Source organism: Hoplias malabaricus, chromosome 15 (assembly GCF_029633855.1).
Source record: "Hoplias malabaricus isolate fHopMal1 chromosome 15, fHopMal1.hap1, whole genome shotgun sequence".
NCBI classification, from domain to species: Eukaryota; Metazoa; Chordata; class Actinopteri; order Characiformes; family Erythrinidae; genus Hoplias; species Hoplias malabaricus.
The window spans coordinates 16,285,670-16,429,397 of record NC_089814.1 but is presented as its reverse complement, the minus strand read 5'-3'; the positions used below and the strand labels follow the sequence as shown (position 1 = coordinate 16,429,397).

Below are 143,728 nucleotides of genomic sequence, written 5' to 3'. Positions count from 1 at the left end.
TAGTCTTCGATGAGAATCAGTTGAGGTCCTGTCTAAGCTCAACTTGAGATACACAGGAGGGATATTATCTCAGCAAATCTGAGCTCAGAAATGAGCCTTCACTGAGATCTCCACTAAAACTCAAGACTGAGCTCTTTTTCTCAGGAGACTTCAGCAAAAACCTCCACCAAATTTCCATCTGGTTGTTGTCTAGGAAAGACAACAGAATTCATTTAATGTTAATAGATTTGTCTTTCCTGTGTGAGTAGAGTCATCAGATTAGATTCATTTCCACATGGGAATGAATGACTTTGAAACCATTATATTTTCAGTGTAAAATGTAAAGCATGATACAGGCAACTCACTTGTCGTTATGACTGGAGATCCAGGATATTTGGTCTTGGTCCTTCAGTTTGTCTCTGAATTGTCTTTGGCATCCACTGAAAGCTGCAAGAGAAATAAACACTGAAAGACACTTGGTGAAAACAAAAATGTGATAATAGGGACGCTGTTATGATGACTCCATCAGGACGGTCTAGAGACAGAATGGCAGAAGCACCATTGGGTTAAACCTCCAGACTGATTAAACACTAATGGCTGTGTTTACCCTGAGAACAGAAATAAAGAGATGTGGAGGAAGGAGGGAGAGAGGGAGGGAGCATATAAGAGGAATAGGAAGAAGAGAGGGATGAACACTTATATGCCATCCACAAAGCTTTTACAATTAAGCCTCCTTTCTGCTATTCTTTTGATGTCTTCTTGGTCAGCATATTGATGATTAGCTTGCAAACGTCTGCAATTTTAGCCCATTTAGCTCAAGGCAAAGCAGACCACCGGAAGACCACTCTGAAACCGAATTCTGTAAAGTTGATCCATGAGAAAGCTCATCTGTTTTTCTTCTGGACTCTTTTATAAACAAGGATGACAAACACACTCTTTGAAGCAGTGACATAATTCTGTAAAAATGGCATAATAATAATATTCAGGGGTTGGACAATGAAACTGAATCACCATAAACAACATAATTTATTAGTATGGTGTAGGGCCTCCTTTTGCGGCCAATACAGCGTCAATTCATCTTTGGAATGACATATACAAGTCCTGCACAGTGGTCAGAGGGATTTTAAGCCATTCTTGCAGGATAGTGGCCAGGTCACTACGTGATGCTGGTGGAGGAAAATGTTTCCTGACTCGCTCCTCCAAAACACCCCAAAGTGGCTCAATAATATTTAGATCTGGTGACTGTGCAGGCCATGGGAGGTGTTCAACTTCACTTTCATGTTCATCAAACCAATCTTTCACCAGTCTTGCTGTGCGTATTGGTGCATTGTCATCCTGATATATGGCACCGCCTTCAGGATACAATGTTTGAACCAGTGGATGCATCAATTAATGAAGATTGGCCACCAGACTGGTCCAATTTAGCCATGAACCTCCCACACTAAAATGCCAGGTGTTTCAGTTTCATTGTCCAACCCCTGTTTATTCTTAAGAGCATGCATAGACAAAGAGCATATTGCATACAGATGATACAATGAGTTTTAAATATTGTATACATGTCCTCGTACCACTGCACATGAGTTGAGTTCACCAAGCTCAATGTGAAATGCTTGGAAAAAGGGTTCAAACTGCCCCCAGCAGACAGTTAAAGGCTATTACTGCAGGAAAGCTGCAGTAAAAGACTTACAGGCTGTAATACAAATAGTGTGAAATACCCCTGAACACTCTTGGAAGCTATACAGCATTACTGTAATGAGAATTTCCCCCGTTATGATCAACTATATGGCTGCTGGAAGTCTCGGGACACCCCTAATTTCTGTATGTCTTCAGAGATCAAAAGCTGTAATAAGTAGTTGTAGTAACAACCTTTGCTCATCTATAGAGCCTTTAAACTATATGTTGGAATATAGCTGTAAGTATCTGATGGCATTCTGCCAGCATTATTGAAGTCTTGTACTGATGTTTAATTTTTTTCTAAACTTATGCTATTCAGTGTAGGGTTCTTCTTTACAGAGAACTCAGTTCCACTGCTCCATAATCCAGTGCTGGGGTGCATGGTGAATTTAAGCTCAAGTGTAACTGCTCTAGAGCCTTTCATTTCTATTCATTGTCTTTGGAGAGTATAAAAGCTGTGTGTGTGTGCACAACTGGACAATTGTGTCTGTAATTCGCTGATGTATATACAGTGTATTTAACAGTGACAGACTTTTTTAAAATCTTCCAAACACTCTCTATTCCAGGTGAAATATGTGATGGCTGAAGGTTTTACTTCTTCAAGTCTGAATAAGTAGGGATAGAGACACCTGCAGAGCACCAGCACTCTCCTGCACTTGATCAATACGCAAAGAAACTCTTACATTACACATTAATCTAATCGCGCCGACTCCAACAGGCTTTTAAGGGAGGACGGTGATGAGGAAGGAAGAGTAGAAGTCAGGAGTTCGAAAAACTGAAGACAATGCACTGAAATTCATTCTAACATTTAGCTCAAATTTCCTCCACGTGGCAGAAGTGCTGATGGGATTGGTTTGCTTTAAATCCACCCCACAGACTTCTGTCTTTTCTGAAAGGGTCCAAAAGGGTTGAAACTTTAGGAGATACATTTCTGGATCCCAAAATTAACTTTCAGTGGAAAACAATTCAAAAGATTACATTTGTAAATGAGAAAAGTGAACAAAATTAAGACTTCACATTTAACTGATCCATGGCAGTGAACTGACACACACACACACACACACACATAGTGATTATTATTAGTGAGTACAGACACACTCTTCAGCCATGGACGTTGATGGAGTATAAAGCACTGACCCTTCCTTCACATTCAGCCTACAGCTTCCCCAGCTTTAAATGCAATGGCTTTATATAAACATCCCCCCTAGGAACTATACACTGTCAGAAAAACTCTATCACTGTGATGGTAAGCTCAAGGGTACATATTCAGTACCTTTAATTAAAGAACATCATTGTACCTTATTCTGTTATAACTGTAGATTTTAAAATTTGGTTGATTTCATTTACCCAATTTCTTCTACAGAAGGTAATGTAATGTACCTTTAGGAAACACTATAGAACTTTAAAACCTGGTACCGTTAATTTAGCCTGTTTATAATTTTAGTGACCAGTATGTAACTCTACTAAACTTTTTTTTCTGAGACTTTTTTCAACAACCATTTAAGAACTTTTGTAAAGCCAAATGTTTTAAAAATATGATACATGATTTTTTAGAAGTGTCTCTTTCATCATATAATGAAAAGAATACTGAAGCTAACTTTTATCCTTTCGGGGCAAGTGTTCTGAGTTCTCTACTGAACTGTGAATGAAGTGGAAGCATTTCCATGCCTTTACCAAACCATTACAAAATTGTTGCTATCATCATGAAATCACAGGAGAAAATCTCAAGGCTACTTTCTGCTAAAACTGAAGCAATTCCAGGTATGATTTGTATGTTACTTATATAAAACTAAGCATTTTTGTTCACAGATGTAGTGTATTCTACCTGTCAAATGCAAATTCATTATAATAAATGTTCAGAAAACTCAATCTGTTCTTTACGCAGCAAAACACATTTAGACAATTTTCGTATTTTTATGAAAGAAAATGACAGATTCAGAGGAAGAAGATGATGATGATACATGTGAGTGTGGGAGGTCTGCTGAATGAACTCATACCTCAAGCCAAGGTTCAGACAGTAACAGAAACAACTGCAGTTTCTCTAAATATGGAAACACAGTTGTGCAGATCAACAAAAAGCAGACAGTCATTTGCTATTCATTGTTTAATTGAAATCAATCAAAATTAAGAGAAAATTATAAAGAAGTCTAAAGAACAGTTTTAACTGATGCAGTGAACTAAATGAAAGAAAATATTGGTAAATGCCTAAATATGATGTATTCACAAATGATGTGGTATCATTAACAACATATAAATTAACAACATTTAGATTTTTAGTTAAAGGGCCACAATGTGTTTTATTGTATTATTATGTCATGTGTCACGCTTTAAAGGGTTAAGGGTGTAAGAATAGACTAAGGGATTTGCCCCATATTGTGAAAGACTTGCTTTCATGGAGGCTTTTCTCTTTCTGCTCTTACATATTATAGAGGAAAGACTGTAATAAAATTCTTTATGTAATCGACAGTAGAAATATGTTGAGTCAAGGAATGAATGTGAAATCAGTTGATGTGATTATTGAAAAAGTTGCAGAATGGACCTAGTTGTTTCTGACCAAAGTGCTGAAGCACGGTACAGTAATAACAGGGGATTAACTTTTATCCTCAGTACATTAGTTTCTGTTGAGAGGTTGATGTAAGCCTTTAGCCAGCTGCAAAGTATAGAGAGTGTACACCAGCAGTAATCATGCATCCTTCCACATATTCCACAACAGATAGATAGATAGATAGATAGATTCTTTATCGATCTGGAAGGAAATTTAGCAATTATGGTAAGGTCTGACCACATGTGCTTACTGTTTAAAGCTCTAAAGACTTTTGACTGTGACATTTTTACCTCTCAAGTTATTTTAACTGTCTGTACACTATGGTCTACAAACTGCACTTTCTAGACATAAAACCGGTGACATATCTATGTTGTAGTTTGCTAACAATTTTCAACAACGGGCCATCAGAATAAAGCCTATCCAGATATTCCCTTGGTGCCCCATGTTCACTTTCCTTTTGATTGTTTTTGACTTTTAGGTTTTGTCCAGTAGGGTTTTAAAAATGTGTCATTCCTTTGTCTCTTGAGTGCACAGCTGTGGCCTAACACTTAGAGAAGTGGGCTTGGGGCTAACAGGTCAGTAGTTCAATCCCCACAGCCACACATCTACATAGCTGAAGTGCACTTGAACAAGACACCTAACCCACAAAATGCTCCCTGGGCACCAATGGAGGCTGCCCTTTCAGAAAAAAACTGTCACTGGTGGTACCCTAAGTGTGCCTTATTAATTGATTTTTTATTGATTTCATACACCCAATTTTAACTCAATGACTTATATTATGTTCTTCCATTTTACACAATTGTATAATGAAATCATACAAATATTCACCTCTTTCCCTGGGGAAGAGAATTGAATGTACTTTTGGAACAAACTTGGGCTTTAAAAAATCAATGATGTACCTTCAAATGCACATTTACACTGTTCGCACATTTAGTGACCTTTACTCTACCTTTTTTCTGTTTCTGAGTGCTTCAATAGTGTGACTGAATGGGTGGGGGGGGTGTTTAAATGCAGAGGTTGAATTTCATTGTAGTGTTGTACAATATCAATAATTATTTCACACAGTTCACTTTAGAGCTCTAGCCTTCTAGACAGTGTTCAGCTCTAAATACTGTAATAGACAATCATTACAGCAGGAGCCCTGTCTGGAGAGGGCAGTGGAAAGCCACAGCAGAGGCTCCTATGGAGACTACAGCTTGGTGCAGCATCCCATTTGAAAGCCTTTTCCAAGCTCAAGCCTGGAAAACAACAGGAGCTCAAGTACTTTTGTTCAAGAATCCCTTCATCTTAGAATGGCCTGATTATTCTGAAGTGGGTCACATGTTAACTGGAGTGCACTAAAGGTCCAGGATGGTCCAACCATTAGGCCAATGGTCTAATGGTTAGAGGACCAGGCTTGGTACCGGTTCGATCTCCAGGTCCGGTAGGAACATCCATGGCTGAAATGCCCTTGAACAAGGTACTGAAGCCCCAAATGCTCTGCGGGCGCCAGGGACAGCCTTCAAGTCACGATGAACAGAAAACTAACAAAAACACATGCACAGACACCATGTCAAGAGTAGAGCTGCAAACTGCATTAGAATGAAGAGGCATTTCATATTTCATGTTGATATATTGATACATACTATATCAGATCGTCTTGTTCTTCTATTACTGGAATCCATACAGGAGCACTTAGTAACTCTACAAGTACAGAGTGTACTCCACCTGTTACTTTGCATACTTTGCTTGCCCCCATTCAGTCATTGAATGGTCAAAAACAACACAGAACCATCATAGAGCAGGAATGATTTGGCTGGTTTATCATTCTCAGTTTGTGACCTTGATGTGGTGGAGGTAGTGGTGCATTAGAAAATGTTGTGCAGGTATGAGTTGATCAGACACAGCAGCGTTTTTAGGGCAACTGTGAATTTAGTTACAAAAGCTAACTTGAGATCAAAAGAATCCCTGAGATTCCAAGAGTGGCAGGAAAAATGAATGCATGGCTGAGGTGCCCTTGAGCAGAGCCTGAACTGTAACAAGTCTGAGGCCACACTAATTGACTCTGTGGCTCCAATTAAGAAGATAAGTAACATTACTGTTTCCATCAAATGCTTGGTATTGTATATTATACTGATGAAGCAACTGGACCCAATTAATGATTTTCTGTTACACATCAAGCTCTACTTCTCATCTGGGTTTTCAGCCAATCTTGCATTCAGCAGATAATACTAATGGCCAATTAGCTGGCAAATTTGTGTATGAGACACCATACCAAACTAAATAAATAAAGGAACTGAAAGTTTTAGAAATAGAATGTTTTACAATGTAGACTCTGATAGCTTGAGGAGTATTATTAAAATGACAGTGTTTTACAGATCATATGTAATTACAGTCACATATCACACAGTGGCCAAGGGAAAGATTCAGTTCCCCCACAAATAATTTAAGATACTGGTCAGTGTTGTGCTTTAAAAAAACAAACAAACAAAAAAAAAAACAAACACTGATCAATTATAAACTGCAAAAGAAACAAAAAGGCATATAAATGACAGACGTAATTCTCTGTCAAAGCACAAGAACCAAAGACCACCAGAGATGGTTAGAGGAATCAGAAATAAAACATAAATTCAGTTCCATTAACTGTCCATTGTGAACACAGGGCTATAAGTCCTCTTGGTTCAGATTCTGTTACGTTATGGATTGGAATGTCAGAGTAAACAGTGATTAAGTTCCCACTGTACACCTTCACTGTTTTAATGTAGCATGGGCAATGCATTATTTTTATTTCAATTTCTTCTTGTGCAGTTACTACCTTTACTGCTTGTTTAAATTATCTTTATTGCCATTTATGTGATTTGTGAAGACCAGCAGCATTTATATTGTACTGAAAAAGCCCAATGGTCATCACTTTTATCTCATAAGGGCTGGTGTATTGGCAAATTGTTAATTCCAGCTAAGCAGAAGCACACCTAAATCTACTTATTTAATTGGTTTCATCCTCCAGCATTGGATCCTGTGTGGGGTTTTTTTTTTTTGGAATGAAAACCTGCAGCCACAGTGGCCCTTTACAGATAAGATTGCACATCTCTGATATGTAATACGATGTTTTCTTCTGACAACATGTGCAGCAGTGTTACAAAGACATAAGTAACATTTACCAGTTCTATAGAGCAGTGGTTTCTACTCTCCCCTTGATTTTACTTGGGCATTGTACAACTATATGACTGCCTTTTCCAAATTATTCCTGGGCACACTGTTATGGCCAGTTGTGGTCCTTCCTGAATAAGGTTGAAGATGTTAGTAAGTTCTCTTACCACTGATCAGCTAACTAAATTTAAGATCTGCCACTAGTTTTGCATGAGGCAATTATTGCCCTCAACTCTTTAGACTCTCAACTCTCAGATAACTGGTTTACTGCCATATTATGTAAATATTAAAGCAGAAATATTCTATTCAAATGTTACACACAGCAACCAAACTTGAGATTTACAGTTATGGGAGTTTACATTCAATGTTTTTCAACAGCCTAGTGCCAGCTGATCATTAAGATGAACAACACCAGCTTGCTGTACTTTTGTAAGGGTCACTTTTGCATTTACGGAAGATACCAACAACGTTGTATAAAACTACTGCCCCTTTAAACATAACCCTTTTGGCCATGAAAACAAAATCTAGTCAGAATTACCAGGATACTTTAGTAGTATGAAATAATACTGCCCATGTTCCAATTATTTAAAAGAAACAATGTAATTTAAGCAATTTAAGGTCCAAGCTTGCTTGTAAGTGTAAGCACTCTGCAGTACAACCTCTAACCCATACAGACAGTAAGTATCCAAGCAAAGCAATGTAGACAGTACAGTCTCTATTTCCTTTATAAAAATACACTTCTGCTTCACTCCTATCCGAAATGGCTTCTTCTTAACAGCTTCCAAGTACTGAATCCAATGAAGTGCCCATAGATTTCAGGCTAAGAAGACCACAAAAATGAAGAAGAAAACAATGAGGATGAGAAAAATTTTGATGAGCAACCAGCGGTTGTTGGTGACAGACTGAAAATATTTGACGATCTCACTATGAGCCAGTTCAACATTGAGCTCAGTGTCCTGGACATTAGCATCAATCCTGTGACACAAAAACATCTATAAGTAAAACAAGCCAAGGTGTTCACATAGTTAATTAGATCTCTCTTGCCTTGATCTCACCTGTGAACTGTCTCTTCTTGCTCTTTTACCATGTGGGCAAGCTGCTGGAATATAGATCCCAGTTCCACAATAGTAGACTCAATGTTCTGCATAGTGTTCGCTCTGTCTTGTATAAAGGACTCCTGAAGATAGATACATGAACGCATCAGTGATAGAATTTTAAAAGCCAAATATGTGAAGTGATCATATACATCATTGATATCATAACGAAGAAGTTTCTACCAGCACAAATTACCGTCTCATTTAGGACTTGCATTTGCTGGCTGGAACGTAGATCCATGTCTATAGAGATATCGGATTTGTTTGAATTATCTTGCAGCAACACTGAATTGCCTGTTTGTGAAAAAAAACAATAAATTTGACACCAACCACATTAGAACATAAGATTTATATTTGGGCAGAAAAGTTATCTTACTGAAGCTTCTGTCCTGGAATGAAGATGCGGAAGCTGGAGACTGAGAAAAATGTTCTTGTCTGGTTCTCTGCAGTCTCAGATTCTACCAACAGAGAGTAAAATAAAGTCACTTCCAACATAAACGTAATATCTGTTAAAAATATCCGTCCACATTAAATTGGATCAATCATTTTTACCTCTGTTCTGACCTCCAGGACTGACTTAAAATCACTTGAAATTGATGCCAATTTTGACTGAAAGAGATAAGATATGAAGAAAGCATTAACCATCAATCCAGCCCATAAATATTACTTGCTGCTTTTGCTGGTTTAGCGCTGAACATATTTGCATGATGCCCATACCTGCAATGAAACTACAACAGTATTGGAATGTGTTTGGAGATGTCTACTGTTTTGACCATTCCTGGAGCGAACCAGTTCCTGCAGCTGGGCTATCTGTTTATTCAAGCTGTTTATATCCTAAGCAAAAGGAAAAGAGGATTAAGAAACCTCCATGTCAAAGACAATGACATATATATATATATATATATGTGCGTGTGTGTGTGTGTGTGTCTGTCTGTTTACCTGTTTTACGATATATGTCAATTCATCTATTTCTACTGCTTTGTCATCAAATAGAGATTTCCTTTTGGCAACTGTGTTATAAATGGGAAAACAACAATGTTACAAACAACAAGACAATACAAGTGATGGGCATAGGTGCACGGCATAAAATGAGAAGATACTTGCGTATCGTAAGCTTTTCTAACTTGGCAAAGGTGTTGGCAAGGTCCCTGCCAATTCGTCTACAAAAAAGAAAAGAAAATTAAAAACCATAATTAACAAACACAAAGATCCGTTATATATTACTGAGAGATACGTTTTAGGAACAACTGCAAGAATTAATGCAAAAAGATATTTACTTTGCTGCAAGGGTAAAGTCACTCCGCTGTCTGACTGCACTGTTAACTGGTTTAGTGGTCTGTGCTCCATTCTGGAAAAAAGCAGTTAAGAGGTCAGAGACAAAAAGGTTAATTTTAAATTTTAAAATTACACACAGTGATGCACATGCGACAAAAATGTTCAAAATTGTGAATCCCTTACTGGACCATTTCTCTGTAACAAAAACTGTCAATGAATACCAGAGCTAAATCAGGTGTGTTTGAGAAAAGAATATCACCATGTGCAGAAATATAGCCATCCAGACACAGAGTTCCCCACCCTTTGAACAGAAAGACAACCTGGAAATGTCAGAGCATATTTTAGGGGATAACACCAAGACCCATAAATATAGGAGTATACCACTTATTCACTGTCACTGGAAAAAAGGATAGGGTTCAGAGAAGTGTTTTTCCACCAAATGAACTCCGGTTCTTGAACTGGTTCTGTTCCTGATTCTTGGAACCTTGTTTTTTTCCCAGTGAACTGCCGTGTTTCTACACGTTTAGAGGAAAACCAGGAAAACTGCGATGCCATGGGCATTGGTCAGAGCTGCAGCTCCTGGTTACGTTTCTCCACTGTTCTCAAGCTCAGCATGACGGCTCTGAACTCGGCAACATGTACACAGTAGTATATCTCACTCTAGTCTGACTCCATGGTAAACAAAGAATAAATGACCCTATCATGACTCTAACACTTTATCTTTGGCTCTGACGCTGTGAAGCGCGGCGGTTCACTGGAAAGAACCAAGTTTTCAAAAATCAGGAACGGAACCGGTTCAAGAACCAGAGATCTTTTGGTGGAAATGCACTGTGGGTGATAGCAACAAATCTGTGTTCTGATTGTTTAAACAAACCTCGCGATTTGATTGGTCCAGCTAAAGCTTTCCTATTGGTCCATCAATTGGCCATCAAAACAGTGCCTTAAATCCACAACTGCAAAAAGAGATTCGCACACGCAGCAGAGAAGGTGAATGAATGGATGTTTTCCACCACATTCAAAAACTCCCACTGTCACATTTGGAACCTCAGAAATGTTTGCTCTGGCACATTTTAAGCGATTTGAGAAGGCACTGATTCACACATTAACAACATTTGATTTAAAAATGCAAATCTTTTTAAGATTTACACATTTAAAAATTATTTCTATATATTACAAATATCTTTTCAAATTTGTGAATTTAAATTATTATTATTGTTGTTGTTGTTTTAAATGTGTGTATTAAAATACATTTCTGGATTTTAATTTTATGTGTATGTAGTTGCTCAAACGCAGTTACAAATTCTGTTACATTTGTGAGTATTGTTTAACAAACTCAAAATATTTTTGACCCTTTTTTGACTCCATACCTTTAGGTTTAGTAGATAATTTGAAGCGGAGTCAGCTGTTTTCAATCAATGAGATGAGAATGTGAGTGTGTCTTGTTTTATTTAAAGCAGCAATCTGTAATACTGATGCCAAGCATTTAAAATCTGAACTATAATACAGTTTCAAATCAGTGAAGAGAGCTGTCTGCAGGTTTTATAAACAAATCTTGTTTTGAAACACTACTTATTTCGCATTTTATCCATTTAAATACATGACCAAGTGTACATAATGTCACTGAAACATCTACCTACTAGTGAAATGCTTATATTTGCTGTGTACTACCAAGCTTGATTTCTCCATTCCACCATAAATATTTGAATATGTGAGGCTTCTCAAACACACTTCTTACTCCTTAATTTGTTTAAAACACACCACAGGGAAACACACATTAATCTGCCTCAATTTCTTTAAAACAAACAATTGTATTTACACATTTCAATCATGTTGTTATTTACCTTCTTCATATAAAACACACAAAACACAGTCCTAACACCGTTCAAATTTCGCTATGCCTTACTTCCTTTATATAAAACACACAACCTATGGCATTTACTCTTTTTAATCTATCCATAGCCTGTTCAGGAGAAACATTGCCAGCTCTGGCTTTGTTCTGTAGTGTTGCTGCTTGTAAACTGCTTCAACTTTTCAAAAATAAGACCAATATTTCCTCTCATTTTACTCTGTTTCTGAAGATTGGGCAGTGGGGCTTTTTGGGTCGGGTAAATTATAAGATTAACTCTGTTCACTTGGTCATTTCCTGGCTGCAGGACACTGTTTTTGGACAAGGCCACACGATGGACAGTAAAATGATTTGACAGAGGGCACTTCTCAAAGAGAATATACTGCATTTGCAATGCTGTGAGAGGCAGCGATGTTTTAGCTTTGACTGTTTCCACACCCTGATCAAACACCCTGTACATTTTATGACTAATTATAGAAAAAAATCCTACAGATTGCTCCTTTAAAGATCAGGGATCTTTCAAAGTTATGCAACAAAAGATTATTAAATGACAACAAACTAACCCACAAACTTTATCCTTATCCTGAGAAAGACTATATTCGTCAAATGACTAGAAATGTTAGATGACCTTGTTGTGTAACTTTACTAAGGTAAGTCTTAAATAAGGGCTCGACCTTGTGTTCTCTGAAAATGTGAAAATGAAAAATGTGAAAAAGAAAACATGGTAAATGTATAAATATATTTTTAAGAGGATGTTAAATGGGAAATGCTTGCACTACTGTAACATTTTCTGTAAAGCAAAAAATTTAATTCATACATTCATTCATTCATTATCTGTAACCGCTTATCCAGTTCAGGGTCGCGGTGGGTCCAGAGCCTACCAGGAATCATTGGGCGCAAGGCGGGAATACACCCTGGAGGAGGCGCCAGTCCTTCACAGTGCAACACACTCACACCTATGGACACTTTTGAGTCACCAATCCACCTACCAACGTGTGTTTTTGGACTGTTTTGTTTTAAATAGCCATTGAAAACCATATGAGACTGTTTTATAACATATTTTTGCCGGAGTTATCTTTGAAAGCAAGACTGTCCGATGGCACCTGATTATTAAAACAACACAATAACAAAACTTCCAAAAAAGAAAACCATATGAGAAACCAAAGAGAACTGTATGTGTATATTTCAGCTTGTGCTCACCTGTCTGCTTAGTAAGGATTTGCAAACAGACTGAAATTCGCTGGTGCGATCTCGGCAGGACATGCTGCTGCTGCTGTCTACTGGAGCAGCGAAGGGAGCTGGTATGGCCAGAGGGGCATCCAGAGGCTGGAGCACTTGGGACTGGGTCTGTGAAGGCCCAGTGTATACCCCTTCCTCGTTGTTTTTAGTTCCATGGCGACGACGGGCATTCATGGGTGCTCTGACACATTACCTGCAAATAGAAAAGTAGCAGTTTCTGGTATGGTCCATTTATATGCGTACTGATACTGTTCTTAAGAGTAAAAGCAGTTATTTAAGAACCTACACCTTTCAATACACAGGGCTTAGGAACCCGTCCAACATGGAGCCACATATCAATGTAAATGTCATTTCAGGGACAGAGTCGGTCACATTACAGACTGATTTACGTTTATGAATATGAACACTCAAGCTCTGTACCACTGGTGGACTGAAACCAGCAACAAAGAGAACAAAAATAAATCACTTACTGTCTCTGCTGTTACATTTACAAGGCTGACCAACAAGATAGGTGTGTCAATCAAAGTGGTCAGTTAGTGGACAATGTTTAAAACCTCCAGCAGATTTGCTGAGTCTGATCCATTTGTACCAGCACAACACACACTATCATAACACCACCACGTCAGTGTTACTGCAGCGATGATGATACACCATCCAAATATTACCTGTTTTGTAGTGGTCCTGACCATTGGAAACATTTAAGTCATGTTAACGCTTTGGGTGATCTACATATGTAAAAACAGTGCTTTGTTTTTATAACTTATTTTAATTGCAAGAAAATAAAATTTTGATCATATGATGTTGTGAAGGACATCTTACCTAGGTTTAGAGGTATTAAACCATAATTATAAACAGCCTAACATTACAAATATATAATGACAACTCGTTGGAATCACTGGTGTGTTTTCGTGTTTATCGCGTGCTGACAAAGTCCAGTAAATCCTTTATACTGACACACAGCAAACTATAAAACAGGACTTTTTAAAAGACAGAAAACAGACCTAGAGACAGTCACGCTGCCAGTGTCTCACCAACTATAAACACACAGAAGTGGATTGTAACTGTCCACTTCTAACTAAAACACATATCCTAGCTGTGCTAGCTAACGTTAGCCGGGGGACTGCTTTCGAAAGATTTTTTTCCCCGAGCTTTAATGACAGGCAGTAGTCTGAGGAGCAGCATTGGGTGTGACAGTATCTTTAACACTCTTATTAAAGAGAATATAATCTTCTTACCAAGTAAAACAGACGGTTTATAGTAGTTTTCCTTAAGGTTTCTTTTTTGTGTGTGATTAACAGCTCTTAGCCTTCGTCATCCGGGTCCTGCGAAAACACACTGACGTCACCGTCGCCACGTCTCCTTATACATTTTTGTTTTGGTTGGTTAAAATTGTCAGAGGCCTCCACAATATTTAATACATCTTTTAAGTCAGGGTTTACACACGTACGGTTTTTGTATGTGTTCTGAAAAATTGAAAGTGAATAATAAAATGAATCAATGTTCCAAATTTAGTCACATGTTCCAGCAACATTCTTCCTCAAAACAGTGCTGTGCAACATTTCCTGACCATATCCCTGTATGATGTTAATATGCTTAGACTGACTGGGTTCAGGTTAAATATTGAATAATAATATTAATATATAATAATAATATATTAATAATTTTTTAAATTAATTAATTAATTCATTCATTCATTCATTGATTGTGTTGCTTCAGTCCTGCAGTCATACAGCTCCAGGGTCCTGGAGGTTTTGGGTTGAAGGCTCTGGGTGACAGTCTGTGAGGAGTGTGGTGTGTTCTCCCTGTGTCTGCATGGGTTTCCTCCGGGTGCTCCAGTTTTCTCCCACAGTTCAAAAACTGGAAGGTGGATTGAATTACAGTTAGAATTAGAATCACTTTATTGAACACTGTACTTGCACACAGAGGAATTGGCTCTCCACATTTAACCCAATCCGTACAATGAAACACAGACTTACATGCACACTATTGAACACTAGTGGGCAATGAGCAGACATGCCTGGAATGGTGGGCAGCCCTAGCAACGGCGCCCAGGGAGCAGTTGGAGGTTACGTGCCTTGTTCAAGGGCACTTCAGTAATGACCTGCCGGCTCTGGAGATCGAACCAGCAACTTTCCAGTTACAAGCCCAGTTGTCCATAGGTTTGAGTAAATGTGAGAGCATGTGTGTTGCCCTGTAAAGGACTGGCACCATCTCCAGCATGTATTCTTGCCTTGTGCCTAATGACTACGGGTCGGCTCCAGACCCACATTGACCCAAAATATGAGAAGCCGGTACAGACAGTGAATGAATGAATGATTGTCTGTAACCTCTTATCCTGTTCATGGTTGCTGTGGGTCTGGAGCCTACCCGGAATGGTGCAAGGTGTAAACATTCCCTGCAGGTGACACCAGTACTTCACAGGGTGACACATTCACTGTCACATTCACACCTAGAAACACTTTTGAGTCAGCAATCCTACCAATGTGTGTTTTTGGATAGTGGGTAGAAAGTGGAGCACATAAAGTAAACGCATGCGGAACACATCAAATTCCTTACAGACACCCAAGCGGGGTTCAAATTCACAACTGCAGGACCCTGGAGATGTGTGACAACAATCCTACTCATTGCACCACTGTGCCACACCTGATTATTTACAGAGTCAATTAGATATACCTATAATTTGCCATTGTACAATGTACAACAAAATGTGTTTTCTGCATTTAACCCATCTGTGGCAGTGAACAGAAACACATAGACACATACACACACACACACTAGTGCACTAGGGGCAGTGAACACACACCCAGGGTGGCGGGCAGCCATCCCTGGTGCACAGGGAGCAATTGTGGCCACCAATTTCCCTGCCAGCTGCTCAGTCAAACACATACAAATACATTTCCATACATTTAGGATATTTAGTCAAATGCAATAAAAACCTGAATCTTTGTTTTTTTCTGTTGAACCTTAATGTAATACAAAGAAAATATTTTGTTTTCACTGACCAACTGGTTCATTGTTTGTAAATACAAAAGTACACTCTCAGAAAAAGTACAGGCATTGTTCACTAAATTACATAGTGTAAATGTACCTTTAAAATAACAGCAATTGTATTCCCTGAAATACATTACGCTCTCTTCTCCTGAAGGAAGTGTACTGACAAGGAGCAGAAGATCATTCATACAGTCATTTATTGTCTGTAACAGCTCATCTACACCATGGACAAGGTACCCGTTTTATTCACATTTTTTCACATTAATTAATAATATATTTTTTCACATGTTTAATTACCCCAAATATATAAGTTAATATTAGAGTAAATATATGTGTCTGCGTGTTCGACACGTGCTTTAAACACAGACGGATTTAAGAGGAGAAATACAACGCAGCGTGCTTGTGTGCACAATCTAAGCTACTGCACGGGTACACGCTCCAGTCGTTAACTGACCGCTTCACGGGCGCCATCTGCAGGTTAATGCTGGAGCAGTGGCGGGCGCTGTGGCGGCGTGTTATTATGGGGCGGGAGGGAGGTACAGCATTGTTTCAACTATGATTACAGGCCTGGACGTTTACTCAGAATCTGGTGTTTTTAATCAGTAAAATTTGCAGTTCAGACGATTCAGGCTCAGTAGGAACAACATATCTCTCTGTTACTCTAGATTCAAACCAGGAAAGACTATACTGACTGAATGTGCTGAAATATCAGTAGAGAAACGTGTTTAATGTAAACTAAAGTTTTTATATTCAACTCTCTGTGATTTCAGTGCCTTTCCAGTGTGATTGGACAGTGCTTTCAAGCTTCTTGGAAGTGTAGTGTATGCTACATTTTCTAGGCATGTTTATTGGTCTGTGAAGGACTGGCGCCGGCTCCATTGTCTGTTCCCACCTTGCACCCAGTGATTCTGGGTAGGCTCCGGACCCACCGCGACGAATGTTTAATGGTTAATGGCTTTGTATTGTTGGATTAGAACGCTTTCATTGTGTTCTGTTGTCTGTGCTTTGAGATGAGGCAAGGGATTTTTTCCAGTTTATGTTCTATGCACAGGAATGAATAATTCTAATATTACCGATATATACACCGTGTATATAACTGCTCCAAAAGTGGGTGCTCTTCAGTTTCAGTCATTATGCACAACTTCTACCCACCTCAGACTTCTGGCTCATGACATTTAAATGTTACATTAATCTACATGTCAACATGCAGAATAGTGTTCAGTGGAGTTTATGTCTATAGGTCACAGTCACATTCTGTTAAAACAATGTTACGTTTTTAGATAAACTGAACAGGTACAGCACTGATCTTCAGTTTGAAAAGGTCACTAATGTTCAGAATGAGGAAATGTATTTCCAAACAATACAAGTTCATTACATTTTCTTCAGAAATCACATAACCACAGAACTATGACAAAAGCTAATTCACCGTTGCTCATGCAGCTGATCACATTTGCTTTACTTGACTCCAGATTGAGATTTGACCTAGTCCAGCCCACAGTGTAGAACATGACACATGGGAGCATGCTGTTCAAACAGTCAATTCGGAGTAAAAATTAAAAGGACAAAAATTTGAAACACTAAAAATGTGGCTTGTTCTGTAAGAGTCACAACAGCATTATAATATTTGAAGGAGTTTCATAAAACCTGACAAAGTATGAATCACAATCCCTTTGCTGTGTTATTTTATGGATGCAGAAAGCTGAAAACGCAACTATGAACAACAAATCCATTGAAAATTTGGAAAAAGTACATTTTTATTCAGTGTTTGCAAAAATTTGTCGAAATTAAATCAATTGCTAATTAAGTCAAAAAATTATAACATGACATATGATAATGTAATGAAAAAATACTAACAACTTATGAACTACTTGTTATACCTCAGTATCTGTTCTATATGTTACACATTGCCATACATCAGGGACACACAATGCAAGTAGTTAATTTAATGCAATCTCTTTTCAGCACTGACACATTACTGTATTCAAGTACTACATTGTATAAGAACATAACCTAAAAATGCTACTTTTAGTATGTGTACGTAAATGCTGAAAAGGAAAACCTGGAGTGCTAGATACTGGTGACACAACTGCCTATGCAGCAGAGAACTGAGATGTTCAACTTTTCTCATTTTAAAGCATTTCAAAGTACACACTGGAATAAATCCTCAGTGTAATATAAAATTCTCATGCGTTTTAGGGATCAAGGAAAACACTATTTGTTGTGCCCTGTAAATGTTTATATAAACCTTAAAACTGGGCATCTGATAAACAAATTAAAAACATAAATAATTTGAAAAGCAAAGACCTTACTATTTTATATTACTGATATTACTGAGATAGAGAACCAACACGTGCTCTGAATCACCAGTTGGTGTTCTCTCTCCTTTAAAAAAAGTGCTTAACACAGGGACTGCTTTCATCTTTTACACTGGTAAATTACTATTTGAACATTAATAAAATGATTAAAACACATGTTCAGTTATGATCAGTGGTACATAGGGGCTGGTGCATTGCAAAAGAAGTATCAGCTATCATTAGAAAAACAATAGTTCATTCAAGGTTTAACTCCTGTTTTGATTTCAGTCAACTTTGTGAATCTTTTTGTACACAGACTAATGGCGACACTGCTGATATTAGAATTCCCCAGTGCCTATACGTGTTTTAAAATTGTGCAAGAGAATTTTCTTACTGTAAAGGGAAAATTTCACAACACACTATGCCCTATTGTAAACCTTCCATTGTTTCCAGTTTCCAGAAACGTAAGTGTGTTTTTAGTTCTCTAAAACGGTGTTTCTAAACTGTAAATAAGAGTTTGGTAACCATACAATAGAAACACCACTGCATGATTTTTTCCAAGTCACTTTTTGAGGTTTTAAAAATTAAAAAAAAAAGGTTTTCAAGCAGATTCTTTAACAGTGTACAAATGAGCCATTCACACACTCCCTGGGGCTGAAAGACAGAAGAAATATATATTCACAAACAATTACAAATACAATCACAATGATGATGATATTTTGTCAGACTTGGGCCAGTTTTACAGACAGATTAAACCCTGCTTTGGGTATAATTGTAGCTGTAACTGTTCAATCATTATAGGAAATTTGGTTTAACCTAGATTCAGTTTTAATCTGGTTCGAATTAACTACATATACATGTTAATCCAGATATTACATTTCACTAGCAAAGCATCGCAATGTTAAACATTCAGTTCTTCTATTATTCAAGTAATGGCCCTGCCTTCAGCCTGTGGGCCTTACCTGCACTTGCAGGCACTGTGCTGAACAAATGGTAACTCAATACGGGTTCTGTTTTCATCAATTCGCAACACCTATTGAGAAGTGAGACAAAGTTTTATATTCAGAGATCCAAACTCATGCAAATAATAATGAAAGTTATTCCTTCACCATGTTTAGCTCTATATAAGTCATACCTGCATGAGGACTGTGTAGTTTTCTTCTGGTGCGCACACTGTAGCCTCATTATTGCAGAAGCCAGCACAGCGCTGCACAGGTACAGTACATGGAAAAATGGTATGATGAATTTCTTCAGGGAACTCATGCCAAACTTTGACTAAGGTTTCTCTTGGTTGGCACTTGGTTTGACACAACAGAGGATGAAGATAACTCAGTTCTAGTGAAAATGCAGAGCACAAATGTAGTTTACATTTTTAAAAGTAGGCCCCGTTTATGAGTCACAATAGTGTAGTAGTATTTACATAAATCTCAAAAGAGTCAATTGATATTTTTTCTCCATTAATCAAACACTATATTTGTTTGATTAAAATAGTGTTTGATTTGATCACTGTTGAAAGAGAAACAGGTATCACATCATTACAGTACAGCAACGACTGTCTTTTTACATTGATCTACAATGTAAGATTTTTTTCTTTCCTGTAAAGTTAGTATTGTGGAAATAAACATTTTACTTTGGAAAATGACATTGTGTATTTTGCACTGTTTCATTATAAGTTAAGAAAAGTTTGCCACCTTCTGTATAATTGCCATGTAGGAAATACTCATTTGATGGGATGTTTTTGAACAGCGTTACTATCACTGGTGTCACACACTTTAAATAACTGGAAACACCACAGCTACGTTTTAGATTATAGAACCATTTCATGATGAAATTATTTAAGGGGTTAAGAATTATTTGGAAAAGAAAGTTAAAATAAACATGCATTAAATAAAAAAATGTTTTTACTTTGTCATTATTTTAGTCACTATTGGTTACGAAACTAAAAGTATATTATATATTTTTGCTGGTAATAGATTTATTTTACATATAAATTGTGTAAGAGTACCTGGTGTGGTAGTCACATTGTTATCACAGTTATGAAGACGCTAAAGGATAAAAAAAAAAAACACATGAATTTAGGGGCAACTGAGAAAAAAAAGAATTGAATGTGCATTTCTAGTCAGTGCCATACAACTGAAATCATTACTCAGCTCAGATAAGTATTCTGGGAACTCGTAATGATAGTGTCAGTGCTTTTTCATTTTTTCCAGGCAGCTATGCCTCCAGATGAGACGTGATTAAACACACACACCACCATTATTTTATTTACAATGTATTGCCGTTGGCAAAAAGAAAACATTACGACAAAAACCCAACTGACTCAGAGTGCACATTGCTCTAGGAACTGATGCAATCCCGATCTACAGTTTACATGTGCACAGGCTGACAGACACCCAGGGTTCAGATACCGTTACAGACTAATTCTAGGTTTAAAAAGCATTAAGTCAGATAAAAGTGTAGCATTTCTCAACCGAAACCGACTGACTCAAGCATCTTGCAAATTCTTAAGTGAATGCCAGTGGTCTGTATCGTTGCCAGAATAAACTGTTTCTATTAAAAGTCTGGCAGAGCAGTGTTACTTTTACACAAAGTAGTAATTAAGTAAATGTTTTCAGGAACACAAAAAGTAACCATCAAAATAAAGAAACTAACTGTGTGAACTCTCCCTTACAGGAGATTAACTTTAAATACTCATAAGGTACATGATAAATCAAATGCTACAGACGCAACAAAATGCGACATTAAACGTTTTCGTTCGTACCTGAGGGGCGACTCCAGGTGTTTCCTGAGGAGACGAGGAGACGATAAACACCCAAAAAAACGCAACACACACTACCAACATCTCACCTTGAGAGAAACGATACAGTAACCAACACTTACTTGCCGCAATACTGAGATGCTCATTACACGTCGGGTTTTCTTCAGAAATGTCCATGCCTTGCCCTCCCCAACTAAAGGGGGCGGTGTCTGTCTACATTCAGAGACCCACCCCGTTTACCTCAGACGCTCACCCCAACAGAGAAATCAAGTTACACACTTTACTACGCTAAAGTAGGCTTTACCGTGCAACCCCAAGAGGAAACATTTTCAGGAATTCTTTTACTATTTATATCAAATGGAAAAAGACATGACTTGTTTACGGTCAAATTCTGCATCCCTAACATAGTCAGATAGATAAGTGTAGATGAATGTACTTCACATTATTACGGAGCCCCTAAAGGGACTGGGGGGAAAAAGACTTTTACGTTCCCTCGCAAATACTTTGTGGGCTCCGTAGTACTGTTCTTGCTGTTGATTATGTGCTTGCTGCGCGTGTCAGGTGAACTATGGAGCAGCTCGTTGAATTTTACTTTGATCTTGGGCTGAAATATAAAGACATAACATCTCTTCTCAGCAGAAAACACGGAGATATCATTGGGGAGCGCCAACTGAAACGTTTATTGCTGTGCTGTTAATTGCTATGAAACGAGGATGAGAGAATTTAAAATGCAAAGGTTATGTGAACAGTACAGAGATACAGAGAATGGAGAGTGAACACCTGAATAAATGTGTAGCTATTGGTAGTGTATTGGAGTAATGTGTGTGTGTGTGTACAAGTCAGTTCTGGCAGAAAATGATATCCTGTATTTACTGCAGCTTTAAAAAAACTGAATTCCCAGATAAAACGAAATGCATGGTGTAGCGACCGGCTCGCGAGCTCCACGGCCGTGTCTGGAGTCAGCGCGCTGAGCCACTTCTCTGTAAAAATCAGTCCGCAACGTGCCCTGAGGTCTCCGTGTGTTTCCCCACTGCCTTACACCCTCCATCTTGTTATTGAATGACCGGATTTTTGCCGTCCACACTTTTACTTTCTTTCACGAAGCCGCCTACGTCTCATACACCTGTTACTATGGAGATACGTGGAGCTACGGCGTTCTGACTTGCACTTTCAGGATGCTACCGAACGTATATAAACCTGTTGTTCACAACTTCCTCTGATGTTAGGCAGTTCCTTACAGATGTATGAACGATTCGCATTGGCAATGAAACTGTGTGTTAGTAGAGATAAATACATGTATAATATCTGTTTCAAACTGCGGTGTCCTGAAGTGTTGACTGAGCCACAAAGACAATTGTGTATCATAAAACATTTGCAAAGGAGTGCAATGTATTTGCAAGGGAACGCAATTGTGTTTGCGAGGGAACGCAAAACTATTTGCGAGGAAACGCAAAATCAATCTTTTTTTAATTTTCCCCCAGTCCTTTTAGGGGCTCCGTAATTTTTCAGTCCAAGATCAAAGTAAAATTCAATGAGCTGCTCCATAGTTCACCTGACACGCGCAGCAAGCACATAATCAACAGCAAGAACAGTACTACGGAGCCCACAACGTATTTGCGAGGGAACACAAAACTATTTGCGAGGGAACGCAGTATCTTTGCGAAGGAACTCAAAAGTCTTTTTTTCCCCCAGTCCCTTTAGGGGCTCCGTACATATCCCACTAATAAAATGGGCGGAGAAAAAAAACACCCTGAACTATACAGGCGCTGGTCATAAAATTAGAATATCATGAATAAGCTGATTTATTTCAGTAATTCCATTCAAAATGTGAAACTTGTATATTATACTCATTCATTACACACAGACTGATATATTTCAAGTGTTTATTTCTTTTAATTTGATGATTATAACTGACAACTAATGAAAACTCCAAATTCAGTATCTCAGAAAATTAGAATATTACTTAAGACCAATAAAAAAAAAAGGATTTTTAGAAATGCTGGCCAAATGAAAAGTATGAACATGAAAAGTATGAGCATGTACAGCACTCAATGCTTAGTTGGGGCTCCTTTTGCCTGAAATACTGCAGCAATGAGGCGTGGCATGGAGTCGATCGGTCTGTGGCACTGCTCAGGTGTTATGAGAACACAGGTTGCTCTGATAGTGGCCTTCAGCTCTTTGTTGGGTCTGGTGTATTGCATCTTCCTCTTCACAATAAGTTAACAATAATAGTTACGGTCAGGCAAGTTTGCTGGCCAATTAAAACAGGGATTTCATGGTCCTTAAACGAGGTATGATTGCTTTAGCACTGTGTGCAGGTGTATGGAGCTATATTAGGGTAAAAAAATCTGAAAATGAAAGTTCCAATTTTGAGATTTAAATTTGAAAAATACGTTTTCAAAATTAAAATAAATGTAGGATTTTTTTTTTTCAGTTTAAATAGAATTTTGATTCAATTATTATATATATTTTAAATACATTTTCAATTTTCACTTTCCTATATATTTTGATATTTGAAGTTATTTTTCAATTGCAGATTTTGTTTTCAGATTCAAATCTTAATTTTTTTTAGTTACATATCTTTTTTTTTGGTCAGAGATCTTATTTACACTTTCAGATTCTTTTTTCAGTTTCAAATCCCTTTTTTTAATTATTTTAAATGTTTTTTTTTTCCAGTTTCAGATTCTGACCCTTTTCTCGCATGGAAGGTGGGACATCAGCGGAAAGGGGCGTGGTATAACGACTGACGACATAGCAATGAAGGCGGAGGAGCTTCCTCAGTTTTGACAATGAGAACTATCGCTGAACACTCACGTTATATGCAATATTCAGTGTAAAACATTGACTTTAGTGACAGATTTTTTTTTCAAATGAACAAAACTTTTGACACTAATATAGATCCATACAGGTGCCAAGTCCTGTTGGAAAATAAAATCGGAATCTCCATAAAGCTGGTCAGCAGCAGGAAGCATGAAGTGCTCTAAAACTTCCTGGTAGACGGCTGCATTGACCTTGGACCTCAGAAAACACAGTGGACCAACACCAGCAGATGACATAGCACCCCAAACCATCATTGAGTGTTGAAACTTTACACTGGATCTCAAGCAACATGGATTCTGATGAAGTCTCTTATTCAAGAGTGGCTTGACACAAGGAATGCGACAGCTGAAACCCATGTCTTGTATACGTCTGTGCGTGGTGGTTCTTGAAGCATTAAATCCAGCTGCAGTCCAGTCTTTGAGAATCTCCCCCACATTTTTGAGTGGGTTTTGTTTCACAGTCCTCTCCAGGGTGCAGTTATCCCTATTGCTTATACAATTTTCTACCACATCTTTTCCTTCCCTTCGCCTCTCTATTAATGTGTTTGGACACAGAGCTCTGTGAACAGCCAGCTTCTTTAGCAATGACCTTCTGTGTCTTGTCCTGCTTGTGTAAGGTGTCAATGGTCGTCTTTTGGAAAAGTGTCAAGTCAGCAGTGTTCCCCATTAGTCATTGTCAGTTATAATCATCAAATTAAAAGAAGTAAACATGAAATATATAAGTCTGTGTGTAATGAATGAGTATAATATACAAGTTTCACTTTTTGAATGGAATTACTGAAATAAATTAATTTTCCATGACCTAATTTTATGACCTTATGTTCTGTCGTGTGGATTGTGAACCTACACCTCATCTTTTTCCCAGCTGTAATCTTTAGTCAGACCCATCTCATTTTTGCAAAAAAAACAAAAAGCAATTATACAGTTGATTATAACTTATCCAGTGTAAACACCCTCCTGTGGTGTTGTTGATATGCAAATATTCACTCACATATCAAAATAATTGAATTCAGATGTTCCAATCACTTTCATGGCCACATGTATAAAACCAAGCACCTAGGCACACAGACTGCTTCTACAAACATTTGTGATGTTGTGATCGTTCTCACAATCTCAGTGAAGTCCTGAGTTGTTTTGTAACAGGGCGCCACTGTGTAACAAGCCCAGTTGTGAAATCGCCTTGCTACTAAATATTCCAGTCAACTCTCAGTGGTATTATAACCAAGTGGAAGCTATTGGGAATGACAGCAAATCAGCAACATAGTGATAGCCCATGTACTCAGAAGTGTGGCTTTCAGATTAGAACAGATAGGACAGTGGCAAAGCAGGTGCATCCAAACCTTATATTACCAAGCACAATGCAAAGCATGCTGCCACTGGACTCTAGAGCAGTGGAGATGTTTTCTTTGGAGTGACAATTCACGTTTCTCCATCTGGCAATACGATGGAAGAGTATGGGTTTGGAGAATTGTACATTTCTGACTTCAAGAGTAAAGTTTGCTGGAGGGGAATGATAGTGTGGAGCTGTTTTTCAAACGATGAATCGGACCCTTAGTTCCAGTGAAAAGAACACAATGCTTCAGCATACCAAGAGATTTTGGACAATTTCTTGATGCTGTTTGAGACGTCCCATCTGTCCGAACATGACTGTGTACCAGTGCATAAAGCAAGTCCCATAAAAACATGGATGGGTGAGTTTGGTGTGGAAGAACTTGACTGGCCTGCACAGACTCCACACCTCAACCTGAGAGAACACTTTTGGGATGAAATGGAGCTGAGACTGTGAACCAGGCCTCTGTGATCTCGTCCTACATCAGCGTCTGACCTCACAAATATGCTACTTGGAAGAATGGTCAAAACTCCCTTAAACACACTCCTAAACTTCATGGAGTGTCTTCTGGGAAGAGTCCAAGCTGTTACAGCTACAAAGAGTGGGCGGACGTCATATTAAAATATATTAATTAAGAATGGGATGTCCCTTAAGTTTTTTGTGCAAAGTAGTGTACTTTTTTCATATACTGTCTCAGATGCGGAGAACATTGTAATCATGATGATCTGAAAGTGAAAATTCAGTATACATAAATGCAAATCTCCACAAAAACCAAAATCATTTATTTATTATTAATCATTTATTCATGTTTACTTGACTGGGCCTCTCCAATTAAGCCTTTTAGATTGAGTTTTAACATGCAAATGTTAATTAACATGATATATCCAGGATTACAATTATTCCCTTTTTATAATATTCTGAATGCATTTCTTTTTTTGTCTCTTGCTGCCTACTGTGTTACATGAGTGAGCCAGTCTAGATCTAAATCCAACTGAACACCTGTGGAGAGATCTTAAAATTGCTGTTGAGAGAAGGCACTCTGAAATATGAAAGACCTGGAGCAGTTTGCAAACAAGTGGTCCAAAATTCCAGTTGAGATTTGTAAGAAGCTTGCTGATGGTTACAGGAAGTGATGGTTTCAGTTTTTTCCAGAGTGTGTGCAATCAAAAATTAAGTTGAGGGTGCCAATAATTTTGTCCGGCCCGTTTTTGGAATTTTGTGTGAAAGCATATAAATTTTGGCCTTTTGGCGTTGTTCCAATACCCACAAAGGAAATAAATGTGTATAACAAAACGTGTAATTGCAGTAATTCATGAAAAAAAGTTTAAGATGAAACAGAGGAAAGGGGGATATTTGTCAAATTAAAATATGGTAAATTAAATAAAAACAACATCAAAAAGCTAATTGTGAAGAACCACATTTGGAAATGCAGGATAAAAGAACCTTAAGTCTTATTGATTAGAACATTTTATTGTTCCAAAGCAGCAGCCAATGGATTGATTCATAAACTACACATACAGTCCAGTGCAATGCAAATTTATGCATTTGTACATGTTTCTCTCTTGTGCATTTCTAATATGGTCATAATTATACCTCTACATGGAAAAGGTGTCAGAGTGTGTTTTTATGTACTTGCTTACAAAAGTATGTGAATATATGCATTTTACTTCTACCCCCAAAGCCTTGAATTTAGCTTCCCTTTTGGTTTTTTCAAAACACTTGCTAAAATCGACAACAGGAAATAGTTTAATATACAAACCTCATCAAATTAAAAAGACACTTCAAACCAGGGGGCTTATACATTTGATTACATAAAAATGGTCCGTTACAATATGATAGGAAACCTTAAAATCTATTTTTCATCATTAATGAAAACAGTACATTATTCTAAAACGCAGTAAATCATAAAGATCCAGAATTTACATGTAATCCGAGATTCACACTGAAAGGTGAAGTGCTGATAGCACCAGATGGTCTACAATTAATCAGAATGATGCAGCATGAGCCTGTTACCAGCTTTTAATTCAAATATTACAAAAATGGATAAGAGAAAAGCTAAGAGACAGGAAATCAGTAAGGCTATATGTTGCAAAATATTTAAATAAAGCTTCACTTACGTACAGACCTAATTTGGGAGTGTATGACTTGTATTAAATATCTCACTAAAACTGTCAATTTAGTATCGGCATGAAAGCCAAAATCATAACTCCTACTCAGACGTATCAAGTAATGACCCATTGTATATTTGGAATTTGCAACACTGCAATAGCCCACTCCCGATTACATCCCTGGATGCAGCTGGTGCTTGTTTTAAAATGGGACATTATTTGGGATATAAACCCAAACTCAGGAATGATCCATTACAAATTATACTGGTCCTGCTAATTATATGTTGTTTCTTGTGGACCTACACATGGTGGATTTCAGGTTCCATCACACAGCAGCTTAGAACAGCTTAACCATGCTTTCCCTGGACTTGCCAACACCAACCCATTTTACTGGAAGACAAAAAAATAAATAAATAAAATAAAACACTTCAGTGTAGAAGCTGGGTATTCAAAATACAATTAAATTTGGAAAACAAGAATGAAAGAGTGTTCTAATGCCATCTCTGCTGATCTTTGTACGTTAACATTGAATATTTCATGAAGAATTTACAGTTGACTTACCTGGAACCTGTAGGAAGTTCTCAATGAACTGAATGTAGGCCTGAGCCTGAACTGGCAGTTCATCAAAACTGCGTGCTCCCTCTGTGCTGCAGCCCCACCCAGGTAACGTCTCATAGGTCACAGAAACCTTTGTCAGGACATCCATGTTAGCTGTCAATGAAACAATTGCATTATAATGCTGTGCACAGAGGGGCAAAGAAATAAAACAGCCATGGTTAATTTTTCACTATACAAGTGGCGACTACTGACCAGGAAAACTGGGCAAGGGCTTGCCACTAACAGTATAGGCCACGCCCACTTTAATTTCAGGCAATGTGTCAAGAATGTCCAGCTTGGTCAGCGCAATACTGAAGAGGGAAGATCCAAGCACATGTAATTAGTACAGTCCTGGCTTATTTAAATATTAAGCAAATTGTAAAAATTAAATAAAATTTTGAAAGTGATAATAGTAAGGCAAATATTAAAATAAGATATTTACGCTGTAAAACCGTTGACCATGTGGGCATAACGAACCAAAACCAGGTCCAGCCACCCACAGCGCCGCCGCCTGCCTGTTGTTACGCCAAACTCTCTTCCTCTAGACTGCAGCAGATTACCAATGTCCTAAATAACAAAGACAGAAAAAAATGCTTATCAAAAAATTAAAATAATTCATTTACATGTCAGGGACATCTAATTTCATGTAGATTTCTCAATACAATTCAAAATACACAGTAGATAGAACAGCCACTTCTACATCACTAATTCATGATGATTACTTTCAACATTTTCCATATATTCACAGTATGTTCTAGATTAAAGCCTTTGTTGATGAGCAGTGTTGAAATGTCTAGATTTTTTTTTTTGTCATTTTGGAGGAGAAGATGGGAGAGAATACAATGCAACAAGTCCCAAAGTATACAGGTTACTAAGACCAGGAGAATCTTCTAGTTGCAAACTCACATTGTCCTGCTCTGTAGGAAATGCACCAACACCAACTCTGGTGGTGTATGCTTTCACCACACCATACACACGTCCAACATGGGAAGGGGGCACCCCAAGGCCTGTGCACACACCTCCAACTGTGCAATTTGATGATGTCACAAATGGATACGTTCCTGAGGAAAGCACACACTTTCATTGTTAAATCAAACATATGAAAAATATACAATGCAAAAGAAGCTCTAAGTTTTATATGTCAAACATTACATTAATTATTATTTAAAATACAAAGAGTCTCTTTCATGCCAGACTATAATCCTTACCAAAGTCAATATCCAGGAGGGCTGCATTAGCCCCTTCCACCAGAATCTTTTTGCTAGGTCCAGTTAGGGCTTTGTGCATAAAGTAAACTCCATCAGTGACTAAAGGACGCAACCTCTCAGCATAAACCTAAGGGTGGAGGGAAAAAAAAAAATCTCTATATATATATTGCTACTACAATATGTGGAGTTAGAAATTACCAGTGAATGTGATGTGCATGAGTGTAATATAGTTCATCTCATCTTTCATTACCTTTAGTTGCTCTAGCTCACCATCAACATCAATGTTAAGGTTGGGGTACATGGTCTGAAAATGGCTGGCCAGTACACGGAATCTACAGACACATGTTTATGATGTTTTGAAGGTCTACGATGACAGTGGACTGACGTACTTGTACTACAACTATATAAGCTTACAAATAAAATACAGACATACTCACTTTTCTTCAAAAATTGAGAAGTCAGAGACCAAATCACACACTCTCAGTCCATTGCGTGCTGCCTTAGAGGAATATGCTGGGCCAATGCCCTTTTTTGTGGTCCCCAAACTGCAAAACAAAGATAAAAATGAAACAACTGTGAACAAAGGTAGTCAAGAGAAATAGACATTTCACTAGTGAAATTTTAAATGTAAAAATAAATAAAAACAGAAGAAAGAAAATAGAAACCCACTTTTTCCCAGCCTGTTGTTGTCTCTGTTGCTCCTGTATCCCATCAACAGCCTGGTGGAAGTTAAACACTAGAAAATTACAAGACATTAGATGATGAACTGGTTATAACTTAAACCAGTATAGAACTTTGACTGAAAGAAGTTTAACCAAAATCAAAATGAAATTAAATAGAGATAAATCATACCAATATGAGCACGGTCAGAAATTTTCAGTCTCTCATCCCAGCCCTCTAGTCCTATATTTTGAGTGAGAGAGAGAGAGAGAGAGAGAGAGAGAGAGAGAGAGAGAGAGAGAGAGAGAGAGAGAGAGATCGAGATTCAAACAAAATAAGGAGAAATGCACAAAGTTGTCATCATAAACAAAATAAAACCAGAAAGACACAATTTCACTGTAATACTACAGCACAAATCACAGGCAGTTTAAGTACATGATGGACCTCAGGTGTTATATGATGTATCACACAAATTCGCAAACAGAGCAAAGCAACTTCCGGTAGTAATAGGAAAGTTTTGGGCACAATAGCTGCCAGTGTAGTGTTATGAACATGTATCCTACTCATTATTTTACTACCATTAAACAATTTATTAATAACAGGCCAAATAATTGTAAGAAGGATTACGGGTGAATTGTTTATTTTTTTGCCACCGTGTCACCCATTTTCTCTTATGAAGGACTACAAGCTAAACCAAGTTAAACGATGGACATATTTGGTTAGTGGGCTTTTCTTAGAACTTTAGTGACAGCACTGACTCAAGCAGCACCTCTGTGTATGACTGACACTAAATTATTTGCACACAAACTTCATTCTGACAATCATCAGAAACTACATATTACAGATGAGTTGTTTATTGTGACGGCAATACCTAAATTGAGAAGCTACTGCCATCTTTTATTTAAACCAAGATGTCTTATCCAGGGCAAATACATAACTAACATTGCAGACATTTTCTGGTAAAATTACATTAGCCCAATTCCCCACATAAAACATATCCCAAAGTGTATGAAGTTATTTCATGGTCATTACTTTATAACTTGGCAAAAAGTTCCCCCCCAGACCTGGAACAAACTACAATGCCTACTATTGACAGAAAACAGATTATTTGACATCGACCTATTGGATGAAACTAAGTGAAGGTTAGTGCTTACTCCAGTTCTCAAATCAGTGTGCACATTTACCAGAAGCCTGTCCGGAAAAAAGTTAAACAAGGGCCAACCAGCCTTTTGGCACAGCTATGCCCCATACATGCCCTTGGGGTTCATCCACTGCGAGATTGCGCAGAAAACACAAATCAAAATTTAAGCTGACGAATGAAAAACAGTGGCATGTCTGTTCGTGCATAGCGAGAGAACGAAAAAAAAAAAAAGTGAACACAGAAAGGGAGAAAAGAAAATGGTACGCTAACTGAGAAAGAACACAAATGAGACAGAAACTGATGAGAAGACAGGAGAATAAAGAGGGAGGGAGAGAGTGAAAGAAAGAAACAGTAAGAAAAGTAATAACAGAAAAAGTCTAAGAGATATTGAGGCATGGACAGAAAGAGAGAGAGAGAGAGAGATGTTATTTTCAATTTACATTTTTTTTTTAAACAAAGTGCACATGCCAGTGCATTCCCAGTGGCTTACCATTGCCTTTCTGTAGATTCTTCTCAGCCTCCTCAAACAGTCCAGGGAGATGAATCACAACTCCATTCCCTGGTTCAGAAAGGAGGGATGTATTAATATGGGGATTGTGGGCCAATGTATAAATGCTTTTATAGAATTCGTAATTTGGGTTCCCCTGCCTGTGGATAAATACATTTTTTAACAAATTTTAAAAAAAGCAGTAAATCTAATAAATATTTCCAGAGTTATGTAAACAAAATAGGTCACCATATAGTACAGAATTTAGCAACTGTCTGCTTATAAGTTCCCAATAAAATCATGCAAACCTAGCAAGGACACAGGCAGAACAAGCTGTAAAATAATATCCACCATTGTTGTGTCTGAGAGAAAGTGCTAGAATAGTGCAATTAAATATCAAGAATGCTGTAAAAAATATTGATGATGTACTTAGAAATGACTTCAAATGTGAATCCATATTCTAGATTTTGAAACATCTGGTCATATACACAGATGAAAAAAAAATAAATAAATAAAAAAATAAAAAACCCACACAACTAGATAGGTGTACCACCACAGTAAAGTTGGTTTGAAGTAGGTGATTCAGATTTCTGTTGGCTATAACTCTATACTGCAAGCCACGGACAGCCAAAATAAGAACTGACATTTTTCACAAATCGGCCTGATTAGTTTCAATCTGGTTTCATTGATCTGAATGCTCTACTGTTAAAGTTATCAGCTACAGAAAATGAAACGCTGGTGTGTTATCATTAACGGATTACGGCGTGGACAATGACGTCATAATTCACAAATCAAGAAAAGCAAAGTGCACCTGTGTTTACGCACGTATCAGTACGTGACCGCAGTACAGAGTTATAACCGACAGAAATCTGATTCACCAACTGCAAGCCAACTTTACTGTGATTAAAGACCTCTAAATACCTCAGATAAAACTAAGGAGAAAATAAGCCTTTATTAGAAACCCTCAGCTACACAGGGGAAACCGCTGAATAGAAGTGAAGCTGTGATTAAGTTTATCGTCATGTTGTAAATGAAAAATGTCTTTTCTCCGCTCTCAGCTCTGTAGTGGAGGAGTGGGGTGGGTGAGTGAGAGTGGGTCGGTCGAGGGCTTATACAGCGAGTCTGTTATTTGAAATTTCCGATTAAAAGCTTCAGCGGGGGAGCTCCAGGGGGCGGCAGTGTGTCTAAAACAGTAAAAGGAGAAGGTCAAACTCAACATACCGATAAAGGATGTGGCCTTTTTATTGAGCACTCCGCTTGGCAAGAGGTGGAAGTCGTACTCTACTGAGTCCACCACCACTGTGTGTCCGGCGTTATTTCCTCCCTGGGTGGGGGGGGGTTAGAAAGAGAGAAACATGCTTAACCGCGTGGCGGGTGGAGCCAACCCCAGCTAAACCAGCCGCACGACAAAGCACTTCAGGGCAAGAACAAGCAGAACGACTATTATAGATTCAGCCACGTACGAAACCTAACAGACAATTTCACACGTTGCGTTAGTGCTGCAACACGATCGGCTACTGACATAAAAAACAGTCCTGCGGAGAGAAGAGGAAGTTAACGTTAAGTTCAGCCTACGGCCTGAATCCTGCAGTCAGTCTGCTGACGGTCCTGAGGCCCGCACTCAACAGGCTCTGCTTTTAAACACACAGGAGTTACTTTAAGAACATGTATACGTTCATTATCTAACTATTATCTAATTATACACTGTATGAAGTAACGTTATAAAAAGCTGAACATAGTGGTAAATACACCTGTGCACTAGTTACTAGTACACAGGTCGTGTTTCTGTAAATCTGTCGAGTTAAAACTGTAAACTAAAACAACCACAGGCCGAGATATTGTAAACGGCGTGTGTGAAGTTACGTAAAAGCTTTGTACCTGGCATCTACACACGATGTCGGCGTCCATGGCGAGTAGGTCGACCACCTTGCCCTTTCCCTCGTCCCCCCACTGAGCCCCTAGGACCACGGTCACTTTGTTGTGTGGTTCCCGGGTGCTTCGCAGAGCCGAAGCGACCTCCACCGCTCCGCTCTCCCGGGAGCGTTTCAGCGCCGGCTCCCCGTTCAGTCCCACCGTCTGTGTTCCATTCGACATCGCGCTGTTCTCTGCCGCCATGCCCGCTCCTTCTACAACACCACACACAGAACTCGCCATAATAAAAGCTCCCGCAGACCTGGAGCAAACTGATTTGTTTTGACACGAATCAGAGAATCGACTCCTCCATACTGGAGGGTCTCATCTAGCGATGTTGTGCATGGCATTAGTGCTGCTTTTCTGGCTGAACCAACGCTCCTGCAAAACTTTCCTGCATCTCGAACTCGACAAGGTTGGCTCCAGTTTGCTGCCGTAGATCCCAGGGCTTTGTCTGTGTGTGGGCATAGCCAATTTGACCATCCTTTGAAAAAAATGAATGTTATAGATATATTATGAATGTTCAGAGGTTCATGCTTTTGGGTTTATTTGTTCTCTTTTTTAACCAATGTCTTGTTTGTTCTCTTGTTTTGTTGTTTTCTTCATATTTGCACAGACCAACATCTTTAAGAATGGCATGCAAGTGTAAAGCAGCATCGAGAGCCAGGGGATGGAAACAAAATAGGAACCCAAAAGGAAGACAGAGAGAGTGTAAGAAATACAGAAAACTGGAAGAGAAAGAGAAAAACTTTGAAACAAGGTAAATAAGTGAGACACAGAGAGACTATGAGAGTGGCTGGGTGAGAAAGAGAGAGTCTGACAAAGACATGTCCTTTCTCCCAATTAATGCCAAACTCTCATGCAAAAATTGTATGACATGTTTTATTCCTGTTGTCGCCCTGACTTCTAGAAATACACTACACCCTTAGAATCCCTGTACAGGAAAAGCAGCTTTTGTTGTTGCCCATTCAAACTATCCAAATCCAGCTGATTAGAGTTGATGGCACTTTGTGCCCCCACATCATGCACAAGATGTTTAGGTGTTTTTATGAGCAAAAGTCTCTTTCTCTGTCTTTTTCTGCTGAACATGGGACTGGGTCCTGTGGAGGTTTGTGCCCAGGATAAGCTCCAACAGCTCTGCCTCTGCAACAACTTGCTTAAGTGTTCCTAACCCTGGAGGCCTCAGGTTGTAAGATCTTGAGGACATGGCAGTTTAAAGATCTTGGCATGGTGATTATATCTATGGTTAGCACTGTTAGCAGCTTACCTCTTCCTGTTGTTGCACCTGTTGTGATTTCTTCACTACTGCTGGGGATGGGCCTTGGCCAAACTGTCGCAGAAGCAGCATCATAAATGCAGTGAGGTTGCCATTTTTACTTTCTAGAAAGTTGACCAGCACAAGGAGCCCTTCACCTGAGAGTGCCAAACAAGGCTGCATGGCTGCACTTTTTCTGGCCTTCCATGTTAGCATGCTGTGACTTCCCATCGTAACATTAATGCCATTATCACCCCTTCTCTACACTCTGCTGCTGTGGTGTGCCCAGTGGTAGCTGGCTTTAGGCTGTTATTGAGGCCATCTCCAGCCCTCCTTGATTGTGGAGCTCCAGACCACTGTGGAGTAATAATGGAGTGACTTTAATATTATTTGCCTGTTGGTCCATATCTTATTGTGTTACACTGTGTCTGATATCATGGTTAAAACTGTGAGAAAGTTTAAACATCATTGGACATAGTCCAGACTACAAAGCTGGACACATACCAGGCTCAAAGGATTATCATTAAGGTGATCCTACAACAAAAGCTTTTATTGTTGTTTCAAATGCCATATTAATACAGTCATAATGAAACAATATGGTTTGATATTCATCAATATTTTTTAGCTATATAATTTTACAAATGGTATTGTAAAATTCATGATAGTGTATTCCTTAATTCTGTCATGGTCTGAAATTAAGGCTGATGTGAATAAGTGCAGATAACCATTTACCTTTACTTTATTTGCTTGCTATATTTATATAAAACTATTTTTAAAAATGACAAACACACACAAGTAATTCAGGTATGGTTTATCCGTGCACACAATAAAGGTATGAAATACACAAAGCAGTTGGGTGTAAATGCAGCTACATTTATAAGGAAGCAAATAATACCATATAATATTGCAATCATTATATTCTAATCTTACTAGTGACAAAAAACAGGTAATGTGCAATGCAGGCGGAGTCATCCCATTTTGCCATCTTTTTTGCCAGATTTCTTGGTTTTGGAATCGAAGTCATTGTTTGGAATCGATTCTTGGAACCGGAGTCGATTCTTTGAAGCAGCCAATAGCGGAGTCAATGTGGTTGCTTGCTTCACACAAAACAGCGGTGAATTTGGCGCGTAAAAGCTGAGATATGATCCCGTTAAGGCGATGTGTAAAATCACTTCCTTTACGACCTATTGCCAAATAATGCTATAGCTAGGATCACAGGTTTGCTGTCAAAAATATTATTTTTTCATACTTTGCAATGTGTAGATTTGGAAAATATTAATTCTTATTTAGAATTGAATATTAAAAACTATGTTATTCACTTAAGAGTCACAAGTCATTTCATGAAAAATAAACATTTATGAAATTGATCATTTACTGTTTTAAACAACAGTATGTAAAGGGAGGCATTGTATGTGGTGCAACAGGTAATGTTGCTATCACTGCTCCAGAATTCTGCGTTAAAATCCTGTTCGGATCACAGTCTGTGAGTTTGGTGTATTCTCTCAGTGTCTGCATGTGTTTCCTTGGGGTGCTTCAGTTTTCAGTGACAGTCCAAAGCACATGCAAGTTAGCTATTTAAAAATCTTCATAGATGTGAGGCACTTGGTGAGTGTATGATGCTGATGGATTAGTTCCCTTTCCAGGGTGTGTTTCAACCTTGTGCACAATGAGTTAATTAATAATGAATATATATGCAATTCACTTGATCAAAGGCTAAAGACATTTGATTTATAGTCTCTGGATGAACCAGTTTCATTTACATGGCCTCATATGTTTAGTAAAGTCTGATATTTCCATATCACTGTTTTAAAAGAGACATTAGAGAAAAGTACAGTTCCCTCCATAAATTAATATTTTCTCTTTTTTTCGCCTATATATTGCATTTTGAGGAGCCATCCCTCTACAGGTAGAATATCAAAAAGTTGTGAACAACTACTAACTCGTTATATACAGGTGTCTGTAAAATATACAGTCAACAGTTAAGTTTGCCCAAAATACTGCAGTGTTTAATACATAACTTCTGAACAGGAGGCTTATTTTATGTTCATCAATTATCTGATTTCCTCTGCTGCATAATGCTATTTCAACTAGTGCATCAGTGGCTTTTCAATTTGGTTCAAAATATTGGAATCTTTAAGATTGGACTGGCGCCCCCTCCAGGGTGTGTTCCAACCTTGCGCCCAGTGATTCCAGGTAGGCTCCGGAACCACCGCGACCCTGAACTGGATAAGCAGTTACAGACAATGAATGAATGAATTTATTTATAATTGTCTTGAAATGACACTCACTACACCTTCTCCTCACATAAACTGTGTGCTTAGGGTTGCCAACTTTCTGAAATAAAAATAAGGAACACAGAGGCTGGGGGACCAGTACGCACTTGTAAACCCTTTTCAACTGTAGTAAATCAGATATAACATTCTTATTGTCAGACATTTATTAAGCCAACTGCCATCAGGAATCTCAGTGCCTGTCAATAGCCTTTTTGAACAATGGCAAAACAGAATCTGTCCGTGTATATTGTAAAAACTGTATTACCAGTTTAAAATAACAATTTTTAATTATTCATTAAGTTCAGATTAATAATAAGATTTGCAGCACCCCCAAAACAGGTCTAACGACATCCATGGGTGTTGTGCCTGAGACATTTGAAGGAGAATGTCATCTATGACAACTGATGACAGTTGTGACATACCTGTTCACTTTTGGCTTGTATGTATGTGGGGAGTTTGTACATGAAGACATATTACCTATGTATCCAAGAAGGTGTGCAGTCATTCCTTCATTCATTGTCTGTAACCGCTTATTCAGTTCAGGGTTGCTTTGGGGCTGGAGCTTATCTGGAATCACTGTGTTCAAGGCAGGAACACACCCGGAACAGAGTGCTAGTCCGTTACAAGGCATCACACACAAACACATTCACACTTAACAATTCTGAATAAGGTATCCAGAGCACCCAAAGGAAACCTACACAGACACAGGGAGGACACACCAAACTCTTCAAAGACCCTGGAGCTGTGTGACTGCATCACTACCTGTTGTGCCACTATGCTGCCTTGAAGGCATGCAGAGATTACCATACGTCAGATTAGTCCACAACCAACTTGCAGATCATGGCTGTTTATACAAAAAGCCTTCAAAATATTCACACAATTAAATACATTTTTGAGGATCACATGTAAATGATTGAAATAAATTGAGAGATTGTGGACAGAAATAAAAGAAATAAGCATATGATTTGAAGGAAATAAGAAAATGAATTGTAACTGTACAGATTTAAAACATGCAGGCATAAATTGTTCACAGTTCCCTCAGAATATGTTCCCCACATGAGTTCTAGATATAAGAGCAGATTCATGTAGTCAGTGATTTATAAGACATAATTCCTTGAAAAACAAACATACCTTTATTGGCTTTGCTGGGCAACTGAGTGAAAGGGTTGATTCCTGGAGCGGTGCAGAAACCATTTGAATCCAGATGCTGTCGTCTAAAATCAGTACAGATGTTTCCCCTTTTTTATTTTTTTTGTAAACAGGTGCAGCTTCTTGTAACTTTTACTCAGATGGCAGTTAAACCAGCCATTAGTTAGTAATAAAATGCACTGTTAATTTATTTTTGCCTAAGCAATATTGAAAAAAAGTCCTAATAGGGTTGAGGAACAGTGCTGATTGTGTGAAGGATTTGCGTTAAATAAGAAATCACGTGGTGGTGCCTCTTAATGAGGAGTTTGTGTTTAGGGCTTGTACGCTGCTCATATCTGTGCCATATACACACCCCACTGTGGCTACTGCCATTGCTCTGCTGTTCTTTGATGTTGGTACAGATATTTATTCTAAGGTAACTTTTTTGTTTTGGATATTTCATTGGTAAAACATTGAGTTTACAATATTTCCCCTAGTTTAACCCTTTAAGGGAGTGTGAGTGTCTGAATTCCAGTTCTTCACTCTCAAATCTACATATCGGTTAAATTAGTTTAATAGAACATACTGAATAAAGGAACTTAGTAATCACTTGAGCCGCCTCCAGGGTGCTTACCCGCCTTTGTGAACAGTGACTCTGGGTAGGCTCCAGACCAACCACGAACCTGAACTGGATAAATGGTTACAGATAATGAATGAATAAATAGTAACAAGAGCATTATATTAACAATAAAGTAAACCAAAAAAAAAAAAAAGAAAAGTCCACAATGGATACACAATTTATGCCTAAAATAGTCAATTGGCAAATTTATTTGGATTAAGCCCTTTTTTATGTTATTAAATGTCACTTAGTGACCTTGATTTAGAAACACTGCAATGAATCTTTTATAAAAATGGGATTGCTCTTTGGAGCTTAAAATTGACTTTTGTATTGAGAATTATTGCAAAATAAATCACCATTTTTGGTGGTAAAATAGGTTTTTGCTCTGTGTTTCTCTCCCTGAGACATCTGCTTATTATGTTTCTGTGGGTTCATGTACCAAAATATATATAATAAGAATGATTTTACTAAGAATAAATTATAATATAAAGCTTTTTGTCATTTACTTCTCTAATCAATGCTATGTTAATTATAGTATCATGCTCATATTCCTTGTATGTCTAAAACCCACTTATATCATTAGAGAAATAGAAAATTCATTCATATTGCAGGAATGTTGACCCATTTTGTGATTCTGAGTACAATCCGGACCCACTGTAACCCTGATAAGGATAAATGGTTACCGATAATGAATGTATTAATCAATCAATCAATCAATCAATCAATCAATTTATTAATGCAAAGTTTAAAGTATTTGGGGGAGGGTGTGTGTGTGTGAAACCTGTCAAATAAACAACCTTTTCAGCATATAGCTATTGTAAATCCCCTGTAAATGGAATGTTCCTGGTTAGACTGCTTTTTGAACGAGGCACTAGGGAAGTCATATATGACGCAGTTGTATGTCAAATATTTCCTCTGTTAGAGAAATAAACGTGAGTTTGCTAGTACGGACCACACTCATTAAGGCTGAAATGGGGAGGTGAGCTCAGATGTTTTTGGGAAGGAGTTCAAGGTGGCTTCAGAATGCCTATGAAACAAAATCCCTGTTGGATAGATGAATGGATGGATAGGGCTGAGGTGAGGAGTTCAGGGTGCGGTCTTACTCCCAAAATTATGTTATTACAGAATTTATTTTTCCCACAAAGTACATAACATATATACATATTAATAATGATGCATTTGTAGATTGTTTTTAGATACTGGACACAGGAAAATGTGACTGTAACATTTTGAAACTTAGGTAATAATTGCAAATTCCAATAATTGTTTCAAATAAAACAGATGTAGAAATAGTTTGTTCATGGACTTTTTCTTTTTTCTTTTACACAGTGAAAGGCATAAAAAGTGGGGTGTAAATGTTGGTATGCAAATGATCATTCACAGTTTGCATATTTCCCTTGTTTTTTTAGTATATTTTTCTTGCCATACCTATATTTTTTATTCTTCATGTCTTCATGTTTATTTGGTTTTCCTTTCACACAGTTCACATTCAACATGTTATTGAGCAGCTCACATTTGGCCACGAGAGCATGCTCCACATCTTGCTTTGTACATGTAACATGCTCTACAGAATAAACATCAACATTTGCTTCTGTTTACACTACCAGGATTGTCCATATGTTTTGTAATGATTTTCTGACCTTCAGTTTTCCAGTTTAGCTACACCTCTGTGTTTGAAGCATACGCAGCTTTTCGTTAGAACAGGTGTTTACCATGGATTACTCTGGGTGCACCTTATACAATATACGAAGTCTACCACACTGTCAGAAAATTTGTCACTGTGGTGGTACGCTCAAGGCTATATATTCATCATCATCATCATCATCATCATCATCTTTTCCGCTTTTCCAGAGGCTACATATTTGTACCTTTAATTAGGGAACATAATCATACCTTATTCTATTATAATTGTATAATTTTAAAATTGTGTTGATTTCATAGACCCAATTTAAGCTCCAGGACTTTTATTATGCTTTTTTTTAATTTGACTCTATATTGAAAACTGGAAAAGAGAATGTAATGTAGTTTTAAACACGGTTGTACCTTTAAAGGTACATTTAGACTGTTTTTGTTCCTTTAGTGACCAATAATGTACCTCTACAGTACTTTTTTTTCTTTTTGAGAGTGCAGCTGTAAATATGAGATGACTTGTGAAATTGTTTTTTGTATTTAATTTAACACCACCTAATAAATCGGAAATACATTTAAATAATAAAATCTAATTTTATATTTCTTGTGGAAAGTTTATTTTTCCTGAACATTTTCCTGGCTTTAAACACTGCAAGATACAGATGAAGGGAGCTAGGAATATTTCCGTGAGCTTGGAAATCTCTGGAGGAATCAAATATCTGAATTCTTTACCCAACTGAAGTTGAAGCAAGCCTAGAGGGTCTGATTATATTTTTCTAGAATTCTCAAGGTATGCCCACAGTTTTCAGTCTATTTGTTGAATTAAAGATGAACTTGTTTCTTTACTCATGGGGGATATGATTCTTTATGATGATAATTTGCCATATCTTAATGCTGTACCCTTGTCTGTCCCATGGTGGTGCTGAACTCAAAGCCCACAAAACCTTTCTTTTTCCAGCCGTTTTCCATCTGTCAGTTTTATGACTTATGGAGTGTAATGTGTCATATTTTTATGTTGACTTTAGCAGGACTGTGTAGGGTCTGTGCAAGATCATATACTATATCACAGTAGCCAGATTTTAAACTGATACCAGATGTTAATGGATTTCCCAGATGAAGTTCCATTTAATGCCACTGAGTAATCTATACAGAGCTCAGGTTACCTGCTTTGTTCATATCATCCACAAAGAAAGGAGAAAAAAAAAAAAAAAAAAAAATATATATATATATATGTGTGTGTGTGTGTGTGTGTGTTGGAAGATGTGTTCTTTAATATCAAATGCCAACATTGAAGACATTTGAAGGCATTACAAATCTTTGATCTTGATGATAATTGAAGTGTTTTGGGATTTAACACTTTAAATCATTATCAAATCAACAGTTCCTCACTGCTGTACTTTACAGAAGTTATTTTATACCAAAAGTGATTGAAAACATTTGTGAATAGTATTTACAATTTGTTTAAATGTCAGCAGCCGAAGTCATGCTTTGTTCCGGTTCTCTGTGGTTTGAATAATCTTTCAGCAGATTTGTGGTTTAAAATTTCTTGGTCTAGAAAATACTTTCATCAAATGCTTAAAATAACTTTTTCAAGCAGAAATCTTTAACAAGCCCAAACACATATTTCCTTTCAGTTGTTTTCAGAACTGGGTTTGGAGTGACTAAGATTGTCTAAACATCAAGGTTCATGCCAGGAATTGATTTATGCTGTGTGTTATGCTTGGTAAGAGATTTTATTTCAGCCTTCCTGCTGGGTGTCAAGTATGTGTTTAGTAACTGTCAGCATTTCAACTGCAGTTCTCAGTCAGTGCTGTTAACTGGACATTACTGATCAAAAATATAAATCACAATATACACTCTTCCATTAAAAAATGGGCCAAGCACGAAATGGCAAAACAATTTCCCTCAGATTCTATAAATGATGAAGCCTTTGCAGACAGAATTTCAATATCATTCCACTCAGTGCTGTGGACTTCAGTTAATGAGTTGTTAAACAATGTTTTCTACCTTGTGCGCATTTAATGTGTGTGCATTATTCCCTACATATGAATAAATTAAGACTTTGAATGAAAATTAACCTGATGGACTTGTTTAAATATAATATAAGATCTCTAGTGGGCGGCACGGTGTCGCAGTCACACAGCTCCAGGGACCTGGAGGATGTGGGTTCGATTCCCGCTCCGGGTGACTGTGTGTGAGGAGTTTGGGTGTTCTCCCCGTGTCGGCGTGAGTTTCCTCCGGGTGCTCCGGTTTCCTCCCACAGTCCAAAAACACACGTTGGTAGGTGGATTGGGGACTCAAAAAGTGGCCGTAGGTGTGAGTGAATGTGTGAGTGTGTGTGTTGCCTTGTGAAGGACTGGTGCCCCCTCCAGGGTGTATTCCTGCCTTGCGCCCAATGATTCCAGGTAGGCTGTGGACCCACCGTGACCCTGAAATGGATAAGCGCTTACAGATAATGGATGGATGGATAAGATCTCTAAATTTGTCATAGTATTAGCATTATCTTGAATCAAAACGTTCCCAATGTAGCAAGCAAGGCTTTCAGCAATGTTCCATTCAATATTATATTCTAATGGGATTAAGAAGGTAGGGGAGGCTTCAGATGTTTTTGCCACATTTATACTAACACTTAGTGGTCTAGATGTGTCTGAGGGTCTGTAACAAAACCCTATGGTAAAGCATGGCATCCCCAATTGGAAAACCCACTCTGTGGAGCTTAAACTGTTTTATAAAGGCACTGCAAAGCAAATTATTTATTTATTTCATATTAATACATATTATAGAATAATGGGCGGCACAGTGGCGCAGCAGGTAGTGTCGCAGTCACACAGCTCCAGGGACCTGGCGGTGTTCAAGTCCTGCTCCGGGTGACTTGTCTGTGAGGAGTTGGTGTGTTCTCCCAGTGTCTGCATGGGTTTCCTCCCACTGTCCAAAAACACACCTTGGTATGTGGATTGGTGACTCAAATATGTCCATAGGTGTTTCCCTGTGACAAGAGGTTGAACAGACAATGAATAAATGAATGAATTATAGAATAAATAAATAAATGTAAAAACAATAAATAATCAGTTAAATAGACATTATTTGCTACTTTTTATTATAGAAGAACTGAACTGTTGCACCAAGAGTGCTTTGTCTTTTGGGGCTTGGCCCGTTTATTTATTATTGTTATTTGCATCGGAGCGTAGATCCAGTCAGGAGAAGTTCACACAGCAACAACTGCACACGTGTCGTGCAAGGGCATTTGTGTGAAGAAAGCTTGAGCTTCTTTTGCTTTTTCTCCTGGTGTGTTTAGAGCATGGAGGATGGCTTGGTCTCTGCTTGGCCAGCAGAAGCTGCTGTACTAGGCTCTGGCTCCAGGAAACTTTAATTCCAGCGTCCTCCCGAGGCCTAGTGGAAACCCAAATGCAGAGTAGCTCTCTGTAACTGGAGAGGGGCACATGGTAGGACTCACAGCTTGTCTGAGACTTTTCAAACAGACCTATTGCCCCCCTGCTTGATCCACATTGACCCCTAACATAAGGGGTCCAGAACAGTGGATCTCGGCACACACAATAGCCACGCTGATGGAAAAAGTGCCAAAACCTCAGATTTAGTGAAATACTTTACTGAAAACTCATTTGATGTTTTTGTAAAATGCTATAAAATCAAGAATCTGTTTTTTTTTTGTTTATTTCACTCTATGTTTTATTTAGCTGATAAATGCACCACAAAATTACTTTTAATGCTTTGACCAGACTGATCCATTCCATTAACATCCTAGTCAGTGCTACAGAGGTTTTAAAGCCTGCCCAGAATTCATGTGGTGCCAAACTTCATGAAAATTGTCAAATAGATACAAATAGAAAATTTAATTATGTAAGAGTTCAAAGTAATATTGTGAAAAGCTTCAGAGAAAAATGCATATCACAGTTGAAAGTATGTTACCTTTTGAAATCTAAAATGACATAGTAGGATAAACCATCATGGTATTTCAGTGCATCAGAAAATGCATCCTTAAACTCTTTTATACAAGAAGTAAGTCAAACAAAACCTCAGAAGTGCTGCAGAATTCTCAGTTTTATAAATATATACAACGTGTCTTGGAAATTTTATGATCAGTTGTGTGTGCTCACCTGGTCAGTGGTAATTATAATCTAGAAGCCTTAATTTGTCCATTTTAATGGGTCACAACATTTCATTAATTGTTAATAATGTTAGCCTCATAACTCCAAGGCAGAACCGAAAAGGCCTTGATTATCTACTTTTGGGTCTTGGAAGAAGTGGTACTTTATTTGCTAATCATTTGCTTTAGTAATAAAATTTTGAGCATGCAGCATGAAAAATTTTGTGCAGTGTTCTTGCATCCAATGTTCTCAAAAAAAAAAAATCTACCAGTAAGGTCTCTGACTTGGCCTTTCTGAAATGTTCCATACTGTTCATCCCCCTCTGGAGCTTTGCCTCCACTGACAGTTTTTTAGATCTTTGTGAACTTTGTATGATTATGGGGAGAGCCTTTTTTTCTCTTAATAGCTTTGAAGCACTTCACTTCCCGGATCCAGGCCTGTTGTCATAATGTGTTCAACACACTTGTGTCATATATGCACATATGTGGGTTTTACGGTACTTTCGTGGACATGTAGTTTCCACTGGCTCTGGGAATGACAATACTGTCAGTGTGGATGAAATATGGCAGAAGCTGGTCTAGGCTGACGCTCTTTATTTGATACAGCATTGATTCATTTGTCCCTGTGTGTTGCATTTCTGTTTTTGTCATTACCACAAACAGCTCTTGATTTTCATTGTCGGCCCTCTGCACTGTCTGATGTGCTGTTTGTCTGCAGTCCTCTTTGTCTGCTGTAACGCACACCAGCCATGCACTGAGGGTCCAGACAAAATATGTACAATGTAGGAATGACTCTGGAATACAGTGGTCTACTGTAATAAGATATTTCCTTTGGGAGAGTTTTTTTTTTATTCGATGAAGAAAGATGTGTCTGAACTGTCAGAGAGGTCAGCAGTTGGTTAAGGAAAAGGGGCTGTCACTGATTAGCCTCCAGTTAGAAGTAAGGAAACAATGGAAATACTGAGACAAGTGTAATTTCAATGAAGCAGAAAAGTTACTTTATGGCTCTCTGTGAAAATGTCCATTCCAGAAGCTCATTTTCCTCACCTTCTCTTTATTAGTCCTAACTTACACTATTCAGCGTGTGAAATATGGAACATCGGATGACTGTTTATTAAATTTCCATCCCAGCCTTCATACGTCCAATTTCCACTGCAAACAGTTGTCAGCTCTGTTTGGCTTTGGTCTTATTTTATAACTGGTATGATTAGTTAGGCAAGGTACTGCTAAACCTGAAATCCCCATTAAGGAATTTATCACCAATGACTCTCAGAGGTAACAGAGCATTTCTACTGTGAATTTCTACAAGTCCCTGCCAAATGTCCCTTTAATCATTCATTTTAAAACCCACTGAACTTAGCCTCATTCAGATGACTTGAAGAGGCTGATAGAGTGAAATATACACTATGTTTGTTCTCATTTTAAAAGTAATATAGTTATAGTAAGGGATTTCAGCTACTTTGCACTCTGTGTGAACTCTAGGTTCAGCTGTGGACACACTACCTGTATAATCTCCTTAGATAAGCATCTGGTGTATCTGTACATAAAGTCACCATACACATTGTCAGACATAGCCTATAGAAGTATAAAGACCCCAGCAGTGGAGCTGTGTTCTCTGCAGTGACAAAATACCATCATATAATTTGGGATGAACTGGAGCAGCATTTGTGATTCAGAACTAATTTTAGTAAACAGAACTAATGACCTGCTACATTGACTAAAACCCTTCATATCAGAAGTAATATTAGATGAGCAGTTGTTCACAAAGCTTTAACTATACTGTATAATATATCTGATTTCGACATAGGCCTTTGTAGTTTCAAATGAATGAAAATTTCTGTTACATAAAAGGGTGTGTTGGAATAATATTAGAAAAACACTCCCTCTCACATTGTATTTGATGCCACAAGGATTTATGTAATATGCCAATCTCAAGAGATTCCAAAAATGAGCAATTAAGGAAATCTTCAAAAAACAATGGAATTTTCCAGTGTTATTCATGGCCATGATTTCCTTTGTTCCCATGGATGTGTTGGCTGTTGAAATGTTTCTTCTTTACACATTTCTCTGGCTTTTAATCTGAGTTCTCTCAATATATTACATTCATATTTTCCTTCTACTGTTTTTTCAATGAGCCAAAGCAAATTTTAGAAGAAGCTCTGCTTATGTTTTGCTGTAGATGTTAGAACATTTCATGTCACAAGAAACCACAAGCCATACCATATTTCCCTACTCTCTGACTTCAGGAATCCATCAAACCACATTCCATTTGACATTTTCTCTGTTTTACACTTGAAAATATGTGTTTTTTAACTGTTTTATTTGCTGAAAATGATCTGTCTGATTATTGTGTTACAGTGTATAAACTATGTCAGATGTATCTCCAGTTTAATATTTTTAAATTTTAATGCGTTAATGTTAGGAGATATTATTCCAAGTCATTTTGGACTATTTATGTGTCTGCTCATAAATGTTCACACAAAAAGCAGTTTAAATGATACAGAAAAATATAAATTGGGGTGAAAAAAAACATATATAGCATGCTTCATAAATGTTTAATAAGCTCCATTTTCAGAAGGGTTGTGATTTGTAAAATGCAATACAAACAACATGCATTTATTCATTCATTCATTGTCTGAATGGGCCGGTGCCCCCTCCAGGGTGTGTTCCTGCCTTGTGCCCGGTGATTCCTGGTAGGTTCCAGACCCACCACGACCCTCAACTGGATAATGGTTACAGACAAAGAATGAATGAATGTACAGAGAATGCAACGCAGTGATGAACCAGATTTGTTTTTTTACACAACTACAGGGTCCTGGGGTTGTAGGTTCGAACCCTGTTCTGAGTCACTGTCTGTGAGGTGTGTTCTCCCTGTGTTTGCATGGGTTTCCTCTAGATGTTTGGGTTTCTTCCCACAGTCCAAAAACATTTTTGCAGGTAGATTGGCTGTTCAAAAGTATCAACAGGTGAGAGTGTGTGAGTGACATGCTGAGTGTTTGGTCCACTGATTCCGGGTAGGCTCTAGACCCACCATGACACTAAATTTGAGGGAGTGGCTAAAGAGTATGAATTAATGCCTGCATTACTCTCCAAAAATTTGTGACAGAGGGAAAATTAAGAATTAACAATGTATTTATTAATTATGCCATCTTAAAAAGTTACATTCTTTTGAAACATTCTATAAGAAACTATAAGGAAAAAGAATATATATAAAATATATATTATAAAAATAAATTGCATCAGCAAAGGCCCAGTCTATGCAAGCAAAGATGTGTCATGGCCATTTTACCATTTTTCCTACTTAATATTTTGTATCCACTGGTAGGCTTCAGTGGGGGTGGGCCCCCTCAAACTGGACCAAGGCCCACCCAGTCAGCCATAGGTAATTCACTTGCACATTGACTTACTCTTGTTCCTGGTTGTTCTACCCACATATACATTTTGGCGAGTTAGATTAAGGGCTAGAGAGTGAGGGGAGGCAAAACAGACAATGCCACCACTTCCTGTGAAGTGTGTAATGTATATCTCTTTCTGAAAGTTATTTTATAGTCTCTCTTATTCTCAGCAGATTGTGTCGCAGTCACACAGATCCTACACTGGCGGTAGTGGGTTCAGGTCCCACTCTGGGTGACTTTTTGTTATTCTGTGTCCGCGTGGGTTTCCTCCCACAAGCCAAAAGCACAGGTTGGCAGGTGGAATGGCGACTCAATAGTGTCCGTAGGTGTAAGTGTGTAAGTGAATATGTCAGTATATGTCGCAGGAAAGACTGGCGCCCCTTCCAGGGCAATGAATGTTTCTTATTTGTCCTAAAGTTCAAATTCCGGCCATGCCCCTGCCTTGTAGAGCAAGGCCAGGCAACATTGTTGAATGTGTGTGATATTTGAGGCCTCAGACATCACTGCATGAGAAAGCATCATGTTACAGTTTTAAACAGAGCCATATGGACTCAAGAATTTGTCAGAAAATAGTTATCAATCAACATGTCCATCACTGCATTAAGAAATACAGCCTGAAGCACTATAACAGAACGAGAAAGCCATACATCAATCTCATGCAGAAGTGCATCCAAGTTTTGTAGGCCAGAGCCTATGTCAGATGGTCTGAAAGGACTTCGAAATTAGTGTTGCAGCAGTATGAGTACACATTTCAGCTTGTTTTCAGGAGAAATTAATGTTATAATTGAAAGTTACAACAGGCGTGGCTTGTATATGCTTAAAGGTATAATTGGTGCAGAAATGTATATTGGGATATTAATGCTATCATCACAGTGATGTCTAAGACCAGAATGTCTATTATCATTTCATTATCATGCCAGGCCTCATTCTGCTCATGCTACAATAGCATAGCTTCACAGAAACAAAGTACATGTATTTGTCTGGCCTGCTTTCAGTTCAGAATTGTCTCCTATTGAAAGAGTATGGCACATAAGACAATAGTAAGCACTGACTAGTGAGTAGCTGAAGTATTGTATCAAACAAAGGTGGGAAATAATCAGTTTACCAAGCTGCAACAACTAGTGTCCTCAGTTTCCAAACAATGTAAAAAATATTTCCCATAGAGTTTAAGAGGTTAAACTGTGCCAGACAGGACTGGGTTTTGTTGACTTCAAAGATGTTGGTTGTCCCCTAAGCTAAATATAATATGTGCTCTGAATATTGACTCCGGCAGACATGCTGTTATTCAGATGGTTGTGATGAAGTGTGTCCTCAGTATATGTGCCCCTGCAGGAAATCAGCTGCTTCTCAGTGAATGCAGCTCAGGATCTAAAATAATAAAATCTGTGTGCAATAGAGAACATTTTCTAAAAGATGAAAAAAAAGAACAACTTTGAGAATTTGCTTCGGTGAATCAATAGGACACATGACTGTGGCTAATGGCTTCAGTATGTCTAATGAATCCTGGGTGGCTAGTGCCTCCTGCTTAGAGGCCTCCAAAAGGGAAAGCATGCCTTGCCACTCAGTGTCAATAAACAAACTATAGGACCCATTAAATGCACACATACACACATATGGGATTTCAACTTGACACCTTGTTTTCACAGAGGCCATAATCACCAGCAAATGTAGCACAATAAGTAACACTAAGGTGTTGTGATAGGGAAAGGGGCTGTTTAAGGGTCAAGGGCAAATTAAATTGGACAGTCCGATGTATGTTGCAGTCCAGAGGGGGTTCCAAGGTTCAGATTCCTAGCAGTTCTCCTCTCATGGAGAAAGAATAATTATAAGCATATATAGCAAGAATAATGTTTATAAGCATCTAATTATCATATATATATATATGAGTGTGTGTGTGTGTGTGTTCTTTTTCTGAAATAAAAGGAATTAATGCAGTTTGAGCCCTTCCAGTGAGTATTTATGGTGTTAGCATTAGTGAGCTCAGATGTTGATGTTAAATGATTAGTTCTGGATCACAAACACCAATCTGACATGTGTTGCTTGGTGCTCTGTCACTAGGTCTACTGAGCCTGTATGTTGGTCTACTGTATGGTGATTAAACAAACTGTGACTTTGACAACTGAATGTATACATTCACAATAGGTACACCCCAAGTAGAATAAATTAATTATAATGAGTGTCCTCAAATTACTTACATAAAATGTGTGCCTGCTTGTATGAAATTGATCTATCCATGCTCTACACAAAAATGTATGTAGTTTCATCGCAATGCTTGTGAAGTTGGGATCAACTTTGCAAAATGTTAACAAATACCCATGAACTAAGGTTAAAAACCTAAATTCAAAATACTGTTCTACAAAAATGGGCTTTGTTTTTGTCGTTAAATACAACTAGGAAGTTTGGAAAAGCATTTGTCCTCATGTTAATACAGCCATGGCTGAAAGTGTTGGCATCCCTGTAATGTTTCCAGAAAATATTAAAATATTTTTCCCAGAAAAAGTAAAAGAAAGATTGTATAGATTGCAGACTGTAAATATTCTACACTCTGTCTGAACAGAAACTAAAGAATCAACAGCTATGGCAGCTCTGCTATTTGGGGCCAGTTACTCATTTATGCCCAGGACTTCACATCCACATACGCCCCTGCAGTTTAAAAGAGAGGCTCTAGGTATGTATGAAGGTTTCCACATCCAAGCAAGTGAAGTCCTTAGAGAGAGAGAAAGTGCAGATGCTATATAGATCAGCAGTAATGGAAGCAACATATGCTACCCACGCCACATATTACCTGAGCAGAGGGTTGCAGTAATAAAAAGAAGTCACTCTATACTTCAAACTTGGCATGCCAACTGGAGTGAGAAGGTTTTGTAGATAAAAAATCATAGCTAGGCATTAATTGAAAAGCCAGAAAGGAAGTGATGAGGGAACCAGGCCAGAGATGTGGAAGCTTTGGTCTGGTGTTAAAGGGTGGAGTATGGTATAAAAATAATTTTCCCTGAATTTTCAGGGAATCATTTAGGAGCTAGGGTTAGAAGAGGAGGTTGTTAAAAGGCTAAATGTTGTATTCAATGGTATAGCATTCAATGTATAGCATTCAATGATGTAAGCAGGATCTTATGAGCCCCAACTCAAGAAATATTACAACTCTGAGCCCCAGCTCAAGGCTCCCATTACAAAAATACTTTAAATGTATAAAACAGTTTAAATTCTATTTGCTTGTTGATCTGATTGTTATGAATTATGAAACAAATTACTCTCTATTTGTACCACTTCACATTAATATAAATGCTTATGTAAGGCATGGACACTGTTTTAGGGGCTAAAATGTTCTCTAGCCCCCCAGATTCTTTCATTTTCAACAAAGTTTTTCTCTCTCTCCATATTAACTATGTATTGAAACTTGGGATATTGCTATAAAATTATTATTGTTATTATCTAAGTAACTGTCTTTAGCCTGACATTTAATGTAGAGATCCAGAAATGACTGAAAAGCCTATTGTTTAATTACACACCGCAGCACAATGTAAAACATATAAGAAATAAAGGAGAGACCAGACAGAATAAAAGTCTAAAGTAATTTTAATTAAATAGAACTTAAACTTAACCTAAATCTAAATGAAAAACTTTAAAAGGAAACTTAACCGAGTTAATGATATATTAAAATACTTTAAAAGAAACTTATTTAAATCTAAATGCAGAAACTCAGAAAGGAAACTTATAAATGTAATACCACAATTATCAATCACTGAAATGTTATTTCTATAGCGCTTTTCACCAACAGAAAGTTGTCCGGGTCCAAGCCTCCTATGAGCAAGCCAAAGGCGACAGTGGCAAGGAAAAACTCCCTCAGCTCATGAGGAAGAAACCTTGGAAGGAACCAAGACTCATAGGGGGAACCCGTCCTCCTCGGGTCGACACCGGATTATTTAGAGGATTATTTACACTAATTAAATACTTACAAAGACCTGTGTGAAGACAAACATTAAACCTATTTATTTATTCATTTCAGTAATAATCATATCAGAGGTCTAATCAGAACATTATGACCTCCTGTTGTTTTCTACACTCACTGTCCATTCTCTCAGCTCCACTGACCACACAGGAGCACTTTGTAGTTCTACAATTACAGACTGTAGTCCATGTGTTGCTCTGCATACTTTGTTTGCCCCTTTCACCTGATTCTACAACGGTCATGGCTCCCGCAGGACCACACCAGAGCATTCTCAGTGCTGCAGCGACACTGACATACCGGTGGTGTTAGTGTGGATCAGACACAGCAGGGCTGCTGGAGTTTTTAAAGCCCTCATCGTCACTGCTGGACTGAAAATAAACCCCAAACCAAGAGCAGACAGCTTCCTTTGGGCAGTGTCCTGTGTCCACTGATGAAGGACTCCTGCTTTCTGCGAGGAGTATGGTGTCCAGCAGGAGTGCTCTGGTGTTTCAGGAGTGCTCTATGCCCTGGTGTTGTCTTGCAGGAGTCCTGACCATTGAAGAACCATGTGAAAGGGGCAAACCTATATGCAGAGCAACAGATGAACTACAGTATGTAATTGTGGAACTACAAAGTGCTCCTGTGGTCAGTGGAGCTGAGAGAGTGGACAGTGAGTGTAGAAACAAGGAGGAAATAATAATTATTAACCATTAACATTGTGTCCAAATTTAACAATAAATGAAACAATAGATAATAGTGCAACTTTAAAAATAAATACTTCATCAAAAAGGGACCACTGGTCTGCTTTCGCAACCAAAGATCCATTCCCTTGACCCCAGGGCAACTTCAAAACTCTGAAACCTGAACCAGACTCTTACAGTGAGGGAAACTTCAACAGGTGGAACAGGGTGGTATTGCCTTTAAGTGAGGGGACGCCTGGGACCAAGTCTGCTCAGGATCATTGACCAATGCTCTACTAACTGAACAAACTCGGTTTCCATCCCACCTCTGGCAGTTTGATGGTTGCCTTTTGGGGCTGCCGTGTGGTTCCTGAGGGGTCCCCTGACTTAAAGGGAAAGACTGCTCTGTTCCTCTGGTTGAAGTTTCATTTGCCAGAAGAGTCTCATTCGAGTCTCAGTTCCTCAGAGGCCATGGGCTGGATCTGTGGTAGTGCAACAGATCAATGAATCCCAATTAACAATTTTAGAGATGTGAGGTTTGTCTTAGTAGCAATGATAGCAAAATGGAATAAATTCATCAATCATACTTACCTACTTAAAAGGAAACGTAATTAAATGTAGAAATCTACACAATATTTACATATTTACAAAATGCAGAAAGAATTCAAATAGCCACAGAGAAGCCCTCGTCCCAGATACCAGGAACTTCATCCAGAAGACTGATGATTTCTTCTGCCAGCTCCCAAATTCCTGGTTCCTCATCCAACAGCTCTACAACCTCGTCAGGAAGGAGCAGGTCTTCCTCCTCATCCACAACTGCGTCAGTGGTGGTGGTGTCTTCCGAGGAGCTGAGGCGGGGTCTCCTGCAAGGGGGTTCAAACACAGAGAATACCTCTTCGTCCTCAGAGAGCCCCCTGTTCCTCTTCCTCCCTGTCTCCACGCTGAAGAGCTGACTGCAGTGCTGCTGGGGGAGACACCGGTTGAAGAGCTGCTGCTGCCAGATGTTAACAGCTGAGGGATGTTGAAGGGGCAGCCAGCCAGCTGCACAGGGGGGGTAGAGCATACCTGCAAATTTCAAAGTAGCCAGTAAATGCTTCACTCAGCTTTCAGTTCGTCTGCTAGAGGTGTGTGTGAAACAGTTTGTACAGTTTAAACTTACAGTTACTCTCAGTTACACCTGTCCGTACCTGCAGACGTTGGGGCGTTAAAATGAATATCTGCTGGTGCCACAAAGAGACTCTGTGCTACGGCTGGGTCGAAAATAAACAATTTATAGACAATACATAAACTATAAGCAATAAAACCTTTAGTGATCAGACAGGTAACAGATATAATTAAAATGAGGTGAAAAACTGCTGTGAAACCCACCAACAGGACGGAGGAAACCTGGATAGATGTGGGTCTCCGGGCCATAACGATGGAAAACTGGCTGGACTTCCATAAAGTGGATCCCAGCTGAGGCAGAAGGCAGGTCTAGGAACAGTTATAGCAGGTTTGAGTACAGACTGCTCTCAATGGCCACAAAGCAGTGATACTTAAATTTGTTATTTTTTAAATATTTATTCATAACCTGTGCATTAATAAAATCTTTTTAAAAACCACTGTTGTACCCTTTAATTCTTTCTCAGTTCACTTAAGGCCTTAAACTGCGTCGTGTAACAGTTAAACTACTTCCAAGTTTCTAGTAATAAGGATGTTTTTATCTTTTCAGTTTTAACAAAACATTTCAGTCGACATGAACAGAAATGAGTTTGTTCATACCGTGACTGAAGAAAACAGTCGGTCCCTCGATGAAGCGATGGTCCTCAATCCTAGGCTGGAGAAACGTCGGTCTGAAGAAGGTCATCGTTGAAGTAAATCAGAGAAACGTTGAGAGAGAAATCTCAGGTGAACTGTGTTGATCGTGTCAGGATCAAGACTGAGCTCTGAACATTTGAAACCAAACACAAAGTGAAGCTCTGGACCGAAGCTTTGAACCAAAACATTCTGAACCCAACATTCCGAGCCATACTTTGGTGCACACCTTGTGCTGAAGCTGCACATGGAGCTGCCTTTAGAGACCAAGGACACGCTCTGAACCTATTTGCCATCTTCGGCTGAGCCCCTACTCTGCCCCAGTTTTGGACGTATACATCCCAGCAGCTAATTATTGCTTACACCAAATTGTTTTTTTTTTTTTTTATTTGTGTTTGTCATTGTACAATACTGAATTAAAACCTTTGTTACCTGGATAAATGTTTCTTATGTAGCAGTAGTGAAATAAATAGACTGTTACCTACATAAAATAAATAAAATTAACCCATTAACATGATAAAACAGATTGGGGGGATAAAGTTAACTAGTGGTGCTTTAGAGCTCCCTGTCAGTGTATGATTTGATCCCCCCACAGGACCGCCACGAAGTAGGTATGATTTTAGGAGGTTGATCATTCTTGATGCTACAGTGACACTGACATGATGGTGGTGTGTTAGTGTGTGTTGAGCTGGCACAAGTGGATCAAACACAGCAGTGCTGCTAGAGTTTTTAGACAGTGTCCTCTCAGTTAGACACTCCTACCTCTTTGGTCCACCTTGTAGATGTAAAATCAGAGACAGTCGCTCATCTGTTGCTGCACAGTTTGTGCTGATCACGCTCTAGTCCTTCATCAGTGGACACAGGACACTATCGGCTGGATATTTTTGGTTGGTGTCCTATTCTCAGTCCAGCAGTAACACTAAGGGATTTAAGAACGCCAGCATCATTGCTGTGTATGATCCACTCGTACCAGCAAAACACACTAACACACCACCATGTCTGTGTCACTGCAGCGCTGAGAATGATCAACCACCCAAATCATTCCTGCTCTGTGGTGGTACAGTGGGGGTCCTGACCATTAAAGAGCAGGGGGGAATGGAGAAGTATGCAGTTACAAAGTGCTCGTGTGTGGTCAGTTGAAATTATAAAATGGACAAAGAGTAAAAATACAAAGTAGATGTTCCTAATCATTCATTGTATATGGGACATAAATATTTTATAAAATATGAATGTAATAGCATTATAGAGATAAATGTAGTCTTTAAGTTATTTTTTTCCTTTCTTCTTTTAAAATTCTGTAAAATACAAAATCTTCCCGTATTCGGACACCAAAATATTTTGAACTAGTTTGTTCCATATTTCTGAGGTCACACTTTTATGGCAATGGTTTGAAACAGAAACATGCAGCTCTCTCTCAGCCGGAGTGAGGAGCAGATTCTCCACGGCTCCTAAACAGAGAACGGGATTTTCATTGGTCATCACTTTTATTTAGCCAATCATAACCAGAGTTGTCTGTCCATCATTCAGTGCTGTAGCCAATGGAGTCTCAGTCCCTCCCACAGGGGGTTGTTCTGCAGCTGTGCTCAGGTCAGTGCTGAAACACTGGGAACTACAGCTCTGCTTTCAGATAGAACTAATGTTAGCATTAGTTTCATGAAGAAACTATGATTCCTTCTCCCTCAACACATCACAGATTAATTTTAGAATCAACATAATTCTTTAAAATAAAAATCTCATTAGATAATTACATATAGATCAACAATAACATTAACAAACTATTATTACAGTGTAAGACAAATGAGTCTAAATAAGACAAATGAGTCTTTTAGACTCTTAGACCAATAAGATTATATCACTTCAGATCTTATTGTAATTAATGAAAAATTTAAATTAATATTTACTATAAGCTGGTAATACAATATTTGCAATATACATGAGAGATTCTGTTTTGCCATTGTTCAAAAAGGCTACTGACAGGCACTGAGTCCTGATGGCAGTTGGCTTATTAAATGCCTGACCATAAGAATGTTATATCTCATTTACTAAAGTTGAAAAGGGTTTACAAGTGCGGCCTCTATGTTCCTTATTTTGATTTTAGAAAGTTGGCAACCCTAAGCACACAGTTTACGTGAGGAGAAGGTGTAGTTTCCTGACAGTGAGAGTAATTTCAAAACAAAAATGAAGAAAAATGTGAACTGAATGCCTGTTACAATCTTTAATTAACCAAACTGAAGAGTGACTTATGCACCAGTTGAAACCTGATTATTGATGAACGTAAAGTAAGACTACTGAAAAAGCTTGTTCAAATTTTCATTTTGCATTAAATACAGCAGTTGTTGGGGCAGGCTGAACTGATTTTTATGTTTGTTCCTGACATTATGACAATATTTTACTGATACCTGTATATGATGTATAATATACAGGGGCAGCCGTGGCCTAACGGTTAGAAAAAGGCTTTGGATATTCAAATCCAGCGCAATCAACATTATAATAAGATTAAAATATGTAGCAAAATATGCATAGGTCATGTGTAAATACAATCCACAGAGGGTCCTGGAACCAGTCCCTATTGGATAACAAGGTAATATTCATTCATTCATTATCTGTAACCGTTTATCCAGTTCAGGGTCGCGGTGGGTCCGGAGCCTACCCAGAATCACTGGACACAAGGCAGGAATACACTCTGGAGGGGGTGCCAGTCCCAAGGTAATATGCTTAATGGACATATTGATTGAAGTTTTATTCAATTGAAACTGGCATGTGATTTTGTACAGCTTATGTTATTTATGAATTGGATCATTCTGTGTGTCATGGATATATGATTTTTGCATTATCCATTTGAGGTGCTTATGCAGTGGGGGTGCAATGAGGAACCTAGTATGAACTGAAATAATACATCCCAATCAGCTCAGTGGAGGCTGTAATAAACAAGTAACAAAGTTTTATTTGAAGGTTGAAAAAGGTGTATTTTACAATTAGATAGAGATCCCGGGACATAGAGATGCTCTATGCTGCATTTGGGTGGAATATTTATTTGCAATTCAGTTTCATCCTGGTAAAACTGCTTTCTCTACAAGCTGCTGATGAAGATATACTTTAAGGAACAAATATTTTGTGCATTGCTCAAGTTAGACTTCCCTGATTAACAGCATGTTACATTTAATATGAAATGTAATGATCAAATCAAATTACCACGATCTACTGATATATGTCCTTCTTAAGAATCAAATACGTGAGTATAGAACATTAAGGTTACTTCATAAAACTAAGTACCAATATATTCAAATAATAAAATAAGCCATAAAGATTGATACCATATTCAAATGGTCACACACTGACTGATGCCTGCAACACAAAGGTGGTGACAGAATCACACAACCTTTACTTTTTAATCTTTTGGGAACTGCATATTACCTTTTCAATGAGGAATATTTGCCCATTCTTGCTACATAAGATTTCAGCCACTCAGCAGACAGCAGTCAACATTGTCTGATACTCCATGATGGGCTGCAGGAAACAAATTACACTGTTAAATATGCTAGACTTGAATATTCAAAAAATCTTTACATTCATTTTTCTTCCTACCCCAACTTTTTTGGATTGTGTAGCAGGCATCAAATTCTAAATGTGTTCATATTTACAAAGCACAATTAAGTTGATCAATGAAAACACTGAAAACCTTTGCTCTTTGTGATATCTATTTTATTTTATTTTCCACAATGTCACAGCTTTTCTGTAAATTAGTCTGTATGTTATATTATTTGAAAACTGTACACGTGGCTTGAGCTTGAATTTCTGCTTACATACTTAATGTCTGAGAGAATTGAAAAGACATTGTATCAAGGAGGACACAATGGAAAATTAATGGAGAACTTATCTGCAGCAAGCCAATATTGGCTGAACTGTCTGAACTGGCAGAGCACATTTGCAGCTGCTGACCGAGTAAAATAGTACAATCAGCTTATGTATTGGATGTATTGGATGTATTGGATTAGCAAAACCTGTCCCAATTAACTTCCCTTTTTTGTTCAGAACACAAATGTGTATTAATCTTCTGAAGGGTGTCTCTACACATCCATGGTCAGCTGATTAATCTCATGTCTTTGATAGTTTTTTACTACAAAAGTCAACTGAGGAACATTTGGCTACAGCTGGAACCAAGGAGTGAGGAAAAATCAAGTGCAGAAGAGTGAAGTATGTGTGAAAGTAAGAGGTCGCAGGGTTAGTGGGTGTCCCATTAACCCTTGGTTATTGCAGCCAGCCATAGAGGGCATTCCATTTCCAGAGTGCTGTCCAGAAAGAAGGAAACAGGATGTTGATGCTGCACCCCCACCAACATCCCATCCCCCTCAAAATGAGCAACAGTTTCCCGACATTCCTCATTCCTCGGGGCTCCACCACTGTGATTATCTGAATGGTGAGAGGATTGGGATTTCACGCTCTGCAAGTCAAATATACAAACAAACGTTTTGTTAATCACTATGAACTGTGATCAAATCAACTGATCACTGCAAGCGGACACTTGCTCTGTACTTGCAATGACAAAAAGACTTAACAAACACAGTAGTTCAATACATTACTGAAAATGCTAAATATTAAAAGAGCTTTTAAAGCACAGAAAATGCTCAAAATTAAAGGAATCAGTATCAATAACAAATCTGAGACTATAAGATTCAGTTTCAAATAACAGTAATTATGATGAATATATAAAATATGAGTTGTGGGGTTGTGGGTTCAAGCCCCGCTCTAGATGAGGAGTTTGGTGTGTTCTCTCTGTGTCTGCATGGGTTTCCTCTGGGTGCGCTGGTTTCCTACTACGGTCCAAAAACACACGTTGGTAGGTGGATTGATGATTTAAAAAAAAGTTTCCGTAGGTGTGAGCATGTAAGTGAATGTGTGTCGCCCTGTGAAGGACTGACACAATGTATATAGTATATGCAAAAATACATATGATCACACTTTCCATTTCTGCTAAGGTGTTTATGAGCTGTTAAACAATAAGTTAATATAAATATATAAATTAACATAACCCTATTTAGTTGCAATGACATGTGTTTGGTTAATGACTTAAGGCTGGTTTATATTTCTGTATAGATTCATGTAAATATCTCTGCGTTGTGATACACAGCTGGGAATCCGCATTAAGGGGCTCACTAATTGGCCATCCAACTGCCATAGTCATGAGGAGACCCCAACAATTCTGAACCTGAACATCCCAAACAGGTGTGAAAATAAAGTGGAGCAGGATCGCTTTTCAGAAGAGCCACACAAAATACTACCATAGACCATCCTCAGTTTAAAACTGTAAAAAAAGTGAAAAACATTACCTATTTTTCTGTACAACGGCGTGCAAGCCTGTCTTCTTTTTTGCTTTTTTTCTGTTTGGATGTTGCATATTGCACACATTCAAGTTACTTTAAATGAGGTTGGCTGACAGCTATGAGTAACATCTACCCACATTGCAACACATAGATGATTATGTGGATCTTCACATTTTTTTTTCTGAAATGAAAACAGAAAATCATAGAATTGCAGCTGTCCAAGCTGCACCTTTATATTTTGTATTATGGAGAATATTTATGCTATCAATGCATATAATCAATTTATTATCAATGCTCAAAGAACACTACACAAGAGTGAGCTGAACAACATGTTCTTCCACTGTGTTTAACCACTCTGTCACGGAAGCTGATTTATAAATAAAACAATAAATAAATAAAAATGACCTGTTCTCGTATTTTTTTAATTTAATGAAGACTTTATTTTCTTGTTAGGTTTAGATGTCTAAGTAAATGTGTGTCTAAAGAGATGTAAAGTGAAGCATGGCATGGGAAAACCTCCTAAAAAAAGAACATAGCATGCAGCACTGGGAAATTGTGCAACAGCAGTAGACATGATAACATCTTCAGTCTACAGACATGGGTTAGGAAATGACCCTTTGCAATGCTCATGGCCATTATTTGTTGCACTGAAATGACAGTCAAAGGCTAAGGCCAATCTGATGTTGCATTTCCTCTGTAGAAAAACTGTAGAGCAGATTTCTCATTTTATAGACATAAACAGTTGCCTGCACACTGATCGGCAGAAACAGTAGCTTAAAAGCATCGCATTCCATGCAACATTACAAAAAACCCTCATATTTATGCAGATAATTATGCTGATGTAGTTTTAACAGAGATTGTAGACCATGATATAACAATCCTAGTGTTTTCTGCATGGTTCCCATGTGAACTGTAGATCTGAACAGCTGCAAAGCTGTTTCGTTTAACCACTGAACATCTTCAAACTGGGCAAACTTGAGAGTGAGGAACTGGGCTAGAACTTTATTTTTTTGCTGGAAAATAGTGGAAAATATTGTTCAACTCCACCTTGCACAACCGTTTCTATGTGCATAGACTGTGTATCATAAAAATGTTCCATGACACAAAATACAAGCCCAAATGTGACGGCTTCAGTTCTATGCTTTTCTGATCTTATTTCAGAAACCTTCATCTATTCCATGGAAAGATGCTAATTCAAACAGACAGTGTGGAATACAGGCCAGATGTGTCTACATTAAGTGTGCTTCAACATCTGGGGAGTTGAGGAAAAAAAAAGTCCGGGGAAATCGGAGTCTCTGAAGGGTTATATACACAAAAAAGTTACTTTATGTTAGCTATTCATTTCAAGCCACAAGGTCAGGTTTAAAGAGCTTGCAATTTCCATTAAATCATTATTTTGTTCCTTCTGTGTAAACTTAATAAATATTCAGAAGAACAAATTATCTTTTTTTCTCACATATTTTGTGCAAAACTACCTTGGAGAAGGCCATTTGAGTTCAGAGAAAGGAAAGAAAGGCCAGAGCCAGGACTGAGCTGTTTGAATTGGAAGGGAACAATGCAGCCTTTTGGATGAATTTGAGAAAGGTACATTTTGGCTCAAGGAAGAAAAAATGTTAACAGCAGAGGTCTCAGGGCTCAGGGCCGAAAGCAATGGTAACCAAAGGTTGATTTGATTTACAGACAGTGAACAAAAGCAGTCATCACTTTAACTGTCTGACATCTAGACACCTTTTACACTGCTTGCTACAGGCAATGATTTTTCATTCACCATCTACAGAAAAAAAACCTCATACTAATTGGATATTTTGTTCCTGCAAGCCAATCCAGTGAAAATGCGAAATAATTATAGTTAATAAAAAAATAACAGTTGCAAAGCCAGTTAAATCTGAGCTACATATTCAACAGTGCAAGCTGAGGAAAACAAATGATGTCTCTGTTTTATGTTTTATGATTTCAGATCAGATGTGAGTTCCTGCTATAAAGGTATAGCAACATTTCTGGGAAATTTGTTCTCCACCAAATTGGTGTGTTAGCCATTTGAAGAGGGCAATTTAGTTTTGATGGGGATTTTGGTGGTGAGCTGTGGTCTCTGCTGTGAATGAAAACAGACAATCTTTCTCTGCTATGCAAAATAAAACCGTCTTCTGTCTCTGATTGAAGTTCAAGTTTTGAACTTCAGCTTGTTTCTAATCCAAACAGAACAGGACAGAAAGACCAGATTTCTCATGCTTAGAAGAGTCCCGAATTACTGTGCACTCTCCAGATGGAGCCTGATAAAAATCTTTGTACTCTACTGTCAAAATATACAAACAACGTCTGTGCAAAGTCACCTTAATCCCATTTTATTTAGTTACAATGTAAAGAGCTGATTAATTAAATTGTAATTTACAAGGAATCTGACAAGTCTATGAAAATTATTTACTTTTCATAGCTGACAACATTAAACATGAAATGAAATCTGAGACAAGGAACAAAGTAATAAATATTTATTATTTACTCAAAGATCCTAGACAATTCAGTGCAGTCATATGAGTTAAGAGATATGAGATATGAGTCTCAAGTGATGATAAAGCATAAAAAAACCTCTAATACATAAAAGGACATTTACATTCACATACCAGATGCTATGAAAATCCTAATGCAGGGCACTAGGATGGAATGGAAGGAAAGAGACCTGGTGTAGAATCACAACAAAATTTCCAGGCACACAGATGCATTTGTGATGGTCTGTATTTGTAGTGATGCTGTTGGTGGATGACCTGAGGGTAAAGTGGGGGGCTGTTGGCAGGATTACAAACTATTTCCTTAAACAGACTTATGAAAACCATACGGCACCAGGGGGAAAAAACCACAGGCCAAAGCTCCCCCCTCCACACTCACTCACTCATTACCCGCCCCCTCTTCTAAAAACATACGTCCATGCCCTCCCTCGTTGTCTCTCTGCTTCAGACAGGCTACAGACAAAAGCCATTCTGAGCTGAGGGTCCACGCTTCAGGGGTTTTCATGAAGAACTGCAAACGTTTTGGGGAAAGGAGAACTGAAAGCAAGTAAGACGAAGGACAACTGCAAAAAAATAATAATAAAAGATGCTGGCTGAAAAAAGAAGGCACATAGGCTGGAATCTGAGGAAGATGTGGTGCGCTACATGCCCTTATCTTATTCTTGCAGGGCTATTCTTTTACCTGCCTTTGGGGACTTTTGGACAGAGCTTGCAGGAGCAGGATGGTTTGTGCAACGCAGATGGATGCTACTCCATTCACCTCCAGCGTAAAACTTTCCGTGAGTCTTGGAGGAGCTGCAAGGAGAAAGGGGGCAACCTGGCTACAGTGAAGCGACCAGAGGAAGCTACACTGATACATGAGCTGCTCTCTGCTGGAGAACGTCGTGGTCCAAGACCCAAACTAAGGCTGTGGATTGGCCTCCAGCGCCAGCCTCGCCAGTGCTCAGCCACTCGTCCTTTGAGGGGCTTCACCTGGATCACTGGGGACCAGGACACACAATACACCAACTGGCAACGTGATGACTTGCCCAGTGCCTGTGCTGCACCTCGCTGTGTGGTCATTACTTACAACACTACAGACAAAAGCAACAGTGACCAAAACAACTTCAAGTGGCTGGACGGTTCATGCATGCTGCCTGTGGATGGTTTCTTGTGTCGCTACACTTACAGAGGGATGTGTCCACCCCTGAAGAGTGAAGGAAGTGGTCCTGCGCTCTACACCACACCCTTCAACCTGCTCAGCACCCTGCTGACCCATATCCCCTTTGGTTCTGTTGCCACTCTGTCTTGTCCGGACAGTGCAAAGGGAGAACAGTCTGTGCTCTGCATGCTACACGAGGATGGAAAAATCCAATGGTCTAAAGATGCACCTCTTTGCTCCGATGCTCTGAAGGATTGGTGTGAGCAGGACAATGGAGGTTGTGAGCACTATTGTGTAAATGAAGGTTCTAGCTACCACTGTGAGTGCTCAGAGAATTACAAGCTAGGGGACGATGGGCAGAACTGCCTGCCTTTGGACCCCTGCCATAATGCAGACTGTGAGTTTGATTGTGAACCCAGCTCTGAGGGATATCGCTGCAAGTGTCCAGAGGGTTACCTTCTCTCGCAGGATGGTCAAAATTGCCTTGACATTGATGAGTGCTCCCAAAATCCCTGTCCCCAGATCTGCATCAATGCACCTGGAACGTTTGAGTGTCGCTGTCATGACGGCTACCAGCTGTCTGAGTATGGAGAGTGTTTGGACATAGATGAATGCAAGGAAGACAGCTGTGAGCAATCTTGCAAGAACTCCCCTGGATCCTACGCATGTTTGTGTTATGATGGATTCTCTCCTCTGCCAGAGGATCCAGACCGTTGTGATGATATCGATGAGTGTCAAATTCCTGGTACTTGTGAGCAGATATGTAAAAACTACATCGGTGGATTCGAGTGTCGTTGTGAAGCTGGTTATGAATTGCAGCCGGACCAGTATTCATGTTTGCCAATTGAAGAAGAAGTTGGGTATTATACAACTGCTGAACCAGCTGATCCAACGTCTCTCCCTTGGGATAATGCTGCTTACACAACTGATGTGGTGCCAGATGAAATCACCCTAGAATGGCTTACTGACCCACCAAGCATGGCGTGGTTTCCCACAGATTTGGGCTGGTTTACAGATACACCAGAGGAGAACCATATTACATCACGGGAAAGAGAATGGATAGAGCAAACCACCAGTTCTCCAACATCAGATGATAAACCTTCAAGTATTACTGTTGCTTCAAACAATGATGTTGAATCAAATCTATGGTTGGACAGCAAGAGGAGATCAGTCGCCCCCGATGAAATATTACAGGGTGAAGACCATATTACTTCAACTGCAACAACAAATCTTCCAAATGAAAAAGGACATTCTCATAGAAGCACTCTGATTACATCAATAATGAGTTCACCCTCTGCTCCCAGCCCAGAGCAAAGCCCAGATGGAAAAAAGAAGCATGATAGGAGCTGGTTGCTAGTTGCACTATTAGTGCCTCTTTGTGTCTTTATAGTGATCATGCTAGCACTAGGCATTGTTTACTGCACAAGCTGTGCTGTTGAGCCACGCAACAAAAGTGTTACAGACTGTTACAACTGGACCTCCAACTCCAAGCCTGCAAAATCAAACACTGCAAAATCACAGGCCTGAGAAACTGCATAGAATATAATGACTATATAAATCTAAGTCTAATTTTTCCTGTTCTTACAAAAACAGTAATGAGCCCTACCTACAAAATTGGCAGTTTGTCATCAAATACAGTGATGCAACTTTTGTATTATGAATTTAGATTTTGTACGAAATTTAAAACAATTTAAGCAAAGTATCAACATGATTCCAATTGAAAGCAAATACAAATATGAGGGATCTCAATGCAAGCACATTCATTTCTATTTTACTGTATTTGTGTAGGTGCTAATAGAATAGTACTGTGTACTTATAAACAATAATGTTACAATGACTTTATTATTTAGAATTGTTCAGCTTTCCCTTCATTCTCATGCAGACATTGGAGATGTGTACATGATAGAAAGTGATAGTTTGTTTTGACTGAACGAGTTTTAGGATCTCTAAGCATACCCACATTGATTGTGATGTCAATTGTTTTCCAAGCTGTTCATTTCTTTCTGAAATATATGCATTCAAGAAGGTCATGTTGCTCAGTTAAATATCTTGACTCGCCAGTTGTAGTTTTTAAAATATGATTTTTAAAACTTGCGACAGTTAATATCAGTGCTTTTGAAGATGTTTATCTCTAATATTGTAAAGAAATGCACTGTAAGACATGACCCACTGTAGAACTGCCTGTGTAAATAGTTGCAACACTCAACAAATTTGAATCACTGTCTATGTTTTGTATTACAGTAATACAGTTGCAAGTGTAAATCTGCAATAAAATAGATAACGAAGCCCAGTTCAGTCATATGTCCAGCAATTGCAGACTTTAAGCATTATTTTATAGCGCCCTCAATAGGAGAATGTTATGTTTAAATTAGAACAGTATGCTGTCAGTGAATGCTGAGGAAAGCAATCTCAGATAAAAATCACAGTGGGTTTTAATGTTGAATCATAGGAAAGTCTATGATAAACCATCACATGAACAGCATCTTAGTTTATACAATGATTCTTCCCCCCTGAAAATGTATTAAATGAATAATTGAGATGAAACTAAGTTCACATTTTTTATTATAGAATCAGTTATTTAGACAAAATGGGGCCAACCATCGTCCATATTAATAGCAATAGCAATTCCTGTGCACATGCCATCTGAAAATATCTGTGCTTTTGCCTCACACGGGCTGTAATTGTCTGAACAGCATGCTCACATTTCTCACGTATGTGAAATCTTAGTCTGGAATTGAATGAACCAAATGAAATCAGTTGCACAACCACAGAGATGAACAGTGCACGAGCCACAGTGAATTCGATTTTGTCACATTTCTGTGGTTAAATGATTTATGAAAAGAATGTAATGAACCACAACTGCTTCCTCTCTTTGAAAACATATGATCTGAAGACCACTGCCAGACACACAACTCAGTTTTGTTTTACCCTAATAGTCTATCCACGGCAGTCCACTGCAGAATAAAGTAATGTAATTTTTAAGTGCTGTAACTCAGAAGTTAGATAATTATTCAGGTAATGAGACCTTAGCAGAGGATACAATGTGCCTTTGATTCAAATAGCACCCCCTCAACGAGTGAGTGGTATGAAAAATAGCGCCCCCTGTGGTACAGTTCCATGTGTTCCATGCATTGTGTCTGAATACAAAACACTGAGCAGCACGTCGTGAGCAGTGCCTAAAAGGGAGTGAGCGGCGCCACCTTGTGGAGAATATTAGTCTATGATGAATATGTTATAGGCAGTGCCATGAAGTGTTTCACACCTAAAAATACTGTACCATCATTAGACGTGCAAGGAAAGGAAAGGAAAAAAATCTTACATATGGGATGGCACATACTGACTGAGCAGTGACACAGAAATGTTTAAGAAACATTTCAGAAACACTTCTTTGCCTGATAATATTGTACCATTGCCACACTGACTCCCTTCTGAGTCTGTGCATAAGCCAGTTAATTAACCCAGCTCCTGTTATTTCAGATTCTGAAAATCTGATTTCATGTTTGTGTGACTTACTTTCTGGAAGGTGATTGGAGGAGCATGACCACAAAAGAGAGGGAGATCAAATAACAGAGGTGCCATCTTCTCAGTCACAGTAGAATTAAATGTTAAACAAAGGGTTACAAAAATGCTGATACTTTAAATGTGTGTAGAACTCAAATCAGATCATATTATAAGTGCCTCATAACATGGAAAAACATTTATTAAAATACAGGTCTGATTTATCAGGTACTATACCATGACTCATCAGTCCATACAGCCCATATCTGAAAATGAATAAGCAAACAAGTTTCTTTTTTTTTGTGTGATGTCATCACCAATATTACATTTTTAAGTTTTAATTAACTGACTGGAGAAAACCGAGCTGATGCATATTGTTACTATTGTACAAAAACCTCACTATGAACATGGTAATAATATTACTGCTCTAAGTGGTTTATGAAATTATTACAATAAATTTGGGAATTTGTTGAGCAGATTTCAGATATATTCACATTTAAATGTATACCCACATGAACAAGCTGGATCCACTGATACATAAAGTTATACAGCACTCCTTTTCAAAATACTGTTAAATGATGCACAGGTCAGGTACTCTCTGTAATTATTATTATTATTATTATCATTATTATTATTATTATTATTATTATTATAGTTTTGAATTGTCAGTCTCTATTTTTTTCTATTTCTGTTTTGTTTGTTATTGACACATTGAGCAGCCAATCCACCTACCAATGTGAGTTTGTGAACTGTGGGAGGAAACCCACACAGACACAGGGGAAACACACTAATCTCCTTACAGGCAGTCACCCGGAGAAGGCCACGAAGGCCATTGTCTGCGTGTATGAAATCCATTTCTGGCTGATCTTTCTACAATTTGTTGTTGCTTTTGAAATACCAGACCAATTTTTCCACATTTCCAAAATTTGGAACATGGGCTAAAAACATAGTGTTTCGGGGAAAAACGGGACCTCTGTTAACCCTATTTATACTTCGCAAACTTTTAACAGGTCTGCTGTTGGTATACGCCAATTGGAGAAGTCAAGCCCTTTAATACCCCCTGTCAGCAATGGGTACATATAAAATTAACAGCCTTGTAAATAATGTCAGGACATAATTACAACGTATTTCAAACGAACTTGCATAATGTAGATTTTGTCACGGAAAAAAAAGGTTCAACTCGACGAGGATGGGATTCGAACCCACGCGTGCAGAGCACAATGGATTAGCAGTCCATCGCCTTAACCACTCGGCCACCTCGTCATGACGACACTGCTCTCTATCCCTGGTGATATACCACAATACACCGCGGCGTTCATAGCTATATATATAGAAATATAGATACAATTATTACAATACTCTGCTTTGTTCAACCATTTTTTATATATATTGTAAGGTTGTTTTTAAATAATGATTTGATATAGAACGGTTTCTAAAATTAATTCTTGAATAAATGCAAAATATATAAAGACAAAATAATCCCAAAAAAACAGCCAGCCAACTTGTATGGGTTAAAAGGATACTTGCCAGCAAGTTAGTTTTATCACCACCTTTGTTTTTAACTTGTAAATTGTGCCTGCACTGCCTTCTACTGGTCAAACGCATAGTAGGTATGCTGCTGCTTTTATATATTCCATGTTTCTCCATGTTTTTTTTTTTACTGGGCGTATTTCACTGAAGTAACGGTAATGACGTTCTGGTGACGTCACGGTCTACTTCTTGCCGCGTATTTTGAAGCTGTAGCTCAGTCAAGTTTGAGAAAGGCGCTCAGAGCTTAGCACGTAGTTTAGGCTTAATTTAATTCACAAAACAAACGGAACTGTAAATTAATTATTACAGTCGCAGCGTTGCCGAAAGCTGTCTTTTAACCATGGCCACTCCTCCGAAGAGAATTTGCTCGAGTCCTGACTTTAACAACAGCTTCGAAAAGAGAGTGAAGAAGATCTCAATAGAGGGAAACATTGGTGAGTTTATTTTATTGTGGATTTAAACACAGATATTAAACCTCACCACTCGCAGTGAGGTCAGTTCTGTCTTTTCACTGTAAACTGATTTTTTTCCTCGAGATTTTTCAGGGTTTCCTTTAAGCTTGTGATAAATTCTCGCATTTTTTTGTTTGGCGCCAAATGTGTGTAAGCTTAGTTCCAATGTGAATCAGCGGGTTAACTATTCTGCACTTTAACGTTAATCTGGCTTAATAAAACATACGTGAATTTATTTTCTCTACATTTTGGTGTTTCGTTTGTCCTGGAAAACATTTCAAGTCAAACGTTTGATCATTTTCTAACTCTGAGCAGTGGAGGAGGTGTATTGCTGAATCAGAAATGGCTCTTAATCCAGATCAGGGTTTTCTCCGCAGACAATGCCTTTAGAAAGGACTTAATCATGGGACTGTTATATTAACTACTGTCCTCACTGAGTGACATGAAGCCCTTAAGGAGATTCCTGCGAGTCACTTGATAAATATAATGTTAAACGGATATTTTCCTTCATTATATTTATTCAGTCTCTTTTCAGACAGATTTCACAAGTGAACGCCTAACGAAATAAAAGTAACTAGTTGTAATCCAGTCTCAATCAAATTAATAACATGAAGTAACTTATGAAGTATTTCAGATTGCTATATGACAATGTAGGACAATGAAAGGAAATGTGGCTGGAATGTCTCCAGCTTGAAATGTAAGATCTTCACGCATAAATATAAAACTAATAAGATAGGTCTTATTTTTTTTTGCATTTATGCATGAAAATCAACCACATCTGAAAGATAGTTTAAGATGAACTGAATACAACATGTTGGAAAAATGTCGTAGAATAAACCTCATTTAAGAATGTTCTCAGTTCAGTTCAAAGTCAAAGTGAACTTTATTGTCATTTAGACAACACAGCAGTGCACAGCTAAACGAGACTCCGTTTCTCTAAACTCCAATGTGCTAGGCAAAATAAGACCATATGTAATTTAAATAGACATACTCACAATCAACTATAGACAATACAACTTCACATAATAAGGCACTATATCTATGAAATTAAATAATAGCAGCAAGGAATGGCAGTGTGTATAAATAAATAGTTATAAGCATAGAATGTAATGAAAGTTCATAAGTTTATTTGGACAGCTATGTATATATATCTAGAACTGTTATAAATCTGTATAAAACTGCTGAAGAAACAGATACTGTAATATATATATAATATAATAATATATAATGTAATGTAATGTTTTAAATGACCCCTCTTTAATACATTATGACATATGACATATATTTGAGAAATCCTTATTAACTTACTAATATAACTTATAAACTTATAAAGTTTGAGGCAATTTATAACTATTATTAATTTACTTTTATGTTTCAGGTGTTCAATGTACTTTCACACAAACAAGATAATTTAATTTAGTGTCTGTTTCTAAACAGCTGCAGGGAAATCAACCTTTGTCCGATTGCTGGAAAAAGAGTCAGATGAGTGGGAAGTTATTCCAGAGCCTATTGGAAAGTGGTGTAATGTTCAGACTACAGAGAATGAATATGAGGTAAGGACACTGATATTTTTTCAACCTATGTAAACTTATCTTGCAAATATTCATCGATTGACTTTGCAGGACAAAACCAGACAGTTGTCAGGTAATATTAGTATAAAAGGATGTTAAAACAGGAGCTAATGTTTAACAATAGTAATACAAGCAGATGCAATTGAGTTTTTTAAAAATCTGGGGTGATTTTATTGAAAAATAGTATACAGCAAAGTTTTACACCCAATAAGTACTTGGTTACATAAACAAGCAGGTGGTTTATGTTGCAAATCAGAACCTTACGAAAGGGTGAATTCACTGATTTATGTGAAGTTAGATGTAATTTTTATATATAACCTATTTGTATTGCTTTTTATTTATGTATTATGATGTAAAAGGCATTTTGAAAATGACTGGAACTCTCTTTTAACGATTGATTGAAGTTGTTGATTAACCCAGTAGTGAAAGGGAATGTAAATGCCCTTCAGCTGGATTCTAACCACAACATGAAGGTGACACAGTACTGTTTTAAGTCTTCAAATAGTATACCATCTAATTAGGCTCTCAAATATTTGGTGAGGAATGTAACTTCTGTCAAATGCCCATCCAGAACTTAAGCAGCTTATTAAACATTGTGAGGTTCTGCCTAAAATCTAACCTGACCTCTTTAGGAACTCAGCACATCCCAGAAGAGTGGAGGCAACCTGCTACAGATGTTGTATGACAAACCCAGCCGCTGGTCCTACACCTTCCAGAGCTATGCCTGTCTGAGTCGTGTACGTGCCCAGCTTCAGCCCCCATCTGCCAAACTGCAGTTAGCTGAGAAACCGGTCCAATTTTATGAGCGTTCTGTTTACAGTGACAGGTACCTAACCAAGAAGTTTGTTTATAAAACTGACTTAAAAATGTAGTTTTTGTGGGGTTTATTGTACATTTAAAACACTTACAGACTACTACCTAAGCACTATATTCACAAACAATTATTTTTTTATTTTTTCCTTAGGTATGTGTTTGCTTCAAATCTCTTTGAGTCTGGAGATTTGAATGAGACTGAATGGGCCATTTACCAAGACTGGCATGGCTGGCTCCTCTCTCAGTTTGAGTCAGAGATTGAGCTCGATGCAATGATCTACCTGAGGGCAGGTCCAGAGGTATAACATTTTTCAATGGTTGACTGGGGGGGGGGCATGTTCAAAAACTATATATGTACAGTTCAAGGAATACAATAAATTCCCTTGGTCTAATAACTATTGTGATTTACAGCAATGTATGCAGCGTCTTAAAGTCAGAGGGCGAGAGGAGGAACTAGGCATTCCACTTGAATACTTGGAACAACTTCATTATAAACATGAATGCTGGCTTCAGAACAGAACTACACAGTGAGTCCCCTTTCCATACATTGTGATGAAAATGCATTCTCAGTGGAGATTTCATGGTAATTTACATGCTATTAGCCAGATATTATAGCATTTTATAACTCTGTATTAAGAGACTGACACTGCTGTTGTCTTCAGGCTTGATTTTGAGTACCTGAAAGATATTCCCATTCTGGTGCTGGATGTTAAAGAAGACTTCAAAAATGACAGAATCAAACAGCAGGGAATGATGGACAAGGTAAGCTGATGTGCAGAAGAGTCTGAAAATGAAATGTATATTGTGATGTATATTTATATAAGTAAATGTATATTTTCATGAGAATGAAAATGTCTAGAATGCCAGATAATCTACAATGTAGAAATTCTTAGTTTAGTTTGTGTAATACCCCAGGTTTGTTGGTAGTTACAAATTTGTATTGATTTGTACTATTCTTTCTTGGTCTTTGATTAAACGTTTGATGACATAGACGCTGATAAATTGTAGTAAATGTTTTCTGTTTCATTACAGGTGAATGAATTCCTGAGTACGCTGTGACCTCGTACAGTCAAGCTCTCGATTCTCTAGACACCTCAATATGTTAATGGGTTAAATGATTAATTTTATTGCAAAAATCAAGAGACGTACACTTTATTGTCAAAGCATATATATGAAGCCAGGTACTGGTGTTTGATGATGAGATTTTAAAAAAGGTCAATCCTTTTTTTATTTCTTCATTTATTACCTGCCCTCCATATTTTCTGTACAACAGAATCACATGTAAACAAAGACATTGATATGAAGCACCAAAGCTTCTACAGACCTTCCTGTGACAAGGATAAGTATTTGAAATGCCAGAAACACCTCTGTGACAATAGCGATATATCTGATGGCAGTCCATGTAATATGTTTCTTGTCGACATATTACAGACTAGTACTGCATATTAGGTGCTGAAACAATACAGACCTCAAATGTGTGACTGCTGGGATGTTTTTTTTTTTTGTTTTTTTTTTTTTTTAACTTTAATTTTTTTTTTTTTTGCACGTGTCTAATGCTAATAATTTTTTTGTAACAAATTACTTAAATCAATAGCAAGTGAGTGTCCCACATGATTTTATTGCCTCTGTGTAAATATGTATTTATATTTGTGACATTAAAACTTGTTTTATGTTATTCTGGTGGTGTTTTCTGACAGCCTTTCTCATTATGAAGTTGATATTTTATTATGTAAAGAAATCAAATGCAAAATTCAGCATTTTGTGTTTTTTAATATCTCTAGAGTACTGTGTAAGTAGTCTTAGGCCTTCCAAGTAATGAGTTTATGTACATAAAATCACAATTAAGCTATTGCTAAATCATAAATTTAGGTGCTAATTTGATTTTCTGTGTTTTTATGAAATTACATAGGCATGTTAAAGGGATTGTCTTTGATTGTGAGGAACTGCAGTTATCTGGTTTGTTTACACTCAGAATCTTTAAAATCTTTTTCACGTCTTTAAAGGTGAAATAGTATGTTTAGGGAGAAAAACATGTTTGTTGTATGTGGCGTAAGATTCACTTTTCTGTAGGATTTTATTCTCTGAATGACTGCAGAAACATGTTCATAACTTGAGTTTAGTTTCTTATCGTGCAGTTAGCAGTATTCTGAATTTAGAATGGGTTTTTATTTAAATAATCGGAAACACCCAAAATGAGTCAATATTACCCATCTATGGATAGAGAAATATCCTCATCCCTTTTCATGATATGCAGTGTTTCCAGGACTCTGCTGTTTTTTTTTTTTGTTTTGTTTTTCTGCCATTAACTTAGAGGGAGAGAGCTAGCCTAGCATGTCTGACCGAGACACTGTTTTTAATCTTTACTACCACAGGGGTTCTTAAAAACATTAGATCCATTTCCAGTTTACAAACAGACTGGAGGCCTAGCAAATTGTGAGGAAACAACTAGATTTGATAAAAGTATTTTTTCTGGATTTTAATAAAAATATTTTTAATACTGTCTTTATTGTGTTTTCAACATGCCAAATGGTTTATCCTATGTGCTAATACCTTCATTGTCCTGGAGTTATATGCTATGCTTTTAAATTTTGAAACCTGAGTCAAATTATGTTAATAAGAAATATACTTTATTGATTTATTCCTACTTTGTCATCCCTTACACTTTGGACAGGAATGTCCACAAAACCATGACCACGTTTTGCCAACTTCTCATTCTGGCATTGTTGAGAACCACAAGTTTACAATCTGAATTGGAGACCTAGCAGTGGGTGTTTCTCTCTTGTGTTTTCACTTGCTAGTCTTTTCCACTTTTTGCAAGGATGGAGAATGCAGAATGCCAAGTTTGTTCCATTAAAGATGGCTTTTCAATGTCAAAGTTTGTCCTTTTTGTGCCAAAGTTTGCTGAGTAAGCGCTTCTCCGGATTTCCTACTACCCTACTAGGAAGTGAACTTTAAGTACTGTTTATCAGATTCAGACAACTTCTTGGGACATATTTGTGTTCTGTTTTCAATTCACCTACTTGAACTTGAATCTTTACACGAATTTGAATGTGAGGACTTGAATTATGGAACTGCAGGTTTGTTGACTATTGCACATTAAATATAACATTGTGAATATAAAACTGACTTAAGTCTGTCAATATGTGTTAGCAGAAACATTTCCAAACCTTCTCATGGAACCCCTTGATTTAGAGTTTATAGCCACTGGTTAATAATTTATCTTAGCAGCACATTTGATTCAGCCAGTAAATTAACACGCATTGAATGACTGGTGTGAAGGAAAACCAGGTTTGTTAGCCAAAATTGAGCCCTAGTTCTTATCACCTGAATAGTTAGATATTAATATATTTTTTCAGGTACATAATTTATAAAACAGATAAAAACAACACTGTTTTCAGATAAAAACAAAACACAGTTTGAGGAAAATCTAACTCCACTTTGAGGGTGGCATGGTGGTGCAGCTGGTAGTGTTGCAATTACACACTTTGGAGTTTATGGGTTCAAGTCCTGCTCTGGGTGACTGAGGAATTTGGTGTGTTCTCCCTGTGTTTGTCCAAAAACTGGTTGGTAAGTGGATAGGCAAATCAAAAGTGTCTGTGTGTGTGTGTGTGTGTGTCACCTTGTGAAGGACTGGTGCCCCACCAGGGTGTGTTCCTGCCTTGTGCCAGTGATTCCAAGTAGGCTCCGGATCCTCTGCAAACAAAAAACTGCTGGTGTTCTTAGAACAATAAAGTAAAAATGCCCAAGCCTACACCTAGCATCACTGAATATATCTTAAGTTGTTTGTTTTTTGAGAAGTAGAGTGCGCCCAACTTCTAAGACTGAACTTTGGAAAATATGCCTGCAGACTGAAAACATAACTAGAAAAGTATGGGAACTGTAATGAAAATACATTTAGTTACAATTTTAAAAATCTATAAGTTAAAACTGCACTTTTTGCCGCTCAGATTACAAAGATATAGACAGCATAGAGTAGAATGGTAGAATGAATGGCACATTTTTGCTAATAATATTTAGCCTTGTGCACATCAGACCCATTAGAAAAAAAATGCCCATATCATTTTTTATCATTTCTTGATATGGGCCCTTTTGCTAACTGCAGCCGAAAGAGAAATATATGTAAATATCTATATTGATATTGATATATGTGTAGGTCTACGTATGTTTACTAAATTTCCTATGATTATGTTTTATCATCATCAGTCAGTCTATTAAGGTGTTTTGTGGTTTTCGGGGTAATAATTACTTTCCAAGCTGTCAGTTAAAATTGTAATGATCAAAGGATTAACTTAATCATTTCAGGAATACAAAATTCAAAATCAATGTTAAAATTAATTATGTTACTGCTTATACAGTTTCAAACGGCTACTTACACCAAATTAACTTTTTCATATTTACATTCACTGAAAAGTGCAGGGTGGTACAAGTGAAAGCAGTTTAATGCAAATGAATGGTGAGACTAAGGTTCTCAAAAGATGTGTGAATAACCTATAACCAAATCCAAATCCTTCCAAACACATTAAGCTTGACTTACTGCAGAGGATGCAAATACAACTCAAATTCTGAGAGTACAAGGACTGTACAGCTCGCCGGAGCGACCCTGGCACCTCATACTCGCAAAGCGCCTCCCACAGAATCTCTCGGAGAACTCTGTGAGACGCCTTTTCCAAATCCACAAAGCATGAGTGGAGTGGAGTTGAACTGAGAGTGGAATTCCCACGCCCTCTCAATCATCTGTGAAAAATTAGTGTTGGTCCATAGTTCCATGCCCAAAACGAAATCCGCATTTGTTCCTTCAAAATCCTAGGTTCGACTATCGGACGGATTCTTCTTTCCAGTACTTTGGCATAGACTTTCCCAGGGAGGCTGAGAAGTGTGATGCCACAATAATTGGCACACTTTCTCCGGTCCCCTTTTTTAAAAATAGGAACCACCACCCCCGTTTGCCAATCCAAAGGCACTGTTCCCAAGGTCCATGCAATATTGTAGAGCACTGTCATCCAAGACAACCCCACAATATCAAGTGCCTTCAGTAACTCTGGACGAACCTCATCCACTCCTGGGGCTTTGCCACTGGGAAGCTTTTTCACCACCTCAGTGACTTCAGCCAAGGAAACAGAATCTGACACCCCAGACACTTCTGGCCCTACCTCCTGGCCAGGAGGCATGTCTCTCGGGTTAAGGAGTTCCTCAAAGTGCTCCTTCCAGCACCTAACAATACACTCAGTTGAGTTCAAAGTTTCACCATCCTTACTGTCCCCCTTCCCCCACCTGCGCTGTTGGAGTGTTTTCCAGAACCTCTTTGAGGCTGCCCGGAAGTCATTCTCCATGGCCTCTCCAAACTCCTCCCTTGCTCTGGATTTTGCTTCTGCAACTGCCTCAGCTGCAGCATTTTTCACCTGTTGGTTCCCATCTACAGAATTGGAAGTTCCTTTAGCCAGCTAAGGTCAAAAAACCTTCTGCTTTCGCTTGACAGCTTCCCTCACCACCGGTGTCCACCAATGGGCTCTTGGGTTGCCCCAGTAACAGGCACAGACAAGCTTTTGACCACAGCTATATGCAGCCCCTTCTACAATGGAAGTCCAGTACAATGTCCATTCAGACTCCATTCCCCCTACCTCCTCCGGAACATGTGAGAGATTCTCTCTGAGGTGAGATTTGAAATCCATCTGTACAGTGTCATCTGCCAGCATTTCCCAGCACACCCTAACTATTTATCTTCAAACATCACTTTTCCCAGCACACCCTAATATGTTTGGACTTACATGTCTGTCCGACAGCTTTCCACGCCATCGGATCCAACTTACCACCAGATGGTGATTGGTTGACAACTCAGCCCCTCTCTTTACCTGAGTGTCCAAAACATACGGCCTCAGATCAGAAGACACAACCACAAAGTCGATCATTGACCTTTGGTTTGGCCCAGGGTGGTCTGGCACCAAGTACACTTATGAGCATCCTTATGTTCAAACATGGTGTTCGTTATGGATAAACCATGACTACCACAGAAGTCCAACAACATCACACCACTCAGGTTCAGATCAGACAGGCCGTTCCTCCCAATCACTCCTCTCCAGGTTTCCCAGTCATTGCCAACATGAGCATTGAAGTCCCCCAGCAAAACAATAGAGTCAGTGCATGGAATCCCCTCTAGAACTCCACTTACTGCCTCCAAGAAGGCCGAATACTCTGAGCTGCTGTTCGGTGCATGTGCACACACAACAGTCAATGTTTTCCTCTCTGCAAGCCGGAGCTGCATTGAGTCGACCCTCTCGTTTACTGGGACAAACTCCAGCTGTACAGCCGCCAGCCGGGGACTTGTGAGTAAGCTGAACCAGGCTGAGTTACGTGGGCTACCCGGCCACCAGGCGCTCGCCGTCTGAGACTACCCCCAGGCCTGTCTCCAGGGGTAGGTCCTGGTAACCATCTACTGGGCAAGGTACACTTTAATCCTTTTAAGATGTTCATAGAGGTGCTTCTTAGATCGTGTTTATCTGGATATTCACTCCAGACCTGTTCGCCATGGAAGACCCTACTGGGAGCTAATAGCTCCCGATGACATAGCCCTGGAGGTTAAGAGACCACACAAGCCCTACCGCCACGGCAACGTGTGTGTGTGTGTGTGTGTGTGTGTGTGTGTATGTTTTCAACATGTTAAGCTCAAAACAGTCTTTAAATTTGTTCCCGTTTAGGGTGGGTTTAATTTATTTGGAACTTAAGAAATTCACACAACATATAATTTATCTGGGTATGTTCTTATTTGTGCAACATTCTATATATTCATATTTTGTGAATTTACAGACAGTTAAAACTGATAATCTATACTGCGCCAAACGTTACATTCTCAGTGCAAACTTAACTTTGCAGAGTCTTAAGAACCGTAAGCCTGAAGCAAATGATCCTCCACTTCTTGTTCTCCTAAAGAGTGGGAGGGGGCGGGGTCATGGGCGGCACCGGCCCGTGAAAGACAAGTATATTGTCCAATCACGTGCGCGGTAAGATGTTTCCTGGCGTTAAATCTTAAAAGCTCTCACGTAAACCAACCTTAACGCCGCATGCTTTGGCTCGATTAGCGTGCGCATTCGCCAGTCAGAGACGAGCGAATCGCAACTCGGGCGAATGAGCGGCGAGCATTTGGAGGGAAGGCGGGTCTATACACAAATAGAGCATAGCGGGGCTAGGTTGTTAGAAAGTTAATGGCTTGGGGGAAAGAGAATCTGTTCTCGCTTCAGGAGAGTTTGAGGATTTTTCTGAAGTAGAACGAAATTATTTTATACCGGGAGAACCCCTAGGAACGCGAAGGGGAACCGCTGCCTTCACAACTGAAGTATCTTATTGAGGGGAAGTATGCAGGATGCTGTAGCCGGGACGGCAATGCTGACGGACGGCTTCGAGGACGAGCTCGACTCGGTGACTCCGCGCTCCGCGGCGCTGGGACTGGGGGTCGCGGCTGCGCCAGGACCCGGGCTCGGAGGCCTCGGCTTGGGCGTCGCGGGAAAGAAAGTGCGGCTGTTTGGCGAGGCGGGCGGCCCCTCGGCAGACAGACTCGACTTCAAACTCACCGCCGCCGCCGTGCTCTCTTCGGGCCCCGCGTCCGGCAGCGACGAGGACGAAGTCTCGGAGGTAACTCTCTCGCTCTCCGCTAGCGCTGGAGCAGCTCGGCTAACTAGCTCAGTGAAGCTAACTGTACTTCGCTAACGGTAACTCCGCCAGGATGAGAGCACAGGCTCCAGTCTGAACTCAACAAAACAACTCCACTACATGTAATATCATCAAACACCACTGAACTAGAGCCATAACACCTTTCTGAATAAACCCCACGGCCATACGGCGTAGTGTGATAATAATATAAAAGAGTTTGACCCAATGTCTCAGCCCACGTTTCCAGCAGCTCTGCTCTGCGCTGGGAGGTAACGTTAGCAGCTAGCAGCGCTCCTGCGACGAAGGCTGCAACTTGGGCCTATACACAAATCGTCCGCCACTTGTACATTTTATAGCTGTTTACTCTCGCATCCACAGTTTTGACAGCGGTGTGCAAATTCTCCTGGCGTCGTTTGGGACCATTAACTACGAAGAACCTTCTGAAACGACGCCCTGCAACAATATTGTGGGCTCTGTTTCTAATAAACGTCTTTAGCTGTCTGGCTAAGTTTAACGCTAGCTGCCCGTCCAGCTACGTAACTCTTAACGATGAGTTTCTTCCCAAACACCCCATTTACAATTCTGACAGTTTGGACACCACCGAGTTTCTGACAAGTCTAGCAGATGATGTATAACAGAAAGAGACAGTTTATTCAGCTCGTATATGGGGCATTTGTAATCGTATAGCATTCTAATTTGCTTTAGGTGTAATGCCCACTCCCAAACAACGTAACGTTATATCAGGCAAAACATGCCTATCCTGAAAGTGGTTTCTAATGCGTTTAGGAATGAAACTCTTCACATTTTAGCTCCTTATGTTAACTAGCTCGGCTTAACGCTCGGTAACTGGCTCGACACTTTCCCTTCTAGAACAGTTGTGCCCCTAATCTAAACTCCACTCGCTTGTATTGTAATACAGCAGCTTTGACGTTTTTTTAAACACATGGCTCTTGTGGGCAAAAAAGGTGGTCCATGTTGCAGCAGTCTCCTTAGTATAATGTCAACAGTCTGACTCTGGCAACAAAAATGGGTTTTGACTCATCTTTGCAAGATCTAATTAGCCAAGAATCCAAACCAACAATTCAAGATGTGTTGAGTGTCATGTATTTAGAATACCGAGCTTTCAGAAATGCAGAGACATGCTCATGCTAAAGCACCATGCTACTAGAGTTAAAGGTTTTAAAAAGAAGTACACACGGCAATGAGGCGAATGGGGAGGTTTTGGAGGGGGTGGTAGGGCACATTCTGGTCAAGCATGCCAGACAAGCAGTTTGGGGGGTGGTGGTGGGGGGCAAATATATTATGAACCTGACATTTCAAAGTGTGCATCACAATATTTTTACACACAAGTAAAGTACACTGGATAGAGTAAGGTTTTGGTTTTACACACTTTACTGCACTAAACAGCACTAATTATGTTCCTCCTTTAATGCAATATGTTGGTGGTGTTGAAATATGGACAGTTTCCACAATATAACACTATGGTAGGTTTAAAAAAACAAAATAGCCATAGTAACAAGAATCTGGTGTTGGAGGCAAAAACATTTCCTTCATTTTGATAATAACTTAATTTGAATGATAATTTTTTGTTACTTGATTTGACTGACACATCACTTTCGTTGCCTTTTTATGAGATACGAATCACAAGCCAAATAATTAATTGTTGAGCTTTGTTTCTAATCTTTAGACTGTTTCTATAAAGCAATATTGATGTATTTAGACTACACACAACTTTCATAGTGTTTTTCTGGACTGCAGATTTGGCCAACAGTCATCAATAATAACGTCAACATTGTGGCTCTGGCTAGAAAAAGGGTTTGGTAATATTTGCAGAATTTAATTTGCTTTGAGGCCTACACGACTTGACCAGAAGCTAGTGTTTGAATGAAACACATTTCTCCAAGTCCACTCAACAGTCTGTAGAGCGACTGCTGTGTTTTCCGCTGCCAATATATCAGATTCATCACTGCCCTTTAGAATGTATACCTGGTGTCTAACATGACAGCAGTTTAATATTCCAACTTGTGTACACTAATCTGTAGAAATTTTATTTCCATGAAGCTATGATTAATTTTTATTAATATACTCAACATTTACAGTTTTATTCTGAGTTATGGTTAAAACATTAATTAAATGATTAATATTAATCACTTTTTCTATTTCATACCTTTACTTTTGGATTATTCATGTTATATTTGTCTGTCAATATGTGATAGTAAGATAAATTGCTGTTTTATTTGATTCCTGGCAAACAATTTACAACACGTTTCATGTGTAATAAAATTGTTATTGATTCTTTGCTCAGTTCTGATGCAGATGGACAAATATGAAGATGCTATGGTCTCAAATATACAGACCCTATTTTAGAATCTATCGCTTTGACATGCACGTAATGGATTTTTTTTTGAGGTTGATTATGGGCACATGTTTACACAACTCTAAACTTACACCCCTTGTTTTTTAGGGTTACATATGATTCTTCTCGCCCTCTGTCTGGAGGACAGGGGTGTGTCTGTTGCCTTTTATAACTGGTAATGTGTGCCAGTCTCCCATCTCTTCTGTTGTTGGTATTTTGTTTGGAATTTGGGGGAGGGGTATTGAAAAGGGAGCTGATCTCAGTCTCAGGTAGGGCAGAGATTGCCAATAAGAACCTCTATACAAACTATTGTGCTTTTTTTTCTTTTCTTCTGTGTTTACAGACTCTTTTTTACACACTTCTTGAACTCTATTCACAGATCAATTGTTGACACTTGTCAACATTAAAATGAATTCTGTAGACTTTCTAGGTTTCTGTAAATTTCTAAGATTAACTTGTAGGGGTAGAATTTAAATGGAAGTGAGGTCTTAATTTGTAAACATTTATGCTTTAATTTTCAGTTGTTATAATTATATTTTTGATTGAAATACTAAAGGTATTTCCTGGTAGCTTAAATGTGTAAAATCGTAGTGAATCATAACATAAAGCCCTTGAATTAGGGCTTCAAATCATTGAAAAACCTCTCTCGACATGTAATTAAAATTGTGTTTAAATGCACTCATTGCTGCAAAAGTTTTCTTACATTTTAAAAAGAGCTGAGATTACACCAGGTTCACCAAGGCAGCAAAATATTGTTTAAACGTTACCATGCAATTTTCTTGCTGGTGAACCTTATTTTATATTCCTGTTTGTAGGCAATGCTTGTTTTCATAAGCTATTGAATGTTAAATGTAAAAAAAAATTTAAATCTATTTTTAAAATGTCAAATTTATTTCCCAACTGTCATAAAATTGTGGTAATTACTGCCTCAATTCTGCTTTTGAATGGGAAGAGACGGCCCTGTATCCAAGTAAGAATATATGTCGCGGTATGCACGTTATTGATCCAGTTTATCTGCCCTTGTCACTACACTTTGAGACTTTCTTCATGCCTTGGTTGTATTGGACGATGGTGTTCATTAGTACTTTTTCTTGCTGCATCCCTCTACGCATCAATCTCCTTGTTGGATTGGGGTTTATCTGTTTTTGCCAGAAAATTAACAACGTGGAAGACCCCCGCTACAATCTGCAATGCTGTCTGCATGGCCCCCTCCAAAGTCAGGGCATGTTTTCAAAGCAGAGGTAGAATTAGCTGAAGCTAGAGGGCAGAGTTATTAATATTTTACAGTTGCCTTGGTGTTTCCATTAATATTGGATCTTTTAATGTAATGTTGTATTGTGGGGACACTCATGGTAAATTTTAATAAAACATGATTTGCTTTTTTAACAGTAACTGTTAGTAATCTGTCAGTCATGGCATAATACAGTATATCCCTGTGGCTGATCGGTGATTAGAGATTTAGGTGGGATGCTAGGTAGTGGTAGCCTATACACCTGCAAAACTATATAGGTCCTTGTTTTGCTGAAATTAATTGAAGTTCTACAGTGACTGATGAAGATTCTGTACTTTTTTGTCCACTGTTATTGTTGAGGATAACAAACTTTTATATTTAGTAGAAAATGTTGCTTAATTTGTGAATTACTTTTAAGTTGGTAATAAGAAAAGCTGGAAGCTTCTGACACAGTTGACCTGACGGTTGTTGGGACCATATTGAAAGGAGGCTACACAGATGTTGCTCTATAATGTATTTTATTTAAATTTTTGAATGTACACAATGTGTGCCTGTGCTTGCATTTATCATAACTCTTTTAATGATTCATTGATTATCACTCTTGTGTGTTTAGGGTTAACATGAAACTACCAAAGAGTGGAGGGTTGCATTCGTAGAGATTAAGTTCTGACACAGTGGTTTTCTTGGACTCTGCATTTGGAGACACGCATGGTTTATAAAGAGAATTTTTTTGATATTTAATTAAGTTGTTTCAACTGGACTTTTATTTATCAAGGGGTGTGGTGTTTGTCTATACCGAATATCCACATAGGCATGGGGTAGAATTCATTGGTCTGAGTTTAGTGTTTTATTGGTGTCCTGCTGCTTAGTTTATTTAAGTGTTGTTTCATATTTTATGAATGGCAGTAATTGAGATGTTTACATCTGGGAGGGCATTTTTATAAAGTAATTAAAGAACCAAGAACTGCTTGATTGTATATTACTTTCCTACTCTCAAGCTCAGTTAAAGACTTTGAACAAATTATTTCAAACTATTTAAATTTAATATGCTTAATTATAGATTAAGGTTAACGGGTTGATCTAATAAACTTATCAGTATTCATTTTCATTTCATTTCATAAACTTTTAAAATGTAAATCTTTTTATATACACACGTCTTTCACAAATACTGTAACACTAAAATTATGCATTATGCATCATCTAATGTAAAATAGGTTTTACAGTTTTATTTTTAATTGTAGGCTGTACAATTTCTTCTGTTTCCCAGAATGTAACAGTGCCCTTGGCTTGGGAAGTGCCTCTTTAAAATTCAAATTTTTTTTATCTCTTCCTCACACATGTTCAGTGTGTATTTCTACATTAAATTTTGTTAATTACCAAACTGCAAACTCATATGGTGGAGATAATAGGTTATTTGACTGCACATTTTAAACTTTAACAGCACTGCAGATGTTTTATAGTAATTCCTTAATTGGTTTTGACTTATGTCTCAATTCATCCAGCCTATTTGTTGCTGTAGAATTGCACTTTACTGCAAGTTGAGAATTAAGCTGGAGCCCTTGGCTGCACTAAATGCTTAGCTTTCCCCTTTTTAGAAAGAAGCAGGTATATACACTAACTTTACTCATTATTTTAGTTAAACCATTAAATGGTTACACTAGTGTATCTTTTCCCTGCCTCTGATAAAGCTTTGTGGATTATTGTACATTTAATATATTTAACGTATAAAATCACATTTTAAATGAAGAATGAATCACAGAATTGAATTATAATAAAATATAATTAAATGAAAATATACCTGCTTCAGGATTTCACTTTTTACTTAGTAAGAGGACTGGCATATTTGTGTAACTATGAACTGCAGCAATGTGGATCACGTTGCAGTTTCAGTAGACTAAGGTTAAAACCTGAAAACATTATCACCACCATCAAAGAATAGGTTATTGTAAATCTTGCATTTTCCTTACAGTGAAGTAAGTCAATTCTAAGAGGACCCTAAACAATGGAAAATCCTGAACATTTAGTTTGTGTCTTAAATAGATGGCAGCTCTCAGAGTTCTCAGAGGCTTCTTGCCTGAATCTCTCCACTGCCAGAGCTGGATCTGCAGAGCCCAAAGATAAGGTTAAACAGAGTGGGGAAAAAAGTGCTTGAAGTAATGTGTACTGACTGATATATATTGGGAAAAGGTAAATACAGGATTAGAAGCAAGTTCAAGTGAAACACCTATTTTTCTGCTCCTCACACCTCACTCCAGGGCCCATGTGCTTATAAGGAGGCTCATCCCCTTTAAAGTGAAAATACTACAGAATCTGCACTACTTTCTGAAATTTTATTGGCTCAAGTTGTTGGCTAACGCTGCTAAAAGTTCATTTTATGTTAGAGCTAGCTATGATATAGTTATGATTCACTGGGACTACTTTGCTGTTCTGCATTTGTTTTGTCTGTTTGTTGTGTCTTGTGCTGTTTATTAAGTTTAAGTTGTTAATTCCCTGTCTCGTTTGCTTGTAACTCTAGCTAGAATAACTTGATTACTAGCTATGGAACTAGTAGTTAATGTAGATAATTTTAAATTCTGTAGTGATTAAACAAAAAATTTTGAATGTGAAACTGGATGTTGCCCTATGCAATGTTAAGTGTGCCACATTTTGTGTTTTTCCAAATCAGTTCACATTTTCCTGTATGTTTGTTTAATTATATAGGTAACCATTAATTGTGCTTCACAGTAGTTGTGCTTAGGTGTGCTATAATAATCAGATTAAACGTATCTTGATTTTTTTTATCTGTTGCTTGCGATTTCTCTAATTTTTTTTTTTTATTGTTTTTGGACACAACCCGTTCTGAACGTCTATATTTTTGTCACCGTTTAGAGGTAGGGGTGTGTTGTATGCGTGGTTTAAATGTATAGGTCTTGTGTGTTGTGATATGTAGGCTATTCAATCACATAGGGCTCAAATTATTGCTGTCATTACTGTCTACTGGTTTATTTGTTTTTGTGGACTCTGACTGCACAGAAGAGCTGGGTCTTGAGAAAGACATTTTGTGCAAAACTAGTTTCTGGGGTTCAAGAAGTTTTTTTTTAATTTTTGTGGAAAGTTTTACATCTAGTAAAGAACAAACCATTCATGTCTGTGGAAATGAAGTGGTGATTGTTGTTGTGTGTGTTTTTTGCAGATATTTCAGTTGTTAAAGCGTATACCTTAAGCTTCTGCCAGCATGTCTGTTTACAGGCTTCACCATAAATGAGGTGGATTTCTAAATAGTTTGAATAGTCCTGTGATATTCTTGTTAACCCTGGTCACTTTACATCAAATAAAAGGGAAATACAATTGTAAAGTGCAGTGTTTTTTTGTTTTTTTTTTCTGAAAGCTCCATTTGTCTGTTTTGCACCAAATATGACCTTTGTCTGAATTACTACACAGCAGATCAGTTGTTAAGATTCTACATGAATTCTATGTGTGTGTTGTTTTTAGATTGACATGTCCCTTTTTAAAAAAAAAAATACCTCACATTAGTGGTTTTGATTATATATATTAATGATAATAATAACTTGGATGCAAAATTTCTGAACTTAAATGAACATTTATTTAGCACTATTTTCTGCACTCTGCTGTTTGCACATTGCAGTTTACTTATCAACTAAATGAATGTCACAGGCAGTATAAAAACAACTTTCTATGAAAACTTATCAATGAAAATCCATAAGGTATTAGATTTCTATCCACCATTTGTAATTATTAAAACATAAAATATTCAAGGTCAGCGTTTGAGTAAAAAAAAAAAGTAATGTATAAGTCCATTATTCCATGTGCATTACAGTCTAATATACATGGGTTTTCTTGGCCAGTAACATGTTGCCTTAAATGGAATTTGTATTAATGAAATTAAGGAATACGTTCAGGTATTTAAGGGAGTACTGGGTTCAGCATGTCAGAGATCACGTCATTTAACTGCATTATTCAACATGTAACAGTATTACATATATTTAATACTAATCACGAATGTTTTTTGATTAGATTTGTTGTCATTTAGGATGGGAGAAACGTGATGACATTTAGAAAAAAAACAATGGTAACAGAGAAAATTTAGGCAAATATTAACATTTATAGCTGGGTGTGTGAGAGTTGCAGTACATAACTCTAACTTTTACACCACCTTGCCAAAAATATTCAGACACACATGTCCATGTGTTTGTTTGTTTACAGATTTGATTAAAAGCCAAATAGTAAAGTGATCAAATACATTAAAAATATTTTTAATTTGCACAGCCTGCTCATATCATCTAATGTTACTAGAGGTGACAGTTTCTCGTATAGTTAAGCTAACTATTCTCATGCTGGGGTACGCACAGAAGTGGTGAGATGTGTGCACGCACATAAGCTCGTACACAGGCACGTGTACAAAATGCAGAAACTATGTCGAATGTTACGTAATGCCAAACGCTGTTGGAAATTGATAATATTAATGCTATCATTCGGACTGTTAACATAAGACGACAATTTAAATAAGACGACAAACCTCATTAGCAACTGCAACTGACTTTATTTAACGTTGGGTATCTTAAAACTATCAGATCCATCACTTATGATAGCAGACTGTTGAGTTGAAATGAGAACATTAGGTTTTTAAGCCCTTATAGCTTGCTAGCTAGTTTTTCTGGTTAAAGGCTTGCTAACACTACAATTCTAAAATAACATTACTTGTATTTTCTCATTTTCTATACTTGCATTGATTCTGCCCAAAATCAATGTGATTATACAGACTGTAAATATTGTACGTTATTATAAGTAGCTAGTTAAATATCCTGAGCTTTCAAAGATAGGAAGGTTTACTCTGCTCTCTGCAAACATCATGTCCAGGCATGTTTCATATCATCCACTAACATCTGCATTTATAATGATGAAATGGATGGTGACATCGGTCCACAACAGCCCGAGAGATGGGGCTTCTTCCGGCTATTCCTGTAGGCATCTTTAGATAATCGCTTTTTTCAAGAGGCGGTATCGGCCAATGCCGATTATCTCAAAATGTCATTAATTGGCCTGATTAATCAGGCAACCACTACCTCATATTATAAAATATTAATTTATTCAGTAAGTTAGTAGATTAATTTGAGGGTCTGGAGCTCCTACAATCCCAAGCGCTGTATAATTTAAAAAAAAAAAAAAAAACCCAATCACTTTGTCATCTGCCAAAGTCTGAGGACATGGGATAAAACAAGTCATTCTGATTTTTGTGCTGCTGCTTATGTCAGTAACAGGTTCCCTCCCTGTTTGAAGCACTCCAATTACAGTTCTGCGCCCATGTTAATCAGTGTGAAGATGAGGGAGGCTAAAATGGAGTAAAATAGACAAATCATGTTGAGAATTAAGTATTGATTAAATATGATGAAACGCGAATACAGAGCAAGGCTAAAGGGATTTAAAAAAACTGCCTACCAACCGCCTCATGTTTGGTTTACACTGAGCGTTGTTCTCAACAGGAGTTAAAACCAGTTTTTCTGAACATGGCTGTTTAATCGGAGTAAGAAATGCTGTGTTGTTTGATCCATGTGGTGTAATATGTCCCTTGGATGTTAAAGAAATGTTTAACAAACAGTTATCTGCAGAATTAAAATTTAATGTAAGGTATTACTGCTCTGGAACTGTTAAAACGATAAAAACTTCTTCACTACAAATCTTTCTAAATATTTGTATTGTTAGTGCCGGTAGGTATAACTGTTATTTTAGCTGCGTGCAGTTACAGAAGGTGAATTAAGTGTATTTGCATTTCAGCAAACAAGGAAACCTAGAGAAGTGGATTTTTTTTAAATTATTATTTAATTGTTGTGTTTTAAATAGTCTGTAGTTGCCCCCTACAGTTTGTGAATATCGTTTCTATTGCTGACTGAACAGTATTCATAATATCTGGCGCTCGAGTCTTCTCAAAACCTATAGCATATCCAGCAAAAATATAATGATTAGGGATGTCCCAATCTGATCTCAAAGATTGGTATCGTGGCCGATTTCAGCATTATTTTACTGATCTGTATTAGCTTTTTTGAGTTTGATCTTAAGTCTGATCCTCCGTTTCCTCTAGGCGGCAAGTTCACACTTCCTCCTCCTGTAGCACGCTTTGTAAATGTTCTTGTGATCTGACTATGCTGGCCACCGTAGGGGACACACTCCTTTCTATGTGTTCTGCATTCCTTCAAGTTGTTAAACACCAACACCGCTTTCGTGTTGGTCCTGCATGCGTAATGCATTCACCAAAAAATGTCAATGCAAGAGTATGTTTGCTCATTGGTTATTTTCTTTACTGACATGGGGCTGGCCCAATAGTATAATGAAACACCGCTTCCCTTTGGCTTTGTGTGCTGGTGCATCTGATCCATCCTTTCTCCTCTCTGTTCTTTCTTTCTCTTTTCTTCCTTCCTTCCTGAAACACATAGGCACACTCAATAGGATGAATGCTGTTTAAGATTCATTACTGTGATGTACTAGTATAAAAATTAACATTTTTATAGTGTTAATAAATGACACTTTTTGGGAGTATTTAATGTGTTCACTCTGACTGATTCCCGTTAACTCATTGCGTGGCTTAATGTACATGGTTTTAAAAAGTTGCACAGTTGGTATACACATGCAAGAGACTGAAAAGGTGTACTATTTGCATAAGAGATCTTGTTTGTTTCAAAATGAAAAAGTAATTAAACCAGAACACTTTATACAACCATGCTAAAAGGGCTGTGTTCACAAGCACACATCACAAATGTTAGGCCATAGTTAGCTTGCTTCTTACAGAGTCTTAAGGAAATCGGAAGCAGCACAAAATAAAACTCCTGTGACTGCATCTGAGAGACAACGTTGCAACTTTGGCTGATTCTCTGAGTTTTTCAAGCCGTGGTAATTGACTGTGGTTTTGATTTAAATTCAGCTTTGAAACCGTAATACTAATTGTTTTCCTGAAAACGGTAACCGTTTTAAATCTAGTCAGATTTGAAGCAGTATGCTTGCTTCTTACAAAATCTGATAGGCTGAAAATAATGTTAAGGTCAGTAGTTTAACTTTCATAAGATCATGTGTAAGTATTCTCAAGCACTTAAAGTAGCTTAAATTGCAGAATTTTGGTGGGGTGTGTTTTCAGATTGCACTCATGTTCAGGCAGAGTAACAGCTCATCTTCCAGCTGAGAGCTAGTGACTGTATATTTAAATTAATGGTTCAAACTTCTTTGCAGTTGTAGCCTACTTGATTTTAATCATCTGGCTTTTTTAAGCTTGTTACAGTGTTGGCTCAAGTTGGTTAGTTGTCTGTTCATCTCAGTATAGTATACAGCAAACACTGATGTTTGTAGGTGTTTGCACCTGTACAAGTTTTCCGTGTCAGGGTAAGTGCTACAAATGTCCATGCATAAAAGCATGTGCCAGAGATAGCACTAATTTTAAAATTAGATTATATTACATTTAACGTCTCTCATGTACTCCATTTTTGTCCCACTGCTCAGTGGTTAGTCTTCTGCACTTGGATTAGCTTTGCCACATTCTAAGATGCTCCAGCTCACAGAAGGCCCTCATGAGTCAGTTGTGGACAGGATGACTGCAATGCTGCTGTTGTTGCTCCTTAGTTTTTCATACAGTGTTGGTTGGTCCAGGACGGCCTGCCCTGGGGGCGGAGCGGCAGGTGTGTGGAGGTCAAGGGCATGTGCAGGGAAGGGGAGGGGGAGCATGCTGATTAGCTCATCTTAGTGCTTACTGTAATTCCACAGAGGCTCAGGGCCTAAATACTGTGTGTACAATCTCCAGGCAACAGGGCTGTAGGGCCAGACCTAGTGGGCAGTGTGAACTTTGTCAGTAGTGCCCTCCTGTGTTAATTACCCATTGCTGCTAGAGAAAAGGACACTCTAAGGCAAGATCTTGGTAATGATAGAAAATCTGAATTTTTTTTTTCTTTTCATCCAGCCCTTTACACTGGTATTAAATGGGGTAATGTCAACAGCTAGTAATACCCACCTCCTGTCAATTATTAACTCTCAGTCGTAGGATACATTTGAAATAAAAATCAATTGAGCACAGTCATTATGTACTGTATTGTAATTTACAACATTTTTAATTATTTTTAAAATAGTTCACTGTTAAGAAATTTAACAACCTCTGAAATCTGATTAAATTGCCATTGTACTCTACTGATGATTGTGAAGGCATGTTGGTTGTAAAGTATGATGATATATGTATAATGCTGTTTGTTAATTACATGTTTATGATGTTTATTGCAAAGAATTAATCGAATGCTTGGTCATTGCAGGTGGAGTCCTTTATACTAGACCAGGAGGACCTAGATAACCCCGTGCTAAAGACAGCATCAGAATTGCTTTTGTCCAGTGCAGCAGATGGAGCTGACCTCAGAACAGTAGATCCAGAAACACAGGCCCGGTTGGAGGCGTTACTTGAAGCCGCAGGTATGTTCCACTGAGAGTTCTTGCTGTGCCCACCTTCATCTGCCTCTGTTAGGGAGCAATGTTGACTGTTCTTACACCTCTGCATGCCATAACTCACCTGTTCTGTGGGATGCCTTTACAACAAACATTGGCTTATTGCGTACATGCAATTGTGTCTTAGTATTTAGGTTAAAACATTGAGCACACTTTTATACCTATGCTTATTAATTTGTTTCATCTTTGCTAAACACTTCAGCATACTCTGCATGTTTAACCTTTTAAAAATCTTTGTTAATTACATCAGAGTTAATGTTTTTTTCCTAATTAACATCTTTGTTTGCAGTGATTATACATATCTAGTATACACTGCTTCAATATCCAGTTAGGTGAACATTTAAGGTTGTTTCAATAACAGCAATACAATAATACTGCGTTATTGACCACCCAACCAAAGGAAATGGCAAGCAAAAATCACAACCGCAGTGTAGATGTTTTCCCTTTTTCTGCAAGGTCTGTGTGGGTGTAATGAATAAGTAAATTTGTTTTTTTGGAAAAATCATAAAAGGTTGAGTGTAACCTTTCCAAACTGTTGGCATCTGAACTGCTGCAGCTGAATGCTTTTTATAAACGGAAAACAATGGCAGCAAACCTAGTCGCAAAACCAAATGCACCCTCGCCAGTTTGGGAGCATTTCGGATTTCTGCTAAATGAAAAGGGAGAACCAGCTAATTCAGATGAAGCAGTATTGAAAATCTGTGCCACAAAGGTTGCAGTGAAAATTGGGAAATGCATCAAATTTGAAATCTCATGTAGCTACCTCTCATCCAGCTATTGAAGCCCAGCTGCCTCCACCAGCACCAAGTCATCGAGCAGCCTCAAAACAAATGGTTCAGGCCAGTTCCTGGCAATTAGGAGTGTAGCTCCAGAATCAGGATAAACTAAGTAATTTGGGGATCACATATTGCAGTGTTAGGGAGGGCCTAGTTAGGTTACTACACAGATGATTTTTTCAGTTACATCCCTGCACACACAACTTGACCTGTCACTGTACAGAGTTGATCAGAGGACAGGGAGACATCCCTATATAATGAGAACAAGTGTCTCAGTATAGCTACACAAATCCCCAAAGCCTGTGTTTATTTTTTATTTGCTTTGCATCCTGTTGTGTTGTTTTTACAGGACTGTTGCCTGTTACGTGGTTTGCCATTGATATTAATGATTTTCAACCTCCCACTGAAAGACTAGAAATTATAGTATTTTCATGGTACTGAATATAGTTGGATTTGTTTAACAGGGACTGCAACACTAGTGCCTAACATTTCATGTTTGACTTTAGGTTCATCCAAAATATAATTTGTGTACCTTTTACATGCCCCTGACCTTTTACGTTCAGCTGTGCTGAGTTGGGTGTGGCTCTGTTAGGCCTGCCTCTGCACTGGTGAACTGGTACAGGCTAGCCCAGTCCCATGAGCAGATAGTTAGGTTGCAGGGGAAGCGTAGGGGAGATTAGCAGGAACAATGGATTTCCATACAGCAGCACCAGCTCCAATCATGACTCAGCAGTGGCCTTTAGTAAACCATGCTCTGGGTGCCTCAGTGTGTGTGTGTACATGGTCCTCTGTATCTTTGTCTCTATCTGTGTCTGTACAGAATTTGTGCACGTGTCTCTATTTATATGGTTTTGTTGGATATGCTACATTCATGTCTGTCAATGAATGCTTGCTGTGTCTATTTTTTTTTTCTTTTTCTGTTTTTGTCTTCTCTTCCATTTGGCATGTTATTTGTCTCTGGTGGTCAGTTTCATTGTCTATAGTCAGTGTTTATAAGTTAATGTTTCTTTCTTGTGCTAGACCTGCATTATTTGTACCCATGCCTGACTTGTATGTTGTTGTGTGAAATGTAAAGTTTTTCTTGATGCTTCTGGCTTTTGCCGCCTCTGCAGTGTGCATGTTTTTTCTCCTTTTAGTTCACATATACCCCTTTCCTACAAGTTAGCATAGTACTGGAATTTCTTAACAGCTCTTTTCAGAAAGGCTGGTTTGATTGCCTGTTTTTTTAAACAATGAGCCACACACAGCTCATTACTGCCCTAAGTAAGCAACAGTGAGAAATGAGACATACAAATGGCCAACAAAACAACATATTGGACTTTAACACACTGAGTTTGTATGCCAAGTAGGGATGTGCAGTACTCATTTATTTTATTTATTTATTTTTTCAAATGTTCAGCTGTCTCAAAATATTATCACGGTATTACCGTGGAGCGGGGGAGGATGTTGAGGATGCACTGTCGGGCTTCACTGTGCCTTATATCTGTGAGCACAAAGTCATGTGAATTTAGCTCATCACAGCCTGACAGTGAACACTGACGTGTTGACAATAAAAACCAGAGACCAAATTTCACTGACTGGTGGTATAGGAATAGAAAATATCAAAAACAAGTAAAATAAGACCAGTTCTACACCTTTTAGAAGCATAGCTGACCAGCTAACAGGCACAAACATGGCACTACACAAAAGAGGTGGGCTATTGGGCTTGTTTTTTATTCTCCACCAGTTTTCTGTATGACATCACCAGTCAGTGAGATCGCACAGAGCCCCACTGTGGCACTCTTAAATGCACATGAATTAACTTTTTAGCTGTGTTCTTAAAGACATTGACACAACACAAGCACGTCATAAATACAGCCATCATTTTGAGATACCATCCACATTTTTAAATATGCTCTATATGGTTTTACCGTTATACTGCCCAAGTCCCTGCAGAAAGGGCTGTCTGTTCTAGACATACATTACTGACATACATGAACTGTACTACAGCTATAATTAGAGTTAGAACACATTTATTAATGTACTTAAGATGACAAATGAGTAATGGGTATATTAAAGGGAGCTGCACAAGTTTCAAATCTAAGAGCTTTAGGTAGTCAGACTTATCTGTATCTGTTTATATTGAACTAATATTTTGGAGTTCAAAAAGAAACAATGCATTACACTGTGCCGCATGGATTGAACTAACCAGAGTGTCTTTTTTGTGCGTGTTGTTTGTGTGACTTGGGCCTGCACTAACTGCGGATGCCTTTGGCCTTGGATGCTGTGTATTGCTGGTGTGTGACTGGATGCTGCAGGCATTGGTAAACTTTCCACTGCCGATGGCAAAGCCTTCGCAGATCCTGAGGTGCTCCGCCGTCTGACGTCATCCGTAAGCTGTGCACTGGATGAGGCTGCTGCCGCCCTCACTCGCATGAGGGCAGAAAACACACTCAACGCCAGCCAGGCAGACAAGTAGGCATCTTCTCCAACATGTCCACTTCATGTTTTAATATATTCCTCTAGTTTTTGTTCATCAAGTTTCTCTTACACTTTATTATATAGACCTGTTTCATGTGTGGTCTAAAGTTATACTTGGTGAGCTACTGACAAGCCATGCTAATAATGTGTTATATTTTAGTACAGTGCAGGTCAGTTTGTTCTATATCAAAATCTGTGAAGGCTTCTCTGACTCTTGGAGGGTCCAGTCAGTGTAGCTAGCTTAGTTTCGCCTGCACAGTCGCAGTAATTGTAGCAGTCTGGTTATTTTTAGCCGTAGCCTGGCTGAGGCCTGCTCCGATGGAGATGTGAACGCGGTGAGGAAACTGCTAGACGAAGGCCGCAGCGTCAATGAGCACACAGAAGAAGGAGAGAGCCTGCTGTGTTTGGCCTGCTCTGCTGGGTACTATGAGCTCGCACAGGTAGGGTGCACACACTGACTTTATTACTTGCATGCACACACGCACACACACACACAATCTCACACACACTGCATTCTGACTTCAAAAGACCTTTTGTGTGTACTTGATCATATTATGCTCATTTATATTTATTGTTAGTATGCTGATGGCAATTTCCTTCAGGATAATTAAAGTTTTATCTGAATATTTTTTTATTAATGATTTTTTTTCTTCTGTTTTTATTTGCTTTTCTAGGTCTTACTCGCCATGCATGCTAATGTAGAGGACAGAGGCATCAAAGGAGACATTACACCCCTAATGGCTGCTGCCAGTGGTGGTTATGTAGATATCGTCAGATTGCTTCTAATGCACGGAGCAGATGTCAACGCACAGTCCTCTACAGGTGCAGTCACAAGCTTTTAGACTGAACTTGCCTGGCTAAGGGAGTGATGTTTTCACATCATCTGCTCTTTTCTTTTAGGCAATTTACCTTAAAGAACATGTGCTGTGGGCTTTGCAGTAAAGGCTCCAGGTTTTATGATGTTCACATTGTTTTCTTCCTTCTTTCTTTCCACTTCCTAGGTAACACTGCGCTCACGTATGCATGTGCAGGAGGCTTCCTTGATGTGGTCAAAGTTCTGCTGAAGGAAGGAGCCAACATAGAGGATCACAATGAGAATGGCCACACGCCTCTGATGGAGGCAGCCAGTGCGGGCCATGTAGAAGTGGCACGTGTCCTTCTGGAATATGGCGCGGGGATTAACACACACTCCAACGAGTTTAAAGAAAGTGCGCTCACGTTGGCTTGCTATAAAGGTGTGTGCTATAACAGCCATTGTAGATTAAACACCACATTCTTTGCTGTACACATGCTTATGTATATGTTTGATGTTAAAAAAAACAAATGAAATAAAGGCTCAGATTCAGTCTTTTTGTTTTGATACAGGGCACTTGGATATGGTGAGGTTTCTCTTGGAAGCAGGGGCTGACCAGGAGCACAAGACAGATGAGATGCACACAGCCCTAATGGAAGCCTGCATGGTGGGATTGCAATTCTTTCTTTCTTTATTTTTAATTATGCAATCAGACTGGTCTTTCACAGCCACATGTGACCCTGTAACAAGAACATGCCTCTAGAGAAAAGCTTTCTTTAAAATTCCCCCAAATTATTTTAGAGCATAGAATAAACAAGCAATTCCACACCTTAGTTAGCTAGCAGAACAGTGTATAGTGCTGTAGCTTACAGTTTTCTTCACTGTTTTTGGCTGTGTCATTATAGTGGTGGTAAGATGTTGTTGGTAACCTTTTACCAGCTGTCCAAATGTTATGCTGTTGTATAAAAATGTACTACTGAAATAATTTTATAGGATAGAGGTAATGTATTTTTATGATGTTTCGCATTACAGATTTATGCTACATGCAAACATAATCTGAAAAACTGGATTTAGACAATTCAATGCAGTTCTTTTCTTTCTTGTTTCATCTTTAAGTTCTCACTCTGGTTGTGAGCCATAGTTCTTCACAACACACTTGTGTACTTGTGATGATATCAAATCTGGCCTTCACTTAAATATTTCTTAATATTGTTTGGTCTTCACCCATTTATATTATTTTGTATGCTATATATTTTTGCACACACTGGTAAAAGTGGAATAAATCTGATCGTCATCTGCTTGGAATTGTGTGTAGTTGACATCTTAACTGTCAGTTTTCCATTCATTATTAAGCAGTGCCACAAATATGCTTATGAAGACACAAATTACAGTCGAGTCAAAACCACTGTTTTATATCCTTTATGTACCAAAGAGATGTCAGTGGATACTGATGATTTCTTTGGAATGTGAGTTATGAGCTCTCTGTGTATTGCCCTCTGTGTAGGATGGGCATGTAGAAGTTGCACGGTTGCTGTTGGACAGCGGCGCACAGGTGAATATGCCAGCAGATTCATTTGAATCTCCACTGACCTTGGCTGCTTGCGGAGGTCATGTAGAGCTGGCATCTTTGCTTATTGAGAGAGGGGCCAACTTGGAGGAGGTCAATGATGAGGGCTACACACCTCTCATGGAGGCTGCACGAGAAGGCCACGAGGAGATGGTAGCTTTGCTGTTGGCACAAGGTATAATGGCCTTCATATTCTGACTTAATATTACCTAATATTTCCATATTATTTCAGAAATCATTTTTATTTGCAGACCACAATGTAGGTTCTCCATATTCTTATATTTTATATCTCCTTAAATGAGTATCACATGAAAAGTATGTTAATGTTTCATGTGTTCCACATAATGTTCTACGGTGCCTGTAAAAAGTATATTTCTTTATTAGTCGGTTGCTTGCTTTTATGTGTGGAATCAGTTATTTTATTTATTTACAAGAATATTCAAAAAATAAACCCTTATTTTTTTTTTTAATGTCAATAAGAACAGATTTTCACCAATAATGTCAGTTCATTGGAACTATGCTAGTAGTGTGACTTTTTGAGAACAACTGGATTTAGCACCTGTTGAAATGATAATGAGCCACTGCTCACTTTAAAGTAGTGCACAGCAGTGAGAAGCAAGTGAACAAAAGCTTTTTTCTTTCCTCCTTTTTCACTTGTTGATATTTCTTATAGTGGGTTGGTAAGCACTGGTAATGTTCCAGTAATTTTAGGTGTGTTATGTGAAGTTAACATTGGTGTGTTGTACTTAGGTGCCAACATCAACGCACAGACAGAAGAGACGCAAGAGACTGCGCTGACTCTGGCATGCTGTGGTGGCTTCTTGGAGGTAGCAGACTTCCTTATTAAAGCTGGGGCAGACATTGAGCTTGGCTGCTCTACTCCTCTAATGGAGGCAGCGCAAGAAGGGCACTTGGAGCTGGTCAAGTATCTGCTCAATAATGGTGAGAGTTCTTGGTGATATTTGTTTTGAATATGTAACTCGCTGTTCTACTAATTGGGTCTAAGGGTCACTCCTGTCGTTTCCGTACCTCCTTCAGGAGCTAATGTCCATGCCACCACAGCCACAGGAGACACAGCACTGACGTATGCATGTGAAAACGGACATACTGATGTGGCGGATGTGCTGCTTCTGGCTGGGGCTGACCTGGTTAGTGCCTTTTTAATATATTTTATTTTATATAATTTCATGTCCAGTCTGAGCAAATGTTTTTGACTCATTTTACTTTTTTCTTTTAAGGAACATGAATCAGAGGGTGGGAGAACTCCACTAATGAAAGCAGCCAGAGCAGGACACCTCTGCACTGTACAGTTTTTAATCAGTAAAGGTACACGTCTACTGCAGATTCATACTAATTTACTTTTGCTTCAAATTTAACTATACCTAATGCTTTCGTTTCATCTTAATTTATTTTTATATATATATTAAAATATATTTTGGTTTAATCTTTCTCTAATTGCTCTTGTGTTAAACAGGTGCTAATGTTAACCGAGCTACAGCCAACAATGATCACACTGTGGTGTCTCTAGCCTGTGCTGGAGGCCACCTGGCTGTGGTGGAACTGCTGCTGGCACATGGTGCAGACCCTACACACAGATTGAAGGTGGGCTCAACTATAAATGTTTCAAAATATTTAAAGCCAAAGCAGACAAAGTGACTTGAGCAGCTTGTACCAAAGAAAAACACAGTCTGTGGTTTGGACGTGCTGTGACTATATTTTGACTATAATTAAGACGACACTGAACAATAAGTCAAATATAAATGCTGAGGATAAATACAGTTTCAGTGACCAAAGCACAATCTCACACAATATAAACAGTGCTCAAAAAATAAGAGAAGAACAAACTCCCAGCAACATTAGGAAAAAAAAATCCCATATTTAATACTGAAGCATATTTACAGTACAAGTCCCTTCACTAAACCGAGGGACAAAAATACAAAACAAAATAATCATTCATTGATTATAATCGTGGTAAAATATACAGCTTTATCGTGATACTGGTTTGCACTCATATCGCTCAGTGCTAATTGAGTGCAGAGAAGAGTAAATGAATGGTGTTTTTTTTGGTTGAGTGCATAGAAAAGCGTATGTACATATTTTCATAGTTCGGTTACTCCAGCAGATCTGAATCTGGAACAGATTGATTGGAAGGAGAGAAACCAGAAAGAACACACATGAGGCAGTTTTATACCAGTCTGTACCAGGTGCTGATTAGTATTGTATCTGTTGTCCTTCCAGGATGGCTCCACAATGCTGATTGAAGCTGCTAAGGGTGGTCACACAAACGTGGTGTCCTACCTGCTAGATTATCCAAACAACATTTTATCAGTCCCTGCACCAGACCTGTCCCAGCTCACGCCCCCCTCCCATGACACATCTCAGGTAAGTGGAGTTATATCATTCCCATAATGCCATTACATAAATATACAGCCATACAGATACAAACATTACACATAAGTTGCAACAGCTAAAATTTATGATGAAAAAAAAACAATTGGCAGCTAATTTCTGTTTCAAATAGTCGGTCTATTCATTCCATGCAGACAAAATTCTATACTTTGTTCACACTGTCTGCCATGCACATTTGAAACATATTCAACTTAGGCATTCACAGCTGTTTTGCTGTGGTTGTCCAAACATAGACTTTTATAGACCATTATAAGTGAGAAATCACTATGACCAAAACATGTTTAGAATCTGAATCCTGCTTTGTTTGTTTAGAACCAAAGCTGCTAGCAGCTAACGATTATATAACTGTTAGTCAGCTTAAACCGCCCCTATTTATATAAAATTACATTAGAAAATTTAAAACTGCATCCATTTTGTAACTTGGTTAAAGTTGCAGTCTGTTTTGTTTTAAAATGTAAATGTTATGACTTGCTGCAAAATATTAATGTGAATTAAATATTCACTCAGGCTCATCCTTTTTCAGAAAAAACTATGGTAGTATTTATCAGCCTCATTGAGCTGAATGGAAATGTGAAAGTAATGCGGAAATGTGTGTGCTCTACATTCGCAGGCTCCTCGAGTTCCATTCCAAGCCCTGGCCATGGTGGTACCACCACAGGAGCCAGACAGAGTGCCCTCAACTATCTCCACACCTCCACCAGTCACAAACAAAGGTTAGGCATCATTTGCTGATCATCCAGACTCTGTCAAAACCAATAACTTTACAAAACATGGACAAGTGTGCCTCTGTTGTTATAAATATATTCTGTATTATGGATTGCCTTAGTGTAATACTTGTTTGTAGTGTCTGTGCCTGTCTGGCTTGTTACATCTTATGCATGTGTGCACTCACCAGGACAAATTCCTTGTATGTTCAACGTAAGTTGATTCTGATCTAAATTTAGCAGTTATAAGTATTGGTAAATAATACTATAAGCTGCCTGAGGGCTCCGCTACAATTAAGTCACTCCATATAATGAATAAATCTGTCACAATGGGACAGATCCTACAGGTACTCTCAGACCTGCAAAGTCTTTCAATCACTTAATTCCTTCTCAAGCCTATTTATGATATTGCTGAATAATGTTTTAAAATTTTCTGGGGAACATTTAAAAAAATGTGCCAATATTAGCACAGGAAAAACTGTTAGAATTTACACCAATTTATCAGCTTAAGATTCAGTCTAAAGTGACAATTACTTTGAAGCAACTAAATTATACATTAAATGTTTAATTGTGTAAAACTACCTGTAGGTTCTTATCACCTGATATTTTCTGCTTTTCAGGTATGTCCAAACAGAGGCTAAGCTCTCTGCAGGGCAATGCAGTGGCCACAGGGGGGCTTGATGCTGACCTGCTGCCACCTTTTCATCCATACCAGCCGCTGGAGTGCATCGTGGAGGAGACGGAAGGCAAGCTGAACGAGCTTGGCCAGCGCATCAGTGCAATTGAGAAGGCCCAACTGCACTCGCTTGAGCTCATCCAGGGTGAGCCTCTCACCAAAGACAAGATCGAAGAGTTGAAAAAGAGTAGAGAGGAGCAGGTCCAGAAGAAGAAGAAGATTCTGAAGGAGCTGCAGAAGGTGGAGCGCCAGCTGCAGCTGAAGACTCAGCAGCAGTTCACCAAAGAGTACATGGAAGCCAAGGGGATCAAGGAGGAGCCGGGCCAGGCGGCAGGGGTGGAGGCGCCCGGCACCCCCCTGCCTCTTCAGGCCACACAGCTGGGCTCCAGCACTGATGGTGAGGGCAACCACGATGAGGAGGACCATCAACCTACAATTGTGGATGATGATGAAGATGATGATGACGAGGAAGAGGAGGAGGAGGAAGAGGAGGAGGAGGATGAAGATGATGAGGATGAAGAAGACAGAGACTACACAGAGTTGCCGCAGGTGGACACCCTCCTGTATCAGAAGTCAGCACAGCTGCCGCCTCCGCCACATCCTCAGTCACATGGCCTGCAGGGTCCCACACCACCCCCTTTGCAGACCAGCTTTGTCCCTATTCAGCCCCTCCCAGCACAGCAGTCCACAGACTTTGGCAGTGCAGACTATCCAGGCAGCAGTAGTCCAGACCTGCAGAGGGTGATGTTGGGACAGCACCTGTCAGGCCTGGGGCCTGGTCTTCTCGCCCAAGCGCCCGACGGCCTCATGGTGGCCACGCCTGCACAGACGCTCACAGACACGCTGGACGACATCATGGCAGGTGAACTGAACGGTAGATTCTTTTAAATATCAAAGAGAAGACATTTGTTTTAGGCATGCATTTTTCAATTGTATCACAGTCAGCAGATAATTACTTAAATATTGTCATATGAGACAGATGTTCTGATTTGGCAAATATTTCAAACTCACTTGAGATCAGAAAGTCAGTGCTGGGCTACTGCAGTAAAATGTATATCTTATTAGTTACATCATGTTTGACCTTACAGATATGCATATCTATATATTTTTGTAAATCTAATCAAGGTGGATTCAGAGTTTGAAATTTATATATGATTATTTGTATAAACACATTTGTAAAAAATCTCAATACTTTATATTCAATATGGAATTTTCCTCCCTATCTGCAGCTGTGAGCAGCAGAGTGCCTATGTTGAACACTACAACCTCACCTATACCTCAGCCCACAACACAGACGCCCATCAATACTGTCTCTCCACCATCCATGCTCCCGCTCTATCCCTCCGTAGACATTGATGCACATGTAAGCTTTGTTTCTGTTAAAAGACTAATGGTGCAGGAACATGAAAGTAAAGTTTTGTAGACACCTGCTTGTGCAGCTAGCTTTTCTTCTCAAATTAATAATGAGAGTTTGTCTCTTTTTGGCTGATGTAACAAGGTAGAATCCTGCTTTGAGAATTTGATTGTGTTCAGCCCAAATGCATTAATGAGGTGCAGATATTGGATCATTAAATCTGGATCCCTCTCTTAGTTGCATTCCATCTTCCCAAAGTCTTTCAGGGATTTTTGAGATTTATGATCCTGTAGTTGACACAAGGCATAATGCAGCTTCTTTAGATTGTCCTAATCTATTCACTTCTCTATGGAGATTATAAAAGCTACCTGTGCAGTTGAACACTTCACAAGTGGGTGTCTAAATTTTTTTCAGTGTTGTATATTAAAATGAGGACTGGCATATTGAAATTAAATGTTCTGTCCATGGCACTCATTTTAATTTTACTTCTCACCTCCCTTAGACGGAGAGCAATCATGATACGGCACTTACTCTGGCCTGTGCAGGCGGCCATGAGGAGCTAGTGTCGGTGCTCATTGCACGTGGGGCCAACATAGAGCACCGGGACAAAAAAGGTAAGGGTCCACTTGAGACACTCCTATACCCTCTTGTGACAAAGCAAAATGTGCCAACATTTTTTTTCCCCATCCCGTTTGTCCATAGGGTTCACCCCTCTTATCCTGGCTGCTACTGCCGGTCATGTTGGTGTTGTTGAGATCCTCCTGGACAAAGGAGGAGATATTGAAGCTCAGTCCGAGAGGACCAAAGACACCCCTCTTTCACTGGCATGTTCGGGTGGCAGGCAAGAGGTTGGTTTACAAAGCCAGTAATTTCTTCTAAGTTGCAGGTTCTGCCCTACACAAAACCATAAAATAACAATAGTATGTGGTGTAGGTGGTTTGTTTTTGGCCTTTTTTTTTTTTTTTTTTCCCCTCCTCCTCCCCCCCCCTCTAATGTCTGGCTCTACTTCACAGGTGGTGGAACTTCTGTTGCTCCGTGGCGCTAACAAGGAGCACCGTAACGTGTCTGACTATACTCCACTTAGCCTAGCTGCTTCAGGAGGCTATGTTAATATCATCAAGATCCTGCTCAATGCTGGAGCTGAAATTAACTCTAGGTTAGATTATTTAGCCATTTCATATACAACCTAATTTCCGTATTCTCTCTTAGAAATTGCTTTTATCATACTTTGTCTCTTTATCTGTATGTCTCTTTGACTGTTGTAGGACGGGCAGCAAGCTGGGCATCTCTCCTCTGATGCTAGCGGCCATGAACGGTCACGTGCCTGCAGTGAAATTGCTGCTTGACATGGGTTCTGACATCAATGCTCAGATTGAGACCAATCGCAACACGGCACTGACACTGGCTTGTTTTCAAGGCAGAGCGGAAGTTGTCAGCCTGTTGCTAGATCGCAAGGCTAATGTAGAGCACCGTGCCAAGGTCAGTTGCTGTTCAAGAATTTGGTTGTCACTTGAAGCACATTTTATTCCACTAGAAAATGTATGCTTTTTGAGAAACATTTCAATGACATTATTTGAACCTACAAATTTCCCAAACTGAACCATGTTTGACATTTATTGCATGTTTTAGACGGGACTCACACCTCTTATGGAAGCTGCATCTGGTGGCTATGCAGAAGTAGGCCGTGTGCTGCTGGATAAAGGTGCTGATGTCAATGCCCCTCCTGTTCCATCATCCCGTGATACTGCCCTAACCATTGCTGCAGACAAGGGTCACTACAAGTTCTGTGAGCTCCTCATTAACAGGTAATTAATAGTACTAATAATAAGTACAGTTCTAGCACCTAATGAAGGATTGTTTATTACACATTTGAATATCCATAATATATTTGAATATTTATCATTTATTTATTATCTACAGTCTGTGGAACAACTAAGGCACAAAAAGCGTACTAGCTTTTAATATATGAAGAAAAGCATTTTATATTAATGTTTATTAATTTAAAATAAATTTTTTTTTAATGTTTATTTTTAAAGTGATTGCAAAATTCATTGTCTTTAAAGACTTTTTTAGAATACTGGACAAGTTTTTGCAGGAACTTATAGTAAAAACTGTAATTTAAATCAATTTGCTTTGATTTGCACTCTGATTGGTTGAAAAGCATGCTTTATTTCGCGGTAACAGCACGTTTTTTTTTTTTTCCACAACCACTCCATCAGTCCGCTGAGCCCTGTTGCTAAGTACTCTCTACGCTGCAGCTCAGCTGTGCTTATGAATTATTCACTGCTAAATTAGCTTCAGTTCATGTTTCACACCCATAAACTTCAGTTTACTACTTACTTCAACTTCACGAATACTGATAAAAATCACGTACCAATTATACTCAATCACTGTTATTAACAAGATTAACTCTTAAATTTTAATTGAAATAAATGCAGACTGATGGCAGTGACTGGCACTAAAAGTCAGTTTAATTCAACACAAATACAAAATAAGATGTTAATTAATGACATGACACGAAGCCAGGTTAAGCAAACAAAACAAGAAAAACAAAGACAGAAACCAGATACCAATGGAGAGCCCATCGAAGATTCAGTTGCTATTACCGTCCTTGGTGATTTTTTTTAAGCTGCACATTCACGACGTCTCAAATCATTCCCCATTCCCTACATATTGCACTAATATTACATGTAAGTCATGACTGTGCGTTTTTAGAACCAAGCACAAAATATGGATATTTATTATATTAGAAGTATAATGCATTATGGCTAGTTACCTCTTATGGTGCACTACAAAGGGAACATAGTTGCAGCTCGACCAAGCTCAGTGGGCTAGATAAAGACTCCCTTGGGCAGAAGAAAGTTTATCTGGAGTAGTTTATTCAGCAGATTATGGGTCTGGGTAGTTTACTCGGCAGGTTAGTGATGCTGTAGTGGTGAGCTAAGGCTGATCTAGTCTGGGTGGTGAGTGCAGTAGAGTTCATTACTGTGATGTAGCAACAACCTACTTGTTGAGGAACTATAATTTGTAGGAAGGATTAACTAATTTCATAAACATTTCTGACACCACTTTCACAGCTCTGTTTATATATTTCACTGTTTATTACCCAAACTTAAAAACTATAAAAGCAATAGGACACACGAGTTTGTGTGTTATCATAAAATAACAGCACGCCTGTGATGAATTACAGCATTCGCCTTCAGCTTGTGCTTGAGCCGCATCATTGCCGTGTTATTTCATGAAAACTCACTCCCCCTTTTTCACCAACATAATTTAATATTCTGAATGAATGAATATTTTTGACAGGGTTATGTTAAGCTTGACCACATCCAGCTGAATTATTTTATATTGTTTATGCATCAGTTATTACCATCATGTAAGGATAATTCTGTAATGACTTTAATGTATAATTGTCAAAGATCAGGTGTCCTAGCATGCACCTAGAGGCATTTTCTTATGACTGACTGAATGTTGAAACGAGCATGTGTTTGTGTGTGTGTGGGAACGTTATTTCACCTGTTAGTCTAGTCGTATTTCATATAACGCTTTTTCACTGACACAAAACGGTTCATGAACCAGAAAAATGTCTTCCCTGCTGGAACCAAAGAGTAGGTTCTTCAGCGCGAACCTTGGCTTTGTCTGTTGGCGTTACGAGGTTCAGTAACTCAGAGGTCAGAGCCTCACACAGCGTTATCGCCCAGTGCAGCTGAACGGGGGTCATTTAAAAAGTTTCATATAAATAAATAATAGGATATAAGACAAGAACATGCTCTGCTTGTGTGTTTATGGGGATGTGTTTGGTGTAACACCATGGTGTAAACCAGAGCCATGGCTCAGTGTTGGTTACGTTACTCCGCTATTCACATGTTCAGCAGGACGCCTTGGACTTGTCAACATTATTATATAATATATTATATTTCTGAGAGAGGACTGCTGAATTTGTCTTTTTTCATGTGGGTGTGTGTCTTTGCCTGATGATGTGTAAAGGGAAGTGGTGGAGAGACATTTTGTGGCGTTTCTATGTTTATAGAACTCCATATAGCTGTGCATAGCCTCTTTAAACTTCACATGCTTTAGTTTAACGTGTTACATTGAATAAATAAATCTTAAAATACATCTTAAAATCAACAAAATGTTCTTGGCGGTCTTTGGTATTTGCTGGTAGATCATATAGTATTTTTATGTTTTTTAAATAAAATGAACAAGAAAAATACTGCTGCCGCTTTGTGCTCCTTTTTTCATTTCTGCCTGCATTAGTCCTGTCCTCCCATATTTTTTGTATAACACAATCACATAATTAAAAACTAATGTTTTTTTTTTTTTTTAAAAGACATTGATATGAAGCACCGAAGCTTCTCCAGACCTTCCAATAACAAGCATATGTATTTTGGGCTTTCCTGTTTTTGTAATGCCAGAAACGCCTATGGCGATAGCTATATGGCTAACTGTCAGGCAAATTTATCCTTGTTTCGTTACTCATTTACTTTACATTCAATTTAACTTGACAAAAGATGTACAGGCTGCAATTTGAAATGTCTTGTATCTGGTGGGGGTGGGTGGGGATTTTGTCAAAAGAATCTTAAGCTAATGTCAGTAATCTGATCATCATAAAGGTTCTATTTGATTACTATAGAGACATTGGAAGCTTAAAATAATCATATTGTTCTTTCAATCTTCTTACAGAGGGGCTCACATCGACGTACGTAATAAAAAGGGGAACACTCCTCTATGGCTAGCTGCAAATGGGGGCCATTTTGATGTAGTGCAGCTACTGGTGCAAGCCGGAGCAGATGTGGATGCAGCAGACAACCGCAAGATCACACCTCTCATGGCAGCATTCCGTAAAGTGAGCATATTGTGTGGTTATATGGTCTTTAGTGTTCTTTAAAAAGTATACTTTAATTGGCATAGCAGTGTAGTAGTAGTAGTAGTATCCATATTCCGTTATGAAAATGAAATTAGTATGTCACTGTACAAGGGAAGTTGTGTTCTTAGACTCACACTTATTCTTTTGTTTTTCTCCTTCCCCTCTCTCATTTTAGGGGCATGTGAAAGTAGTCCAGTACCTTGTGAAAGAGGTGAATCAGTTCCCCTCTGATATTGAGTGCATGAGATATATTGCTACCATCACAGACAAGGTATGGACTGATGTTATTTTGAACCTAATGAATTAAGTATTTCAGTCTGTGGTTTGGAATGTTTTGGTGTAAATATTCAACCAATCTGTCCTGTGCTCCAAGGAGGTGTTGAAGAAGTGTCATCAGTGTATGGAGACCATTGTCAAAGCCAAAGACCAGCAGGCTGCTGAAGCTAATAAAAATGCCAGCATTCTGCTAAAGGAACTTGATCTTGAGAAGGTGCGTTGTAGCTTCAGAAAATGTGCTTATAATTTTATTTCCAATAATTATAGCCTTTAGTCTAGCAACATGTTTTTGAATGTCACCATACCCACTGAAGCATACATTAGATAATTGTACTTGTGGTTATAGCAACCTTTCCGTATTTGATGATTGAACACCTTTGGTTAAGCTTGACAAAATTGTTCCTTTTGGTGAAACTGGTGTTTGTCCCTTTATTTCACCACAGTCCCGTGAAGAAAGTAAAAAACAGGCTCTGGCAGCAAAAAGAGAGAAGCGCAAAGAAAAACGCAAGAAGAAGAAGGAGGAGCAGAAGAAAAAACTAGAAGAGGAGGAGGCAAAAGTGAAGGATGTGTTTTCTGAGACACAGGACCAGAAGGAGGACTCTGCTGAAGGTCTGTACCTTTTCTACACTTATGCATATTCTTTTAATATTGTACTGCTCATCGCATACCTGTCAATGCCACTACTTCTTACTCCTCCCATTTGCCTCTGCAGAGGTGGATGTTCCCATTGAGCCCCCGAGTGCCACTACTACCACCACTATTGGCATCTCCGCCACTTCAACCACCTTCACCATTGTCTTTGGCAAGAAGCGTGCCAATGTTTCTACCACACCCAGTACCAACCGCAAAAATAAAAAGAACAAGACCAAGGACTCAACCAGTGAACCGATTATTCTTCAGGACCCTCAGGTTGCGTTGGCACAGCAGAAAGCTGACAAAAACAAGATCCATGGTGAACCCAGAGGTGGTGGGGCACCAGGAGGCAGTAGTGACTCGGACAACCGGGACAGTACAGACTGCAACAGTGAGAGCAGCAATGGTAGTAAAAGCCATGAACTGGCTGACCTGCCCTCCTCATCATCTTCCTCATCCTCATCCTCAGCTCCTACAGGTTCCAGCCAACCTCAACCTCTGATTGAAAAGAGGCAGGGTATAATGTTGCCCACCTCTCGGGAGGAGAAAGTCACTGTTTCCATTTCAAAACCACAACAGAAGTAAGTTTTTAATAATTGCCATTGGTTGGGCATTTGGGATCAAAATGACTTAATATAAGAGTAGAAACAGTCTTCTGTCTCTGCTGCAGTGAGTAATAACCAAAATTGAATGTTGCTTTCACATTCCCAAATATTATTTAACATTAGTCTTTCTCTAATATTTAAAATGATAAAATGACTACTTTGCCTCTATTGCAACCCTGTTGCTGATGGTGTCTGCTGGTAAAAAGTGTTACAATAGGCATTTATTGCTATTGCACTAGTTTCATGTCTTCTGTCTAATTCTGTAACTCTTTCTCTTTTAAAGAGCTCATGACATCATTAGTGACCTGCCTTCCAGTTCCCTTCCTTCTACGCTCAAGACCATTTCACTGCCAGTAACCTCACCCAACAGCAAAATGAACCTGACCAGCCCTAAGCGGGGCCAGAAGAGAGAGGAAGGTTGGAAAGAAGTTGTCCGAAGGTGAGCAGCATAAAGTCTGTGTGGTCGGGTGTGTGATCACCACGTTTTGTACATTTACCTTGCTGTTTACTTTGTAGCAATATAAATAAGCACAAGTAAGAGACAAAGTATATAGTAGCTGAACAGTTTAAAACTATAAATACGGAATTGTCGCCTTGGGCTTTTATGGCTGCCTGAATTATTTTGAGGCATGGACTTTACTAATGAAAAATATGAAGCTGGATCCGATTTGATCTTACACCATTCTCAACACACACTCAAGCCCCTCAAATGGGGAAATGGCTCCCGTATTTTTCTGCTTAGGTGTTAGTGCTGAATATATGAAGTGAATCATATATCATTTACCCAGTTGCTTACTATTCTGTCACAGTCATCGACTCCTTTATCCACTTGTTTGTGTTTAGATGTGAAACATCTCCTAGAACTGGCTGACAACTTGGTACTCATTCACATTTAGAAACTGTCCCATAAGGGTGGTTCAAAGACTCTGTACTTGTTCAGGTGTTTTTATTTATTTATTTATTTTTTCATTTTATTTTCAAGGCATATTGCTGTGTTTTCTATCCTGAGGCTTTAATATTTTTCTATGAATTACCCTTTCTTTGGTTTCTGGCTTTTTATGATATTCCCCTTTTGTTTGAACTTGCTGACTGGGAACAACCAGCACACAGTTCTGGACTTGAAGGAGCTTTATAATTTCTCCTTTGTTTCCAATGACATGTCTCTTCTGTGGGAGCTTTTGTATAAGTATCCAAAGCAAACTATTTTGTTTAATGTTTGTAAGCAGTCTGTTTTAACTGCAAATGATTTTTAGTCATTTTAAGTACATGGTGACTTCATTTTCCATGAAGGAATGTTCAGTTATTAAAAAAGTGACTTTTTTTGTTATTTATTTATTTTAGTTAAAATAATGTTATATAATTTTATTTAAAGTAAAAAATGCTGGGTGAACATTCTTTTGTGGTGATTCCCAAATATGTTCTCTCCTTCCTTATAATGTTACATTATGATCACTGGAAAAATGTCATATGCTTTCTTTAGGTCAAAGAAGCTCTCAGTCCCTGCGTCTGTGGTATCTCGGATCATGGGCAGAGGTGGCTGCAATATCACAGCCATTCAAGATGTGACAGGTGCACACATAGACGTTGACAAACAGAAGGACAAGAATGGCGAGAGAATGATCACCATCAGGTGAAAAAAAAAATTTTTTTTACTTGACACACACACTTGACATTCTAATTTTCTGAGATACTGGACTAATGTGAATATTAAAATTAATTATGTTTTATCGACTTGATTTTTCAGAGGTGGTACAGAATCTACACGGCATGCAGTCCAGTTGATCAATGCACTGATCCAGGACCCTGCCAAAGAGCTAGAAGACCTGATTCCTCGCAACCACATTCGTCAGCCTGGTACCAACACAAAAATTGGCTCCACCTACACCACATCCACAGGAGCCACCAGCACCACTGCAGCAACCTCAAAAGGCTTGCCGTCAGTTGTGCCCTCCTCCAGTGTGTCCTTCCAGTCGTCCTCCAACTCCGCTGCTCAGCAGGCTAGCAAAATGGGCAAGAACATGGCACCTGGTGTCAGACCCCCTTTTGTCTCTTTGCCTCCATTGGCCTATACGCACCCCCAGCTGGCTCTGCTTGCTGCTCAGACCATGCACCAAATCCGTCACCCACGTCTGCCCATGGCACAGTTTGGTGGCACCTTCTCACCCTCACCCAACACGTGGGGCCCGTTCCCTGTGCGTCCTGTAAGCCCAGGCAGTGCTAATAGCTCACCTAAACACACTGGCAGCACTGCCCCACGCCCTTCTAACTCTACCCCTGCTACAGCCGAACACCCTTCCCAAGCATCAACTGCTGCTGTCATCCCTGGCACCACTGCCTCTCCTACAAACACAGTGTCCTCTAACACGCCCACACCCACATCAGTCAGAAAACAACTCTTCTCTGCTGAACTCAAGTCTGGTGCTTCCCAAGCCATTCCCACCACTGCCAGCAGTTCTTCTGCACAGGCCCCACCTGTTCCCATCAGCTGTGCTCCCACCGCTTCCACAACGCCTCCACCTCCTCCTGCCCCAATTGCTCCACCTACACAGCATCCCCCACCCCCCAAACCAGAGCCTGCTGACACTGTCACGCCAACTAAAGAGAAGCCGACAGACCTGGCAGTTCCTGTTTCAGGTGCCTCGTGCGACGGCCCATCTGCACCCGTGCACTTCCCTGCGTCTCCCTCGTCACAGGCTACGCTGTCCATGCAGCCAGAAGGCAGACAGCAGCTGCCCCTACACTTCACATCCAGCACAGAGCCTAGCTCCTCTGCCACAGCTCAACCAGGCACCACTCTGCCAGTCTCACGCCCTGCACAACCTACCTGCGGCAGCACCACACTCACAAATACCAGCAGCACCTTACCTCACTTCGCTACGCCAGCTGCCCCTGGGGTGTCACCAAGAATGCAGCCCCCAGGCCCCTATTACCCCATGGCAACTGGAGCCCCTCTACAAGAGCAGCAGTTTGTGCCCCCTGGGGCAACACAGGAGCCTCTCAAACAGCAGCAGCCTCCACAACCCAGTCTGGCAACTGCCAGCATGCCACCCCCATCCCTGCAGATGCCCTCTCCGATGAGCATGATGAATGGCTCCCAGATACATGCCCACGGTGGAAAAGCTCAGCTGCCTCCCAATTTTGGCCCCACTGCTCTTTTCAATCACCTGAGCAGCATTTTCGATAGCAACCAGGTGGGCAACAATCAAGTGTGGGGCGCATGTCATCTTCCTACACGCACTCCAGCAGAACAGTCCTACAGTGCCCCACCTGCCTACATGGGAGGAATGGGACAGATGGAAGCCCCACCAGATGGCTCCAAAGCACCGGGATATCGCTATGCCTCACAGAGAATAGTGCCTAGCCCAATTGGTAAGTTGCAGAAACTTCATGTGCAGTCTAATGAACAGTCTTGCAGCCAGAAAATCTAGCTGTCATCCAAACTAATTTTTTGAATCATTATAAAACAGTTATGATGTCTATTTGAATTAGAGTCTCATGATTTATTAGGAATGCACCCAATGGATCCCACGGGCAATTCCATCTCCTCTTCCAACTTTGCCACAAGCATGTCTGCCAGCCCTGTGTTCCTGCCAGGTACAGCACCTGTTGGAACACCTTCTTTTAGCCGTCAGCACTTCTCCCCTCATCCTTGGAGCGCCACTACCACCTGTACGAGAATAAGTAAATAATCTTTTTGATATTCCTTCTATTTTTTTAAACCTGAAACACACACCTTTTTTTGTTTTTATATTTTAATTGTTTTTAATAACGTGTGTGTATGTATGTTACAAAATATATGTATATTACAAAATATTTCTTTATTTAATATTGAGCGTGTGCATGCGGGTAATTTTATCATGTCATATTTAGGTGAGTCTCCTGTGCCCTCCGTTTCATCCGGAGCTTCGTCCCCTTTGTGCACGTCCACAGTGACACCTGCTTTGATCCAGGCTAAGCCCAGCAGCTCCAGCCAGCAGGACCGCAAAGTGCCCCCACCCATTGGCACTGAGCGCCTAGCTCGCATTCGGCAGACAGGCTCTGTTAACCACACAATGCTGCCCCCCAGCTACGCACCATCAGTTGGACAGGGTGGCATTTGGTCATTTGGAGTAGGCAGTGCCTCTGGTGAGTGAAATTAGCAGGAAAAGTGTTGAACATTCTTGTTTTAGAATATGTATACATTTAGATTTGGTTGTGTTAAACACATTTTAAAATGTATCCCCCCCCCCCCATTTCATCTGTCCACAGAAGCGATGTCAGGCTGGTCTCAGCCCCTAATGGGAGGGCCTATGATGCACCAGCAGCTGCAGGAACAGTCAGCCTTCTCCCAACATCAGGCTATGGAGCGAGATGACACAGGAATCGTGGCTCCTTCCAACACTTTTCACCAGCCCATGCCCACTAACTTCATGGATTTCCCCAAGGTTTGAATGCTATATTAGACAGCGAGAGCCCATACTCTGGGAAAAGCACCCTTAAGCTGTAAAGTCCCTGTATAATGCTTACATTTGTCCATCCACAAAAATACATCTATGGAGTTTTTTTTTTAAATTGAAGTCACTATTATTCAGCTGTTCCTGTGGTTTGTTAATGACTTTGTTTTTCTTTTGCATATTTATAATTAAGTATTTAATTTTTGTGTTGTGTGTACACTGTTTAGGGGTTACCGATGTCAATGTATGGTGGTACTATGATCCCTCCTCATCCTCAGATGGCTGAAGGTCCTGGAGGCCCCATGTACAATGGGCTTCACACCACTGACCCTGCCTGGAATCCCATCCTGAAAGTTGTCCCCAACTCTGCTGAGAATTCAGATGCACAACAGGTACAGGTTCACAGCAGCCTTGTCTTGGAACTGATAAACTATAAAAGCATGAGCCTCAGAGCTGTTGCTCTGTCAGTTTGTTTTTTTAGCTTTTAAATGGCCACTGTCGGTACTGGCATAAATATATAGACCAGTAATTGTCAGTTGATCTGGGTCTAACTATTGAAATCTTGTCTTTTCAGGTCTGGCCTGGGACTTGGGCCCCGCATGTGGGGAATGTGCATTTGAATCATGTCAATTAAACACACATCTATAGACTGAGAGGCATAGGAGCAGTAACAAGAAATACACGTTAAAGAACAAGATAATTACATAATTACCAAAATGTTAACCTAGAAGTGTCCCCTTAAAAATAAAAGGTAAGATGAGATGAAATTCGTGAGCCGGACACCTTTTGATGTGCCTAACTAAAAAGAAAGAATCCAGTGTGGGCTTTAACGTGTTTACCACTGTCTATGAACAAAATCATTTGCCTGTTCAACAGGATACATTCTCTAAGTAGTATAGCCATTTTGACATTTAAACCCCACATAAAGTGTTCTTGGTCTGCAGGGCTCCATAGGACAGTGCGCTATTTATACTTGGCCAAGAACTAGATGATTACATAAAGAGAGAAATCAGACCTTTTAGAGTGGTAAATACATGTATAATTGTTTACATACTGAAAAAAGGGTTAAAATGAGAGTAAATTTCATGTCGTATAGTGGCTCTACTTTATGTAGCCTGTATTAATGTGAAATATTTACCTTAATATTCAATAAAAAGTTGGAAATGTATACAAATGTTGTCATGCCTTAAGGGAAACTGAGGTTGGGAGACTGTAGCCTTCATCTTTATCTGAACTGGCTGTTTAGACAAGCTCTAGACTGCCAGCTGAATGTAAAGGTGATGTGATATCCGTCTTGTGCAGACTGGGTGCAGTTTCATGTGTTCACTGTAAAGTCCAACTGTCATGTCTTCTTTAAAAGCTCTAAAAACAATGGCATTGATCCATTTGAGAGAAATGGAGTGTAAGGCTGAAATGGAGGCATTAGTACATACAGAGTACCTGGCTATTTTCCAGGATGTCTAGTCACTTTTGTTTTATCTATTTTAGTAACTTGCAGGAAATCAATTAGGGTTTTTCCCTTATTATTGTAACAGGTAATAAGTGAAAAAAGAATCGGATTCACTTGACATATAAAAATGATAGAAAACGAAATGTTACAAACAATGTGTGTATGCATGCATGCTGAAATTTTCAGTAGTTTTCAGGTGCACAGTAGGTCTATTTTCAGAAAACTATAAAGTTCCCTTTCACATGCAAAGAAGCTACTTTAACGAGTGAAGAGCTGCTAATATTAAAACAATACAATTATTTGTGGTCTGAAAGTTAATGTACAGGATTCAGAAATAGATTCCTGGCCCAAGAATACTCAGACAGTCCATTGTTTATGCAAAGTAGGATGAAGTATAATATTAATTATTATTTACATAATATGTAAATAATCACAACTGCACTTTATGTAAATAATGTTATATATTGCACTTCTGGTTAGATGCTAACTACATTTCATTGGCCCTGTACTTGTACTCTGCACAATGACAAAGTTGAATCTAATCTAATCAAAGTAGGATGAACTAATAGTCCATTAAAAAAATACATAAATAAATAAATATAAAATAAAGCCAATCCTTACTCCTTGCCTAAGATGAGAGAGGGAGAAAAACACATTTGCTGTGCATTTTCCAGATTTGTCTTTTGCTGTCATTGTGTGGGGCCCTAGAGGTTTCTAGATTTCATTAGTTTATTTTCCTTAAGAAAGAAAATAAATGACTAAATGTTTAATGGCTTGCTAATGCAAACCATGTCTCTGCCTTTACATCTACAAGGTGGAGCCACAGGCTGGGTGTATCCATGGGCTTTTTAGGGTTTTGCAGGTGAGTTCAGTTAAGTGGTATTGGTTCTGATGAGGATTTCAGTACTTAATCACTCAGTCATTACCAATACATTGTCATTAAAGGAGTACTCTGAAAGGTGTTTACTGTAATTATTCATAAAATGTCCAGGGTGTGTGATTAAGGAAACAGTCAAAGCGTAAACGCTGCTGCGTCTCATAGCATTGCTGAAGCAGTGTTCTCTTTTGAGAAGTGCACAGTCCAGAGCAGAGCTCCTGTGATCCCACCCTCTGTCTAATCATTTTACAGTCCACACCCACGGCTGCTGGGTCTACAAAGTGTCTTGCAGCCGTGACATGACCAAATGAACAGAGTTAATGTTGTATATTACTAGACCCCAAAAGCCCCACTGCCCTTCTAAAAAAATCTCCATGACCAGAGATGGAGTAAAATGAAAGGAAATATTGGCCTTCTGTTTGAAAGTTGAGGTGGTTTAGAAGCAGCAACGCTACACAACAGATCCAGAGCTGGCTATTTTTCTCCTGAACAGGCAACAGCAAAGCATTTCTGGAAAATAAATGAATAAATAGAATTACAGACACTTGTGTATTAGTGTTAAAAGGAGTAAACTCCATAGGTTGTTTCATATAGAGAAACTGAGGCATATCTACATTTGAAAGGTATTAGGACTGTGTTTTATACGAAGAAGGTGAATAACAGTCTAAATGTTTAAGGTGGATTTGGACAGTAAAGGTGTGTAAATGCAAGGAAATTGTGGCCACTTTTTTTTAAAATAAATATTGCGTAGGTAGAGGTTTTAGTGAAATTACGAGCACTTTGTGTAGATATGTTGATTATGGAAGGTTTCTTTTTAGCTATTTCGGTCCAAAACCCGTATTTTACTCGTTCGTTCGGTTTTCCTCAAACTGGCAACATGATCGAACTACACCTCTGGGAAGACGGCTCTCTCCGCTGAGAGCGTAAAACTGTTATAATTCCGACTTTTAACGTTTGGCGTCAGTGTTACAGAATGTTACTGTAACGGCATGTTTACTGAACACCACTCTTTATGTCCTTAATGTTAGGCAGGGGTTAGGTGTCTGACAGCCATGGATATTAGATATTTTTCAAGAAAAAAACAGCCAGGTTCAGGTGAGAGAAAAAGTGAAAAATGCTGTGGCTTCAGGGCGACCAGATGCTTTAAAATAAAATTAAAAAATATCCTGAATGAATTTTTCCTAAACACTAATTGACTTGGCTGTAGAACAGCTGATATGAACAGGCTAAAAAGAAAAAAAAACATCTGGGTTTATCTAAGCAAATAGGTAACAGCCCCCGTTGGATAATCACTGCTTTTTGGTGATGGTTTCAGCTGGTAACGGGTTATTGAACCCTGACTGATGCAGTGAGCTGTTTCTGATTTTTAAACAACCATGTCGAAAGACGCATCCTGTGGTTGTGAAAAAGATGTTTTAGAAGGGTCATTGGCATGCATCAAGCAGAGAAAATATCAAAGGAGACTGTCGAAACCACTAACATTAGGTTTAAGGCTAAGCACCAGCTCTATGAAAGTGTCAAACAAATACAGTGGAATTTGAGTTCCTAACTTGTGTTTATTGATAGTCAGAAAACATCTGTGCACAAATATCCCAAAATATCCAGAAAATTGACTAAATTTGTCAACTTTAAACGGGCACTTTGGAAAGGACCCTCCGCTCTCTCCGTTATCTGTAGCTCATTTCACTGGCGCTTTTCCAACAATATGGGCATGTAAGGACACCAACGAAAGGTGTTCAAGAGCCTCTGTAACATGGAGGTAAACAGGGTAAGGACACTCACTTCGCCTGTTTTAGTTGGTGTTAGTGAACGTTAGCTTGACTCGCTAAACTCGGTGGCTCAGATTATACTCGGCTACGTAGCTGCATTACGGAGGTTTATAGTGTCGGAGGAATTCGAGTTCGACTTCGATCACATTTACAACAATAACGGTACCTCTACATTTGAGTTTAGCTTATTGCTAGTCTATTGTCATGAATAATGTTGGTTATTTAGCTAGATACTATCATAACAGTCAGTCATAACGGTGTTTTACCGCGGCGTTGTTCAGCGGTTGTCCATCAGTGACGTCACAGTTGCGTTCAAGAATTTCCGTAGCGAGCTCGGGTTTTTCCGTCAATTTAATAAAATTGTCAGTTTTAAAGCAAATTAAGCTGCTATTTTCATTTTAATCCATACTTATGTCAGTAACTAAAATAATGTGAAATATTCATGGAGGTCCATTAAGTGGTGCTTAGCCTTTAAGAACTGTCCAACGCATTATTAAAAAGTACAAGTACAGTCGTGATCGATCACTTAAACGTTTGCTGAAATCAAATAGTAGAAAACCAACAGTAGAACACAGTGATATGTTTCATAGTAAAAGTAACAGTGTGAAGGGAACTCGAAGGATTAGGACTACAGCGGTGTAGCCTTGTGAAAACCAGTGAAGCTAACTGGCAAAAATGGCTTCAACTTGCTAGGAGCATAAAGATTGGACTCTGGAGCAATGGGAGGTCGTGTGGTCTGAAGAGTACAGATTCACCTTGTTCCGTCATGAATACCGTACAGCCCTTTGAGGAAGGTGCTATGATCGGGGGTTGCTGCAGTTGGTCAGGTCTAGGTTCAGCAAGGTTATGTGCAGAAAGACTGACTACCTGAATATACTGAACGACCAGGTTATTCCATCAACGGATGTTTTTTTCTTCTCTGATGGTACGGCATATGCTCAAAAGGCATAGGCTCACTTAACACCCCTAAAGTTCAGTTCCTAGACTCACCCCTGGGTGTATCTAACAGTGAACACAGTGGAAACGTTTAAATACTCCAAAAACGCTGCTATATCTGATCTACTCGTACCACCCAAAGAAAGCATGCAGAGCAAAAGATAGAGGGTAGAAACAAGGTAATTTCAGTGTTTTGGCTGATTGGGGTGTATATGTATGCGTGTGTGTGTGTATATATCTTAAATGTGGACAGTATCATTTTTCTTCAGTTTGCTTCAAATGTGTACATAATCCTCGCTCATTTGTAGAAGCGGAGCGTGTGTTTACACGGCGCTGGAGCTAACGCTTTCACTGCTCTTACGTCACATTTAAGACCCGCCCCCTTCGAGTCTCCAAAAACGCGCGGCACGTTCGGGGGCTGCGTAGAGAAGGAGATAAGAGAAAAGGGGTGGCGGAACTGATAGTCAACATCAGCTATAAACGCTTAAAACGACTCAAGGCGTAAAGGTTTGGGCAGACTTTCGTTCCTGAGTTTATTCGTGAAGCGTTCAAGGTGAAAACATGTCCACTGTGTGTGAGGCGTCTTCAGTCCGCCCCATCCCAAGCCGAGCTGCAGACTCTAAAACCTGGACTCCCCTTAGCGACTCCTACTCTCAGACTCCCGGAGGAACCCTCTTCTCCACCACTCCCGGAGGTGAGTTAATACTTTGTCTTTTATTTCACTACAACACAGACTCCTTTAGATGAGCGTTCATATGTAGAAAAATGCAGGTCCAGAGTTTAATCCTCTCCAGGATTATGTTCCAACTGCTTAGACCTGCTGAGCCATGAATGTTCTTTAACTGAACCCAAGAAATGGTTACATATATGTATATCCTAGCCAGCACACACGGGCTAGCAGGGTTTAAATGAACAAGGCCAGTGTGGGTTGGTAGATGGGTTGTGTTTATTAATTAATGTGAGCAGCTCAGTAACTAACTACATGTTGAGCCCTCATGGGTTGTCATGATTTTAAAGAGTGTCCTTATGTTTAAACCATTCTTGTCCAATCAACAACCTTGAAGAACATTCCGTGCATCATGCAATCTCTAAACAAACCAATGTAATATTTCTCTTCCTGAAATCCGATAATAATATCAAATACCTTAATAAATCTTCTCGCAAATCTTGCAAAATGGTACAATGTTGTTTGTGGCTTTACCGTTATGATCATGAGCCGTCAAACTGACCACAAGAACAATTTCAGTTCTTTTTAGTTGCTAAACGATTGGATGAAAATTATATGAATAACCAATGTAAAATGTCCCTCATTTTTTAAAAGTCCTCAGAGGCATGTGTGTTAACTGTTTTCACATGTCTGGAGGATATTTTGATGTATTTGTATTTTTATAAAATAGCTGTAGTTTTGTATGTGTAGAGAAGTGAAGCTCGGCTTGGCAAAGAATCATGTGCTTGTTTACATTTTCAAAGTCACACCATTGTGTTTGTATGTGGTTTAGTCCGTGGAGAAGTCCGCAGTGAACACCTTCCAAACACCACAACAACAAGTCTGAAATACAGTCGACCTGCACAGCGAGAATTTCAGCTCTCAATTTCTCTGCTAAAAAGGACAAACTTGGTCCAATACTTAATACGACGTGGTCACTAGGAGAAATGAGTGTTTCAGCACAGTGGTTTTTCTCCTGCACATAACTGTTTATCATAAAGTAGCATTTCTGATCAGTCATTTTCATTTGATATTTGTACTAAGACTTGATCTTTTTAATAGAGGGTTTGTTTAATCTGTTTTTGGCGGTGTTATTAATATCTCCTGTTGTAATTCTGTGGTGTGTAGTACACATAGGCCAGCACTGTACATAAACAGGACCACTTTGTCATTTTCTTTGCCTTCTTCTTTACACAGCGCCCCAGTTAGCTCCCCTCTCTCACTCTCCACCCCTCTAGGTTGGGACATACTGTGCCAATCTTGCTGCTTGTGTTGCATAACATGTTTTTCTATATCCTTCTACTGAACACTTTCCAGGCCTTGGAGGAAAAGCACAAGGTAGAGAAAAGTATAACAAACTGAAGCACTCAGAACTCTTGCCAACAGGTTTTGGCTTGATCCTGCGTAACACTGAAGACTGTGCCATTTGTAATGCAGGCTAAGTTTGTTTTCATCATTTGAACACCTTTTTTGCAGGAACCAGAATCATCTATGACAGGAAATTTCTCCTGGAGTGCAGAAATTCCCCAATTGCTCGGACCCCACCGTGCTGTCTCCCTCACATTCCAGGGGTCACCATGCCCTCCACACACACACTGGGCAAACTGCTGGAACGAGAGGAAGACTGCAAGGACCTTCCTGGTGAGACTCTTGCACTGTTTCCTTTTAAATCAATTTTAAACAATAATTTACAGTATTCAGAAATTGGGAGTTTAATTATTTACGAGGTGGTATAAAGTATATTTAGGAATAATTATAAACTTCTATAATGTGGCAAAAGGCAAACATTTCTGTTTTACTTAGTTTTCCTCCCCTTTTCTCATACTGTCACGTTTCAAGGAGACTGCAACCGGTTTATTATAAAAGCAAACACAAACGTGTATGATCTGCTTTCACGAGAAGTGCTTTCTTGTACAGAAGGGTGGGGGTAGTCCTACTGTGTACATTACACCACATGTTGGGCACGTGTTTTTTTTTTTTTTTTTTTTTTTTTAATTTTTTTTCATTTAGAGATTGAACTCTCACCTCTCTCTCTCTCTCTCTCAAAAGCTGACGACAGCCAGTTTGTGATGGACATCTAAACTGTGATGGATCTCCTATGGAGAAATCATCTGTCACAGACATTTCTACCAGCGCTCCTGATCAGGGGAACTGTAATACCTCCACATTTCCCCCCCTTTCATATTGAATAATGAAATAAGTCTGCTGACCTCTGTGATGAGGGGAAGCATTTTATATTTTATGGAAATTTGTGAAATTAGATGAAAATTGTGACTAACCTCTGTTTGAAGGGAGCCTCTGAAATTCTAAAACAGAGGCTACATTCAGTGAAAAGTTAGTCCAATGTCTGTAATAACCTTTTTATAATTACTGTGGATAGGTCCATGGTGGATGGCCTTTTAATGGGTCTTTGTAAGTGCTTTGTGCTGAACCTTTTTTATACTGACTGCTCTTCACTCAAATGGTGCAGGATGTCAATTTTGAATAAATGTGAAAACTTAATTGCCTGTTATTTCAAGCTCTTCCTTCAATCATTTTTTTTTATAAAAATGCTTCTTAAAATGCGAGGCGAGCTGCTTTTAAAATTGCCATCAATGACAAATCCTGAATGGCACTTATGAAAATAAAGGTACCAATAGCATTCTTTGGAATGCCGTAGAAGAAGGCTGTTTGGTTATTTCCTCCTCTTAATTGCCAGACTCAGCCTCATGATGGACCATGTCATAACTTTCAGTTCCCTCAAACAGTGGCTTTCAGATGTTTTTAATATATTCAGACAGTCCATATGTGTAGCCTATTCTTGAGGTATTTGAAAAAACTTTATGTAGTTGATTCTTTGAAGACACAGTTTTAGTAAATAAGCTGAATACGTTTAAAGAAAGTCTACAAAAGGAAAGGAAAGAAGTTATATACCTGTTACAAAGGCTTTTCCACACTTTTAAAAATAAAGTTCCTTAAAAAGAGCTCTGTACACAATGGCACTAAGGATCCCTCATGGGTTTGTAAATAACTTTTCAAAGGTTTGAGTGTAAAGAGCCAATGTGTAAGGGTTCAAATGTTGTATGCATTTATTTCCCATAAGGCAAAGGCTAAGAAGAATCCTTAAAGTGCCTTTACATGTAAATATTTTCAAAAATCTGAAGGTTTATAACTCACACTACCCTTTGAAAGAAACCTAATCAAAAATGTAATCTTAATGATCCTTCAATGGTGTTTTGATGTGTATTTTAAACCTGCTGAGCTTTTGCCCTGGTCAAGAATAATGTTTGTACGTGTTATTTTAAGCTTAACTTTTTTCAACTTGATTGTTGAGATCATTTAAATAATGTGTTTCTCATTTGATGCCCTGAAGATCTTCTACAGCACAGCTGACAAGAGTACTGGACTGTTTTCTAACACACTTAAAATAACTACACAGATTACCCCATGACCTAGAGTATGAATTCACAAAACAGCCTTAACAGAACATGTCCATCTGGGAGAGCCTAAAGGGAAAGTTCAAGCCACCAACAATTGCCTTGTGACTCACAGAAACTGCAAAGCCAACTGCAGCCCACTGTAGTGTTTGGCAGAGACTTTTGGAACATGATGTCACTCAAGTTCATGGAGTTGAGAGCCTGTGTTTGTTTTGGTTTAGGAGCTATTTACTGAGCCGTCCATACACTTGCACTTCCATGCTTCCTCACCTAGTTTTATCTGACTTGCAGCAGTACTACACTTGCCTACATTTACCACAGAAGGGCTCTCTTTAGGTGTCATTCTGCATAAACAAAATCATGATTCCTGGCTACAAACAGTGACCCTTACACATCCCACATGTTCACTGCTGTATCTACACTTAAAAAAATATGAACACAGCAAAAAACACTTGGTTCTTTAAAACCAAAAAGACGCTTTCTTGGGGGCATGACTATTAATGGTTCTCTGAAAAACAATTTCTAAAGCACCCTCAAGTAGCATAGCAGGTGGTGTCACTGTTGCACAGTTCCATGGCCCTGGGGGTGTGGGTTCAAGCTTCACACTGGGTGAATGTCTGTGAAGATTTTGGTGTGTTCTCCCTGTGTTTGCCTGGGTTCTTATGGTGTCCTCCCACAGTTGGTAAAAGAACACATGTTGGTAGGTTGATTGGCCATGCAAAATGTCCACAGGTGTGAGTTTGTGAGTGTGAAGGACTGACGTCAGGTCCAGGATGTTTTGCCTGAATGAACCATAAGTTGTTTTTCTGGGGAACTGCTCCAAAGCCTTTTTATTTATTTATTTTTTTGAGAGTGCAGTTTGTTTTCATTGCTTCTGTAAATTGATTGCAGCTTGTAAGATAGAGAAAGGGTCTGTACTGGTGTATACCGGCTAGTTCCGAGAAGTCCAACTACTGAGAAGCAGTGGAACGAAACAAGGGCAATGTGTATCACATGTGCTCTGCTTTGTAGATTAGGTTTTATTTGTTTATTTGAGCTGAACAAGCAGTGAATGCTTTCCTGTTCCCAAAGAGTCATGACCCCATATTAAGTCCTTTAGCTTACAGATGGGACTGGGGGAGAAACATTTGCTTCATTTGTTAATTTTGCAAAAAGCAATATTCCTGTTTGTTGTTCATGTTACTAACGTGATGAAATTTGTACAAAGGCCTAAAAAATCTTAACACAAAATAAATAAATAAATAAAACTTTCTTAAAGGAACAATCAATCATTTTTAAATATGTTTCATATGATTCTGAAGGAATGTGAAGCCTCACAGTCCTAGTAGGATTGCACAAGAGCAGACATACATTATTCTAAAAGAAGGTGGTGTTTGTAAAGATAAGATAAAGTTTATTAGGCCGAGACCTGTCTAGATATAGGAAGTGTGAACATGAAATTACATGAGCAGTATGTAAATATGAGGTAGAATTCAGTAAATTTCAGCCAAGAGCTGCAGTAATCAGTGTTCTGTCCAAGTACAGAATGAAGGTAAATGTCTTATAACAGTAGCAGGTTCAATAACACATCAGTGCATATTATTCTACAGTAAACAGAGCACTGTCCAACTGTATCTTTCACAGAATGTGCTCCTCTGTTTTGCCACTGCTGTGCACAATTTTGTGTATTGTCCATAATTACGAGCAGCTTCTTGAGAGTTCTGTTCTATCACAGCCTTCAGAAAGTCCATCTTTACTCATTTAACAGTGGCCAGACGTCCAGTTCAGTTTGATTTTGCCCAGCACACACTAGCATTAAACATGAAGCTAGCAACAACAGACCCGTAGACTGCCACAGTACTGTGCACACCCCAAAGGACTTTTAACCGTCAATATCTACAGATAATATACACGACAGTCATAATGTATAATTTATCAAATTGCTTTGTACTCTCTGATTAAACAAGTTTATGTTCCATTGAGTGGGTCCCTTGTAGGGGGCAGCCATATTTAAAATACGTTAAGTACTGAATCACACATGGTGAGATATTCTAGCCACTAGGTGTCAGTATGATGAGTTTTTTTAATATTATTAAGAATATGAATAAGAGTTATTGAAGAAAATGGTTGAATGCTCCTGTTTGATGTTTCTGTATTGTTTCGTTTTTCTTTAAGAATTTAGTTATACATTAATATGCCACATGCAGATCTCATTTAACAAGACAGTTCATTTACATTGGCATCCCACTCTGTTAAGATGTAGGCCCATAGATCTGAATAATCTGAGGTATACGAAAGCAGAATTACTATTTCTCATTGTATCTTCTGTGTAACGTCCCAGCAGAGTTTTCCCAGCAGAATGATGTAAACTCAAGAGTCAGCTGCAGAATTTCTGCTGGGTTCAACAGATAAGTGTGTGGAGCCTGGAGACGGAGCACCTGTTGCTTTGGTTAATCTTATCACTCACTTCTTTGCCTTAGTTTTCTGTCCCCCAAACAAGTTTCTGTGAAGTGACTCCAGTGTGTGTCAGGATTTGTTTTCAGTCCAATTATGTCAACTTCTTGTTTCTTTCACAAGCACACAGTGCACTACATGGCATCTGTGGACACCTGCTCATGCTGTCTGTGAAAACTTTGCTGCAGTAACACCTTTTAATCTTCTGAGAAGGCTGTAGACCATGTGTTGTAACATGCCTTAGAAGATTAAACGGCAATATGCAGTGAGAGCCTTAGTGAGTCAAGTTCTCATGATCAATTCTGGATCACAAATTCCAGTTCATGTCTTGGATGGTGTTTTATCACTTCAGTGAATACATGACATTGATGACAGTTACCTAAAACTCATTTGTAGCTGCTCCAGAATGTCCCATTTCACTTCATGCTTTTCTATAGAGATTATACTGTACAGACAATATAGGCAAAGCTGAATGTCAGCAGCGTGTCCCTCATACAGCAGTTAAACACTATGTAATTGAAATTAATACAAAGAAAACATTTCCTATGTTAAAACTTAAAATGTCATACTTTTTGGGGAAAAAAAGTTTGCTCGTTGGACTATAGTTTTTAAAGTGGAATGTTTTCCCATTTTTGTTGTTACAGGATTTCACCTTCAAAGCAGTTCAGAATTTAATTTCATAATGAGGCAAAGGGTTTTGATGCTTCTGAGCGAGTTTAGCACTTTAAACTCTTTAATTTTGTGTAGCCTGTGGACTGAAACTGTCGTATTCAAATAAGCCAGGACTTCCCAGAAAAGACAAAGATCTGAATGGTAGCATGTCGCTCTAAGATCTGTACATATAATTCAGCATTAAACGTGCCTTCACAGATGTGCTAATCATCTTGAATCATGGATACCGGCTGCTGAACTCTGCACTCATAATAAGCCAAAGAAGCCAGCATTCCATGATTTCCAAAGTTTCAACTTCAACTTTTTTGGAAATGGGATTTGGATAAAGCCTATTAGAGGTCCTCAACAGATGAACTTTGGTCTTGATTCTGAACTAAATTAATACAAAAAATCTTCTCACAACCTGACTACATGAACCTAATTTTGCATGATATATGTTTTCAATATCTTGCAGTCACAGATATCCAAAATCTACAATTTTTACATCACAGCAATAACTTCACACAACTTTGTTAGTTTGAGCTCATCAAATGCTTACATTCAAAAAGTTTAAAGATGAATAAATTAGAAAAAATGTTTGCTCATTTGTCGTATTTATTTGACCTATCTGGACCTTCAGCTCTGTAAAGGTTTCTACACTCACTGTCCATTTTATCAACTCTAATGATCATAAAAGTGTACTTTGCCATTTTGCAATTCTCAGTGATGTATTCTCAGTGATAATGTTAATGTGCTGCACTGGAAAAAAAGTGGATCATCAACACTGCTGAAGGTTTTAAACCCCCTCACTGCTGAACTGAGAACAGCCAGCCAACCCAAAAGCCAACCCAGCCAACAGTGTTTTCTTGGTAGTGTCCAATGATCACCAATGAAGGATTAGAGGACAATCAGCACAAACCAGATGAGCAACAGGTGACCTTTTGTCTCAGACTTTACATCTACAGTGTGGACCTACAAGGCAAGTGTGTCTAATAGAATAGACAGTTAGTGGGTAACTCCAGTAGCACTGCTGTGTCTGTTCCACTAGTACCAGTGCAACACACACCACCACCACCACCACATCAGTGTCACTGCAGCGTTGAGAATAGTCCACCATCCACATGATGCTTGCTTTGTGGTTATCATGTGTGGGTACAGGCCACTGAAGAAAAAAATATGCTGATCAACTAAGGGACTAAATTATTTAATTATGGCCCTATAGAAGTGCACCTATACACCTCATGCACCTGTTAAGTATGTAATTGCTCTTATTTGGTTTTCAGTGTGAGACTTCCTGATCGCTGTGTAAGTTGTTTGTCAAAGTCTGTGAACACTTTAGAATGAAGGGTTTTTAGTCCTTTGCTGCAGTGAATATTTATGATAAGTCTGTATGGGATATGTTTATCTGAGATATACTTTCTCCAACGCTAGAGCTCATATTTGACCTTCCTGTGTGTGTGTGCGTGTGTATGCGTGCCTGGACGAGAAATATAATCACACTGTGGGGACCAAAACCTGTTTACACACTCATATTGTAGGAACTTGTCTTTTTTTTTTTTTTTTGGCGCCAGAGCTGGTCCTCACAAAGTAATAATTCTTTTTGTTTTTTAAGTGAAGATAACAAGTGAGTTAGGGTTAAGCTTGTAGTGCTTATGAAAAAGTTAAAGGCAAAGCTTCAAAAAATGAATAGAAGGCTTTGTAATGTCCCCACAATTCACAGATACAAGATTGTGTGTGTATATGTGTGAATGTGAATTTTCTATGCTCTCAACAGGTGGCATGCAACAGAGGCATGTGCAGGAATGTGAAAAACCCTTTCCCTCAGTTAACCCACCCTTACACACACACATTTATTGGCACATGTCCTATATACATAAAAGTTGGTGCACTCACCTTATATTGTGTGAATGCAGCTACTTTCGGGTGCACACACAGAGGACAGAGACATTCAGTTGTTCACCCACATTTTGCATGTGTTGCAGTGTTTCACTCAGGAGCAGCTCTCAGAAGGTCACCATGACCAATGGACAGATAGAGTATAGAGAGGTATGAAGGTCCTCAGCACTGGGGTGTGAAACACTGGAACTAAGCTACTGGGATTAGTTGAAGTGGTGTTTGCAATTCAACACTAATCATTTATCATTTCATCTGCCAGCCTCAGATTAAAAAAAAATTTTTTTTGGAAATGTAAAGCCACCTTGGCTATATATGTAATTATACAAGATTAAGCTGTTATTATTATTATTATGTTTTGTGACTTAAAAACATCAGTGTTTCTACTTCTAATGTAAAGTTATCCCCAAGTTTTCGAATGTGTAGCGGCAGTAAATGGGGAATAAAGGCCTATTCTACCATTATTTCAGAATACATTTTGGAGGAGATGTTGTGGAAAAGTTTTTTTTTTGCCTTTTTGGGGTACCTCTATTAGATTGTAAGAATAATATTTTCTATAAAAGACCAGTATCTGCTGCCATCTAGTGGCCATTAGTAACATTGCATACTTTATTTCCGCAGGTTAGTGCTGTTGAGTAGCAATGACCAAGCTGTTCAGTATCCATCGATCAGCATTACAATGACACCCTTGTTTCTACATTCTGTCAGTTTTATCACATAGGATTCCTTGGTATACCTACAACTGTAATCTCACCCATCTTGTGTGTGTTTCAGTCTCGCACCTTGAACTGAATAAGCCCTTGCAGATAATGAATGAGGACCACCACAGGACCACCACTTAGCCTGTATGACTTGGTGGGTGAATCATAGCACTACGTTGACACTGACTTGGCTGTGCTAGTATGTGTTCAGCACTGGAGTTTTACTTGTGCCAAAGAAATAGGGAATCAACTAGTTTTCTGTCTGTATGTCAAGTTGCATGACCTTTATTACAACACTAAACAAACAAACAGACCTTTAACACTTTAATTCATCTCATGACAATAATACAGTCATTAAATCATATAAAAAAATATTAGGTAATGAAAATTGAAGTTTGGCATCGTCAGGTTCTCGTGGCTGATGTGATACTTGTTCTTTGAGACATATTGCATTACAGTCTTTCCTGCTCCTCACATGGATTCTCTCCTTTCTTGCTCGATAGCTGCAGAAATAGACAGACATATTAATAAAGACATTAATATATTTTTTTTTGGCATTTTTCAACTGAGACTTTGAGACTTTTGCCTCAGGACACTTATAATGTGTGGTGCTTACCTGAGCAGGGAATTTAACCCTTGTCTTCTACAAAAAGTATACTCCGGAATATGACACGCACATTTCCTTTCACATTTCTGTATAATTTTTGCTTGTTTTTATTTTCTGAAATACCATAAAAATAGTAATTATAATATTTGCTCTATATGTCTCCCCCCTCTACTGTCTCACAACTCTTGTCTTCTCTTTTTTGTTTTACATGAATCATGGTAAGTGTTTAATTTTTTTTAATGACATTTCTTTAATGTCACTGATTCGTGTTATTGTAGGACGACTACTCCACTACATTTTCAGTCACTACTTTCTGATTCACACTGGATTTTGTGTGATGGGGTATGTTTTTTTCTTTTTAAATGGGGCACTGTGCTTCTTGATGCCTGTGATGTTACTCTAAGATACAATGTGCCTACAGTCTGATTATACAAGTCAAATGATGACTCATCAATGCAAGGTAAACACTGTGTGAAAATCAGATTGAAGAAATGATTACAATTTGTGAACATAACCCAATAGTATTCACTGGTTTTACTGTCTAAACTTTACACTTCTGTTCAAAGGAAGACTTTTATTCTTGTGCTGTATAATCAGTTTGCAAAGTCTTGGTTTAGTCCCAGGTTTTTATCTACTAGCTCTGAGGGATTTGGCCACAGTTGCTCAGTGATATTCACTCTGGGCTAAGAGCCGAATCTCTGTAAAGCTGGTGTCTGATAATAGCAGTTGTAAAATGAGCTTCACAATTCCAATAACACCACTGAACCTAATTAAATTAATTCATAAATAAGAATAAATAATCAGTTTCTTTCCCCAGGGGAATGCGGGGGGTTAATAGGAGGAAGTGGGCATCATTTCTAAGTTGCATTAGGAGGAGGAGACAGCTGGAGAAATCCGTTTTCACATGGATTGTGAGTGAAGTTGGCCACTGACATTAAGCCCTCTGCCACTTTGTGTAGCATTAGTACAGATTTGATTAGATTTGAGTGGCTCCATGAAGAAAGCAGAAAGAGCAGTGCTTCCGTGGCTTTATCTCTTCCAATGTCTGAAATGCACTTGTTTCTTATTTGAGACAAAACTGTAAATCTGCTGGAGCTGACTGTCAGTCCTTTGTGAAGGATTTATTTAGTCTTGGGTTTCTATTTGATGAACCGCATTATCCACTTGGAGGAAAGCTCTTGGTAAATGCATCAATTCAAATTGCTTTATCATGGAGTTAAGTAAGGACAAGTAACCATAGAACCAGCCATAGAGTCAGCAGGAAACAGCCGTGGAGATAGAAGTCCCCAGCTTGGGCATAAATTCACTAATAATAGTCCTTGGGCAACACTCCTAACGGGACAAGTTCTGATCTCTGATGTATGATTAGAACTTAACATTGTTCTGGATAAAACCATCTCCCAAATGCTACTAAAATATTTAAGGCCTCTTAATTTTTTAAAGTGATTTAAGAACTCTTACTTTCTTTAGTTGGTAATGGGTTCTTCTCCCGGGTCTCAGTCTTCTTTAGCTTTGTTTTGTCAAAACTGGTGACTTCCATCATGTTGGGTTTGTCAGCCATGACAGCGTAGACTCTGATCACACATGAAGTGAAATATAACATCGGTTACTTCTAGTAACGTCTAAAATTGAAAAATTGACAGTGAAAGTGTGCTATACTGTACTGTGCAAAAGTCAGAGACCACCTTTCATGATTTATGGTCCAGATAAAATATCCAATTTTGTTTTTAATTTTTATTTCTGGAAAAATGTAGCGTAACATAATCCAGCTGCATAAAGAAATGTCAAAGAGTCAAAATAAAAAAATTCACAAAATGATAATTTAATGAATATGGGACATCTTACAAGACCTGGTAGACCACAACAAACCCCATAATCTCATAAATACCTATTAAAGCTTTCATTTTTGAGAGACATGAGACAATCAAGCTCAATTCTTGCTTCAGGCATGAATAAAAAAAGAAAAAGGAAAAACTGAATATGCTTCTGGTTTCTTTGATGATCCAAAATGCTGAAAAAAATGTAAATTATTTTTTGAGACTTCTGTGTGAATTTCTATTAATTTTCTGCCACTGATGCGGGAAATAAAGGGTGTGTTGCCTGTTGCACAGTACTGCAGGCTGCATAAAATTAGCTACATGGACTATTCAGTTCATAAATACAACAAAACATACATTCTTACCACCATAAAAAGAACACAGTATGTCTGAAATGATCACATTTAAAGAAAGGATTTCCTTAATGTAACTATAATAATGCAGTATGAATGAAAATGCTCATAGAAAAAAAAACCTCAGCTCTATTTTCAATAGGTATTTTCATAAGCTTACAAATGACAAAATTTGGATATAGCACAGACACTATATACAGCAGACTGACAGACTTATAGCAGTCCATTATATTTATACACAAGAAAACATTAATGTCTATGGTTTAAAGCCATTGAATAATTATAGAATGGCAACATGAATGAACAAATAATCAAAGCATGCTTTAATAAAACAGAGGGTTATTCTCTATGATTAAATGCATTAGACCCATCAAATCATGAGTCAGCTTCATGTACAACTGCTTTGAAACACATGGCCTTCTACTCCTTCACTGATTCTTCCTTTGTTCTCTCTCCCTGTCTCCAGCTGTCTCCATCTGTCCTCACTATTCCCTCACTTCACAAATAATTTAGGCATTATTACTCTCACAAAACAGTATAATATACAAGCAATCTCACGCTCACACACAGGACAGTACAACACAGTCTTACCGTGTTAAGGATGTGCTAGACGATGGAGAGCTGGATGCAGTCTGTGGGTGAAGGGTAGTGTGACAAGCCTTTAATGGTGTGTGTGTGCTTAAGTGTGACTGTGCAGACAAGGAGGGTGGGGTGTGGGGGTGGGGGTGGTAGTGTGGAGGGAGGGGGGTCCCATCAGAAAAGCCTTAGGCCTATATCTGTATCTCCACCCCACCCCAACAAAATCAAATATTCATGGCCCTGAAAAAAGACTTGCGTTTTACAGAGAGAATGTGCTGACTATGTACACTCTACTGGCTCCACTTAGCCTAATGCTGAAGACTGTATAAGGATATATACATATTAATTGTATGTTTTTAAAGCAGATAATAAAAAAAGCACACTGAATATAGGTTGATATTTTATCTCACATCAAATGTGACATCACCTTAACACAACTGCAACAGAAAGACAAATATTTTTTAGATGTCAGTCTTCAAACAAAACATTACCATTTTTGACTTTGTAACATTTTTGGTCTCATAGTCCATTTTGGTCATTTCCAGAACACACTTGTTGAGGAAGCCCAGTTTCTTTTAGTTTTAAACATATTATTTTGAAGGGTTGGATGGTTTCAAATCTTTGCTAGCCATGACATTTTTGTCACTCTTCTTATGTATATTCCAATATATGTTCTTTGGCAATTATAGTTTTAGTATTAGCAAATTAAACAGGGGTATTATCTGTAGGGGTGTTCTATTCTTATGGGAAAGTCCCTCACTGTTATAGGCCTCTGTTGGTTTTTTTGGCAGTTTACTACACAGAGATTATATGGGAATTTGTCACTGTATCATTTTCCCATACAGTCATCTTTTTCAAATACCAGTAGTTTTGCCAAGACTGTGGTATAATTATTTTCTAAAAGGAAAAAGCCACAATATTTAGATAATTTCCTCATCATTTAATTTTAGAGACAACTGCATGTGGAATATTTATGGACAGCTGAGAAAGCATAAGTGAGAATTTGTGATTTGCACATAGCTGTAATTCCAATTTTGACCATGAGCTTGAGACAATAGAGGAGACGGGTGTGGTTTGTGTCAGCTGTTGTCTCTGTGTTTCTGAATCTGAACACATGGTCTTTCTGGACAGCTGTGTCAGAGACTCCTCCATATGGAGAGGAGGTGACTGAGAGCCTATCAGTAACACTCAGCTGCCCCCACAGAGGCCCAAGAGAAGAGGGCAAGACCAGAGAGCTGACCTTTGTGCTATGCTTAAAGAAATAGTTCTTACAAAAGCGATTTTAAATGTTTCCCTTTAACAGAAATGTAACTGATCAGCCAAGACATAGTATTCAAACTTAGCTTCAATAGTGTTGCACTGTAAATGGATTCTACATCATCTGTGCATCTATGCTTTCTGTTTCTTTAAGGTGCACCCGTTGTGAACACAAGTTCAGCTGTGTAAAGTCAGCATTTGCAGTCTCAGTACAAACCAATTGCCAATAGAATGGAATGCACATTAGCCCTAGGTCACTAAGCCCAAAGCCAAGAATCAGCTACAGGGGAATAAACCTCTCTAGCTTTGAGACAAATAATTCAATATCCTTACTTGACCTTGCTAATGTTTATGTGGTTGAATGCAATCAAACCCTCTCATTAATGTTTCACCATATAGTGTAATGCTTCCCAGAAGATTAGAGGCTGTTAATACAAGGAAATAAAGTGCCTCCTTTGATTCCTGGATTTTAGAAGAAACATCACACAAGCAGGTGTCTATACTTTTGGCCAAATATAGCATTGCAGGCTAACAGAGCAAGCTAGTAATATAAGCTTAAGGCCATTAATTACCAGAGTGCAAATTAATCCTCCCACATGTGCCTCAAATAAACTGATATGCTAAATAATCTTAAATAAACTTATGCAGTTTCTGAAGATGGTTGATATATTGTCTGAACAACACAGAAGATTCTGTTCACTAGCTAAACACAATACTAGCAATTAGGGATACCAGAGATTCAAAGAGAAGTCAATAAATAAATTAATAAATAAACCAGTGAAATAAATTTTTATTAAAAAGTAGAAATGTGGAAAGTCTTTTCCAGCAAAAAAAAAATTGATTTGTTTGCTGTTGTTTCTAACCCAGTATTCTACTCCTTTAAATGCCAGACGAATTGGAGGATGGGAGCTACACCCTGATAGGCTGTAGAGAAAGGTAACACAAACATAAGGATTACTAATTAAAATTTGGACAGAAAAACTCAAATTTGCTCTTGGTTGAAGGGAACAGCCTAATGCCTGGATCAGACTACACAATATTTTTGTCTTTCACAAAGTTCACTGACAATAGTGAGATTAGCAGTATAAATTCGTGCTGTGTCTTGGTCGGGAGACTGGCAACACTACACGTATGACACGGACCATCCTTCGTTCACGTCATTGCATGAATTCAGAGTTTCTCGGGGAGGCGGGTAAAGAAACTCTCAATCATGGCTACAGAAGCGCCGTTTGTATGGAATGCCGTTGGGCTCCAAATGTGTGAACACGTGCATTAATACGTTATTAAAAATTTGCGTGTTAACACGTAACATTTTGTCGTGATAACGTGACCAAAAATGACACATTTACACACTTCTTAAGGTTTTCGCCAATGGGAGGCCTCAAATCTGGGCGTACTTATATATTCATAATAGGATTTACATCAAACACTGTAGCTGACACGAAACATAAATCCTTTGTGAACGTAGTCCCTACGTTTCTTCTGAATTATTCATAATATAGTGAGTTAAGCACTGACCTATGGCTACATTGAGCCCTACGTGAGAAGTGTGAAGACTAGTAAGCTGATCTCCATGGCAACTGGAAGTTTATTTTTCACAATAAAAGACTCTGGTATTTAATACCTTAAAATGTGTAAACATGCATATTATTATACAACTTCATAAAATGCTCTAAAGCGTTTTATAATTTTATATCACTATTCTCTCACACTATGTAGGTGACACATACTGAGGCATAATTCATTCACATTGATAAATTATGTACATTCTTTTAATAGCATACTGCTAAACAATACAGTGTCAATACAAACCTATAGTGAAATTAACTTTCCAGATCCTCCTCTTTCTGTAAACATGTATAATATGTTTAAAGATACATTAATTTACTCGAGTTTTATTTAATTATGTGTATCTACTTCTATATATACATTAAAAATGTGAGAGGTTAAATCTCCTTCAAAATGGAATTGAACAAAAAAATCGAAATAAAAAAATGGCTTTTTCCAGCAGTGTATATATATATATATATATATATATATATATATATATTTGATAAGATAAGGCTTTGTTATTTCAGCAATAACGCCATACACCAGTAAGTGGCATTAAAATTCCTCTCAGCAAAAAAATCCAAATACACAAACTTAATCACAAAACGCAAGAAGAAAACACAATTGTGGACTCGTTCTTTTGTGTTTCGAGGAGGACACTTGAGGTAATGTGATAACATGTCAAGAGCATTTCCTCAGTTTCATTTTTCCACCTGTGAGCTGTAGCAGCAGCCACCCTCTTTCTCTTCTCTGTGTTTACATATGCGTGTCAGACATATGCGTGTCAAAACCAACAATATTCAACAATATAATGTATTATATTTATATATGTATAAGGTGTATACAAAATCTCATAAAACACATTGTTCAGAACATTAAGTAACAGTAAGTAAATATCTTAGCCTGTTAACACGAAAATTATATGCTACGTGTTAACACGGAGAATCCAACACATTTAGAGACCAACGGCGTTCCAGATCGGTATGCTTTGTGTGTGAGTCGCTTCTGGGCTCTTCAGGCTTTGTGACGCAGCGGTTTTGTTTGGTCATCGGACTTAAACACTAAATATATTCATGTGTAACTTTTTTTTTTCCCCTAACCAGTCGCCGCGGACCTGTTGATTCTCCTGCTGACGCCATTCCTAGTGTTCGTGGTGTTGGTTTATCTTTCTCGGCTTATTAGCTTGTAGGCTAATTATGGTGACCTTTTGTGGTCTGGGAGTTACGTGAAGCCTTCGGTAACTTCGGTACCACAGGAAACAAGAACCGTATTGTTTTCAGTATTTTGGTATCGACTTGGTACAGAAGTGTTGGTTCTTGTGACATCTCTACTAGCAACCATGTTAAAGTTACATTTTTATCCAAACTCTTTTTATAGATAATAAATAAACTAGGTCTAGTGTCTACTTCTCACACTTCAGCAGAGCTTTTTCATTGTTATCCATCAGCCACAAATCCAAGGAGCATTTAAACCTCTTCAAATGACCATGTCGTAATGTGACACATGATCGCTGCAGTAGCTTTTTTAAAGATGGCTAGTTTGTGCTGGATGTCTGCATTTTGTGGTGATTAAAAAGTCTCTGTTGCCAATCGATGCTCTACGTACCAGGTTCTAGATTGCCTAATAGAAAATCAAAAAAGCAGAGTACAGCTGAGTAGATACCATGCAGTGGGAAACTGCCATTTACCTCAGGAGACACATCTGAGATATTTATGAAATCCTTTTTGATTTTTTGACTCTCTACTTTACGCCCTGAAACAAGTCCTACATATATGCCAACATTTGTGAAGGAAAAAGTCCATTATATGTGTAGTATTTTGATCTCGCATAACCCCTAGTACAATGTACATTTCACCTGCAGTCGTAAAAAAACCCCTACAACCTCAGACCAAAAACAAAACAACAGATTCCACCCTTTCATTATTTAACAAAAATTAAATGAGGAGGAGGAATTTTGGCCTATTCTTCTGTACAAAGTTGCTTCCGTTCATTAAAATTTGAGGCTTCCTCTTGGCAACCCTTCCAAACCTGTTCAGACTTTTTCTATCTGTACTGTCATTAACTTGAATATTTACCATGCCAACTAAGGCCTGGTGACTCTTGGGTATTGTTCTGAGCACACTCTGACTTTGGGATAAATTTGCTGGGACATCCACAACTGTGAAGACTGGCAACTATCTTGAATATTTTCACTTGTGAAAATATTATATTCATTCATTCATTCATTATCTGTAACCGCTTATCCAGTTCAGGGTCGCGGTGGGTCCAGAGCCTACCTGGAATCATTGGGCGCAAGGCGAGAATACACCCTGGAGGGGGCGCCAGTCCTTCACAGGGCAACACAGACACACACATTCACACCTACGGACACTTTTGAGTCACCAATCCACCTACCAACGTGTGTTTTTGGACTGTGGGAGGAAACCCACGCGGACACGGGGAGAACACACCAAACTCCTCCCGGAGCAGGAATCGAACCCACAACCTCCAGGTCCCTGGAGATGTGTGACTGCTACACTACCTGCTGCGCCACCGTGCCGCCCTTTATTTCTATTTAAATAATTAAATAATTATTTAAATTTAGATGTAACAGTATGCAACTAACTTTTTAACTATTCTTAGTCCAACAGTGACACAGAGCAGTTTAAATATTCCTTCAACACTTCTGTGTCTGATCCGCTCATACCAGCATATACTTCCTGAGGGGATCCTAACGACTGAAAAACAGGGTGAAAGGGGGTCAACAAAGTATCTAGACAAACAGATGGACTACAGTCTGTAATTGTAGGATTACAAATTACACCTACATTGTAAGTGGAGCTGATAAAATTGACAGTGATTGTGGAAACAAATAGGTCATTTAAAAGATTTGGATGATTAGTATCCAAGTATAATGTGTAGTAATAAGCAGAACAGTGTTAAAAATAGTTGTGCAAGAATAACACAAGGAGAAACATGCAATTCTTTATTTTTAAGAAGATTTCACTTGCCAAGCTCTCATTTTTTGCAGTGTATTTGAATGAGTAATATTTCTCCTCGCTCCTACCACCAGATGGACCCAGTGCACAAGGAACTTTTCTCACATGCTCCCTACTGCTACTACACACTTTGTTGTGGTCAGTATCTTTCCATGTTAATGGACATTTTCATCTTCGTCATTCAAGTGTAGTATTTAGTCACCATTATAGAATACATATGCTGCAGAAAAGCATGTCTGTGATCTTTAAACATAGCGAGTGCAGATGGTACAACCTATAGAATATGTATGAGGTTTGAGTTCATGCTTGGGTCCAAAAGGTGGTGCTGAATAGCTCAAGAAGAATGGCAGGATTAGACTCTTCCCCCAGGCTTAGGTTTGCTTTGTTGTAAGACTTGCAGAGGAGAAAATGGGAAGAAAATTTAGAGGCAAGTCTAGAGTACATTTAAAGGAGCATGAAGAAATATGTAGAAACATTGTGCTCTCAGAGTGATGGCAACTACATGCAATAGTAGAGAGACAATGTTGCTGTATTAAGAAATAGCATTCTTTGAGTAAATCTGATTAACAGGGTTTTCTGAATTATTTAAAATTTCACATCTCAGTGATCACTCTGTTCTGCTACAAACGGGGGCGGATCAGGTGATGTTATGGAAGGAGCTCTCTGATGCCTGGCTGGTTTTAATGATACATGATTTTATCAGACTAGTCTTGGTTCTAGCCCAGTGATGCAACTATGCTCAACAACATCCTCAAGCTTTTGCAGTTTTATACACTGAAAATATTAGTTTGAAAGTTGTCCACTCGAGGGCGCTGTGCAGCTTTCCTGCTACGCTGATCAGCACAGTTATTATGGCTCTTATAGTTATTATAATCTTAGAGTGGTTCATATTACTCACTGCTGCATTAGTCAGCTGCACTCAGACAAGTGTTCAGACTCTCTTCATTGACCATTCAACACTCTCCAGCCGGCTCATGTTTGGGCACGAGCTCAGTCTAGCTCCAGTTCTGTTCCAAAACACGGGACTGAATATGATGTGTCACAAAAAAAGTGAATCAGCTTGACTGATTATTTATTTAAAAGGGCCTCATATTCATTTGAGGGCCTCATAGGTGGTTTGTGTATATATTATTTGTATATTAAAGCCTCTAAAACATAAAAAAACACAAATGGTAGGAGTCCAGAGCCCTTTAGCAGGGCACCTAACCACCAAAATGCTCCCTGGGTGCCAAGGGTACTTGCCTACAGCTCTGACTGTGTGTGTGTGTTAACTTCATCCAGTCTCTAGTGTGTTTTCACTGCCATGGATGGATTAGATGCAGAGGTCAAATATCACTGTATTGTTTTACAATGACCATAAAGCATGATTCACCACAATTTATAATACATAACACAGACCCTTGTTTTTTGCCTTAATTAAAAAGCTGTCCAGGCTACAACACTCCATTTAACTTAATTATCACTAATGGCTGTAGCTAAAGCACTGTAGGATGAATATTTGAACATATGTTAATAAGATTTTTGTGACATCACAGACACTTGAATTGAAGGCAGGCTTAGCTCCATCCATCCATCCATTATCTGTAACCGCTTATCCAATTCAGGGTCACAGTGGGTCCAGAGCCTACCTGGAATCATTGGGCGCAAGGCGGGAATACACCCTGGAGGGGGCGCCAGTTCTTCACAGGGCAACACAGACACACACACATTCACTCACACACTCACACCTACGGACACTTTTGAGTCGCCAATCCACTTGCAACGTGTGTTTTTGGACTGTGGGAGGAAACCGGAGCACCCGGAGGAAACCCACGCGGACACGGGGAGAACACGGCAGGCTTAGCTCTCATGTATGAAATGACTGGCATGGCTTACTCGGTGACTGAGTGAAAAGCAGACACTTGAGGCCTTTAAGACACTCAACAAAAGAATCTGATTTCATATGTTCCCATCTGCAGACAAATTTCCCTTCTCTCGTTCTCCTCCCTCTCTCCCTCCCACTCTCCTCTCTCTCCTTGGAGCCGAATCCACTTGACGTGGCGCAGCTGTGCGCAGCAGAGCAGAGCCATGTTCCCCCTTGTCAAAGTCCACTTCCCACGCCTCCGCCCCTGGCCCTTGCCGTTATCACTTCATCCACACGGCATTAATCACTGTCGTTGAGGGGGGCGTCCGTGGCTCCGCCTCACAAGCAGTCAGGCGTTTAATGCCCTGAACAACCCGATTTATTCTCCTTCTCGAAGGGAAAGAGGTCTGCCGCCACTTCTCTTCTCCCCCGGCTTCCTACGAGACATGTACCATTTGACTCAATAAGCACTTGTCATCACAGGCTTCTGACGCAATAGAACGAGATTTAAGTGCAAAGAAAGCCACTGAAAAAGCTGTGCCCCTGAATGTGCGTGAAAAAAAAATCACCAGCCAGTAACCTCTAAAAGCACTGGATGAATCAACACGGTACTGAGTGAACTCGTTGTTTCCGTCATCTCACGAAACTCATTAACATCAATGGCAATGGAAGTGTGGCCCACCAGTTCAGTATGAATCTATAAGACACTAATCAGAAAGGTCAAAAGGCACAGTAGCAAAACCATCCTGTTTGATTTGATGAGATGTATGTCAACATGTAGTGTCACTGTCACACAGCTCCAGGTTTCTCGGTTTCTGGGGTTGTGGGTTGAAACCATCCAAAGGGTCATAGTCCGTGAGGCGTTTAGTGTGTTCTCACTGTGTCGGTGTGGGTCTACTCTGGTTTCCTCCCAAAGTGCAAAAACACATGTTGGAAAGTGTCCATATTTATGAATGAGGGTGTGGTGCCTTGCGCTTCGGACCCACTGCAACACTGAAGGAGGTAAAGCAGTTACATTAATGATTAATAAATGAATGATCAAGAAAAATATTATTGCAGTACTGCAGTCATATGGAACAAAAAAAAAAAAACACTTAATCCTGATCAGGGTGGGTTCACAGCTTACCCAGAATCATTTGATGCAAGACAGGAGCAACCCCAGGATGAGGCGCCAGTCCATCACACACTCCACCAGCCACACTCTCATTTGTGACTGTGAAATTCGATAAAACCCAGGACCCTGACACCCTGGAGCTTTGTAGCACTGACACTACTTGTAGCACCACTGTGCCACGCAGAACCAAATGTTATGTAGCTGTAATGCTAAGATACCTGGAAACAGTCACAATGTCTACGTGTGCATCTGTGCATATGCATTGACACTGGAAGATACAGTGTGTGCAATACTGAATAGAGTAATATGGAGTACAGAGTGTCAGCATATCTCCATTCTGGTGCGTCCTTACACCAAATGCCAATCTCTGCCCATGTAAGAGAAATGCTGCATGTGTATTTTTGTGCTACAAAGTCACAACATACAACACAACATGCCCAGCTGTACTTTTATAACCACGTGCAATGATTTGCCTTTGGGTAGCCTTTGAGCCTCTCACTCCAGATGTTCCTCAGCTTCAAGCAGCATCTGGCAGCGGTTCTCTAAGAGAGCTGGAGCTGTTACACTGTTATGGGGCTGAAGTGCTAATTTCAATACACAGTTTTGCTGGTGATGGCTTGGCATCGGTGTGGAGTCTAGTGCCATGAAATTTCACAGCCAGATGTTGTTGGGGCACGTGTGCAGTCACTATAAGAGACAACAAGTGAAAACACCACCCAGCTCAAAGCGATAGGTGACAGACAGTCACTAACACTGGCTCGAAGCCTGACGTAAGGCAGCGGTGACGTTCCAGGCGGTGAGCACCAACAGCAGTCTCTTCTGCAGACCTCTTTTAATCTCTAAAGAGCCAACAGAACATCCATTCTTGGTTATCGCCGAGAGCTTTTGCGAGGGGAGCCGGTTGCCATGGCAACCACGTGCTAATGGAAGCCCTGATAGAAAAACAGGGAAAGCGAGACGCCGGCCCGGTCTGACAGAGTGAAAGTGCGAGGACAAAAGCGCGGGAAAAGATTGGGAAAAAACTGTCAATTTTCTTTTCCTGAAGAGAGGGCACTTCTCCTGTCACTGCATCAGAGGCTCTTCAGCAAGACGTGTGTGTGTGTGTGTGTTTGGAGAGGTCATGAAAGGCCCAGCTGTGAGGGCTCAGAAAAACTGAGGTTGACTGCAGGGTAAATGTTCTAAGCTGAACTGGAATCAGAGCAAGAGTGAAATGTTGTAGTCAAAGTTTCTCTCTCTCTCTCTCTCTCTCTCTCTCTCTCTCTCTCTCTCTCAGGTTTACATAAAAGCAGCACGGCTGGCTGTGGAGGCGGTTTACATAAGGACTCCAGCGTAATGCCTCATCATGATGCTGTACACTGCCTGACAAATCACCCTTTCATGAAAGACCCCTTTCTCACTCTCTATCCATTTCCTTTTCTCTCTGTTGATCTGACTCTTTCTCTCACTCACTATTTCCTTTTCTTCCACCTGTCTATCTCTTTCCATCTCTCTTATTCTCTTTTTATTCCTCTATTTTTCTCACCCCAGCTGTATTTCTCATCTTGTTCCACCTCTCAATTTCATTCTCTTTCTCTCTCTCTCTCTCTCGTGTATTAGCGTTCATGTGGTGATTTTCCTACATTAGCCCTGAGATATATCCGTGCCCACTGTGATGGTGCAGTTCAATATTAGCGAACCTCTCCATGCTGTGAAGCTCATGCAGTGGAATGTAGACCTTCTCGTGCTCCATAAGTCACAATGAGCTCTGCAAAATCAGCCATTAAAAAAACCCCTGAGAAACTGGAAATGGAAATGCAAATACTTCACGCGTTGCCTTGCAGTGCTTCATTTGCATGAGACATAGGCGAGGGGATTATACAGGGTATGTTTGTAGACTTTGCTGTATTTATTTAGACAGTGCATTTTTAAAGCCAGTGTTTGGTGGTTACTGAAATGTGGGTTGATGTTCACTTACACACTTGTGCATCTGGTCTAAGGAACGTGATGCTTTCTTGCCTTAATCAAGAGTTTCCTGGACTTTGTAGGAACAGTAGACTTACTCTTTTCTTACAACTTTTTTTGTGTTCATGTTTGTTTGTAGGTGTTTGTGTGTGTGTGTTTGTGTACACTAGTAACTGCACATTTCTGTCAATAGAAAGGAAGAATGCACAGAAGGATGCACAAAATTGAGATGAGGGAGCAGTGAGGAGGAGGAGGGGAGTAATAATAATGATAAAAAAAAGAAAATAGTGCAAATCAGAGTGTTTCTCACACTCCTTGCTGCCACTTATTAGACACCACTTCAGGTGCTTTATCTGACTGATCAGCCTTTTTGCATCTCATCTCAGCCTCGTCTGCTAGACGCAGCATATCCTTGGAGGTCTAACAACCAGTGGTTGGCAGCTGCTGCTCCAACTAGAGAGAGAGAGAGAGAGAGAGAGAGAGAGAGAGAGAGAAAGAAAGAAAGTAAGAAAGTGCTCTCTGGGCTGCCTCTTCCCTTTGGCTTGCAGTCCAGCAGCTACTTCAAAGGCTAACCCTCTCTGCTCTCTCCTGAACAAGAACACAAACACTCTGAGCAAACAATAAAAGGAGGCTTCAACTGTAACAAGTGGAGGGTTCTGTCTCTGTGAAAGGAGGCAGATATATAACCTATCAAAAAATAATGTGTTCAGCAGCAGGAGGCGGTGAGTGATCCTTGGTGCTGCGGGCACATCCAGTGCTGCGTTAATTCTTTCGAGGTTATGAGAGGTGAGATGATGGGAGTTTTTACAGTTGCTCCAGATTAGAGCTCCTAGAGATCATTTAGTGCTGACACAACAGTGGAGCCAAGTGCCTGGGCCCTGGAGGCTGGCGCAAGGCTTCCTGCAAAATCCCATAGCTTTTTGCTGTGGACTGGGAATCGTGAGGACTATTCACAAGTACTGTACTGATGCATCAATTTGCATTTCAGAACTGCACAAGAACTGCACAAGAAGCAGTCGCTCTTCCTGGCTACGGCTGCATTGTCAAGTGTGTCATGTGGTTAGAAAGGTCAACATCAAATAAACAGTACTTTTATTTATGAGAAACAGTAGAAAATCTACTGTTAATAATCCACAATCGTTGCTGTCCATTCTTACTGAGAAACTACAGTGAACAACATTGTTGTGCACTGACTGCCCTAGAACCCAGAGCTGTTAGGGACTTTTTGGGTTGTGAGAAACAGAAAATGCAAGCAGCTTCTAAGACTGACATTTGGAGGTGCGGAAAAGTATTAGTGTCCACCTTGACAACTGGAACTGTAATGAATATCAGTTTGCCAACCCTATTTTGAGTGGAAATTGATAAATAAATGAAAATTGGTCTCTGGGTTGTTTAAAGTGTAAATGGGAAATGGAAGTGGATTCAGTGCAGCCCTTAAGTTAAGAGAGTGTGGCACATGAAGGGTTAATCATTTGTCTTTGTAAACACTAGATTTGAAATGAAATTTAAAAAATGAAGAACGTGAGACTAACACATATAGCATCAGCTTTAAGGGAATCTACATCCAGTGAGTGAGTCAGGAAAGCTCCAGTGCTTCATGGAAGGATACGTAATTGAACAGATTAATATAAGCCTAAAGACCATTTATGTTTATTGATCCTTTGCGATCCTTGCGATGTGTGAGCAATAAAAAACACCAGCTCCTGAGTATTTTCCCAGCTAACACTGATCTAGAGTGCAGATATATTCAGTTTCTACTTGTGCTGTGGGATTCAGTCTCCTGTAAGTGAAATATATTGTTGCTGTCAGAACAAAATCTTGTATTTCAATTTCTGATGTTTTTTCATATTTTGCCATAATCTGAAAATATTAACAGGGTGGCTCGGTGGCGCAGCAGGTAGGTGTCGCAGTCACACAGCTCCAGGGGCCTGGAGGTTGTGGGTTTGATTCCCGCTCCGGGTGACTGTCTGTGAGGAGTTTGGTGTGTTCTCCCTGTGTCTGCATGGGTTTCCTCCGGGTGCTCCGGTTTCCTCCCACAGCCAAAAAACACATGTTGGTAGGTGGATTGGCGACTCAAAAAAAAAAAAAAAAAAAAAAAGTGTCCATAGATGTGAGTGTGTCTCGCCCTGTGAAGGACTGGCGCCCCTCCATGGTGTGTCCCTGCCTTGCGCCCAGTGATTCCAGGTAAGCTCCACACCCACAGCAACCCTGAGTTGGACAAGCAGTTACAGACAATGAATGAATGAAAATATCAGCTGTTGTTCTCAATGAGAATCGACCAAGAAAAATGCTTGAAAATCTTGAATAAATTGTCTTTCCTTTGACTTGCATTGAACGTTTTGGCTGTTTTTTGTTCTCCTGATAATTGATTTTGGAGAAATAAGGTTTTTGCCTGACAATATGATGAGAAGTTTATGTTGAGAGGTTGATTTGGCTAGTCAGGACATTCTACACTTTGGCCCAGAAAACTTTACTAGTCAGATTCTGTCCAGTGTTCTTATGTAGGGTGAATATCCATCCATGCAGTTTTCAGCATTTGATTTGATTGAATTTACGTAGTTATGCTGCTTATATTCAGAATTCCCCTGGCTGCTGCTGATGTACTGTGTAAAAGCATGTATGCACATTCCTCTGTGTTTCACTTGCACTGGCACGAACAGCACATTTTTTTTCCCCTCGTTTCTTCTTTCCATCAGTCTAGTACAAGTTGTTCTTTACTTTCTTTTTTAAGTCTTTTTTTTTTACACTGTCAGAAACTTTGTCACTGTGGTGATACCCTCAAGGCTACATATTTAATTAGGGAACATAATTATTCATACATTATTCTATATTAATTTATATTGTGGTTTTTTTTTATTTGACCCAGTGATTTAATGAAATCTTATAAATAT

The 143,728-nt window shown here is 38.9% G+C and overlaps 9 protein-coding genes and 1 non-coding gene across 16 annotated transcripts; 4 read left to right on the top strand and 6 right to left on the bottom strand.

Annotated features, from left to right (window-relative positions):
• Window positions 1–5,763: 5,763 nt before the first annotated feature.
• Window positions 5,764–14,106, bottom strand: stx5al (syntaxin 5A, like). The gene is made up of 11 exons (XM_066646722.1): window positions 14,017–14,106; window positions 12,743–12,974; window positions 9,699–9,769; window positions 9,526–9,581; window positions 9,361–9,431; window positions 9,139–9,255; window positions 8,974–9,030; window positions 8,798–8,879; window positions 8,618–8,715; window positions 8,383–8,504; window positions 5,764–8,302 (listed from the first exon to the last, which is right to left on the bottom strand). The coding sequence occupies exons 2-11, from the start codon at window positions 12,953–12,955 to the stop codon at window positions 8,143–8,145; spliced, it is 1,047 nt and encodes a 348-aa protein (XP_066502819.1). The 5' UTR covers window positions 12,956–12,974; window positions 14,017–14,106; the 3' UTR covers window positions 5,764–8,142.
• Window positions 14,107–17,572: 3,466 nt separating this feature from the next.
• LOC136667934 (snake venom vascular endothelial growth factor toxin) lies at window positions 17,573–20,946 on the bottom strand. The gene is made up of 5 exons (XM_066645110.1): window positions 20,828–20,946; window positions 20,072–20,111; window positions 19,202–19,401; window positions 19,029–19,099; window positions 17,573–18,720 (listed from the first exon to the last, which is right to left on the bottom strand). Exons 1-5 carry the CDS (start codon window positions 20,906–20,908, stop codon window positions 18,681–18,683), a joined length of 432 nt encoding a protein of 143 aa, XP_066501207.1. The 5' UTR covers window positions 20,909–20,946; the 3' UTR covers window positions 17,573–18,680.
• Window positions 20,947–26,428: 5,482 nt separating this feature from the next.
• Window positions 26,429–33,289, bottom strand: adssl (adenylosuccinate synthase, like). The gene is made up of 13 exons (XM_066646006.1): window positions 33,053–33,289; window positions 32,396–32,498; window positions 31,178–31,246; window positions 29,739–29,789; window positions 29,556–29,622; window positions 29,324–29,431; window positions 29,137–29,218; window positions 28,887–29,013; window positions 28,585–28,739; window positions 28,121–28,245; window positions 27,892–27,989; window positions 27,643–27,792; window positions 26,429–27,471 (listed from the first exon to the last, which is right to left on the bottom strand). Exons 1-13 carry the CDS (start codon window positions 33,287–33,289, stop codon window positions 27,419–27,421), a joined length of 1,425 nt encoding a protein of 474 aa, XP_066502103.1. The 3' UTR covers window positions 26,429–27,418.
• An 18,817-nt stretch (window positions 33,290–52,106) lies between these two features.
• LOC136667908 (uncharacterized) lies at window positions 52,107–54,055 on the bottom strand. Of its 2 annotated transcripts, XM_066645068.1 has the most exons (4): window positions 53,859–54,055; window positions 53,466–53,570; window positions 53,285–53,347; window positions 52,107–53,162 (listed from the first exon to the last, which is right to left on the bottom strand). In XM_066645068.1, the coding sequence occupies exons 1-4, from the start codon at window positions 53,941–53,943 to the stop codon at window positions 52,762–52,764; spliced, it is 654 nt and encodes a 217-aa protein (XP_066501165.1). In that variant the 5' UTR covers window positions 53,944–54,055; the 3' UTR covers window positions 52,107–52,761. The 2 variants fall into 2 exon arrangements, with proteins under 2 accessions (XP_066501165.1, XP_066501166.1); XM_066645069.1 differs by lacking the exon at window positions 53,285–53,347.
• An 8,112-nt stretch (window positions 54,056–62,167) lies between these two features.
• cd248b (CD248 molecule, endosialin b) lies at window positions 62,168–65,383 on the top strand. Its single transcript, XM_066646288.1, has one exon. The coding sequence runs from the start codon at window positions 62,300–62,302 to the stop codon at window positions 64,379–64,381; it is 2,082 nt and encodes a 693-aa protein (XP_066502385.1). The 5' UTR covers window positions 62,168–62,299; the 3' UTR covers window positions 64,382–65,383.
• A 2,150-nt stretch (window positions 65,384–67,533) lies between these two features.
• On the bottom strand, window positions 67,534–67,615 carry trnas-gcu (transfer RNA serine (anticodon GCU)). Its single transcript has one exon. It is a non-coding gene; the product is annotated as a tRNA-Ser (tRNA).
• Window positions 67,616–68,106: 491 nt separating this feature from the next.
• Window positions 68,107–72,336, top strand: zgc:110540 (deoxynucleoside kinase). The gene is made up of 7 exons (XM_066646289.1): window positions 68,107–68,316; window positions 69,772–69,887; window positions 70,538–70,731; window positions 70,870–71,017; window positions 71,130–71,245; window positions 71,381–71,480; window positions 71,751–72,336. The coding sequence occupies exons 1-7, from the start codon at window positions 68,223–68,225 to the stop codon at window positions 71,775–71,777; spliced, it is 795 nt and encodes a 264-aa protein (XP_066502386.1). The 5' UTR covers window positions 68,107–68,222; the 3' UTR covers window positions 71,778–72,336.
• A 5,534-nt stretch (window positions 72,337–77,870) lies between these two features.
• Window positions 77,871–113,121, top strand: ankhd1 (ankyrin repeat and KH domain containing 1). Of its 6 annotated transcripts, none has more exons than XM_066645422.1 (34): window positions 77,871–78,341; window positions 90,226–90,379; window positions 93,486–93,642; window positions 93,926–94,088; window positions 94,323–94,470; window positions 94,650–94,883; window positions 95,014–95,108; window positions 95,946–96,183; window positions 96,759–96,950; window positions 97,047–97,156; window positions 97,247–97,334; window positions 97,483–97,610; window positions 98,247–98,390; window positions 99,028–99,130; window positions 99,742–100,671; window positions 101,027–101,160; window positions 101,654–101,765; window positions 101,854–101,999; window positions 102,165–102,307; window positions 102,417–102,630; window positions 102,781–102,956; window positions 105,835–105,997; window positions 106,194–106,289; window positions 106,392–106,508; window positions 106,738–106,903; window positions 107,007–107,508; window positions 107,816–107,971; window positions 109,013–109,162; window positions 109,277–110,901; window positions 111,040–111,201; window positions 111,403–111,657; window positions 111,781–111,956; window positions 112,193–112,357; window positions 112,540–113,121. In XM_066645422.1, the coding sequence occupies exons 1-34, from the start codon at window positions 78,066–78,068 to the stop codon at window positions 112,597–112,599; spliced, it is 7,878 nt and encodes a 2,625-aa protein (XP_066501519.1). In that variant the 5' UTR covers window positions 77,871–78,065; the 3' UTR covers window positions 112,600–113,121. The 6 variants fall into 6 exon arrangements, with proteins under 6 accessions (XP_066501519.1, XP_066501522.1, XP_066501521.1 ...); XM_066645425.1 differs by having other exon boundaries at window positions 77,872–78,341; window positions 93,941–94,088; window positions 99,742–100,659; XM_066645424.1 differs by having other exon boundaries at window positions 77,872–78,341; window positions 99,742–100,659.
• Window positions 113,122–117,375: 4,254 nt separating this feature from the next.
• eif4ebp3 (eukaryotic translation initiation factor 4E binding protein 3) lies at window positions 117,376–122,339 on the top strand. The gene is made up of 3 exons (XM_066646137.1): window positions 117,376–117,691; window positions 119,180–119,344; window positions 119,753–122,339. Exons 1-3 carry the CDS (start codon window positions 117,559–117,561, stop codon window positions 119,782–119,784), a joined length of 330 nt encoding a protein of 109 aa, XP_066502234.1. The 5' UTR covers window positions 117,376–117,558; the 3' UTR covers window positions 119,785–122,339.
• A 4,724-nt stretch (window positions 122,340–127,063) lies between these two features.
• Window positions 127,064–130,274, bottom strand: tmsb (thymosin, beta). Its single transcript, XM_066646138.1, has 3 exons — window positions 130,166–130,274; window positions 128,866–128,978; window positions 127,064–127,300 (listed from the first exon to the last, which is right to left on the bottom strand). The coding sequence occupies exons 2-3, from the start codon at window positions 128,963–128,965 to the stop codon at window positions 127,269–127,271; spliced, it is 132 nt and encodes a 43-aa protein (XP_066502235.1). The 5' UTR covers window positions 128,966–128,978; window positions 130,166–130,274; the 3' UTR covers window positions 127,064–127,268.
• Between the last annotated feature and the right edge of the window lie 13,454 nt (window positions 130,275–143,728).

Coding starts and splice junctions, on each gene's coding strand:
- stx5al (XM_066646722.1), bottom strand. CDS start 12,955: ATGAATGCCCGTCGTCGCCATGGAACTAAAAACAACGAGGAAGGGGTA. Junction 9,432..9,525: donor GTTAGAAAAGCTTACGATAC/GCAAGTATCTTC, acceptor TTTATAACACAG/TTGCCAAAAGGAAATCTCTA. Junction 9,256..9,360: donor TGACATATATCGTAAAACAG/GTAAACAGACAG, acceptor CCTTTTGCTTAG/GATATAAACAGCTTGAATAA.
- LOC136667934 (XM_066645110.1), bottom strand. CDS start 20,908: ATGTTGGTAGTGTGTGTTGCGTTTTTTTGGGTGTTTATCGTCTCCTCG. Junction 19,402..20,071: donor CAATGTGACTACCACACCAG/GTACTCTTACAC, acceptor CATTTTCACTAG/AACTGAGTTATCTTCATCCT. Junction 19,100..19,201: donor ACTACACAGTCCTCATGCAG/GTATGACTTATA, acceptor ACTTCTCAATAG/GTGTTGCGAATTGATGAAAA.
- adssl (XM_066646006.1), bottom strand. CDS start 33,289: ATGGCGGCAGAGAACAGCGCGATGTCGAATGGAACACAGACGGTGGGA. Junction 32,499..33,052: donor ACATCGTGTGTAGATGCCAG/GTACAAAGCTTT, acceptor CCCCCCACCCAG/GGAGGAAATAACGCCGGACA. Junction 27,472..27,642: donor GAACTTCCTACAGGTTCCAG/GTAAGTCAACTG, acceptor TTTGTCTTCCAG/TAAAATGGGTTGGTGTTGGC.
- LOC136667908 (XM_066645068.1), bottom strand. CDS start 53,943: ATGACCTTCTTCAGACCGACGTTTCTCCAGCCTAGGATTGAGGACCAT. Junction 53,348..53,465: donor AGGTTTCCTCCGTCCTGTTG/GTGGGTTTCACA, acceptor TTTTCGACCCAG/CCGTAGCACAGAGTCTCTTT. Junction 53,163..53,284: donor TAACGCCCCAACGTCTGCAG/GTACGGACAGGT, acceptor TGAAATTTGCAG/GTATGCTCTACCCCCCCTGT.
- cd248b (XM_066646288.1), top strand. CDS start 62,300: ATGCTGGCTGAAAAAAGAAGGCACATAGGCTGGAATCTGAGGAAGATG.
- zgc:110540 (XM_066646289.1), top strand. CDS start 68,223: ATGGCCACTCCTCCGAAGAGAATTTGCTCGAGTCCTGACTTTAACAAC. Junction 68,317..69,771: donor CTCAATAGAGGGAAACATTG/GTGAGTTTATTT, acceptor GTTTCTAAACAG/CTGCAGGGAAATCAACCTTT. Junction 70,732..70,869: donor CGTTCTGTTTACAGTGACAG/GTACCTAACCAA, acceptor TTTTTTCCTTAG/GTATGTGTTTGCTTCAAATC.
- ankhd1 (XM_066645420.1), top strand. CDS start 78,066: ATGCAGGATGCTGTAGCCGGGACGGCAATGCTGACGGACGGCTTCGAG. Junction 94,884..95,013: donor CACGTTGGCTTGCTATAAAG/GTGTGTGCTATA, acceptor GTTTTGATACAG/GGCACTTGGATATGGTGAGG. Junction 101,766..101,853: donor AGAGCACCGGGACAAAAAAG/GTAAGGGTCCAC, acceptor GTTTGTCCATAG/GGTTCACCCCTCTTATCCTG.
- eif4ebp3 (XM_066646137.1), top strand. CDS start 117,559: ATGTCCACTGTGTGTGAGGCGTCTTCAGTCCGCCCCATCCCAAGCCGA. Junction 117,692..119,179: donor CTTCTCCACCACTCCCGGAG/GTGAGTTAATAC, acceptor CCTTTTTTGCAG/GAACCAGAATCATCTATGAC. Junction 119,345..119,752: donor AGACTGCAAGGACCTTCCTG/GTGAGACTCTTG, acceptor CTCTCTCAAAAG/CTGACGACAGCCAGTTTGTG.
- tmsb (XM_066646138.1), bottom strand. CDS start 128,965: ATGGCTGACAAACCCAACATGATGGAAGTCACCAGTTTTGACAAAACA. Junction 127,301..128,865: donor CCCATTACCAACTAAAGAAA/GTAAGAGTTCTT, acceptor CTATTTCTGCAG/CTATCGAGCAAGAAAGGAGA.